We start from the raw sequence: 135,495 nt of genomic DNA on the forward strand, positions 1-135,495 counted from the left end.
CCCTCCCTTCAACCCCTCCAGTCCTCCCTATTTACAAAGATTTTGTTCCTATTTTTCCATTTTCTCATATTAATCCCATTCCCTTCTATCCTTTCCCCTAGCCCTCCCACTTCCTTCCCCTTTGCCCCTTTTTTTCCTATTTCACATTACCTATTATACATTTAGTCCTTATTTACACTTTCAGTTTCTCACACCAGAGAAACTATTTGGTATTTACACATGTGTGTCCTATTTATTTCTCTTAAGAGTATTGCCTCAATGTGCATCCACTTAGCTATAAATGTCTCTAATTTCTCATTTTTTATGGCTGAGTAGTACTCCATTTTATTAAAAAAACACATTTTCTTTATCCAGTCTCCAGTTGATGGGCATTTGGGCTGTTTCCAAGTTTTAGCTATTACAAACTGTGCTGCTATGAACATGGGTGCGCATATATCACTGTGGTATGATTCTTTTAAATCTTTGGGGAAGATCCCCAGCAGTGGAATAGTAGAGTCAAATGGGACTTCCAGTCCTAGTTCTTTGAGGTATCTCCACACTGATTTCCATAGTGGTTGCACCAGTCTACACTCCCACCAGCAGTGGAGCAGGGTTCCTCTTTCCCCAGAGCCCCACCAGCATTTGTTATTGCTTGATTTCCTGATAGCAGCCATTCTTTCTGGAGTGAGGTGGAATCTCAGCCTTGTTTTCATTTGCATCTCTCGAATGACCAGTGATGTTGAACATCTTTTCATATGTTTATTTGCTATTTCTGCTTCGCTTCGTTGTCTGAGAAATGTCTGTTTATTTCAGATGCCCATTTGTGGATTGGGTCTTTAAATTTGGGAGGTCTGATCTTTTTAAGTTCTTTATAGATTCGAGATAGTAGACCTTTGTCTGAGGAAGAGCAGGTGAAAATTTTCTCCCACATTGTGGGTTGTCTCTTCATACTGCTGGTGGTTTCTCTTGCTGTGCAAAAGCCTTTTAATAAGAAGAGATCCCAATTGTTGATTGTTTGTGCTAGTTCACGGGCAACTGAGGTTTTGTTCATAAAATCTTTTCCTACACTGATGTCTTCAAAGGTTCTACCTAACCTCTGTTCCAACTGGTACAGAGTTTCTATTTTAATATTTAGATCTTTAATCCATTTTGATTTTAGTTTAGTGCATGGTGAGAGATATATGTCTAGTTTTCATCTTTGGCAATTTGAAGCCCAATTTTTCCAGCACCATTTATTAATGAGGCTATCTTTCCTCCAGCGAGGCTGTTTAGTTCCTTTATTGAAGATGAGATGGCTAAGTATGTCTGGCGTTGTTTCTGCATCTTCTAATGTGTTCCACTGGTCCTCAGGTCCATTTCTTTGCCAGTACCATGCTGTTCTTATCACAGTAGCTTTGTAGTAGAGTTGCAGGTTGAGGATTGTGATACCCCTTGCCATGTCTCTGTTACCTAGAGTTGCTTTTGCTATTCTGGGTCTCTTCTTGTTCCCAATGAATTTTTGGATTGTTTTCTCAAGGTCCATGAAGTATGCTGCTGGGATCTCAACTGGAGTTGCATTGGATCTATATGGCAATTTTGGAAGTATGGCCATTTTCACTATGTTGATCCTTCCTACCCAGGAGGAGGGGATGTCTGTCCATTTTCTGATATCATCTTCAATCTCTTTTTTCAGAGTGCCATAGTTTTCAGAGAAGAGGTCTTTGATTTCTTCCATTAGGTTGATTCCTAGGTATTTCAGTTTTTTGGATGCTATTGTGAAAGGAATTATTTGCCCTATTTCTCTCTCAGTGAGTCTGTCATTTGTGTAGAAGAAAACTATTGATTTTTGTGTGTTGACCTTGTAAGCAGCTACTTGACTGAATTTGGTTATTAAGTCTAGAAGACTTTTGGTGGAGTTCTTGGGGTCTTCTATATAGAGTATCATGTCATCTGCAAATAATGACAATTTGACTTCTTCATTACCTATCTTTATTCCTTTTATTTCTTTCTCTTGTCTAATTGCCATGGCTAATGTTTCCAGAACTATATTGAACAAGAGTGGTGATAGTGGACATCCTTGTATTGTTTCTGATTTTAGTGTGAAGGATTTCAGTTTTTGATCATTTAGTATGATATTGGCTGTTGGTTTTTCATAGATAGCTTCTATCAGGTCGAGGTAGAGACCATCTATTCCAATTTTTTGTAGGGTTTTTATCATAAATGCATGTTGGATTTTGTCAAATGCTTTTTGTGCATCTATGGAGATAATCATATGTTTTTTGTCCTTGGCTCTATTGATATAGTGTATTACATTGATTGATTTGCATATGTTGAACCATCCCTGCATCCCTGGGATGAATCCCACTTGATCAGGGTGTATCATCTTCTTGATGATCTCCTGCATTCTATTTGCAAGTATCTTATTAAGGATTTTTGCATCTATGTTCATTAGTGAGATTGGCCTATAGTTCTCTTTTTAGGTTGGGTCTTTCTCTCCTTTGGAGATCAAGGTGATGCTTGCTTCCAGGAATGAATTTAGGAGTATTGCTTCCCTTTCAATTTCATTATAGAGTTTAAACAGTAGTGGCAGCAGTTCCTCTCTAAATGTCTTGTAGAATTCAGCAGTGAAGCCAACAGGGCCTGGGATTTTCTTAGTTGATAAGTTTTTAATTACATTTTCAATTTCATTGGTTGATATTGGGTTGTTCAGAATTTTTGGGTCTTCTTCATTCCACTTTGGTAATTCATATATATCTAGGAATCTGTCCATTTCTCTTGTGTTTTCCATCTTATTGGTGTATAGGTTCTGGAAGTAGGTATTGAGGATCTTCTGGATTTCTGCTGGGTCTGTTGTAATTTCACCCTTTTCATTCCTAATTGCATGGATTTGGGCCTTTTCTTTCCTTTTTCTGACAAGGTTGGCTAAGGGTTTGTCAATTTTGTTGATTCTTTTGAAGAACCAACTCTTGGCTTCATTGATATTTTTGTATCATTCTCTTAGTCTCCATTGCATTGATTTCTCCTTGGATCTTCATAATTCCCTCCCTTGTATGAGCTTTGAGTTTGAACTGCTCTTCTTTTTCTAGAAGCTTGAGGTTCAGCATCAGGTTGTTTAATTGGGCTCACTCTGTTTTCCTAATATGCATATTCACTGCTATGAATTTCCCTCATAAGACTGCTTTCATTGTGTCCCATAGATTCCGATATGTTGTACTGTGGTTGTCATTTAATTGAAGGAACTGTCTGATTTCTTCTTTAATTTCCTCTGTGACCCATTGGTTATTCAGAAGTGTGTTGTTCAATTTCCACGTGTTTATGCAATTTTTTGAGTTTCTTTTGCTATGGATCTCCAATTTCATCGCACTATGGTCTGATAATATACAGGAGACAACTTCAATTCCTTTGCACTTACTTAAACATGTTCTATGTGTGAGTATGTGGTCTATTTTGCAGAATGACCCATGTGTAGCTGAGTGTACTCTGATTTTGTGGGGTGGAAGACTCTGTAAACATCCGTTAAATTCATTTGTTCAAGAGTTCGATTGAGTTCTAGTATTTCATTATTTATTTTTTGTCTAGTTGATCTATCTATTTGTGACAGTGGGGTGTTGAGGTCCCCCACTACAATTGTATTAGTGCATATATGACTTTTCATGTCTGCTAATATTTGTTTTATATAGTTGGGCGCACTAGTGTTTGGTGCATAGATATTTATGATTGTCATCTCTTCCTCTTGGATTCTTCCCTTTACAAGGATGTAGTATCCTTCTTTCCCTCTCTTCATCAGTGTTGGTTTGAAATCTACTTGATCTGCAAAGAGGATATCTGCTCCTGCTTTTTTTTCAGGTTCCTGTCGCATGGAGTATTGTTTTCCACCCTTTCACTTTCAGTCTATGTGTTTCCTTTTGAATTAAGTGTGTTTCTTGTATGCAGCATATTGTTGGATATTGCTTCTTGACCCATTCTGCCAGTCTATTTCTTTTGATTGGTGAATTGAGACCATTAACGTTGATGGTTATAACTGAAACGTATTGACTTGTCATTGCCATGACTTTTTCTTTTTGTTGGGTTCTCCCCCTTTCCATTTAATTTCTTGTCATGCCAGACGGGTTCATTCTGCTTTGCTTCCTGGGGTTGTGATCCTCAATGTCTGTTCCTAGGATATTGTGCAAAATTTTTGGGAGTGCTGGTTTGGTATTCACGAAGTTCCTAAGGTGCTCTTTGTCATGAAAGTATCTTATTTCTCCATCAATTTTGAAAGATAGTTTTGCAGGGTACAGCAATCTGGGTTGGAGGCTGTTTTCTTTTAGGGCTTGGAATATGTCACTCCAAGCTCTTCTTGCCTTGATGGTTTGTGTTGAGAAGTCTGCTGTGATTCTGATGGGCTTTCCTTTGTATGTGATTTGTTTCTTTTCTCTGACTGCTTGGAGAACTTTGTTCTTCTGTTGTGTTTCTGGAATCTTAACAATTATATGCCTATGTGTAGATTTTTTTTGATCAAGACTATTTGGAGTCCTATATGCCTCACTTATCTGCATGTTGAGCTCTTTTCCCCTGCTTGGGAAGTTTTCTGCCATTATTTCTGTGAAGAGATTTTTTTATGTCATCTCCACTCTCTCCTGTTTCTTCATTGAGCCCAATCAGTCTTATGTTATTCTTCTTTGCATCATGCAGCAGCTGCTGGATTGATTTCTCATGTTCCCTTATAATTTTGAAGCAATTTTTCTTTTCCTGGTCACTAATTGCAATCTTATCTTCTATATCTGAAATTCTGTCTCATATTGGCTCATTCTGCTGTGTCAACTTTCAGTGGAGTTTTTCCATGTCCTGGAAATCTATTTGCATCTGTTTTATGGATACCATTTGTTTCCTATGTTGGGATTCCATCGTGCTCCTGAGCTCCTCTGTAGATTTATTAATCATGTCTTGCACTAAGGGCACAATTTCTCCTGTTATCTGAGAAATTATTTCTGATTTCATTTTTTCCAGATCCCCTTTTGTTGCCAGTTCAGTGGGTCCAGATGGTTGAGTATCAGAGTGTTTCATCTCATTTCCCTTTGGGGTTGCTGTAGGTGATCTGAAAGTCTGGTTTTGAGACTTATTTACGTGAAAAAACCACATTTTCTTTATCCAGTCTCCTGTTGATGGTTGATGGGCAATTGGTCTGTTTCCAACTTTTAGCTATTACAAACTGTGCTGCTATGAACCTGGGTGCACATATATCACTGTGGCATGATTCTTTTAATTCTTTGGTGAAGATACCCAGCAGGGGAATAGTGGGGTCAAATGGGACTTCCAGTCCTAGTTCTTTGAGATATCTCCATATTGATTTCCACAGTGGTTGCACCAGTTGACACTCCCACCAGGAGTGGAGCAGTGTTCCTCTTTCAGCACAGCCCCACCAGCATTTGTTATTGGTTGATTTCATGATAGCAGCCATTCTTTCTTGGGTGAGGTGGAATCTCAGCATTGTTTTCATTTGATTTCTCCTGTGACCAGTGATGTTGAACATTTTTTCATATGTTTATTTGCTATTTCTACTTTGTCTGAGGAATGTCTGTTCATTTCAGATACCCATTGTTGGATTGGGTCTTTAAATTTGGAGGCCTGATTTTTTAAAGTTCTTTTTTTTTTTTTTTTGGTACCGGGGATTGAACTTGGGTCCTTGCACTTGTGCAGCAGATGGCGAAACTACTGAGCTAAATCCCCAGCCCTTTTTCAAAGTTCTTTATAGATTCTAGATAGTAGACCTTTGTCTGAGGAACTGCAGTTGAAAATTTTTTCCCAAAATGTAGGCTGTCTCTTCACTCTGTTGGTGGTTTCTCTTGCTGTGCAGAAGCCTTTTAATAAGAAGAGATCCCAATTGTTGATTGTTTGTGCTAGTTCACGGGCAACTGAGGTTTTGTTCATAAAATCTTTTCACCAATGTCTTCAAGAGTTCTACCTAACCTCTCTTCCATCCAGTTCAGTGTTTCTGTTTTAATATTTATATCTTTAATCCATTTTGATTTTAGTTTAGTGTATGGTGAGAGATATGGGTCAAGTTTTCATCTTTGGCAAGTTGAAACCCAATTTTTCCAGAACCATTTATTAATAAGGCTATCTTTTCTCCAGTGAGTGTGTTAGGCTCCTTTATTGAAGATGAGATGGCTGAGTGTGTCTGGCGTTGTTTCTGCATCTTCTAATCTGTTCCAGTGGTCCTCAGGTCTGTTTCTTTGCCAGTACCATGCTGTTTTTATCACAGTAGCTTTGTAATATAGAATTGGGGGTGGTTATACTCCCTGCCATGTCTCTGTTACCTAGAATTGCTTTTGCTATTCTGGGTCTCTTCTTGTTCCAAATGAATTTTTGGATTGTTTTCTCAAGGTCCGTGAAGTATCCTGCTGGGATCTCAATTGGAATTGCATTGAATCTATATAGCAGTTTTGGAAGTATTGCCATTTTCAGTATGTTGAACCTTCCTACCCAGGACCAGGGGATGTCTGTCCATTTTCTGATATCATATTCAACCTCTCTTTTCAGAGTGCTATAGTTTTTCAGAGAAGAGGTCTTTGATTTCTTTCATTAGGTTGATTCCTAGGTATTTCAGTTTTTGAATGCTACTGTGAAAGGAATAGTTCGCCCTATTTCTCTGTCAGTGAGTCTGTTGTTCATATAGAGGAAAGCTATTAATTTTTGTGTGTTGACCTTGTATCCAGCTACTTGACAGAATTTGGTTATTAAATCTAGAAGATTTTTGGTGGAGTTTTTGGGGTCTTCTATATAGAGTATCATGTCATCTGCAAATAATGACAATTTGACTTCTTCATTTCCTATCTTTATTCCTTTTATTTCTTTCTCTTGTCTAATTGCCATGGCTAATGTTTCCAAATCTATATTGAGCAGGAGTGGTGATGGTGGGCATCCTTTCTTGTTCTTATTTTAGTGTGAAGGATTTCAGTTTTTGACCATTTAGTATATTATTAGCTGTTGGTTTTTATTTTTTATTTATTTATTTTTATTTTTTATTTTTTATTTTTTTTTGTATTAAATTCTTTTATTGGTACATTGTAGGCATACAACACAATTACATTTCTCATTGGGAATTGTACCTTTACGTAATGCAACTTGGTTCTTATTTTTTTCCCATTCCTAGCCCTCCCTTCACGCCCTCCACCCTTCCCTATTTACAAAGACTTTATTTCCAGTTTTCCATTTCTCATCATTTTTTCCTTTCCCTTCTTTCCTTTCCCCTGCCCCTCCCACTACCCCTACCCTTTTGGACCTTTTCTTCCTATGTTACATTATTGATTATTCATTCTAATCATTGGTACATTTTAGGTATACAATATAATGACATTAATCATTGGAAATTTGCAACTTTACACAGTCTCTCTTGGTTCTTATTTTTCACCCTTCCCCAGCTCTCCCTTCAACCCCTCCAGTCCTCCCTATTTACAAAGATTTTGTTCCTATTTTTCCATTTTCTCATACTAATCCCATTCCCTTCTATCCTTTCCCCTAGCCCTCCCACTTCCTTCCCCTTTGCCCCTTTTTTTCCTATTTCACATTACCTATTATACATTTAGTCCTTATTTACACTTTCAGTTTCTCACACCAGAGAAACTATTTGGTATTTACACATGTGTGTCCTATTTATTTCTCTTAAGAGTATTGCCTCAATGTGCATCCACTTAGCTATAAATGTCTCTAATTTCTCATTTTTTATGGCTGAGTAGTACTCCATTTTATTAAAAACCCCACATTTTCTTTATCCAGTCTCCAGTTGATGGGCATTTGGGCTGTTTCCAAGTTTTAGCTATTACAAACTGTGCTGCTATGAACATGGGTGCACATATATCACTGTGGTATGATTCTTTTAAATCTTTGGGGAAGATCCCCAGCAGTGGAATAGCAGGGTCAAATGGGACTTCCAGTCCTAGTTCTTTGAGGTATCTCCATACTGATTTCCACAGTGCTTGCACCAGTCTACACTCCCACCAGCAGTGGAGCAGGGTTCCTCTTTCCCCACAGCCCCGCCAGCATTTGTCACATGGAGTATTATTTTCTACCCTTTAACTTTCAGTCTATGAGTTTCCTTTTGAATTATGTGTGTTTCTTGTATGAAGCATATTGTTGGATTTTGCTTCTTGACCCATTCTGCCAGTCTATTTCTTTTGATTGGTGAATTGAGGCCATTAACGTTGATGGTTATAACTGAAACATATTGACTTGTCATTGCCATGACTTTTTCTTTTTGTTGGGTTCGCCTCCTTTACATTTAATTTCTTGTCATGCCAGATGGGTTCATTCTGCTTTGCTTCCTGGGGTTGTGATCCTCAATGTCTGTTCCTAGGATATTGTGCAAAATTCTTTGGAGTGCTGGTTTGGTATTCAAGAAGTTTCTACCATGCTCTTTGTCATGAAAGTATCTTATTTCACCACCAATTTTGAAAGATAGTTTTGCAGGGTACATCACTCTGGGTTGGACTTTGTTTTCCTTTAGGGCTTGAAATGAGTCACTCCAAGTTCTTGTCTTGAGGGTTTGCATTGAGAAGCCTGCTGTGATTGTGATGGACTTTCCTTTGTATGTGATTTGTTTCTTTTCTCTAACTGCTTGTAGAACTTTGTTCTTCTTTTGGGATTCTGGAATCTCATCAATTATATGTCTGTGTGTAGATTTTTTTTTTTGATCAAGGCTAGTTGGAGTCCTATATGCTTCACTTCTCTGTATGTCAAGTTCTTTTCCCCTGCTTCAGACGTTTTCTGCCATCACTTCTGTGAACAGATTTTTATGTTGTCTGCACTCTGTCCTGTTTTTTCATTGATTCTGATCAGTCTTATGTTACTCATCTTTGCATCATCTAGCAGCTACTGGATTGATTTCTCATGGTCCCTTACAATTTTAAAGCAATTTTTGTTTTCCTGTTCACTAATTGCAAGCTCATCTTCTATATCCGAAATTCTGTCCTCACATTGGCTCTTTCTGCTATGTAGATTTTCAGTGGAGTTTTTAACCTCCTGAAAATCTGTTTGCATCTTTTTTATGGATTCCACTTGTTTCCTATTTTGGGATTCTATCATGTTCCTCAGCTCCTGTAATTTTTTTTTTTATCTGTATCCTGTCTAGATCTAGTAATCATGTCTTGCACTATGTGCACAATGTCTGCTTTTATCTGAGAAATTATTCTGATTTCCTTTTTTCCAGATCCTCTTTTGTTGCCAGTTCAGTGAGTCCAGGTCGTTGAGTGTCACAGTGTTGCCTCTTGTTTCCCTTTGGGGTTGCTGTAGGTGATCTGGAAGTCTGGTTTTGATGCTTGTTTATGTGTCTTCTCATTTCTATGTGGGGGGGTGTTGATGCTGCTTGTGCCCTTGCAGTGCACCTCCTCTGTGCTGAGAGCTGTGCTATGGTTGTCTGGAAGCCTCCTCCTCTTTGCTGGGTGAGGTGGTATGGCAGCCTGGAAGCCTCCTCCTCTGCCCATTTTTTCCACGTATTTATTGGTTACCTTTACTTCTTCTCCTTCTGAGAACTGTTTATTCATTTCAGTTGCTCATTTTTTTTTTTTTTTTTTTGGTACTAGGAGTTGAACTTAGGACTTTGTGCTTGCAAGGCAGGGTGGTGCCACTGAGCTAAATTCCTGGCCCTACAGTTGCTCATTTTTGATTGAGTCATTTATTTGGGGGAAATCTCATTTTTGAATTATTTATATATTGTAGATATTAGTCCTCTGTATAAAGAATAGCTGGCAAAATTTTTTTCCCTATTGTATAAAATGTTTCTTCATTCTATTGGTTGTTTCCTGTGCTGTTCCAAAGCTTTTAAATTTGATAAAATTCCATTGATTGATTCTTAACAGTATTTCTTATGCTAGTATGGTTTGGTTTAGAAAGTTCTTTCCTATGCCTATGTCTTTCAAGAGTTTTACATATTTTATCTTCCAGCAGATTAAGTGTTTCTGTTTTAATATATAGGGATTTGATACATTTTTATTGTATTTTGGTACATGGTAATAGATATAGGACTAGGTTCAATCTTCAACATGTGTATAACCAGATTTCCTATTTGTTAAAAAGGCTCTTTTCCCCAGAATATTCTTTTGACTCCTTTGCCAAAGACAAGATGATTGAATGTGCCTGGAATTATTTCTGGATCTATTTTATTCCATTCATTCATACATCTGTTTTTGTGCTAGCACCATGCTTTTTATCACTGGAGCTTTGTAATATAACTTGAAATTGGGCTTTTGATTCCTCCTGCTTTGTTCTTTTGCTCAGAATTGTTTTGCTATTCTGAGTCTCTTCTTGTACCAAACAAATTTTAACAATATTTTCTATATGGATCCCTTGAATTTTTTTTCCTCTTGTCTGATAGCTCTGGTTAATTTTTTGAGTACAGTATTGAACAAGATTGGTGATAGTGGACTTGTTTTGTTTATAATTTAAGGAGAAAAGATTTCAGGTTTTCTTCATTTGCTATGATGTTGGAAATAAGTTTGTCATAAATGGCTGCTACAGATGGAGATAAGTTCCTCCTCTAACTATTTTCTTCAAGTCTTTTTAAAGTCATGAATGGATGTTGAATTTTTTCAAAGGCTTTTTCTGCATCTATTGAGATGATCACATAAGTTTTATCCTTGCTTCTGTTTATATAATATACTATATTTATTGCTTTGCATATGTTTAACCATCCTTGCATTCTTAGAATAAAGCTTGTTCTATCATCTTTTTGATGATTTCTTGCATTGTTTGCCAATATCTTGTTGAAAAGTTTTACATGTATGTTCTTTAGAGAAATCATCTTCAAGTTTTATTTTTTGATGAGTTCTTGTGTGGTTTTGGAATCAAGGTAATGCTACCTTCTGGAATGAGTTTGGAAGTACTCCTTCTCTTTCTATTTCATTAAACAGTTTGAGCAGTATTCGCATTAGCTCTTCAGTGACATTCTGGTAGAATTCAGTGGTATATCCATCTTGGCCTGGGTTTTTCTTTGTTGATAGTTATTTTTTTAATACTGCTTCAATTTCATGGCTTCCTCTTGGACTGTTCAGGATTTTTATATATTTTTGGTAATTAATATTTTTTCTAGGAATCTGTATTTTTTCTAGATTGTCTAATTTGTTGCATACATATTTTCACAGTAGTTACTAATAATCTTCTGAATCTCAGTGGTGTTCATTTTGAGTTCATCGTTTTCATTTCTAATTACATTAATGTGGACCATTTCTTTCTTTCTTTTGATCAGTTTGGTCATAAGTTTGTCTGTTTTTTTTTATTCTTCAAAGAACTACCTCTTTGATTATTTGTATTGTTTTTTAGTCTCAGTTTCATTAATTTTCACTCTGACTTAAAATTTCCTTCCTTGTGCTAAGTTTGGATTTAAACTTTTGTTTTTCTAGGGACTTGATGTGAACAACTAGGTTATTTATTTGTGCTCACTCTATTTTTCTAATTAATCATTCACAGTAATAAATTTCCCTCTTAGGATTGCTTTCATTGGGTCCCATCAGTTCTAGTATGTTGTATTGGCATTATTGTTTGAATCTAAGCATTGTTTATTTCTTCTGTGGCTCATAAATTATTCAAAAGTGTGTAATTTAATATCCAGGTGTTTGCAAAGTTTCTGTGGTTTTCCTTTGCCATTGGTTTCTAGCCTTAGTACATTATGATCTGATAGTAGGCATGGGATAATTTCAATTCTTTTGTATTTATTTAAGCAAGCTGTATGGACTAGTATGTGGTTTATTTTGGAGAAAGTTCTGTGTGCTCCCAAAAGAATGTGCATTCTCTTGTTGAGTGGAACATTCTGTAGATGTCTATTAACTCCATTTGTTTGAAGATATGGTTCAACTCATATTTCTTTTTAAATTTTTTGTCTAGTTGGTCTGCCTCTCTGTAAAAGTGAGATGCTGAGGTCCCCCGCTATGATTGTTGTTTATTTGATCTCTTATGTCTGGTAGTGCTCATGAAATTGGGTGTACCAGTACTTAGTGTGTATATTTTTTTTACAACTGTTATCTCTTCCTGTTGAATTAGTCCCTTAACTAATTTGTAGTGATCTTCTTTGTCTCTTCTAACTAGTTTTAACATGAAATTCACTTTGTTTGAATGTAAGATAGCTACCTGTCTTGCTTTCAAGGTCTAATTGCATGAACTATCATTATTCCATCCTTTGATTTTTAGTTTATGAATTTCTTTTTGGATTAGATATGTGTCTTCTAGGCAGCATGCCATTTGAGTTTGTTTTTTGATCCAATCTGCCAAGCTGTATCTTTTAATTGTGGCATTGAGGTCATTTATGTTGAGAGTAATTACTGAAAGATATTGACTTATTCCTGTAATTGTACTATTTTTCTGTTGATTTCTTTATTTTTTCCTTTTGTTTGCCTGCTTATTCTGTTTGATGTTTTTATGTCATCACACTTTTTGACACTGATAGCTTCATTATCTCTAGGATGTCTTTAAGAAGCTTTTTGGAGTGGTGGTTTGTTGGTCATGAATTTCTTAAGGCACTCTTTGTCACATAATGTCCTTATTTCTCCATTAGTTTTGAAAGACAGTTTTCTAGGATATATCAGTCTTGGTTGAAAGTTATTTTCTTTTAGGATTTGAAATACTTAAAGTTTATATTTAGAAGTCTGTAATCATAATAGGTTCACCTTTATATGTAATTTATTGCTTTTCTCTAACAGCTTTGAAGATTTTGTCAATGTGTTGGACTTCTGGGGTTTTGACCTCCATATGTTGTGGAGAAGTTTTTTTCTGGGTCATGACTATTTGGGATTCTATATGCCTCACTTACCTGTATGTTGAATACTTTCAAAACACTTGGCAATTTTTCTGCTATGATTTCTGTAAACAGTTTTTTAAAATTCCATGTGTGGTGTTCTCTGACTTTTTTCTAACATCAGTTAGTCTTAGGTTAGTCTTCTTTGGATCATCTAGTAGCTGTTGGATCAATTTTCCTCTTCTATCTTGTTTTTAAGATACATTTGTGTATATGATTTTATTCTTCAGACCTATCTTCTAGATATAATATTCTTTTTTTTTTTTACATTGGTCACTTGTTCTGCTCATATATTCAATAAAATTCTCTAACAGTAGGATTTATTTGGTACCTTTACATGGATTCTAATTCTTTGGTAAATTTGTCATTTATGTTTTGAGTAGTTTTAGTTAGCTCTTCTAATTTTTTATTGGATTCTTTAAGCTCATTGATCATTTTGTTATTCATTCTACTCTCTGGTTATATCATCGTTGAGCTTCATCATTTCTTTGCTTCTTTGATCATTTTATACAATTCAGCCATAATCTATCTCTTCATAGTTGCCCCCTGAATCTGATCTGGGGGTGTTGGAAGTTTCAGGAGGCTTTTATTGCGTTATTTTCTTATGCTTTTTTCTTTTGGTATGTGTGCTGAGTATTCAGGTCAAAGACAGTGAAAAGATTTTTGTTGTTGGTATGGTGACCTCTTTATTTAGATTGTGCTTTCCCATGACATAATCTTAACTCGATCTTCCAAGAGGTACTGTCTACCACTTCACCTTACTTAGTTTAATAGGACTTAACCCAGTCACTGTGTTACAAGGAGATAATTCCCACTGGGTTATATAACAGCATCAACAGTTCCAACTACACATCTAATACGAACACTAAAATGAGTTCTGACAATTTCACCCTTTTATCAGTGCCACTTACAGACTATATTATACTGCTATTAGCAGTTAGAGTGGGATATGGAGAGAGGTGGAAAGAATGGGGAAGGGGAAGAGGAGGGGTAAGTCAGTAAGAAGAGAGGGAGAGAAGAGAACCATCAATATGTGAAACAAAAGGAGGTCAGATTCTGTTGGAATTATTTTTATAACTTTAGTAAAGGGCTAGTGTTGTAGGGGTTTGAGAAAATATTTGTAGAGGTAGGAGGAGGGATGCAGAAGAAGGGAAGTGTGACTAGAGATTGAGGGAGGCTCTGAGATTGTTAGAACCTGTCAATATGTTTGTATTCAGTTTTGTTTGTATCTTCTATGCACAATTTTAGTAAACATTACCCTGTTGAACCCATGAGAGGTATTATTTAAGTTAAAGCACTGGTTAATTCTTATTGTTTTACTCATACACAGGCACTATATATATATATATATACATATATATATATGCTTTATGAAATATGGAGAGGAAGACAAAATAGGTGGATAAAAAATGAGCAAGAGAGAAAAAGCGTTAAGAACAGATATTACACTTGATCTTAGCCAAAAGGCCGAGAAGCGATGAGGAAGAGAGAGGAAAAAAAATCGAGAATGAAAAAAAAAGGCCAAAAGAAAGATAATAAAGAAAATCTAAACATCATCATCATCATCATCACAATAATAATAATATAATGAAGAAGAGGAGGAGGAAGATGAGAAAAGAGAAGAAGAAAGAAGAAGAGGAAGAAGAAGAGAAAGAAGAAGAAGAAGAGGAGGAGGAGGAAGAGGAGGAAGGCGGCAAGAACCAAACCAAACCAAAACAACAAACAAGCAAGGAAACAAACAAACAGAAATCCTCACACAGTTGCTATAGCGTACAACCAAAGTATCCACACATCTCTCTTTATGCTGCAGTCAAAGTCTGACTGCAGGCCTCCAAGACAGGCTCCCCCTTTGGTCTGCTTAATTTCATGCCAGCTCCTTCCCTCAGAGAGTAACCCTCTCCTGAGCTGGCTATATATCCTAGACCTGCAGTGTAAGAGGAGCCTAGATCCAGGAGCAGTCCACTTCACCTTTCAAATTCCTGATGTTAGATTTTGCCTAGTTTCTTTCCACTTATTCTCCTACCTCTGATTTTCTCTGTAGTCCCAGCCTCAGGGTACTTGGCTCCTCCAGTGGACACTACAGAGTTCATCTCCCTTACTGCTGTACCCTAGCTGGTTACGTTGATCTTCTCCTCATGCCCCTTTTTCATTGTTCCACATGGCTTCTTTTATCATTCCCTTTTTGTTCAAAGAACTTCCATTGGCCATTCTTTTGGGATGGATCTGTGGGCAAATGTTCTTCATTTTCTTTCATAAGAACTTTTTGTTTTACCTTCATTCTTGAAGGTTATTTTCACTGGACACAGTATTTGGAGTTAAAACAGTTCTCTTTTACTTGAAAAATGTGCCTTTTCTTTCTGGCCTTCATGGCTTGTGACAAGAAATTCTTGTCCTCTCAAGTCTTTTTGAATCTGAAGATTTACCCACCATGTTTATTTATTTTTTAAAAAAAATGTGTTTATGGTACTGTGATCCATTATTTCTTCTAATATTTTTCAGTCTCATACTTTCTCCTTTCCTTCTGGGATTCTGACACAAATCCCAACTCTTGTTGTCTTACAGGTTGTTGAAGCCCTTCTCTTTTTCAATTCTATTGATTCATTAATCTTTTTGAGCTTTTTATCATATTCATTTTTATTGAGGCTACCCAGTGAGTTGTCAGTTATAAATTTCAGTTCTATTATATTTCTTCTAAAATTTCATTTGGTTTTTTATATCTTCTATTTTTTGTGATTTTTAAAAATTGTTTCAAGTGTGCAGTTTCTTAAGGAGCCTTTTTATAATAATTTATATAATATATAAATATATTTATTTATATAAATATTTATATAAATATTTATATAAATATATAAATAAATATAAATATATTATAAATATATATAATAATTTATATAATATATAAATATATAATATAATATATATAATATAATATAATATAATATAATAATTTCTTTAAACATCTTAACAGATAATCCAAAAATATGTGTTGGAACCTACTGATCAGACCTTTTTCATTAAAGTCAAATTTTCCACATACTTGTTATGACAAGTGATAGTGTGATGTACCTTTTGTGTATTATGACTCTATCTTATTTAAATCCTCTATTATTGTAGACCTCTGCTAATACACCACTGTATGTAGGAAGTATACCATCTCCTTACCACTGAGTAAGTTCATGTTGACTCCCTTAATGGTGAAAGCCCACAAGTGTTCATTTTTCTCCATGATGGTTGAAGTAAGGTAGATGTTGTCAAAGAATTGTCTTGCTACACAATTGTTTCCTGATCCTTTAAAGATGGGAGGGGTACTCTTTTTTCTGAATGTCAGCATTTCTTGGTTACTTTCTAGTGCAAAATCTGGGACACTTAGTAGGCAAAAAGAAAACAGGGAATTTAGCTGTATTACTCCTTTCATTCTAGGGACTCCAGCAATTCTGACTTTTCTCCTCCTTTCTAAGTCTTGTATGTTTTACGATTGGTGACTCTCAGTGGTTAAGAGTTGGAGAAGGAGAATTTATTTTTCAGTTTGTAGCAGTGATTACAGAGAGGGGACCTTGGCTTTTTGGTACAGTTAGTATTGCTGAGAAAAATCAATAAATTTGCATTTACCTAAATCTAGTAAAACTAGAATACACTGTGGGCTTTGTAATTACTGTATCCTGGGAGCACCTGTAGCTTCTTCCTTGCTGATTAGAAAGCTTCCTGTTTTCTCACGGACTTTCTGGTAGCGATGTTTTTAACACCTTATGCATTTATGCTGCGTCTTCCTACATTGGATGACACTCTTTCAAGAGAGCAAGTAATAGCTCCCCTACTTCCTTCTGTCCTTGCAAGTACCTAGTAGAGGGCCTCACGTACTTCAGAGATTCAGGAATACCTGAAATATTCTTTCTCTTGTGAGCTTCGGTAGCATGGGCTAGTGTTCTAATGGATAGCCACTTTGTTTTTTGATGAGAGAGCGCATCTTTCCAGGATAGCCTCTCTTTTAAAAGCTCTGAGCACAGAGAGTATACCCCTTTAGTGGTTACACAACTCCTTGGAGGCTGTTTACTAAGGTATTTTAGCAGGATCTTCGTTCTGGGATCATTTCGAGGTTTTAAGCCTTATACGAGACTGTTTACATCTTTAGTTTTCATTTGCTAGCCATTCCTCCACTGCTAACTTCTATCTGTCCCCCTGACCTCCCCCAATAGAATATTAACGACACCATGGATGAATGAATGGAAGAAAAGAGAAAACGGAATGAACAGATGCATCTGAAGCTACAAAGACTGCTGGAGACCCAAAGATTCTCATGAACAGCAAAATTTATTGGGTGAAGAGGGACTGGAAGTGGGAAGTAGTCATACAGAAACCAGTAAGGAAAAACTGCAGAACGAGATGCAGTCCGAGAACTCGATGGATTCTTCTAGGTGGATGGAGACATGAAAAATTTGGAAACCTTGGGCACTACCTTGAGAACATTAAGCCCATCGGCGCCCACGGAGAATAACTCCAGCTCCTTTTTCTCCGCGGCATCCATGGGGCCTTATTTGCATGGCCAGGTTGGCGGCTGCTTCTGCTGGGTCTGGTGACAGACTGGGACGCCCTTGCCACCCCCAGAGCCGCCGCCAGAGCCACCTCCGCAGCTCGAGCCGCCGCCGCCCCCGGAGGAGCCCCCACCACAGCTCGAGCCACCTCCGGAGGAGCCGACGGCGTAGCTCTGGCACTGGTAGTGCTGGCCAGAGGAGCCCCCGCCGCAGCTGGAGCCGCCACCTCCGGAGCCACCGCCGCAACCAGAACCGCCCCCGGAGGAGCCGCCGTAGCTCTGGCACTGGTAACTCTGGCCGGAGGAGCCGCCGCCGCAGCTAGAGCCGCCACCGGAGTAGCCGCCTCCGCAACCGGAACCGCCGCCGGAGGAGCCACCGCCGGAGCTCTGGCATTGGTAGACCTGGCCGGAAGAGCCGCCGCCGCCGCAGCTGGAGCCGCCCCCGCCCCCGGAGCCGCCGCCACAGCTGGAGCCACCGCCTGAGGAGTAGCAGATGTCGCCCCCGGAAGAGCCGCTGCCGTAGGTCTGGTAACACTGGCCGGAAGAGCCGCCGCCACAGCTGGAGCCGCCCCCGCCCCCGGAGCCGCCGCCACAGCTGGAGCCACCGCCTGAGGAGTAGCAGATGTCGCCCCCGGAAGAGCCGCTGCCGTAGGTCTGGTAACACTGGCCGGAAGAGCCGCCGCCACAGCTGGAGCCGCCACCGCCCCCGGAGCCGCCGCCGCAGTCGGAGCCGCCGCCGCCCGAGTAGCCACAGCTGCCGCCCCCGGAGGAGCCGCCGCCGCCACTTGAGTACTTAACTCCTCCTCCGGAGCCACCGCCGCCTCCGCAGCCGGAGCCGCCGCCGCCGGAGTAGCCGACCACGCAGCTGGAGCCGCCCCCGCCGCCACCTGAGTACTTGACGGCTCCTCCGGAGCCACCGCCGCCTCCGCAGCCCGAGCCGCCGCCGCTGGAGTAGCAGCCCCCACAGCTAGAGCCTCCGCCTCCACCGCCGCCGCAGCTGGAGCCACCGCCGCCAGAGTACTTGACGCCTCCTCCGGAGCCACCGCCGCCCCCGCAGCTGGAGCCGCCGCCGCCGCCGCCGCCACCTGAGTACTTGATGGCTCCTCCGGAGCCCCCGCCGCCCCCGCAGCTAGAGCCTCCGCCTCCACCGCCGCCGCAGCCGGAGCCACCGCCGCCTCCACCGCCAGAGGTCTTGCAAACCACTGGAGGGTAGGGGGTGGGCTGCTTTTTCTGGTGAGACATCTTGTCTAAGGAGGAAGGAGACCCTGAAAAGAGAGCGGAAAAGCATCACTGGACCAGCCGCAAGAGGGTGCTGCGATAGTAAAATCCTCCCTGCTCGGAGTGCAGCCTGCTGGGTTAGGCGCCAAGGTCTTTTCAGGAGCGCCAACTCAGCTGGGATTGCTACTTTTGGAAAGGAGTCGATTCCTCTCTCAGAAAATCCTGGCCAAGTTGAAATACCCGAGTGGATGGAACCAACCCTCTCTCCAAGCTGTTTGACCTCAGTGGTGCTTTTAGGGCAGATCACCCACTTTGGTAGTTTGAACACTTGTTTCTTAGGCCTCTTCCAGTCCCAACACTAATTCTCCGAGTTCAAATAGAAAATTATCACAAATCTCTACTTAGCATGGGGGATTTTGCCATTTCTAGCACAATCTAGGGAGGTTTGTTGGGATAGCAGAGGACTATTACATCTCTTCTTTTTTTTTTTTGCAAAATCTTGAGTTCAAACTCTTTCCGTGTCCCACAGAGTGAAGCTATGACTCAATGGTTAGTTATTAATAAAGACAAGGTCTTCCTTGGCCTTTTCTTGGCACAGGGAGAAGGACTCAGATGGTTCTTTGGGCCAGCACCTCCTACCAGATTTCTGTATATCAGATATCTCTTTTGTGATATGCTGAAGCTTGGTAGAGGGAACTATAACTAATAGGAAGTTGAATCCTAGCCCCTTGCAAGTCATTTCTCATTCACACTGTCTGCAGAATTTGGCTTTTTGTGGCTCCTAAAATACCTCTCCTCTGCAACATTCTCTGAATCATTCTCAGTATTCTCTAACCCTTGGCTTAGCTCCTCCTGACAGTTTTATGAGGTCAGCCAGCCCATGTACTGCAAGGGCTGCCTTGGACAGCCACTGCAGCATTCCTGTGTCTAGCAGAATTACACCCCCTACAGGTGTGCTAGAGAGGTAGGAAACAATCTTGGGTTGGTAGAGTTTACATTCTGGGCAGAAGACCAAGCAACTCTGCACCCCATCCCTTTCCTGACTCCCCTCTTAGTATGAGTGCAGTACAGAGGGAAGATAGATGTCCTCTAACTTCTACAGGTGAGAGAGACCCCCCATGCACTGAAAGCCAGCTGAGAAGATGAGAGCCAGTAAATCCCCACTTACCCAAAACACCAGGGAGGGTGAGTGAGGAGAGGAGATGCTGGTGATGTGAGAAGCACTGGAACTGATGAGGTTTTATACTCTACCTGTCCTGACTCATCTATTGATCAGGCCAGCCTCTTGTGTTTGAGCTTGCTCACGTGACCCATAGCTGTCAGCCCCACCTCCATGAGATTACATGCACAGGTTGGCCCATTCATGAAGATTTTGGCATTCTTGAGATGGGCAGCTTAGTGTATGACTGGCTTCTTCTCTGATGCAACTGTGGAGCAGGCTGGTCAGTTGGGATGGCCAGCCAGAGTGGATGGCAGACATTGTTTCCAGAACCTCTGGCATGGGGGACATGCCATAACTAGCATAGGTCCCAGATGTGTGAGGCAGCCTATGAGAATCAAACTAGAGATCTCAGTCCTTGGTCCAAGGAGTAAGACTTTTCAAACCCCACTGTATGGCTTCTGATCTTATTGGTCTGGAAACCTTGAAACTTTAGAATCTGTTCCTCTTTTGCCAAAACTTCTCTCCTGGGTTTCATGAGAGCTTTACTGGAATGTTTCTGTTCTGCCCACTGGGTGGCAAGGGTCCATGAGCCCCAGCTCCCAGTTCTGGACTGCACGTCATGGACAGCGCTGTAACTAAGATGACACCCGGGCCTACTTCAAATTGTCCGTGGAGATAGCAAGCATAGGATCCAGTATTGACTTTCTTTTCAGAGGTGTGCACTAAAGAGGTGGACCATGTAGTCCTTTCTGCCATGGCCCTTTGACTTCAGTGTCTTGTGGCAACGCTGATGTCAGCCAGGGGGCCAGCCATGGAATGCAATAGACTTGAGGTTACATGACTGGGTTTGGGTTCTCCCTTTGCTAGTCAGCTGTGTCACTTTGGGCTAGCTCTTTATACAGTGCCTGCACATAGGCACTGGACAAGTATTTGTTGATTGTTGAATGGTCAAGCTTTGTGACCGTCAGTTTGTTGTCTACTAAGTAGGAATAGTAGCTCCTATTTTGCAGGCATGTGGAGAGGGGATGGTTCTTTAATGTGTAGAAGGCGACACTGTCTTCTGTTGTTGTGTCACATAACAGCACATCCTTACTTTCACCCTCACTAGCCCTTGGATACGAAAGCCCAGAAGGAGTCCATGAATGGTTTGAGACAAGCTCAAGTCTTCTCCTAGGAGATTAACTCAAGACTTCTCTGTTGACTGCGCTGGCAGCATCACTTCTGTGTCTGTAGAGCAGCAAGCTCTCCCTTCTTTCGTCATTGGAACTCAGTTATTATTTAAGATATCACATTCAAACTTTATTCCACCCAGCTGTTGAAACAACTGCTCCAATAAGAAATGGACTTCATTATGGTGGAGTTTTAATGATCCAAATGATCCTGATTAGATGTGGCTTTCAGAAACTCGTGGCACTGGTTTCAGTTTGGATAGCAAGAACTCAGCTGAAGCCAGGTGTTCCTCTCCTTCAAGAACACCCAGGAGAGAGAGGCCAAAATCTAGGTTTCTCCGTTTGAATTTGAGGCACCATGGAGGTTTTAGAGGGAAACAATCTCATGGATAGAAAAGAACCATTTATACGAGCCACATGGGAGAGGGGGACTGTGGATCCCACACTGATCTATGGCCCAGTTTAAGCCATTACCATGTGTTCATCAGTCCTTAGTAAAAGCCTAACTACAAGGATGTTGGTAGAGCATCCATGGGAAGGAAAGTCATGTGTTAAAATAGAATTTCTTACAGAAGCGGTGACGAGGCTGCAGTGGTTTCTTTCCTACCCTGATATGTCAAAATGACACATTTTTTGAGGGATTCATTACTTCTCCACAGAATTCTAAAATTTGGGACCTTCAAACACAGATGGCCCCAAACAGCTAATAATCTTTAGGTATCCATTTAAACATTTTTTATTAATCGACACATGCTAGTTGTATGTATGGGAATTTGACGCATTCATGTAGTGTGATCACATCAGGGTGATTAGCATTTTTGTGCGGGAACTTTTAGCTCCTGTTTCACTATTTCAGCATACATAATAAATTATTATAAATGATAGTTACCCTACTATGCTATAAGATGCTAAAATATTCTTCCTGTCTAACTGTATTTCTATACCTATTATCTCCTTTCCTCTCTCTTCTCACTTAGCATTTGTCTTTGTGTGTCTTATTTCACTTAACATAATGTCCTCCAGTTTCATCCATGGTGTCCAGAATGACAGGATTTCATTTTTGCATGTTGGCTTTGGGGGCTTATGTTTTTCTAAGAATAGTAGGGTATTTTCTTTCTTTTTTCTGTCAGTTTTAAGGCGTTTTTAGAGGAAAGATCCATATTTAAAGCTTTACTCACTGATCCAGCCAACACAAGCATGCTGGGCGCTATGCTAAGCATTAGAGAAGAGTCAGTACCAAATCTCGTGCCTCTCAGCCTGCACTAACCTTGCATATTTTCTGATTTGTCCCTTTAGATCAGAAGTAGTCCTGCGGGGCTGTGTGGACAGTAACTGATTTTATCACATCAGTTAGGAAATGATGGGCCATTGTAGAATGATAACACATGGGTGTGTGAGGTTTTGTAAGACTTGGTATGCCAGATTTTTAAGATTCACAGCCTTTATGTATTTAACCCTGAAATGTGTGCTTGCTAGTATGTCTGGCTTGCACTGCATTACAGATTAGGACATGGTTCTGTGACTGTACCTATATCTGTAGAGGGGACAGATCATTGGAGCAAAGGTATGAAGTACCTCTGTGGTACTAGGCATTAATACGTGCTAGTGAATGCTGTTGGAATTGAAGGGAATTTTGAGACCTATTAACTGACAGTGGAATGATGATCCTTTCAGATGATTAGAAGTGGAAGGTTTAGCTTGAAACTACAGATTCAACGCAGCTGTTGTGTAAGTGAACAGACCCTGTGCAGGGAATCCAGGGACACCTATAAAAGTGACATTGGCTAGTAGAATTTCATTGTGTTTCCTTTGACAGTTCTCTCAGTATCTGTCTGATGGGCAGGCCCCATATAGGAGGGGCGCGTGTGTGTGTGTGTGTGTGTGTGTGTGTGTGTGTGAAGTGTGAATGATGGTAATTCCATGTTTCCCTGAAAATAACCCTAAAATAAACTCTGGTCATTACCATGTTGATGATGTGTCATGCAGAAAATTGTGCCTCACTATTCTCTTGCTCAGTGGCTACTTCGTAATGGCAAGTAAGGCAAGAGGATTGGAACTGGAATTTTTGTTCTCTAGTTCACAAGGCTGCTTATTTTCCAGTTAGGCCTTCTTTTCTGGGAAACGGTTCCCAGAAAGTTGTGGCACTCTGTGGTGTAAAGGACACATCGAGGCTTATCTGTAACCATAGGTAAGTCCTTTAGAGGAAATTCAGCTTCTGATACTACAAAAAAAGTTGGAGACTCCTTGTTTCTCAGTTTGCTTTATCTTTGCAGCAGACTCAACTTCCTGTACATACAGGCATCCTTGGCGCAGGAGAGGAGGGAAGGAGATGATGTGAGGATGTCCAGCTCCAGCTCAGTGCTGCAGTCCCACCACCTTCACAAGCTGTTGGAGGGGCTGTGGGAAAGGAGGGAACAGAAGGCTGCCTTTCTGGCCTGAGGTACATGATGCCTGCCCTTCTGGGCCCCACAGTGACACAGGATTACAGCTCCTGATTTTGGGGAGCTTTGGTCTGATGCAAGCCTGATAACCTTCAAGTAGCCAAAACCATGCACTTTTCATGTAGCTGAAGTTAAAAGGGCAACAGGTGATTTGTAAAGAGTATGCGCAGACCAGGGCCTTGGAAGCTTGGCAGGATGGGACTGAAACTTTGGAAGCCCTTTACACTTCATGGAATGGAAAGTATTTTCTTCTACTGTCCTGGCCCAGGAAGTATAAGATGGCCTCTGGAGCTGCTACTTCCCTCCTCTCTAGCCTCCTGGCCAACAGTTTGAAGGTATGGTTGTGCCTGGATGTTAATGGGGAGAACAGCTGTCAGGGAGAAGAACTGCTCTGTAATGGGATTCCCTCTCCTGGCAGCTTTCCTGTGGTCATCCCACCACTGATTCCATGTCCCACACTACTTTCCCTTTCCCAGATTTTAAGGGATAGATTGTAATAGTTATATACTGCTCATGACACATCCATTGGACACATCTCTTTAAGTTTGAGCTGTCTTTGGGTGCAGCCTCGCCATTACTTCTTTACTCTGCATCCTAATATCCCCAGGTTCTGGGGCTTTATCAGGATGTATGGACTTTTGGATCCTCCTGGAGTAACTCTGCCAAGGGCAAGGACCTCAGTAGGGTTGTGCAAAGCTTCCCAAGGAGCTTATCAGTTTATGCAGGGAGCTGCACCCCAGCACTACAGTTGCCCAGGCCTGGACGCTTTCAGTGTGTGGCTTATGGGCAGTGGTCACTGTGTTCTAACCTCCCAACAGCCCTGTGTGCCTGGGGATTTATTATCTTCATTTCTGGATGTAGAAGTGGCTTGAAGAGGCTAAGGATTTTCTCCAAACTCTCAGCTTTTAAAGTGGTAAATCCAGAACTTAGACCTAAGTCTTTTCTCTTTAACTCTTATGTTCTTCCCATGCACAATGTACCTTTTCTTTTGGGATCCATAGGAATGGGGCAAAGGATGTCTCCCAGTCACACTCAGGTACATACCCTTTGGGAGGCAGGGGTCAGAGAGTGCTTTCAAGAATGTTCCCAGCTGCTCTGCAACAGTGTTACGCACTGCTGGGCTGTGGGTGCCAAAGGGCATGTTAGAGACTCAACCCTTTCATTTGTCAAGGTTGCTGAAGAACCCACATCTGAGAGGCTAAACCATTTTCTAGGGGTATGCACCAGGACAAAAACTAGAACCTGGCTCCCTAGACACAACTCCTTCCACTGTAGATCGGGTTGTGATTTTCTGCTCTCTCCTAATAAGAGGTCCTCTTAGACCTGCCAGTGTGAGTGGGAATAAGGTGACAGTGGAGGTTTTGTAGCTGAGCCCAGCAAGCCGAAGGAAGCTGCTGACCTGCGTACACTAGCCTCTGGACCTGGAAGTAAACTGCTGATGTGGCACATCCCAGCTTTCACAGGTAAGCAAGCTGTTCTGTAGCCTCAGGGCTCAGGGCCTACTTCCCACTTATATAAACTTTATGAGCAAGGAGGAGCGGTGAAGACTGTCTTCCCCAGACCTGTTCTGGGTTAGGGAATGTTGCCTGAGGCCTCTTGGGTATATGATGGTTGTTGGTGGTCTAAGAATGTTGACCTCGTAACCAGCCAGTCTCCAGATATCCCTTGGGTGGATTATCTATGTTGTTTTAACTGAGTGTTGAGGCAAACAGAACCTGAAAATCAATATGGCAAAAAGAAAAGATCATATACAGTTGAGTCTTGTAGCCTATTAGCATTTTTGGCCTAAATGTTTTAATCCACGCATCACCTTAGGTGACCTACACTGAGGTATTTGCCCTTTACTGAGGATCATTGAAAAGCAAGGCACACACAGTAAGAGCTGTTTCCACTTTGGTTTCAAATCCAGTTTTGATTCTTAAATGCTACTTTCAGGAATTCCCCGTGGCTGCAGGCTTTGGGTGTGACTTTCTCTCTTGCCCACAGGTAGCAAACAGGGTTTGCAATTGAAGACCACATGTGGATCTGATCTCTGCTATGGCCAGTAAACCTTGTTCATCAGACTTATTGATTATCCTCAATTTTTGATCATTATTCAACATATGCTCCTTATTTCAGCTCCTGAACCTGTTGAAGTCAAGTAGATGACTTGAGGAGCAAGCCTTCCCACTGCTTAAAAAAGTAAGAATGACTACAATTTAGTTGGGGTTAGGGGGTCTCTAGTGACTTCATTTGGCTCTGTCCATGTCTTCAGATAATCCTAAAGCTAAAAAGTATGAAACCATGGTTCACAACTGGCTCCTGGGGACCCTCCTTTCTGGGGTAGGAGCATCATCCAGGTGAGATTAGATCCCCTAAGTCTTCATATCTTCACCTGACTCAGAGCTGAACCTCGGAGTAAATATTGATAAATATTTGTTGATCAGCCAAGGAGGAGGTAAGAGTTTAGCCCAAGGAAAATAGAGTCTGATTTAAATTCCCATGGAAACTATAGATTAAATAAACCAATGACAGCAAACTGCTTTCCTCACCACCCCCACCTCCACCCTTCATCCAAGGTGCCTGATGCTCTGTCTCTTGCTTCTTGGTTTTTGGAATGTCACTTGAATCAAGCCTTCTCAGAGACTCTGGCTGTGTATGGTCCTTTGGATCCAGAGCTTTCTTCATTAGTCCTGAAGCAGAGCTAGGAGCTGCATATTTTGTTAGCCTCTGGTGTTTTCTGAAGGGTGAGATCAGAATCTTTCCTCTTCTGAGATCTTGGGATCTTGCAGAACTAAGTGTCTTAAGTTGGTACTGAACACCAAAAATCTGTGAGTTCAGCCAAGGAACTGTCCCCCAAACTTCAGTTTCTTCAACTATACAGTCAGCATACCTCACCCCCATTCTAATCCTTTTGGTGCCTCCTTTCCACGGTGTCTCTCTGGTCAAAGAGGAGGGAGAGAAGAGGAGGGTCAGAGGCAGGGAAGACATTGGGTGAGATGACAAAAGAGTCCAGGGTCTCTTAGAGACAACATGGAAACCTTCTGCCTCCTTGGGTGCCAGCCTCAGACTCACTTCAGAGGCATTTTAGGAACTTTTCTCCCAAGAGTATTTCCCTACCTGAGCTAAGTATGAGGAGGAGGGAGGAATACAGCAGGAGGGGAGGGCTGGGTGACAAAGGTTGACCCATGTTATGCAGAGTGTCATTACCAAGGGTGGATATAATTGCATGGATTAAGAAAGGCATGTGGGTTGTCATGTAAGTGGCTTTAGATCCTCCTGCAGTTGGACCACAAAGGAAGGATTAATTTGTGCCATACGTGTACTTATGCTTGTATGTGTGTATCTGCTTTAGGGGCAGTGAAGACCCTGTGGTAGAACTGGCCCTCTTATCCTCCAGTAGGTCATTCTGCTGTATAAGTAGAAACAAAACCAAACAAAGCAAAACAAATACCAACAACAAAACAGCTTCATTACAAATTTGAAAATACAACTAGTATTAAAATTTTGCTAAGTGTTCTTACCTTGTTCTTTATACTTCCTCTTTATATAAACTCTCAATTCTGGGTGCTGACTTTTCATGTGCACTGTTGTCTTGCAAATATCCCCATGTCGCTCCTTGGTCTCTGTTACTATTAGTTTTAGCAGCCATACTCTGTTGCCCACTCATCTTCTTACCAACTTACTAGCTGTCTCGCCATCTGTGGACCCTGCGAACTCTGTTGAATTTCTTCATGTCTTGGCTGTCTTCCTGACCTACTGCTAAAGGGGGAAGAAAGACTGTGTCTTCCTTTTGATATACAGTGTGACCACGTAGTGGGCAAGCAGAAGGGTTTGTTATGTGCGGACCACGTTCCTTTCTCCTACCCCTTTCTTCTTAGCTTCCCTGACTTCTTTGTGCATAACCCTGTGCTTTTTTTCTCCAGACTTGACTGAACACCGCAGAATGCTTGATTTCCTCCCAAATGCTATTTTTATCCTGTCTCCTTAAATGTCATCCTGTCTTCACAGGTTTCTGGGCCAGAAGTCCCCTGAGACAACACAACCCCCTTTGGTGTGTGAATCAGGGGGATGAGAAAGGGGAGTAGAAGGGTTAGGGGGAGACATTTGGAACAGAGGTCACTTGGAATGCTTGATCGTCAAGTACTTGAGGGATGGAGGAGGCAGAAGAAGGAAGCAGCTGGGAAAACATTGGGTTTCTTCAGACTTGGGCTTTGGTTCTCACATTGCTTTTGTGTGTATGTGTGCATGTATATAATGGATATATGTCTTTCTGTATGTGTGCTATGTACGTGTTTTCCTGTGTATGGGTACATATCTGTGTATGTGTGGTATGTGTACACTGTGACACATGTATGATGTGTTCATTTGCCTGTATGTGTGTGTGGTATACGTGCATATGTGAATGTGTTTGCCTCATCTCCTCATAACTCCTGCCTCCCATAGGTTTCAGTACTTCTCCTTACATCCCACTCTTTCTCAAGAACCAGTTTCCTTTCTCCTGGGAAGACAGACAGGATTGTCAGCCTCATCCCTGGCCCAAGGGCTACTCTTTGATTCTCATTTGTCAGCTGTCTGTGTCCATGGTGCCTGCAGCGTCCCTGCCTAACAGTGTTGTTATAGAACTGACTCACATTACTCCTCACCATCTGTGTCTCTAAAATTCTAAAAATCTTCAGTGTCTCTATGTCATGGTCAAGCCCAGATTTCTTGACTCAGGGGGCCTTTTGTCATTCAGTTGCTGCCTAAAAGTCAATGTCCAATTTAGCAACCCCACATCCTCTAACAAGTTAGGATGTTTTTAATGCCTTCATATCTTTTATACTGCTTTTTCCTCTATCCATGAGTGCTCTCTTCCTTAATTTGTCTAACATCTATTTACCTTTTAATACTCTCATCAGATTCCCCCTCCAGGATCTCTTCCCCGACTGACTGGGAGAGCACCTCGTCTTGCAGCACAGTGATCTTGGTTCCCACTAGACTGATCTCTCCTATGAGGAGTAACTAGGTCTCGTTCACTGTTTTGCATCTCAAGAACCCAACACAATTCCCAGCATAGCCCTCCGTGAGTGCTGGTGGTTGACTGAATGAACGTCTTCCCACTTCTGGATTGTTAGTGACCTAGCTTTCGATGTTGTGGTCTATTTTTACCACCCCAGTGAGACTGTTTGCTTCAGGAGGGCAGGGATGGCACTCCAACTTTTAATAAGCCTGGAACCCAAGTACACATGAGGCAGTGAGTCAGTGTGTATTGAAAGAAAAGATGAAAGAATGGAGCAGAAGAATGGAGGGAAGGAGAGAGAAAAGGAAGGTAGAAAGGATAGAATATTTTCATCCAGATTTATAATGATGGTGGTTTGAGTCTAATGAGATTAATATCTTTCCCCGTAACCAACTCTGAGAACTGATCTCATTTGAGCAACTCCAACAGGTTTCAATGCTTGTTTAGTCCAGAAAAAGGGGAGATAAGTGAGACTGCATTTTAGAAGTTTTAAAGTAGGTATCTGATGCACAGATTTCTAAATTACTGTTTTGAACACGATTGTAATATGCGTATCTGACTAAGTTATTATGACATTTAATTATACTCCATGATTAATTAGGATATTTTACTCCACGTAATCCCTGTTGTATCCTGTATGGATTATAGAAGAGTTACATACAGTGAAGTATGCTTGCTGCTAGTGAACCAAGAACTTTTCCTAGTCTAGAATCTAAGCATTGCTTTTAATGTGCGTTAGGATGTGTGAAGTATGTACCTATGCCTGTCACATGTGTGATGCATGTACTTATGTCTGTATATGTGTGCTCAGATTTATGATTTTGTGGATATTACTGCTTAGGATGACGGAAAAAGGTAACAGTCATTAATATGTCTTTTAAAATTTGGCTAAGTAAAACTAGTTGATTTAGAAAAAATATTAAATAAATTGCAATATGGGTGGTGCATAGATGTGGGAGAAACCGTGGAGGAGGTATGTGGACTCGGAAGGGCTAGAAAACAGTAGAGGAAAGCATAGACACTGCTGTCGCCCTGTTGGCAACTCCCAGCATCCTCCTGGGAAATGCAGACTCTGGGTGTAGGATCCCTGGCCCTGTGTCAGCTAAGGGCAGGAAGGAGGCCACGAAGTGTGAGAGCTTGTCCATCTCTCTGCTGAAGCACGCCCCTGGACAGGCCAGCCCAAGGCTCAGGAGCTGACCCAGAGCACCTTTGGAGGAGGGCAGCAGCATGCTGTGAAGTTGGCAGCGTCTCCTCGGAGCCCCTGAGCGTTCCTACAGTGACCTCAGCCTCTTCTGTTCTGCCTCCAGCTCATTCTTAGAAAAGGCTCCTGGGCTCTGAGAAAATTCTGATGAACTTAATTGGTGTCAGGAAAATTGAAATGGAAGCCGATTGCCAACTGTGGGACCATGTGATGTTACCTAATCTTTGTTAACCTATGTATTCATGTGTGAAAGAGGTTTGATTCATTACATTTTGATGATGTTATGAGGATTAAACAGGCTCTGTTATGTGAGAAAGCTACTGGAAACAAAAAACTCGGTGTTTGATTAAACTTCAAAGAAAGATTGTTTTCTTAGGGTGTGGAAAGCGATGGCAGTTCAGGGTAGATCTCCACCCCAGGAGCACACAGTGTGTAAGGGTCAGAATTATAGCTGAAAGCATGAATGAAGCTTCATGTCGCATGTTGGGGTGGGAGGCTGGGGATTGTCTCTGATGGATTTGTCTTCTCTTTGCTTATGTTGTATTGGGGGTCTGGCTAGTCTCGTCTGTTTTGTTCAGTTCTTTCCCACTTTCTTCTCTGAGTCTCAGTGCTGTTATTGCCAATGACAACAATATCTGTTGTTGAGCACATGTGATGTGCTAAGCACCATGTTCAGTGCTCCCCGTGTGTCACTTCATTTGTGTATCACTACACTCTCTGGTGCTTTGTCTACATTTTATAGATGACAAGAGTGAGATGTGAGGAACACAAAACACTTGCTGAGGTCACACACTCGGAAGTAACTCCGCCAGGGCTGCAGGCAGGTGTTTTTGTTTGTTGCAGTTTGACTCCAAAACACATGCTTTTAAACAGTTTTAATGTCCAGTCTCACGATTCTGTATCAATGTCAGCATCATAAAGTATTTCCTGAGAGCATTTAGTTGTCAATAAGAGAGACAAAACAGATGAAACCCTCCTCTCCCCGTGGAACAGGCATTCTCACTGAATGGCTCAAGGACTGATTTTATGCCTTGCTGGGCAGCTTGCCCCACACTGTCCGTCTTACTTTCCATATTTATACAAGAGTGGACTGGGATAGCTGATCTCCAGATTGGGTCCCTTCAGCAGGAGATGCTTAGGCTTCGTGATACCTGCTCAGCCTTGGATGGGAAGGTGGTTCTCAGCCAAGCCATATATAATTTCTCCCATGAAACTTCTTCTGACAATAGGTTATGAGTCCCTTTTCTGTGGCCCTTGTTATTCTGAGCTTAACTTTTAAAAAAAGTACAAAACTCCTCACTTTCCAGATTATGTTTACATTATGTGTTACGTGTCCATCTCCCTTGCTGGTCTAAAAACTCACTGAGGATAGGACCGAAGCTCGTTTATCATGAACCTCTAGCACTTAGCTCAGTGTCCATCAAATGGTGGTCCCTGTAAGTGTAGGCTACATAAACGCAGGGGGAGCGTCCTATCCAAGGTGACTGTACCCAGTTAGGATTAGGTGACCAGGTTTTTGAGAGAAGAGGGAGAAGCTGAGAAAAGTGATAATTACAGGAGATGCTTGGCATTTACACTCCTAGGAGGAGGCTGTTCTTTTACTGGAGGATGAGCTTGTCCTGAGGAGAAGGCCATCCAGTCCAACCTGGGAGCCCTTGGTGGCACAACCATCACTATCATCATTGGAGGGAGTGCTGGTTGTGGTCAGGGCACATAGATGCCACACTTTTAAGCCGCATCCTTACTCAGCATAGTGTCACACCTGGAAACCAAATAAAACCCAGAGGAAGGCATGGAGGAAGGAATAAGAGCAGGCTGACCTTACTTGCTGCTCCCACTGTGCTTAATCCCTAGTCAATTAAATATGAGACAGTGCAGGTAATTCAGCCAAGACCTTGGGTGATGGATATGGAATTAATCTGCTTTGAGTCCAAATTACCTGTTTTTGCTGGAATGAGTTTCAGAAATGCCACTGAGTTCTGGGGAGGCCATAAATGTTGTGATTACTGTGTGCTTAGACAGACTGTTGTAGACACACTGATTTAAAAAAAAAAAAATTGCTTTGTTTTCTGAGCCTAGTTGCGTACTTTGTGGCATGGCAGGCCAAATGTCCCTTGGCAGGGAGGGCTCAGGTCCGTGGGAGTGCTGGGGTGGGTATGACCAGTGGAGCCTTGCCACCTCCCCTGGAATGCAGCTCACACTCCTCCTTGATGGCCTTCCCATGAAGGACAGGCCTGCGCAAAGCTTTCTGAGGTTGGTGAAGAGAGCTTACTTTGGTGCTTACTTGGGAGCTTTGGCGCTTTGGAGCTTACTTACTCCCCTCTCATTGTTCCTTCAAGTGCAGGCAGGAAGTTACCATCCTGCAGAAATCCAAAATGGAATAGACATGGAAGGATGAGATTCAGAACAAAGTGCTGTGGGTGGGAAGGCGTAAGTGAAGTCCTGGAGGCCACCCAGCCTGGACAGTATTGGTCTATTTGCTGCCTTCATTCTCACCTACTTTCTGTACTCTGCTCTCAGTCACCAGGTAACCACTTAGACCTAGAGTTGCTCTTTTTGCCCTCAACATCTCTGTTTCCTTTATTACCGATGCCGTTGCCACCATGTCTGTATGACCATTACTTTTATTATTACTGTACTCTATTGCCATCTCCTACAACAACATCATCTTGTCACTGTCCCCACTCCTACTGGTGTTGCTTCTGCTCATTGTCGCTATCAATAGCAGTACCTCCATCAGCCCCGTTACCTTCACCGCTGCCACCACCAGCACTGCCGTGGTCACAAGGACTACCAAAGACCCCTTCACTCATTCTCACCATTCTTACCATCACGGCCTCCTCCACCACCACTACCACCTTCACCACATTACTACCATGATCCATTCTTATCATTACCACTGCTTCCACCACCACCAGCATCCCTGTCACCAGTCATTCTCAGCACTACCACTACCACAGCTAGAATGGTGAAGAAAAGACTTAGGCCTATATTGCCCTCTTCACGTGATGAAAGGGCTTCAGAGGAGTGGTTAAATTACTTTGTATTAATAAAGAAGTTAGAAAAGGGGGCGGAAATTTAAAAGCAATTATTACATTTGAGTCAATAGAAGCAATCTCTTTCATGGCACTAGGGAGGACAGTGGGGCAAGTCTGGGGCTAAATGATGAGTTTAATTTGAAGTATGTGGAGGAATTTTTGTTGTTCTTTTTGCTTATGGGGAACATCAGCTGCGATGAGCTTTCACTCCAATCATCCAATCTCTCGCTGGTGTCTGAATCCCCTCTGTAGAATCCTTTAGGAGTAGAAATTAAAGCCACCTTGTGTGTGTGTGTGTGTGTGTGTGTGTGTGTGTGTGTGTCCTTAGCTCATTTAATCCAGAAGTAGTTGGTTCCTTATATTTTTATTTCATAAGCTTTTAATAATGCTATAATAATGGATTACATTGTGTTTTAAAAATTTAAGACTTTTAAGGTTAGGGCAAAATTCTTTCTGGTGGCCATTCCCATTCCTTGCTTCTTTCTTTCTTTCTTTCTTTCCTTCCTTCCTCCCTTCCTTCCTTCCTTCTTTCCTTCTTTCTTTCTTTCTTTCTTGTACCGGGGATCGAACTCGGGTCCTTGTGCTTGTGGGGCAGGTGACAGAACCACTAAGCTAAATCCCCGGCGCCCCCATTCCTTCCTTCTTTAACTCCTCCACACAGACAAACTGTATAATTTGATGTGATATTTTTTGTAGAATATTTTCTCACCTTTTTGTGTATATTTATAAACAATGTGATATTGTGCCCTGTGTAGATTTTACCTGAATAGTATAATATTTTTTTCTGCCTCTTGCTTTTTTTTCCACTCAACAACAAATAGGCACAATATGGCTAAAAGGGTGGTTCCTGGCTCCTGAGTGCCTGGATTTGGATTTCAGATTTGTCACTTACCAGTTGTGTAACACTATTTAACCTCCTTCAGTCTTTGTAGATGGGTATTATAGCATGTTCATATCCACTGTTTTCCTGTGAGGATTAAATGAATTAATTTATATAGGCACTTAGAACCATGCCTGAATATAATATTGGCAGGTATACAGTCACATTCTTACTCAGATTATTCCTTAGTAATTTCTAGATTGGACACCCCACAGTTTATTTAGCTCTCCCTAAATTATATGTATATATGCATATATATATATAATATGTGTTATATATAATATATATGTTATGTGTATACATATAGATCTGCTGCTCTGAGTTTCACTCTTGCAAACAAGGCCCAAGCATATTTTAAATCTTACACATGTGACTGGTAGTTACTTAAAGGTAGATAAGTAAAATTGCTGCATTGCATTCCTTCAAAAGGTTTATTAGAAAAACACATTTATAATGAGTAGATACCTGTTCCCTGTTTCTTCCACCTGTTGGTTTTATTTCTACCCCTTGACAGTCTGAGCCACACAGCAAATTTTGTGGCAGATGACCTTAGTGGTCAGGGCTAATCACCTTAGGTTCAGATGAACTTTGAGGGTGCAGGGATCACATTTTGGGGCCCTACTACATACTGGACCCTCTACTAAGCATTTTTATATAATAATTAATTCAGTCACTATATTGTAGATTCCATGACTATCTCTATTTTATTCATGAAGAAATGAAGGACAAAAAAGACACACAACTTCAAGTGGTATAAAGTTGTGAATATTGTCAGTCCTTGTATCATGTTTAGTATATTAGTATTCTCATCACATAGAAAACATTCAACAAATGTCAGTGTTATTCCAGGAATGACTGGTAATTATTAGGGTTATAGAATTGTTATTATTCCCACCATCTCTGTTATCCCCACATTGTGATGGAGCTCATCTCTGAGATATGCATTTGGTTTATCTTAGAAAAATGGAAATGAAACCGTGGTTTCAAACCCTGCTTAACAAATCTGCAGTATTTGTTCTATAGCTACAAAACACATTCTTAAACTTTAAAGGACCTGCTGGCCAACTACGTAATACGTTCAGTGTTCTCTCACACATAAGATAAATGAATATGTACTTGAATGCAAATGAAAATATATAAACATTCATTTGTGAGGAAAAAGAAATTGGTAGATGAGGGGTTGAGTTATCTGGATGTCCAGGAAATAGGTTAAAGGAGAAAGGCTTGGATCTGAGACTGGATGAGAGTTTGAGATGGTAGTCCTGGAGGTAGACTGGAAAGGAATGTCCTTTTGATTCAAAAAAATGTGCTGGAGTAAGACAGACAGACAGCCTTCATTGATTCATTGTGACAGAAGCTGGAGATACAAAGATGAGGAAGACGTAGCCCCTGACCCAAGGAACTCTCCTTGTGCTGTGGAGAGATGTCGGTGTAAATGAAGATGGTAAGACAAGATGATGTTCATGAACACACTCTGGGAGTGCTAGAAAAGTGAGAAGGGGCACCAAGGGCTTCTTCCTTCTGTGGAGATGAATGCTTAAGTCAGAATCCTTTAAAATATGTAAGAGGGCCAGAACAGGCCAGGGAGGAGTGAGGAGAGGGGAGAGCGTGTACACAGGTGTGGGGTGGCACTGGGCACCTGTACAGCATCGTATGGATTTAGAAGGATGGCAGGGAAGAATGAGAAAGGTAGCATTGCAAAGGGACCTAGAAGCCACGTTAAGGAGTTTTGACTTTTATTTTCAAGAATGTAGGTAACCAGCAAAGGTTTTTAGATTATGAAAAAAAGCACGATTATATCTTAACTTTATAAGCTTACTTCTTGTAAAGTTCTTTAAATGCTTATGCTCCCAGAAAGGGCCGAGCTGCTCTGAGGTCAGTGCAGGCCTTGTGGAGACAGAGCACAACCAGGATCAGCTGGAGCTGGCAGGTGCTGGCAGTGACCTTAGGAAGGTAGATCTTGGTAATGATGACTGAGTTTGACTGGTTACATTGGGCTGCCTGGCCATGTCAGGTGGAACAAATAAATCATTGAATTCTTTAGCTCTGACCAGATGTCTCAGAGTTATTTCATGTCATTCTTAAAATAACTTGTAAGTTAGGGATTGTGGTCACTCCCAACCTTCAGCTGAGTCAATAAGCACGATGAGGGACTTGAACACATAATGTGTAGGTGCTAGCAGGTCCATTTGGGCTCCTGCATGCTCCAAGGCCCTTTTGCCATATTGCAGTTGTCTTCGGAAGGCAGAGAGAAGTGAGACCCAAGTTCCTCCTGCCATGGTGGAGCATTGCTTTGCATAGCTGTGGAAAGCAGAGCGCCCAGCAAGCATGCATTTGCTCTGTGCTCAGAGAGGTCTCATTCTCTGTCTCCATTGTGCCTGGGGCCTGAGGGCTGAGCAGGTACTCTGTTGACCTGCCCCCCCAGGGTGGAGGGAGCTGTTGAGGCCTCTGGCAGGTTTGCAGGGGCACTAGGGGCTTCCTGCTTTCATCACAAGGGAAAGGCTAGGTCAGCACAAATTCTGCAGAAGCTGCTCCCTCCCAGGGCAGGCCTGATGCTGCCCAGGGAGCTCGGCAGTACAGTTTGGCAACCTGGCCCCCTCTGGTGCTGCCTTTCTTTCTGACAAGAAAAATAGATTTCTTAACTGCTGGCTTGTGAGAACAAGTGGGTGGGTGGGGCTGTGGTGTAATAGGGTATAGCCCCATCTGACCCTTCATGGCTTCTTGCCACATCGGGGCCTTGGTTCTTCGGAACTCTGAGGCATCTACAACTTGTGAGTTCAGGACAGTGGGTCACCCTAGAGTTCCTGAGATCCACATTTTAATTCTTTGATTCTTCAGATACTTCCATTTACCCCTTAGCATGTGTCAGCCACTTTATAATCAGGACCTGGTTTTATCTCTATAATAATCCGGAGAAGGTGCTAATACCTTCATTTTACAGGTGGAAATCTGTGATCTCCATTGCCATTCATGTCCATTTGATGCCGTGTTTACTGCCACTCAGTGGGGACAGACAGACACTGCTCTGGACATGTCACAAGCACCTGTGACAGAGCCCTCCTCACAGGCTGCTGCCAGCAGCAAGTTGGGATAATGGTCATGAATGCATTTGGTAGACTATAAAGTGCCGTGCTCTTCTAGAAACCAGCATCCCAGCAGGAGTAAAGGCTCAGCACACTGCAAAAGTTGAGTAACACTGCCCCATGTGGGCAGAAAGCTAAGACCACCATACTTGGCAGCCCGGTGGTAGGTCCTCTCAGCTCTCCACATGTACCTGGTGCTCCTAAGGTCAGACAGCGCATACTGATGCCCGGCTTTAATTGCTTCCCATCACCCACCACTGCAGATATATTCCAGCTCTTTCTAGCCTGGGGCTGGAGGACACTTAGCAGAGCAAGGTCGGATTCCTGTTAGCCCCTCAACCTGGGCTGGGCCAAGGGAGCATTCTCATCCTCTTGGTCCTGGATCCCTGTTTGTCTAGATTAACGCTCAAAGGCTGACAAGCACAAATAGGTGGAGAATGTTGGATGGACTTCACCAAATAGCTCTTATATTAATTTATATTTGTGTTGAGCTCTCTCCTCCTGTTCCCTCAAAGGGCTCAGTCAAGAATCTCTTACTGTGTTATATTTCATTTATTTAGTTGATTATCAAAGAGTATGTATGTTACAAAGTATATCAGAAATCAGAGCTGAGGAAAGGAAGATAGATCAGATATGAGAATCAAAATGACACGTTTGTTTCACATATTAATCACCTTGGTTTAAACATTCCACAAAGTATACAAATATCAAGACACCATATTTTGTACTACCCATATTACAGTTTTGTCAATCAAAAGTAAAAATAGGATAAAGTAGTGTAGAAAAGGCTTAAACATGTCCAAAGGACAAGTTTTGTTCTTTAACTCTTTTCTTTCAGCACTGAGCAAAACTTTTGATCATCAAAGCAATGCAGTACACCAGGCATGGTGGTGCATGCCTGTAATCACAGCTGTTCAGGAGGTTGAAGCAGAAGGATGGTGAGTTTGAGTTCAGCCTTGGGTAACTTTAGAAGACTGTGTTGCAGAGTAAACAACAAGGGCTAGGGATGTAGTTTAGTGGTAGAGCTCTTGGCTAGCATACACAAGGCCCTGGGTTTAATCCCCAGAAACTCCCCCCATTATTTGTAAAATATAGAAGCATCAATAATAACAGATAAATAATCCATATGCCCGGTTTACATTGGTATTATTCTAGAGCAGTAACTCCATTTTTATTATTTCAGAGCCTACCTTTTTCACTTAATATGTCATTTTTTCCACAGTTGGTTTTAATGATTGAATATTCCATTAATGGATAAATAAGGTTATTATCTATTTCATCAATTTTCTGCTAATAATTTATATCACTGCATTTTTCAACTTTATAAAATTGTTGCAATAAATATCCCTATACATTTCTTTTTGTAGCCATGGTCGATTGTTTTTTGTGGCAATTTCCTAGAAGCAGGATCCCTAGGGTCACAATGCACCACTCGTATTTTCTGTATATGTAAAGACACAGGCTGTGGATTCAGATCTCTTAGGATTGAATCCAAGAGGGGCCGTTGGCCAACTGCTTTGGAAAATTTCCTAGGACAATGGTTTCCTCTCTGGTGAGTGCAGATGACAATAAGTCCATATTGAATTGCTATGAGATGCAAGTAGCTTAATGTGTGGTAAGTACTTAGATCATGGCCTGACCACAGTGAGCATAGATCTCTTGGCTGTTGTTATCATTACTGCTGTTATCATTGCCAGTGTGATGTCCTGAGAGAGTGTCCCAATTTAGACTCCCACAGACATCCTGTGAGAGTGCTGTTTCCATACACCTTTGTTAACACTGGGTATTATCATTCCTTTGCTTATTTGTTTGCCAACCTGATACTCCAAACTATGGCTTTAATTTTACTTCTTTGATGACTAGTGATGAACCTTCTTTTGGCATCTTTATTAGTCTTTCTATATTCATTCATGGAATTGCATTTATGACTTTTGTTTGTCTCTGATAGATTGTTCCGTCTTTTTTGCTTATTAACTTCTTTAATATACCTATTAAAGGTATTAATCTCTTACTGGTCGTGTGTGTCGTAACTGTGTTTCCCCCATTTTTCTTGTGTAATCTGTGTCTATTTGTGGATGTAGAGATTGTAATTTTCCTTGTTCTGGCCTAGATTTGGACATTTAAAAGCCCATCGTGAGGGCCAAGTTACCTATGTTTCCCCAATTTTTAATTTATTAGTTTTGACTTTTAAATTCAAATGAAATTAATTTGGAATTTTTATAATGATTTTCCCACCTTTTTGGCTTTATTATTTATCAATTAATGATATACTAAACTAGTTGGCCTTGGTTTTTTTTCTTGGCTATCTCTTTTGTTTCATTAATCTTTGTCTTTTCCTATGTCTATATTTCTAATTTTTTACAGCTTTGTAAAATACTTTAATATTTGTGGATACAGAAAGACTTTCAGTAATTTATAAGAAATATTTTCTTAGCTGTATCATCTTACTTTTTTCTATAAATAAATTCAAAGAATTTTGTCATTCAATTAATTGATTAGACTTGCATTCATTTTATAAATTAAGTGAGGAAAAAGAATATTTTTGTACTTTCTCATCTAGAAACATAGAAGTGCTTTCTCATTTGTCCAAGATATTTTTTTGTTTTTGTTCTTGTTTCTGGTACTGGGGATCGAACTTGGGACCTTGCACTTGAGAGGCAGGCAGCGGCACCACTGAGCTAAATCCCCAGCCCCAAGACATTTAAAAATACTTTTTATTTTAGAATAGTTTCAGAATTACTGAATAGTTACAAGACAAGTGTAGTATTCCTGTGTACCCTGACCAGTTTTCTGTATTGTTAATGTCTTATATTTTTGTAATACATCTGTCACAGCCTTTTGGTTTCAGTAAATGTTCGGTAATGTCCATGCTTTTACTCAGTTTTCGTGATGTCCTTTTTCAGACCCAGCATCCTATCCAGGGCATCACATTAGATACCATTTCTCCTTAGATTCCTCAGACTGTGACAGTTTCTCAGACTTCCCTTGTTTGTGATGACCTTGGCCACTTTGAGGAGTGCTGGCCAGATATTTTAGAACTTTCCTCAGTATGGATTGGTGTGATGTTTTTCTCATGATTAAATCAGGCATTGTTCATATGAAATTAGAACTACAAAATCAGAGTAAGTTTCAGAGTTCTTGGACTTCCTCAAGAGAGATCACACCCTCCCAGGTCCAAGAAATCCCTATCAGAATGGCCTGAGAGAAGAGCCGATGAGTGGGGTGGAGCCCCAGGTCCCCATGGCGTGTGCATCAAGTGCGGTGAATATGCAGGGATAGCTTCTCATGGCCGCCTTTCATGACGACCCGCATAAAATCCCTGGCCAGCATGTGATGATTCAGTCCAAGGAAGACCATTTTTTGGGCACCTGGATGAATGCATTTGATTATACAGTCTTACAGTGGTCCAATTTGATCTGCAGTTAGGACTTTGGAGAGAGGAGTGGCAGACAGTGACTTCAGAATATTCTTCCCCACATTTAGGAGGAAGGCTTAGATTTAAACTGTCTGGGTTCAGGGGTTGGGGAGCTCAGTGGTAGAGCAATTTGATTAGCATTCACAGGGCACTGGGTTTGATTACTAGCACAAAATATTAACAGAAACAAGTCAACAGTTCTCTCCTCTCTATTAGACACACACACACACACACACACACACACACACACACGCACACACACACGGAGCCGACCTCACCTCTTTACTAGCTGTCTGACTTTGAAATCTCTCTGTCATAGAGTCCCAGTCTCAAAATGAAGGAAAAGGTAGCCACTACCATAGAGAGCTGTTGTGTGGATTAGGTAAGGTGGCACACAATAAATGAACAATGTTACTCGTGGCAACATTGTTCTTTCATTTGTACCTTCTTAAGGGCTCTAGACACCTGAGGGTTAGAAGTTACACTCTCCGATACACGGCAGAAGCACTGTTGAGTGTATTTGCATATAATTTGAAAGCTGGATCATTGAGTAACAAGGTTGTTGATCTGGTATTTTAATTGAGAAATCAAACCAAATGGAAGTCTACCTACATCTGATGTACCCGGGCCTTGGGGTGCCTCATGGGTAAAGGTGGGTTTTCTCTAGCACACACCTTAGAATCAGCTATATTCTTTACAGAGGTCGTTTTGAGTCCTCAGCCTTTTACTCCATAGTACATGTGGATTATTGTGTATTAAAACAAATACTGTCTGTTGCTTGGTTACTAATAGAACTTCTGCAAGGATCCCCTGTTTGTGAGCCAAATGACTCATCTCAGGACCTCTTTGTTTTGAATTAGTTGCAAAAGGGTCTGTTGTTGCCATTTTCTTTGTCAACATCTTTTAGGACAATGTACAAATTTGCATCACAGAGTTGTTGAGTCAACTGAATAATATTGATCCATACTCTCTGGCAGTGATTGCCTTCTACCACCTAGTGTCTTGGAGCGTTATGTGAACCTGGATGTAGAACTACATTATCCACCTTTCAGTTCTGGCAGAAACTGAATGTTTCGTGTAAAACATTGCTATATTTACTAATACTTGGGAATGTCCTGCCACCTAAAATATTATAGTTGTTAATGATATTTGATATTTGATTATTGCCAAAAATTAAGGGCTAACCTTATACAGTGCCTGAGACCAGGAGATCATTTTGACCATTTTGACCAGGAGAGACAAATATATTTGTATCTTGGGGTTCATGTCCGGGCTTGGAGTTATTGGATTGATTTTTTGATATATAAAAGTTTATCAGTTGATCAAAAATTTTTGAAAATATACTTCAGCAATTTCATTTTAAAAATCAAGAAATTGCCAGGCATGGTGGCATATGCCTATAAATTCCAGCACTTGGGAGGCTGAGGCAGGAGGATAGATGCAAGTTTGAGGCCTGCCTGGGCTACGTAGTGAGCTCAAGGCCAGCCTAAACTACACACACAGTGAGACCCTGTCTCAAACCCCTCCTCCCCCAAAAATCAAGAAACTGAGAGCACAAAAGTCATTATTTACCCTGAATTAGAGGCTAGGTTGAAACAAGGGTCCCAAGTTCAGGTCATGATTAATGTATATTTTAGGAAATCCAATTTCTCACCTACCTGGCAGAACTGCTCACCTTCTCAGGCCAATTTTCAAGCTACACATTTCTTTAATATTCTATTTATTTCAGCATGTTTTTTTTTTTTTTTCTCTTTTGGTATCAACCTCTCCCAGTAGGCTTTAAGTCCCTAAGGGCAGTGACCTTGGCTTATGTTTTTGTGAGTTTCTATGGCCTGGCTCAATACCAGGCAGTGGAAGATTCCATGAAATGCTTATTGAATGAATGAACAGATGACTGAACACAACACACTAGCTTGATGAGTAACCTTCACACTTATCATTAGCTGCCACACGTCCTTTGTACGAGGATTTTGCCACTAGTATGTAGCATGGAGCTGGAGATTAAGCTTCTCTAGGACCTTGTTCTTAGTGCTGTAGGTCATTTCCCCTGTTGCTTAATATGTATGGGGTGATTTCCTACAGAGACCTCACGCAGAGGGTCCCCGTGATTCCTGCTTAGAGCCTCTGGCTGTCAGAGATAGAAAGCACCTTAACAAGTACCACTACCCCCTAACCTTTCACAAAGATGGGGTTGAATGAGCCTTCTGACCCTAGCTCTTGCACCTGGTATTCAGAGGACTGTCAGATGGGACTGATGATTTGGCTTTGTAGGAAGTTGAAGCTCAGGGACCTTTTAAACTGCTTGAAGCCATGAGCGGAAAGAGCAATGAGACCTGCCCACCTTTGGCTTTGGCAGTATCTGGGGCTGTGGCCCTCTAAGAGGGATGTCACCTGGAGATTCTAGCAGAAGTATGCTAATTACCCTCTTTGCTGCCTCACATCTGGCCCTCCTCCCACCCTGTCAAAAACACCTTACACAATTGTCCTCTTTCAGTGCATGGGGGCAACTCCGTCCATGAGTCAGTTCCACTGAGCCTGGCATCTCTGATAGGTGTGGCCTTTAGTGTCACCTGGAGTCTGCAGAGGTGGGACAGGGGTGGGGACCTGGTGTGTGGTCGTTTGATGAGGGCTTTCCAGGGGTGTGTGAACGTGGCACAGGCTCACATTCTGCATTGGAAACTGGGTTGAGGTACATGTGGGAGACGGCTTTGGTGGCATACATATTAAGTTGCAAATATATAACTACTGCACTGTCAGAATCGTTGCTTTAGCTCTATTTTTAGCCTGGGTTAGACATCAGTTGCATACTCAGTATATGAATGGAAAAACACACTTGTTATATTTTGGACAGAGCTTATTAAACGTGACTAAGATAGTAATTTTTTTTCAAGTTCAGTATTTATGCAATACATTTTAAAAAACCAAAGTCTGACAGGGGTGAGGTTGAAGGTGTGTGGGACTGATACTCTCAGACTTTAGGGGATATTAGCATCAGGAGTTTTTGAAAAGCAGGGAAATTTTCCTAGCCCTTCAAGGGAGGGGTGATCTTAGGGCCAGGACTGGGTGTCTCTGCTCCCTCAGAGGTAGGCTGCCTTCTTCTTCATCTTGGAGTCTCCTGGAGGTTTGCTGGGTCCTGTCTGCAAACTAGGGATCCCCTGAAGATAAGTGCTGCATCATGGGTTGGGGGCTTCCTCCGGGGCCAGGTGAACTCCAAGGACACTTAGCCCTCAGACAGAGGATGCTTTGACAACCAAACATAGGAGAGGTGTAGCTTCAAAAGCCTGAATTTTTGCCTCTAACTGGCATAGTCTGCATTTTTGATCAGGCACAAGTGGAGGGGAAAGCATGGTCCTAGCACCTGGAGTCATTGGACTGGCTGTGTGTGTGTGTGTGTGTGTGTGTGTGCGCGCGTGCGCGTCTGCATGCCTGCAACCTATGGCATGAGAGATTGCCACATGCAAACTTCGTGCATGTGAAACTCTAAGGGTAAGGCCAAGGAGCTGCTTCTCCACCCAGGAGGACGTGGTGAGGGCTGGGAAGCAGGACTGGATCAAGCAAATGCTATGGTGTGGCCCCACATAGAATGAGACCTGGCCTGAAACACGTTGGCCATTTGGGGATGATTCAGCCTCAAATTAAAGGCTCAGGCGCAGCTGCCTCTGCAACTGGGGCATGGCATTCTCATGAATAGTCCCAAGTCCACCCATGGAAGCCCTATAAATGAAAGCCCGAGCTTCTGTGTTGGCTTCTCTCCTGCCTGGGAAGCGGCTGCCCAGCTATGTCTTCCCACTGACCTGCAGCCAGGGATCTTTCACTGAGGCCTCTTGTGTCCCAGAGTAGGTCTGGTCTAGGACTTTCTCTGAACAGCAAACTACTGCAGGTGAATCCAGAAACCCCCTTGGCACCTCCCTTTGGACCCGCAGTCCACTCCATTTTATTCTGGCTTCTGAGCCTGCCACTCAAACTCCTCTCATCACTGTGTTTCTTGACTCACTGGTAGTGCTTGACTCAGTGGATTCTCCTTTGTTTCTTGGATACTGCTCCTCTGTCTTTCCATACTTCATCCTCAGATTTCTTCTCCTTCATCAAGTGCGCACACACACACACACACACACACACACACACACACACACACACTTCTGGCCCAAGTATTCCTGAACCCCACATTTATCTATCCAAATTTCCCCGAGTCTTCACCTCCCTGTAATTGCTCCACCATCCACCTAGTGGCCCAAACCAGAAACCTGCCTTTGTCCTCCTTTACCCCATGTGTTGACTGCATTTTCTTGTTAGTTATTTCTCCAGAATGATTGGAGTCATCTCTGTCTCCACCACTGGCATCTACCATTCTTGGAGTGGTAACTACAGGAACATGTCCTCCCACTCGTGCTTCTTTGCTCTGTCATCCGTCCGTCATCCACTTTGCAGACAGACTAAACCTTTGCAGCTTTCAATCAAATCAAATATCTCTTTGCTTAAAACTCTTTGAATCAAATAAAATATCTCTTTGCTTAAAGTCCTTTAGGGTCTTCCCATTGCTGTCTGAATGATGTCATAATCTCACATACATGCTGTTTGAGGGCTCATGGGATACCTGGTGGGGCAGGTCCATGTTTGTTCATGTGAACAAGCCTATACTATTCATTTATGGGCACCTTTCACCTTGGCTTTGGGTCCCCACCCCAGAACAGCTTTATTGTTAGGAGTCTGGGGCCCCCTCAGAGGCTACCATCATGTTTGGCTTTGAATAGGTTTTCAGTGAGAGCTCAGTGAGTGAGTGAATGAGCTTTTGTTGTTTTCTAGAATATATACTCCACAAAGGCCATGCTTTTGTTCTGTTTACTATTGTATCTTCAGTACCGTAAGGGAGATCTGGCATGTAGTAGTTACTCAATAAAGACTCACTGGATGATAGAATGAATACATGAATGTAAATGCAGCAAGTAATCCATAGATACATATATATTCTGGTTATTTAGGAATTATAGTTGATGTGCTCAGTATGCTTTTGTCAGTCAGTTCATGTCCAAGCAAAGATTCCCTCAGGGTCCCCTCTTACTTGCAGCATCCGTTCATCACCATTGTCGTATAACCACTCATCTCTGTCACCTTGACCCTGAAAACGCTTGCCAGCATCACCTCGACACACTACTGCAACCCCCAAGTTCCATCTGAGCTGGCACTTCAGAGTGAGTCACCAGACTCATGTTCTCCAACAGAGACATGATCTCAAGGATGAAACCCCCAAAATACACAAGGAGCTGTGCACAGGTGCAGCCCTGTGGAGAGGTGATCTGAGGGAACGACCTTCACCCCTACCCTCAGCCTCAACCTCAGCAGACTGGGTTTTGGAAATGCATGTTGCAGTCCTCACAATATGACGACACTACGTCATCAGAGGGAATTTCCCCTGGGCTAAGCCTGTATTTTTATATCAAGAATGTGGACTTAGCCAGATCCAAGTTCTGATACTGGTACTCACAGGCTAATAACCTTGGTCAAGTCATCAAACATTTCAGGCCTGCTGATGTGGGGGATTGTGACAAGTGCTGTGCCCCGGATGGGAGGTGGTCCCGGTCCCGGAGAAGTTGCTGGATGCCTGGCCTGGCTGGACTTTCCCACTGCAACACTTTTACTCCGCATTGTCACTCTGTGCGAGCTCTTCCTGGTCCCCAGATGCTTTCAGAATTGCTGCATACTGTGCTTGACATTTCTTTGAAGTCATTGACTGCCTTTTTCAGTCTTTTTGCCAAGATCTCTTTTCCTACCCAATCTTTAAGCATTGATGGACCTCAGGCATGGTCTCTAGTCCTCTTCTTTTCTCAGTCTGTATTTTATCAACCCTCAAAGCTTATATACTATCCAAATGATGATGGCTCCCAAACGTAGATTTCCATCACTGACTTTTCTCTGGTCTGACTCACAGATAGAAACAGTTTCTGTATCTACTTTGATGTTCTATAAACATCTCAAAATTAATACCTTCAGAACTGAGTCCCTGGTTTCTCCTTACCCAGCTGCCCCCCAATCTCTTCCTCCCATAATCTTCCCCAGCTCAAAAAAAAAAAAGAAAAAAGAGAAGGCGGGTGCTGCAATGTAGCAATCCTTCTAGAAACTTGGATTATAGCAGTGGTGTCTTCATGAGTTTCCTGTCCCCCTTCTTGCCGCCTTCCTCTAATCTACTCTCCACATTTTTATGTAGAGTAGTATTTAAAATATGCAAATATAGTCATGACAGTCTTCTGCTTATAAATCTTTATGCTTCATATTACTCTTAGGACAAAAGTCTAAATCCTTAATGTGGCTTCCAGGGCCTTGTAAGATTGGAGTCCTGCCTAGACACCTCCTGTCACTACTGTGGTTCACATTCCCTTTATTTGTATGTCCTATCCAAAAAGCACCCTTGTTCCATATCAGAACTTTAAAAAACTTTGTTTTCTATGATTATAATTTTTTCACTTTCTGTTCACCTGGGCAATTGCCTAATTCATTGTTTTATATACCCCATAAATTTCCCTCATCAAATGGAACAAATTTGAGAGTTACATATTTACTTTTGTGCACATTTGTTATACCCATTGCCTCCTCTACTAATCTGTTGGCTTAGGGTACAGGACTGTGTGTGTTTGTTTACCACTGCATTCTTAATGCCAAGAGAGAGCTTGGCATGTAACAGGACTCAAAAATACTCACTGTATTATAGATTACTACAGGAAGCTAATCTTGATATCAGACTTAGCTGTACCTAATGAGAGACGATTTTGAACTATTTTAAGTACAGTATAGACTCTGGAGCCATACTGCCTGGAATTGTAACTCAGTCCTCTCAGTTATTATCTGTAGATCCCAAGTAAGTTACTTCATTGCCTTGTACCTTGTTTTATTACCTATAAAATAGTCATATTAATATGACCTACTTCTTTTGCTTGTTACAAAGATTACAATAGGCGTTAATATATATCAAGTGCTTAGAATTACCGTAGTCATTATTGTTGCTTCTACTGTATGCCTGATGTAGGAATCATTCTGCAATATCTCTGCCTGGAAGTTTTGCAGTTTTACAGAAGGGGAACATTTCTCCTGAAATCATGAGCTACTTCTAATGAAATTCTAAGCCATTTTTAGTAGACTTCGTCATAACTCTCCTCGTAATAATAATTTCATTATCTCTCATATTTTACAGCTACTAAATACTTTCATAAATATCTGATTTGCTCATGAAGACAGCCACCTAGGAAAGCGTGGCCATTGGTTCAGTTTTACAGATGCAGAAGCTGAGCTGAGAGGTTGCCCTAACATATCCGGAGGGAGCTCTTGTCTGTAGAGAATGTGTAACACGACTGGGACTAGGAAAAAAAATTGAAATTTTCTATGTTTTTTGTTCATGTCATATTTAAAAATTCTCTATATTTTGTGTTTATCTTTTACTTATATTAGGATGATAATGTTTATCACTTCTAAATAATGTGTGATATTATACGATGCTATCCAAACTTTTAACTCCTTATTAAAGTCTACATTTTGAAGAGTGGACTTAGATAGTGAACACACAGTTTAGTAGATGTTCACACAGTGACACAAGATGGAGACACAGGATGTACCAGTGCCACAGATGTCTCCCTCACTCTCCTTCCCAGTTAGTGCCATAACCGTTATCTCGATTCAGTAGCATAGCTTTCTTTTGCTAATTTTTATAGTTTATGTAAATGATGTAAGTGGAGCCATATGACATGTTTTATACTGAACAATATAAACGACTTTGATTCATAAGTGAAAATTTTATATGGTCATCTTCAGGATTTTTAAACATCTGTTTTCCTTCCTCCCTGCTTAAGTCTGTGAGATGCACCCATATTGTTTCGGTAGGTATTTGCACACGTTGCTGTACAGAATCCCATTGTGAGAAAGTACACAAGTCACTCATTCATTGATGGGCTTTGGGGTTGTTTCTGATCTTTGGCTATTAGGAATAAGACTTGAATGAACATTCTAAGAGCAACTTTTGGTGACCACACGCAGGGCTTATGCCTCAGAGAGGAACTGCTCAGTCACTGGTTATGTGTATGTTTGGCTTCAGTAATTACTGCCAAGGAGTTTCCGAAACAGCTGTGTGAGTTTGCACCCGCATTGCCTCACCGACACTGTTCCTTCTGCCTTCTTTTTTATTTCTTGGTACTGGGGATCGAACTCAGGACCTTGCTCTTTGCGAGGCAGGCGGCGGAACCACTGAGCTAAATCCCCAGCCCTGCCTTCTTATTTTAGCTGGTCCAACAGGAACATTGTTCTCTTGAGGTTTTAATTTGCATTTTTTTTTGATGAACAGTGAAGTTGAATACCTTTTTCATAGGTTAATTTATCCTGCGAAATATATATATTTTTTTATCAGCTCTTGTATTTACTTATTTTGCAGTACTGGGGAGTAAATCCAGGGGTCACACATGCCAGGAAAGCTCTGTACCACTGATCTACCACCTGACTTTCTTTATTTTTTCTTTATTTTTTATTTCTTATTTTTTTTTTTGGTACCGGAGATTGAACTCGGGTCTTTGCGCATGCGCAGCAGGCGGTGACACCACTGAGCTAAATCCCCAGCTTCCTGCGAAATATTTTTATTACCAGGGAGTGCAACTAAAAACTTGAGACTTTGAATGCACCGGATATTTTCTCTAATCCCTTAGACCGCTGCAGGGAGGAAGTTCTGTCTTTGGGCCGTGACAGGAGTGAGAAAGTGGGAGCAAACAGAGCAGGCAAGAACTGGCACCTGTCACCTTTGCTCACCTCTACTCTGGGCCTGAGGAGAAGCTTGTGCTGTGGCCAATACCAGTCCTCTTCTGCCCTGCTGTGATGTCCCTGGACATACTGTCCGTTCAGTGACTGGCCACTAAAGACTGTTTCACTGCATTCAGAGTGAAACAGTCTAGTGACAACCTGTAAGCAAGTCAAGCACAAAAGAGTACTGTATGTGAAACTTAAGAGATTTTTAAAAATCTAGCCTGAATTTTCTATAACCTTCTTGGCTGGACACTTGGCCTCTGCTTGCATACTTTTGGAGATGATGAACTCACTACTGCATGAGCATTCCTTTTTATTTGCTGTCCTGTTTTATTTTTAACATGAGCAGAAACCTGCTTTCCTATGCTCTAAATCATTGGTCTATGCCATTTCCTCTGAGAGCACAAAGAATAAATCCAGCGCTTCTCTCTTTAGCATTTGGAAAGTCTCCAAACAGCTCTTGTGTCTCTGAAATCTCCTCCTCTGGGATAAAGTGTTCCATCCTTCAGCCACAGCCCATTTGACAAGGTGTCCAGAGGGATGGTCCCAACTCATCCTTCCCATTTGCATTCACTTGGACGGACACAAGTTGGCCAGCATCCACCTTCAGATGCAGTGTCTAGATTGGGCTTGCGAGGCCATCTGAGCTGCAGAACTCTCCTGCCATTGCTGTTCTCTCTGTGCTGACACCAACACTGCCTGTGTGGCTGGCTCTTCCTGTCAGCCACATTTCCATTCAGTTTCTTCCCCACTCACTGTCACCACCTTGTGTAATTTTCTTCATTTTCTCATTCATGCATTTGCTGATTTGTGTCTTGTCTGTCTCCCCCTTTGTGTACTCTGGGGATGAGGGTGAGGGACTCTGGATCCAGTGCTCAGGACACAGCTCAGCAGATAGAGGCTCTCAGCACCCCTTTTCCCTTTTAAGCAAAGTGGTGAAGTCAGTTTGAATTCTGCAGTCAGATTCCAGAGCCTGCGTCCTGAACTGTTATGCATCTTGTTCCCACTCCATGACTTACTTAACTGTGCTTTGCACATACAGCGTTCCTGCCCGCCCACTCATTAGATTCTGCATCCGCACACCTTTGCCTCTGTGGGCCCTAGCCTGGCAGGGGTCCCAGCAGGTGCAGCTGTCTGTGACTCAGGCCCCCGGAAGGCCAAGTGTGGCCATTAGGTGGTGCTGTGGGGAAGGGGAAAGTGGCCCCAGTGGCTTCTAAAAGAGGGCAGTTTGGCTGTGACACTGGCTGGGGAAGAGGTGATGGGGAGACTGAGACGAGAAGGCCCTGCCATCCACAAAGCCCACCTCTTCTGCCAGCCAGCTCCAGGGCCGAGGCGGGTGTCTGCGGGAGAGAAAGAAGGGCCAAAGTGGAAAAGCTCCAACTTGCTGCCCAGGGTCCAGCGGTCCCAGGGCTGATGGCGGTGGGGAGGGGGACACTGAGGACTTCCCCCCACATTGCTTGCCTCCCATGCCTGCCTATACAGGACTGTTCTGGTGCCTGCCTGCTGGTTAGTGTCCCCCGCCTAACACCCCCCCCCACATGCACGCACACGCTGAAAGGGGGAATACTGATAGGACAGGCACCAGCCACTAACCCTTCTTGGTTCTCAGTTTTCCTAGGAGTCTCTTGGGCTGTAAATTCCTCCAGAACGGAGAGCCTGTTCTGCTTTTCCTCCGTGTTCCCACCACACCAGGCATCATGTCTCACACACTTAGGTACATGATTAGGACAATTGGCCATCCCAGTTTATCCCGAACTGAATGGGTTTCCAGGATGCAGGACTTCTGGGGTCCCGGCCAAATCAAGATGAGCTGGTTGCTTTATCAATATGAGGCCTCTCAGGCAATCCCCGAGGCTTGAATCCCCCTTTATCTCTGCCCCAGAGGTTGTGCCGTTTGGCTGACTGTGAGGCTATTCTGGATCTCCATGTGGTTTGCCCTGTGAAGTCAGGCACAGAGCTCAGTATGGCCCAAGGGCTGTCATCTGGAGCTCTCATGAGGACAGGAGATGTGTGTCTTCATACAGGGGCAGCTGTGATGGGACCATAGACCCCTCGGACAAATCTCAGTGCATGAAGCCAAGTGACAGGCTAAGGGCCTTCCTGCATACTTAGAAAACAGAGCTGGCATCATGGAAAGCTTTCTGGAGTTGCTTCATGAGTCAGCAGACTGTGTGAAGGGGTGGAGGGATCCTGGGTGGAGAGAGGAAGGTACAGGCAGAAAGGAGGCTGTGATGGGTTTTCAGGTAGGAAAACAGGCAGGTCACTTAGACACAGAAGAGAAAGGGTATCCAGAGGACACAGAATAAAGGGACAAAGGCTGGGAAAACCCTCAGCAGAGAAGGCTGGGTTTGCAAGGCAGTGAGGAATTACCATAAGGTGCTACTCAAGACTGGAGTATGTGGCCACTGAAAGCATACTACAACTCCGAATCTGGAGGGGCCACTTCCTATCACTCACCTGTCTTGTTTTTTAGCTTCGAGCTGTGTTCATACACTCTGCTGGTCCCTAGGAATTTGACTGTCCTAAGAAGTTCCCCAGGAGTGTTCCAGAGACCAGTCAACTTCCTGTCTCCTGACCTTGGGGTCAGAACTTTTGGATCTCCCATTCCCTGGCAGGGTCCCTCCCTCCGAGTCCCAGCTCTGCCCAGGAGTTGGGGTTGCAGGAGTCTTAGAGTAAAGGGCGCTGGGAGAACTGTCCACCGCCCTCTCATTTGCACACCTCCATGTCATGGGACACAGAGTGTATCAGACAGCTCTTGCGACCGTCAAACAGATCTCAGAATGTTCTCAAGCTACGACAAAAATTCGTAATTTCTGTCCTTAGATCTAACTCTGTGCTTTGGTGGTTCACATTCATTCCTCTTAAAGACATTTAAAATATTTGAGGACAATCTTCCTGCTTTCTAGGGTATTTTCTTCCCTAGACTAAATATAAAAGTTTCTGATATGAAAATCCTTGAGGCCACTGCTCTACTGGTCTACCCCTCATCCCCAAACCACCATGAATCTCCAGTGTTGGGCACAGCACCTTAGCACAGGGGCTTCCCCACAGGTATATATTGAATGAATGGCCAAATCTGTATCACCCTCCTTTGAGCTTCCTTCTTGGTATGTAGAGCCCAAGGCCCACTATTGTCACTTACTGAGTTAACTGTCAACTAGAATCCATGACATCTGTCATTCTGCTCGGTAGTGCCCTTTCCTTCTTTCTGAAAGGCTGAAGTCCAGACACAAAACTGCTGGGGAAGTCTGGCTGCTGTGTGCATGGTTCTAGCTGATGCCCGGTCTCAGGGTTTTGTGGCCATGGTCTGCATCTGTGTCATTAGGGGCCGGGCTCCAGGAGCAGCACCTCAGAGGCGGTGTGGCAGTTCCCATGACACCTGGACGAAGGTCTGCTGGCTGCTTGATGTTGCTCTCTTACCTGCAGTCTGCAGGCTTGTCACCGTCTCATCTGCCGAGGCCTCCTCAGTAATCACCAGCTTGTCCCTCTGTCTGATACGCTGGGCTCGCCCTCTCATTAGCCCTGGACTGCCTCTTGATGTCTGGGTATCTGATCTTGGACTCCAACTTGTGCTTGTCTTTAAGAGTAGAGAACAAAGATGTTTCTTGGGTTTGAGCCAAGGCAGAGAAGTTTCTGTGTGCTTCCCTCAGCCCAACAGAAGTGCACATATGGGGACACTCCCTGAACCTCCTCAGGGTGCAGCCCTAGGGAGCAACTGGACCATGATGAGCACCTGGGTTTATTCCAAAGTTGGACGTGGATGAGAAGGTCTATTCCACCCAGCTGGGGAGGCAAGCAGGCTAGAATTCAGGTGTCTAGAGATGTTCAGGGACTTGAGATGTCCAGGAAGCTTTTGGAAAGATGCATGGCCTGCAGAAAAGGTAGCTCCTACCTCTGCATAGGGACATCAACCACCTTTTTTCACCAGCGTCTCTCCAGAACCTGGCAGGCGTGAAGCCTGGCACTTGGCAAGTGGTCAGGCAGCACTTGTTGGATGGGGGAGTGAACTAATGAGAAGAAGATGGGTTCTAGAAATTTCTTCTGAGTACCACGTGCACTTTTGTCAGGTGGATGGGAGTTCTCTGCAGTAATTAGAATGACTTGAGTTAGAATCCTGACTTCATCACTAACTGGCTTTATGAGACCAGACAGGGACAGCTGAACTCCCTAAAGCTGCTGCTAGGATTCCCTTAAGAGAATGGTCATAGAACTCAGGGCCTGGCCCGCGAACTGCGGACTCAATGAGTATGTAATGGTTCTGTATATCTTGTCTCTTGAAGCCTTACCCAAATTATGCTACAGTTCTATCCTATCCTAGGACATCTTTATGATTGAGAGTCCAGTGTGATTCCAGTGCCCAAGTCCCTCACTTTAGCCAACAGATGAGACATGGGCCCTTCAGGGGTGGGGTCTTTTTATCATACTGACTGAGTAGGCAGAGTGCCAGGAGAACTGATAAGCTCTGCCTCCCCTCAGGATGCTGACTCTTGTCACAGCTTGCTCTGGGCCCCGGGCAGAGCTCAGGATGCTGCTGAGGAAGCAGCCTTTAGACCTTTCATGTCAGTGCTGTCCCTCTGTGGCCCTTCCACATGATTCAAGTGCCCACCCCATATTTTCTCCACAGGTAGAAAAGCACTGGGGCATGGCCAGTGTAGCCAGGTTGCCTGGCTTTCCTGAAATGGCCAGATGACAGGGCTGACAATTTTGGCTCTTGACTCTGGGTTTATCTCTGAGGCATGTTTAGTTCTTCCCTCCGACATCGATGCTATGTTTCTAGGTGTGATGGGTTGATTTAGGATATCTTTAACACAATGTCCCTCTTCCTCATTTCAGTCTTTTCCTCTGGAAAGCGACATTGAAAGAGGAGAGATTCCGTAGTGGAAAGGACCTGCAGCTGACTGCATGTGAGCAGTCCCAGCCTCCTGCTGCGTGTTCTGATGTGTAAAGTGTGTGCCTGGTTGAGCCTGCCAAGGCTGTGAGTGGGGTGTCCAGAGGACCTGAAGGAGGCCCTTTCCATGTCGGTGTTCTGTGCACCTGTGAGGTCTGCTTTTATTCCTGCTTAAGATCCCCTCCCCACAGGAGAAAATAATCAGCACAGGACAGCAGGTGTTCGGGTGGTGGGGAGGACAGAACACGCGCCATGTCAGGTATCAGCCTCAGGATCGGCTTTATTATGTGTTTTACCTTCACCGGGGAGAAGAAGGTGAGGAAGCTGGAGCGCAGGCCAGCTTGTATCCCAGAGACACAAATCACATCTCTACAGAGGGCACATGGTGACCAGGAGGGGCCCCAGAAAGACCAGCTACGCAGCACAAAGATTGACAAAGACCCCAACGTCCCATCTTGTATTTCCTTGTTGGCTGTTTGAATTCAGTCCTTCACATAATTTTCTTTCATTTTTAAAAAGCACACTCAACATTACAGTGTCCAACCATTGTCTCTGTTAGGGCCAGAGAGAAAACTACCCAATTTTTGATGTTTGCACCCTAACCAACCTCTTCTTAACTCACGATTGTGGTGGTGATGACACGCAAAACGTCCATCAGAGTCAGGTTGCTGTGAGGCTTGAATGAGGCCCTGACACTAGAAGATGCATGAAGGCACCCTTCCTTGTTGCTTACCAAGGGCTAGGAAGAATTTGCCCCACGGGAGCTGTGTTAGGCTTTGGTGTTCTTGATAACCACACCATTCCTACATTTGATAGTTTCCACCAGGCTGCTGAGAACAATACTTACTCATGGAGGTTGATGACATACAGGGAGAACTGTCTTCAGAGACACAGACCCAGTCCTGGAGTATGGAGGAAGCCAAGAGGCAAGAGGGTACATTGCACACAGAGGAGGAGGTCACCGAGTGGGGGCTGGGATTGGGTTTTCAACCGTTGGCCATCTTCTTAACCCAGATGGCATATGAGCAGCTACTTCCCCTTGCCAGGGGGTGAACACTTCCCCTGGACTTGCTGTGGGCTCACCTCCACACATTTTGTTTGGGGTGGCTCCTGGCATGGCTCCATCCACTGAGGTAGACATTGGTCTTGGCATGGATCTTGGACTTGTTGTGGGCAGTTTTCTTGGCTTACCTCTGGGCACTGAGAAAGATATACCTCTTGGGCTTGTCCTAGGCCCTTCTCTCGGCAGGCGTCCTGCTGGTGGGGCTTGCACACTTCCTCAGCCTGCGCCTGACACTGCTCTTGGGCCTTTTGAAGACATGATGGGGGCACACATGGCTGCTTGTACTGCTGATCACTGAAGGACATCCTAGAGTGATTTGTAGAACCTGAAACCAACACAAGATTTAAAATGATCTGCAATAAAAATGCCAGCCTGGGAACTGGGGCATGAAGAGTTGAGAGAAGGAAAGGGGGTTATTAATCTTAAGAACTCATTTCTACTTTTTATCCTTTTCTCTTCCTATCCCTCTTCAGCCCTCTCTGACACTCATCTGTAGGGGGAAAGTACTCTCATGGCTTTTCTCTGGACAGCCAGAACCCCCAAATCCTAGGCCCACCATAGCTCTTTTCTTTCTCTTCTCTTTTACTAATCCTTTTGAAAACCAGAAGCAAGAGACTACATAGAATACACAAGGTGGTTAGCAATGCCCAAGAAATGATAAACCTCCTTTAAAAATCAGTAGAAAATATACTAGGAAGAGCAGACCCGTGGTCTCACAAAGATGGAGAAGTAGGGAGAAAGAGGGCACAGATGAGTCCACTCACCTGATCTTCAACAAGATCCAACCAAGGACGTGCACTGTGAGTGCAGCAAGGCAGGGGACTTTTATGTAGTGCCTGGTCTGCCTCCTGCGGGACCGATGGGCCACGTGGGGCTGCAGTCCTGACCGTGGAGTCACCGTAACGAGCTCCCTCTGAAATCACGGACGGCTCGAGTCACTGCTTGGGATGCCTGTCATTCAGCCCATGCTTTGGCCTCTGACTCTTCACCAGACCTCAGCAGGGAGGGGCTCCTCTCAGATCTCTTTCATTAGAGGCGGCAGAAAAAGAATGTTCGTACAGTGTTATCTCAGCCTGTTAAACCACAGGTGGAGGTGTCTTGCCTGCCCAAGCCGGTGCAGGATGTGGTGAGAGATAAGATCCACTTTGCCCATCTCGTCAACGCCAGCGGGAAGACTGTGCCTGAAGTCGGGTCTGTCTGGACCAAGGCTTTGGATGGCCAGGTTAGGACATTCCGATCGGATCCTCTCTGCCGAGCCTAGAAAGTACCATTTCGAGACGCAAGGAAGATGGCTTGTCCTGTGGTTCAAAGTAAATAAGAGGACACATCACTTCTGCTGGACAGTAATATTTCCTGCATGAAGGGCCCCAGGGAACTTGGGGTCCTTTGTCCTCTTGTGTTGGGAAGTGGGGTAGAGTGAGAGGACAGGAAATCTTCATCTTCTCAACCTCGATTTATGACAACTAAAAATGGAGTCCCAGAGTTTTCATGGTGACTGGGAAGACAGGTCACAGCAAGCTTACCCCATCCCCTTGCCTTCTGAAAACCTTTTCTTAGAACTCAGGCCTATAAAAGCCAGATGATGAAAGGAAAACTTGCACAGCAAACACACCCAGCTTCCTGCACCACTAAGTTTTGGTTTACACTGTTAACCTTTTACCTGAGGTTCTTTGGATGTGGGACATAGCTGGATGTAGAGGAAAATGCCATTTGGTATTAGGAAAGAATTAATTATGAAAGAAGCCCCTAGTTCATAAAGTGGCGGCTTTTGCTTCTAATGCTGATCAAATTCCAGGCTCTTTTAAATTGATGGTGCTCCTTCTCTCCTGACCTTGAGGCTAAATTAAATCCTTAACTTGAAGAAGTAGGCTTAGGTAATTTCTAAAGAAAAGTATTGGCTGAAATCAGTAATGCCTTTGAATATTTCTGTAGGTTTTAGATACTGGATAGCTGAAAAGTTTGTAAAAGGTAAGCTAGGTGGCGGAGCACATAGTTGTTTTGGCTTTTAACAGTGGTGCAAGTAGGGTTGGAATAACTGCAGCGTGGGCTCCTTGGTGTCCTGATAGGAGGCAGATGCTGGAGTGTGGAGGGACTTGGAAGACACAGATGTATCTGAAGAGAAACGGTCATTCGGGGAATTTTGGAACTGGGTGATTAGGTGTAGGAGGGGTAGACCCTCCTCTTCTTTTTCCTTCTTTTTGTATCTCCTCTTCCATTTCTTCTCTCCCTCTTTGTATCCTTTGTCTTTTCTGTCGAATGGTGTTTAGGAGACAAATTTTCCTGTATCCCAAGAGGCAAGGAATTCTTCACTGCTGAGTTTATGAATTCATTCTTTCAGTCATTTTCAGCCCTGCTTTAGAAGGGGCTCACAGGCATATGGAGAAGATGGGCAGAGGTCAGCCCTCACACCCCAGAAAATCTCCACTCACTGATTTGCAGAAGAAGGGTATAGAAAGTTGCTGGGGAGAAGACTGTGCTATGCTTACTGGATCATAAGAACTGCTCCAGCAGTGAAAGTGGAAAATGGCATTTCAGGCACCTCTGCAGAAGGAATCTCTGTTAGGAGGCTGTTGGACTACAGAGATGCAGGCAAAATGAAAAGGATTAGGAAAGGGATGGGTGAGAGTTTGGGGAAAGACAGCTTGATTGAGATTTCCAAAAGTTTCTTGAAACGGTGCCCGAGATGACTCTTATCCCACACACATATCTGTGGTTTTGGTTGAGCCCAAGTATAAGAAGACTAAATAGCAATGCACAGAGCAATGGAGAGACTAGGTTGTGTTCTCATGGTAGGTGCTGAACGCAGTTAAATAAAACCCAGCGTTTAGCTTCTTAAAAGGCTTCTGTGTCTATCATTGAATTGATTCATGATAGTGGAATAGTCTTGAAACGGACCCCAAAGTCCTTCTGTGGAAGGGAGTATAAGGACCTCCCAAAGATGTCCATAACGTAATCTCTAGAGTTGTTAAGTGTGTTCGGTTACTTGACAAATGAGAATTAAAGTGGCACAAAAGGTAGTTTATGGAACTAAGTTGCTAATCAGATGACATTAAAGTAGAGAGATTATCCTGGATTATCCAGGTGGGGCCCATATAACCACAGGGATCTTTACAAGTAGAAAGAGGGACAGAAGAGGTTGTGTCTAAAGTGAAAGACTCGACCCTATTGGTGGCTTTAGAGAAGAAAGTAGACCAGGAGCCCAGACTGAAGGTGGTGTCTAGGACCTGGGAAAAGCAAGGAGACAGACAGATGGTCCCACAGAGCCTCCAGAAAGGAATGCAGCCTTATTGGCACTTTGATTTTCGCCCTATGGGATTTGTGTTAAAGACTTCTGGGCTGCAGAACTCTAACACATGTTTTTGTTGTGTTAAGCCACAAAATGTGTGGTTATAACAGCAGTAAGAAGCTGATGTACCTCCACAGTGTCTGACGCTCTTGGGGACTCTGGAGGAGGGAGCTCTCCAGTGAAGCAGTAACTCTCATTGTAGGTTCCAGCGTTTAAGTAGATTCCTGCTTGTCCATATCAGGACCCTTAATCGAAGACTAGCTTTGGGTAAAGGAGACACAGAAAAAGAACTGAACTCAGGCTTCAGGACTGCATCCATTACCTATACTATGTGCAATACTGGATAAGGGGCAGCCTCTCAGAGCCTCAATTTCCTCCTTGTTGAGAAGGTAGAATACTATTTCACAGATTTCTTATGAGGGTTAACTTAGAGAACATAAACACTACCACTTAGGGCAATTGAGCTGCTTGAAGCTTAGTGCAGTCTGAATCAGTTTGGGACTCGTTTCTGCCATAAAGCTTTCCTTGGCTTCTTCACTTCACCCTGTTGTATGGCCTCTGTTCTGCCTCCTGTCTGTTCTGTGACTTCTACTCTCCTGTTCACTGTGCTGCATAGACGGTGCACTGCTCAGAGGCCCAAGTCAGGTACCTGATCTGGCCCTAACAAGATATATGACCTCATACCAGGCCCTGACCTTCTCTGGCCTCAGTTTCATCATCATTAAGACAGGAGAGTTGGGCCTTCAGTAGGGTCCATTGCAGCTCTGACATTCGGTGGCATTGTAAATGTGATCACAGATGATTACCCTAGGTATCTATGTGACCTTGTAAATGTGGCTACATGTGTGTGGAGATGCTTCCTCTTTGATTAGTTTATAATAGACCCATAGGAAGACCCACTCTTCTGTCCTTTGCACGTACCATTGACCCAGCTGGGCAGCTGAGCGAATTTAGGTCTTTGCCTAGCTACACAATGAGAGTGTTTGGGGTCTGAGCCCCGTGAGAATCATCTTCAATGTCCCAGGCACTGGGGCTGTGGCTTGGATCACTTTGAGGAGATTGTCCTACTCCACAGTAGGCCAGGTAACTACAGATGACCGGTGACCATGTAGGCTCTGTGACTATCACCAACCCTCCAGGAAGACTGGGGCTAATCTGATTCAACGCCATCTGACATTTCAGACTTTGGACTTCTGGAGCTGTTATTATTGGGAGCCAGAGAATAATTAGACAGGGTTAGCAGAATAGACTCAGGTCTCTGCTGGATGTTCCACCTAACCTCATTCCCATCAAATAACTATCTCCTTTGATCAGATAATATTTTCCAGATTTCTGTGTTTCATTCATCTGCATAATGTATTGCAGTGGGTCCGATGAAGCTGAAAAGTGCAGACTGTGGCGCATCCCATTTCCTGGGGAGTGTGTGCTTCTAGAGAGCTAACTAAGCTTGTACATTCCTGAGGGAGAGGCCACCGTCTCTCTCCCTTCCTTTCTCAGTGACACAGGGAGTCCGAATCAGAGACTTGGGATGAGCTGTGGATGACAGGCCCTCGGGGCCAGAAGGGACATGAGAGGCCACCTGACTCCACTTCCTCCTTTTGGCCCAGCGTGTTAGGTCCTTGTTCAAGGTCATGTAGTGAGATTGTGTCTGATATGAGCAATAAAACACCTAAAAACATTTAGGAAGCCACTGTATTGGAGATTCTTTATAAGTTTCGAGAAGACAAGGACACAGGTACTAGCCTGTGGTTCCCTTTTTTAATTTTGGTACCAGGGATCGAACTCCGGTCCTTGCGCTTGCGCAGCAGGCGGAGAAACCACTGAGCTAAATCCCCGGCCCTCGCCTGTGGTTCTTAACAGTTTTGGAGACGTGAGAATATTTACCTACACAGAGGCCTTCACATTCAGGGGCCAGGGACCCCATGTTAAGGACCACTAAACACAGACAGTGAGGAGGAAAGGTGTTCCTGAACTGCTAAGGTTTGCTGCTGGGTTACTACCTTTGAATCTGGAGTCTGGCTCTTCTTGGCCTAAATTGGGGTTGGAAATCTAGAATCTTCCCACAAGAAACTCACTGTGACTTTAAGTTGTTTCCTCCCTGGGCCTCAGTTTATTTTAGACTGAGGCTTTATTTTAGACTATTTTAGTTTTTGTTTAGACACTGGAAGTCCTGAGTGCACATCTAGCTCCGATGTTTAGTGATGCAAAAGTCACCTGGCTGGTCCTGGTCCTGTGGGCTTCTTGGGAGTGGGTGGGAGGGAAGCCCCTGCCTCATTCTTTCTGAGGACCCCCCATTTCTCCCTGTAACCCCTGCTTCACACAGCAGATGGTAAGAATTATCTGCTGCACTAGGTGGTGGCATAGGATTCCAAGTAATACCTAGAGACACACTTGGAGTGTTACTGGCATCCTGGTTTTCTGAATTCAGCTTCTCATGCCAGGGGTTTGGCATCAGTTGACTAACATCACCACTCCACTCTTCCCTCTTGGTGATTTTCTTATTCTTTAGGCAAAGAAACTGAGCCTGCTTCTTTCCTTGAAACAAGAAGACCTTCCTGTGCCACTCAGCTGGTTAGTGCAGAGCTAACTTAGAATCCACAGCTGTGTGATGTCAACCCCCTACCCTCAAGTCTTCCAAGATGAGAAACTGCATAGAGGCTGCCCTGGGTGAGGCTGGCAAGTCAGCATCTTGTGTCGCAAAAAGAATGGCCAAGGACAGGACTGTGACCGAGACCAGGGCTGCCTCTCTCAGCTCCACACCCATGTTTAGCACCTGCCCCCTTTTCCCTGAACTGCTGAGTTCTGAGGGTCTCTGTCTGCAGTGGGGCTAAGGAGCACAATGTGCCGGTGTTGGTACAAAGCGGCTTTTTCACCTTTGGAAAAGTGCCCCTAGCTCCAGTGAGCACCCACTCACTTACTATGGATCCTGTGACAGGTATCTTCTCTGAGAGTTTACAGTCTAGGGGAGAGTAAAGTTACAGCTGACCAGAGTGTATGGCAGGCAGCCCAGAAGGGGAGGACATGGAGTACAGACAGGGAAGCTCCTTAGAGCTGGTAACCCCTGAGTTGAGTTAAAGGGTGAGGGTTTGTGCAGGCGGGTCATTCAGAGGGGGCTCGGGGAGGAAGAACGTAGGGGAAAAGCACAGGCCGAGTCCCAAAGCCATAACCCTCTGGACTGCACCAGGCAATGCAGCAGGTATCTGCTCCTGGGCTGAAAAGTTCTTGGCGGAGCAGGAGAGCGGCAAGGCAGCTGCAGAAGGCAGCAGCAGAAGGCAGCAGGTGCTAGATCTTGAGGACTTTTGCACGACAGGTTAGGGCACTTGAGCTGCTGTCTCAAAAGCCGCTTTGTACCAACACCTCTTAAGTGAGTAAGCAATAGATTTAGATCTGAGTTTTATCAATACTCTTTGGCTGGCTTCCCCTGGAAGTAGGGCTGGAGGAAAGTGAGCTTTGTCAAGAGGTTTGAGTGGTGTGAGTGAAAGATGAGGGCTTTCTGGTGGAAAAAAGCCATGAATCCTCAGTCTGAGAAGAACATCGAGAGAGGGAGAGGGAGAGGGAGAGGGAGAGGGAGAGGGAGAGGGAGAAAGGGGGGGGGGGAGAACATAGTTCCAAAGTGAGACATCTGAGGTTTTATGTACCTCGGAGACAACTGAAAATACCCTGGCATGCATTCTATGATGTTTGTATCTTAGAATCTTTGTTTGGCAGATGAGCTACTGCGTTACCTATGAATTTGCTGAGCACCAACAGCTGTGGCGTAGAAGCAGTCATGACTTGCCATCAATAAAGCCCTCCAGAAGGTGCCTCTGTTCGTGTCCCTGGCTGGAACCTCTGGTCATGTGGAAGCAGGATAGGAAAAGCAGGCCTGTCCCAGTGAGCAGTTCCATCTTGCCATGTCCCTGCTTGCCAGTCACAGGAGGAAGTGGCAGTTGCCTCAAAGGTCCCTTCTAGGTTCCAAACAAGACTTTCCTTACACAGCCCACCCAGAGCCTTGGGTCTGCCCACAGCCGGTTGCCTCCAGCTCTCTAGGTTTTGGGGTGACCCTCGAGGCCTCTTTTCAAGGGTAGCTGTGCTCTGCCAAATTCTTCAGAAAGGACAATACAAGGGGTCTGTGGTGGGGTCTCCTTTTGGGATGTCTTAGGAGACCCCATAATTGCATGCCCATGAAGGAGAGGGCCTGTCCTGCCCTTTCTCTCTATCTGAACCATCAGGTCTGTGCTGCAAAGTCTGGTGATGTCACTCTTCGGGTGTTCCTTATTTATTCTGGTGACTACCCTGGGACTGGGAGTAATTATAGCATTCTGTGGAGAGGTGGCCCTCTCGGCACCTTCTAGCCATCCTCCCCAGAACTGCCTTTGATCGAGCTCTTTGTGGGAAAGCAGCCATTAAGAGATGTCTATCTTTGGTTTCATCTGCACGGGAGAAAGGAGAACTAAATTGGCAGTGGAGGCTTCCGTGTTCTCAGAGTGGCCTCCTCCCAAAGCGTGCTGAGCTCTCAGGGACACAGCCCTGTCCCCGCTGCCACAGAGCCACCTGGAGGCCTTCGTCTGCAGTCGGCAGTGGTACTCCAGGCGGAAGGCACCCAAGTGAGGTGCCATCTGCATGGTGCACGTCCCCTGAGATACTCTGCTAAAGTCTTCCGGGAACTCTGGGGAGGTCTCTGAAGTGCTCATACTTATTTAATGAATTATTATTTCATGATTATTTATTTTTCCTGTTATAAAATAAAAGCATATTAACAACACCAGTAAAAATAAAAGTAATCATTACTCATCACCCCATTATGCTAACATAGAATGTTCACAAATTAATTTCTATTATTTTTATTCATTGAAGCTTTTTGTTACAGATAATTGTTTTATGATGCACATTCAAGTGAGCTTTTTTTTTCTTCAGTACATTTTTCTTTTCTTGCTGGAGATTGGACCCCAGGGCCTACTGCACGCAAGGCAAGCACTCCATCACTGAGCCACATCCCCTCTTCAGTACATTTTAAATGACTGTAATACTCCATGGAGTAATAGGTTCGTGTTCATTTAATCATGCATTGTTAGATATTGGAATTTTTAAAGTTATACTATGATGATCACTTTTGTTTATACAGCATTTCCTCCCATTTTGCAATTATTTTTTCTTCCCAGTTAGAAATTTTTTTTGGCCCTAAGTTCTATAAAGTAAATCCTTTGAGTCAAAATAGTGAATCACTTCATGCCTTTGATGTCTATTATCTTGTTGGACAAATTGTTTCCTAAAATGATATTTATTTATATTCCAACTGACAGTGACACAATTTTCACATGGGAGTTCTGGGACTTATTAATTGAAAGTGATCATTTAATAGATGCAAAAGGGTGTCACATTATTCTCTCCCCCTTCCTTTCTTCCCCTTCTTCCTTTTTGTTCCTCTTTATCCCCTGTGCTGGGGATCAAACTCAGGGCTTTGTGCATGTTAGGCAATTGCTGTACTCTGAGCTTCACCTTCAGCCTTTTGCTTCCTTCTTTATGATCTCCTGTGAGGTGGGAGGGTTTTCCTGTGGTCATCGGCCATCCACCATAGCCCGCATGGCTCTGACATGGGGTTCTAGTGGTTCTTGGCCTCCAGCAGACAGTACTGTACAGAGCTCTGGAGTGTGAGATCCTAGGATCAGGCTTTCATCCTGTCCTAGAGACCCTGAGGTTTCAAGTCATCTTCACATTAGACAAGTAACCACTAATTTTCACATTTGAAAAATGAGGAGGTGGACCCCTAAAGTCATTGTCTTGCTCCCTCTTCTAATGGCCTACATCGGTAACTAGCTGATGACAAGGCCTGGGTCTTAAAGGGGGTCTCTGGTATCTTTTTTTTTTTTTTTTTGGCATAGTTTGAACTCTCTGTACTTGCCATACCCTCTGTTGCCTGAACCGTCCTCTAGCCTGAGGAGGATGGAGCTGTTGATATGCCATGATTTGGAGAACATCCCAGAGCTGACCTTTTTTATGACCTCTTCCTATGACTGTAGAGAATGCTAAACCTACTTCCATTTAGATACTGTGGACTGTAATAATCCATAGCTCGGTTGATCTGCTTGGCAGAGCTCTGTCATCTGCTTGCCTAAAGGGGTGGGCACATGACCTTCTAGGCCACCAGTGTCCTTTCCTGGAGACAACTGGAGTGTCCTCATACCCAATTTGTGCACAGGGGGAGACATTAGGAGAGGGTGGGATATATCTCAGGGCGCTGAGAGAGACTAAAATGGAGGAGCAATCTGCGTACCCATCCCCTGAAGGGCTTCCTTGTTGCTGCAGTTCTCTGTGCTAATGTCTCTCTTGCATATCCTCAGCAACATGAGCCAGTAAATTCCCTCTTGTGAATTAAGCCAGTCTGATGTGGACTCTAGCTCTTTGTAAATAATCCCCACTAAGGTGTTAGCTGTGAGTGCCTTCTCTCTGTCCATTCCTAACGGGGTCCCCCCACATACATATCTAGTTTTTTGTATCTAAGTTTTCATTTGGAAATACTACAGATTTACAGAAAACTGCAAAGTAGAGCTCCTGTGTCCCTTTCACTGGGACCCTCTCAATAGTGACGTTACATCATTGGATAGCTCAGCATCAAACCCAAGGAATGGATACAACTCCTTTTCTATTTTTGTGAGACTGTCCAGCTGGGTCTAGCGGGTTGTATTAGAGCCTGACCGGTGTGCTCAGGAGTCTTACACTTCGTCGAGGAAGAAAAGTGCAGGCAATTAAGTTGTGTGAGTGTTAGGCCCGGCCAAGTGTAGGGTACTCCCTCCACTCAGTACCCCTATGTTCCAGTACCCTGTGCACCAGGCATTTGTCAGCTTCCGAGTCTCAGAACAGTGCTGCAACTTCGGCAGTGAGAAGGAAACTGAGGCACAGAAAAATTAAATAACTTGCATAAATCACAAAGTTGCTAGGAAACAGAGCTAGAGTTTAAACCCACACGGTGGGTTCTCAGAGCCATCTGCATAGCCATTAGGATACCGTACTAAGAGTTTGCTAAAGTCCGCCTCCGCTTTTCCTCTCAGGCCCTCTACGTTTCACTCCCTGGGGTTCCTGCATTTTCCCAGCTGCCGCCATGTTCACTGTTCTCCCAGGGGCCTGTGCTCCTGCGATGCACTCTGCAGGACGGGCAGCTTCCTCTAAGAAGCAGACAGGGACAGAGGGCAGCGGGGACTCGAAGGGCTTTGGTAGTGGAGGTCTGGAACTCTGGTCCCACTCGCTCCTTAGGGATTGGTTCTTGGTGCTTCCATGCTCTGAAACGACGACGACGGAGGAAAGCAAACCCCCCAGGACCCTGGGAGGCCATGCGCAGCAGAAGTCACCTTTACTCGTCAGGTCAGGGCTTGGGTTCCAGCCGCAGGCGTCGTACGGGGCCGTGGTGGCGGCATGGTGGTGGCAACCATGGTGCCTCACTCTGGGGGTGGGCAGGCAGGGGTGCACTTAGGAGGGCAAGGCTTGGAGCAGGGCTTGGGGGGGCACGGCCGGCGGGCACTCTGGAGGTGGAGGACACTTCTCGCGTGAGCACTTTTCAGAGCAGCCTCGCAGCAGCTTCTTTAAATAGCTGGGCTGGCAGCTGGACTCACACTTCTGTTCACACCTGGGATCACAGTGCTTGGGCTCAGGGGTCTTGGGGTTGCTAGGCTTACTCATATCGTCCGTTGACATTGTTTCTGGATTGTGCAGGCCCTGCCAAGGAATACAAGACAGGTGGTCGGCAGGAAAGGATGCCTTTGGCCTCTTCAAGGCTCCTGCCTGTTCCCTTTCTTAGGCAGCATGCCCATGTGTTCAGGCCCTAGAACTTCTGAGGGAAGAGTTGTACTCACTCTCTGTGGATTTGTGGCAGCGTGTCCTGGTCCCTCCACCTTTACTCTGGCTGCTGGTCTCTTTTCTGTTTCTGTTCTACCAACTCTAGGGCAGCTCTTAACCTAGGGTCCTGGGATGCTCCTCCCCTTCAACAACCCTAAAAACCATTTCAATATAGTTGAGAACATATGGACTTATTAGACATCTACAGAGTATTCCAGCCCTCTATAACAGAGTATACATGCTTTTCTGGAGCGCATGGCATTTTTTTTTTTAAATAGATCACATACTATTCCACAAAGCCTGCTGAAGTAAATATTAATTGAATTAATTGAAATTACCCCATGCATATTATCAGACGATTGAACAATGAAAATAGAAAGCAAATGACAGAAGAAATCACAGAAAAAGTACAAGCTCCTGGAAAACTAACAACACAGTCCTGAACAACCGGTGGGTGACAAGAAATCAAAAAAGAAATTAAAAAATTTCTGGAAGTTACTGATAATGACTGAAAACTCACTGAAACCTCTGGGGGCAGAAAGCAGTTCTAAGAAGAAAGTTCATTGCAATCAGTGTTCACATTAGGAAAATAGAGCAACCACGAATAAATAATTTTTTGAAGGATCTTAAGATACTTGAGAAACAACAACAATCCAGTCCCAAAATGAAATTGAGGGATGTTATAAAGATGAAAGCAGAAATCAATGAAATTGAGGAAAAAAAAGGTATAAAAATATCAATGAGTCAAAGAGTTGGTTCTTTGGAAGAATAAATAAAATAGGTAAGCCCTTGGGCAGACTCATCAAGAGAAAGAAAAGACTCACATCAATGCAATTAGAAATGAAAAAGGTAAAATCCCAACAGACATAACCCTGTACATGATCCTAATAACTTCAATGAATGCAAACTTTATATGCCATGAACATGAACAAAGCTTAATAATATCAACAGGAATGAAAAGGAGAAAAGGAGAATTACAGGAGGAGGGGGAGCAGGAAGGGAAAGGGAAGGGGATTTTAAAAAGAAGCTGTATTATATACATGTACCTACTCCCCAAGATGATTGTGAAACACATGTATTGCAAATGTGTACTAATAAAAAAATGGGAAAAAATACAGTTGATGTTTTCTGTAACCCCAGGTGTTTAGTGCAATTCATTAAAACCATCCATAACTCTGTGAGCCCAGTGCTAAAGGCATCCATGGTCCAGTAAAGGTTCTGAAGAACTCCCACAAGGCTACTTCCCCATCTTTCTAGAGATAAGTGGGTGGTATGTGAGTGGACCCAGGCAATTCTTTTTATCCTGTGGTCTACCTATGCTACCGAAGTCTTGAAAGTTACTTTCTTCTCCTAAGGATGGGGGGCCAGAACGGTAATTAAACCCTGCTATCCATGGGCCAGACTAAACTTCCCCTTCCCTTGCCTCCACTCAGATTCTGCCAAGCATTTAGGGTGAGGGAAAAATCAGGAGAGGAGGAGACAAACTGTGAAAATCGAACTTATCAGAAATGTGCACATTAGAGCCACGAAATACGATTTTCAGAAGGGAGTCCTCTTCTGTTCTGCTGAGTTTTGCTTTGGGCTAGGTTTTTCTCCATGGACAGTTTAGCTGCAGGACATGAAGAGGGCTTTTTAGTCTCTGACATTACCTCAGGGTGGATCTAATTGTCACACCTTTGATTTCCCTTCACAATATAAAAATAAGAATTTTACCTGAGTTTTAAAATCAGCACAGTTCTCTGGGAATGCGGATCATTAAATCAAACTCTCACATTGCTAAGACTATTTTCCAGGGTGAGATGCACACTAGTTCTCGCTACGAAAACAACCGGGAACTTTTAACAAATGCAGCCCTCCTTCCCTGTGTAGTATGTCACTCCCTGGACAGGAAAACTGAAAGAGCAGCATTTCCAGCTGTCCAGATACTGCTCACCCCTTTGAGCTGGTAGTCAGCCTGACAAGTAGCCGAGAGGGTGGACGGCTCAGCTGTGCTGGGAAGGTGGACTTTCCTTCTGGGTCCTTGGTCCAGCTCCGAGGACACCAGGGTGGGGCTCCTCTGTGACATCATCACAGCACCACCAGCAGTGATTGTTGGGTGACACCAAGGCTCCCAGCTCAACTCAGCCCCTTGACATGGGAACTGAGCCATGATAAGTCACTCCCTTGATGGTCTCACCCCTTTCAGAGTCTCTCAGAATTGACGCTGGCAAGATCAGGCCACAGTGAAGATGCCTTTGTGCCAAGAGCTAGAGGCTTGCCTTTGCCCGGAGAGGAGAAGCTGGCTTGCTGTTTACCCTTGCTCTCTGTCCCCTCCACAGCTTCCCGAAGTTTTGACTCCCTGAACTTGCACCTCCACCTTTCTGCAGAGCGCTGGATTGCAGCCACTCTGATACTCCTCTTTTTATCTTTCTAGTATGAGATTCCAAAATCTTCCCTTTACCACACCATACCCCATGGCCCAAAGCCAAGGATTACTTAAGCGCTTTTTCTGATGTCCTTGAAAAATTCAGGTTTTGAGGGGAGCAGTAGGATACAGCAGTCATTTTTTAAATTAAGCCTTGGCCACTCCTTGATATCCAAGGTAAATGTTCTGTATTATAAAGAAAGTCTTATACTCCTGATCATTCCTGATCTGTTGAGCTAACCCAAGATCCTGTCTTAGAATAGAAAAGTTCTCCTCCCAGAGTCCCTCCCTGGCCTTTCCAAAAGCCTGGCCAGTGGGTTTTGTGGTTGGAAAAGGGGTGCATGTGGGTGGTAATGGGAGGGTGGTGTTGGAAGGTAAATGGGGCTTAGCCATAGTGCCTAAACATGGGCCTGGGGATGACATTCACTCACTAATGAGTCTCAAGTGACATTTGATTAAAATTTGAATATGATCGTATCCAACATGTTAAAATTCTGACAGCAAAGTGTGGGATGGATTGGGAGATCGGGTGGTGGAGTGAGAGTAGAATCAACCTATTTCAAAGAACTTCTCAAAATCTTCATGACTGCAGGAAGGCAGTAGTGGTAGAAGAAAGGATGCCAATGAAAGAAACATCATCAGAGAGGTGGATTTATGGGGCTTGGTTACTGACTTTGTAGAAAATTAAGAAAAACTGAAGATGACTCAGATTCAAAGATGGCAACATTACCACTAATGGGAGCTGAAGAGACAGAACAGGTTTGTGTTAGAGCACTAGGGATTGAGTGTGAGAAAACAGAGTGGATACAAAGGCATATCTAGTGTGCTTATTTGTCCTCGGGCCACCGGGAAGACCTGATACCTTGAGTTTATTTCAGTCCAAGATTGTTTACTGAGTGGATGAGCACGAGCGTCCAGAGAAAGACTGGAGAACAGGAAAGAAAAGAGACTGGGGAAGATGAACAGTCCTCATACAGGGTTTCCTTGGCATTCACCATGGATCAAGAGTGCCACATACAGGTAAATCCCAAGTAAGCCTAAACTGGTGGGTGAGCCAGAATTTAACTTCCTAGGATAAATGGTGTTAAAGTCACAGTCCTGGTGTAGACTGCTCCCTTATTTCTTTTCTCTACAGCTTTGTTCATGAGCCATATTTCCCCAAATTTGTTAGGAAGCAATTCCTGCATCCATCTCAGAAGACCCACCTCCACCTGCTGTTCAGCTCTGGACCAAAGCGACCAGTCTGCATCCTTTGTCACAGCAGTGTCCAAAGGTGTGATGATTTCTACTAGCCATTGTCACCTTCCTCTCTCCTTTCTTCTCTTTCCTATTTCTTGCTCCAGAAGCTCCCACTGAATGACAATACAGCATTAGCTGAACTTTCAGCAGAACATAATTTGTTCATCTTCTTCTGGTCTTTAAATCCCTCCTTTCTAAAAGTCTGTGCTCTCAGTGGCATCACATTTACTATCTCAGCTCTCAGCTTCGAGTTGGGGTTTAGGGTTTGGGGGTCAGCTGTTCCAGGATGGACCACAGAACAGGCTTCACAGGTGGCTGGGTCTCAGAAGAGGGGTTGGAAAGGGAGATGAGTGTCAGAGCCTGGCTTGGATCAAGGGTTAAGAATTTGGACCCCAGTGTCTAGTTCCTGGGTTCAAATCTTGCTTGGACCCTTACTTAACCATTCTACAAGTCTCAGTTCTCTCAGCTATATAATGATATACTAGTAACACATGTGTTAGGATCATATCTAACTTGTGTTAAGTGCATATAACATGCCAGACACATTTTGAAGTGCAAAATCTATGCTATCCCCTATTGCACTGCTTCCAGTATTCTTAAAATAGAGATGTTATGTGTGAAGAACCTCTAAGAAATGTTTGCTGTGTATGTTAGTTATCAGTTTTGTTAGTGTTGGCTTGAATTCTTCATCCCTTGTCTTGTTGGTATGCTCTCCCTCTCCGTCTTTCTTATTTTCTGATCTTGGTCCTAAAATCCCTCTTCTACAATATTTTCCTTGGAATTTTCTCCATATCATTTTCTCCTCTGCCTTCCAGCTAAAGTTCCTGATGGTGTTCATGGAAAGGTTATATATTTCAATATTAACTATTAATGGATGACTTCAGTTTTGAAAAGGGAGGGTTGATGTAAATGTTACTGATAAAGATAGTAATTTGAACATTAAGAGTCATCAGACCATTCAGCCATTCTCTGTGAATACCTGCATTGCCCTGCATGTCAATATTATTTTACCAGCCTTACAAGATTCTGAGTATCAGCAATTTTTCCTTTATTGAGTTGTCCATTTCTGTTTTTTTTTTTTTTTTGGAGGGATTGCATTTTCTGTCTTTTTCTATTCTCTACAAAACTCTTGTTGACTAAGTAGAATTTAAGGGGTCAAGTCAGAAAACAACTCCATTCCTTTCATTGAAGCCTCTTATACTCTGTCTGTGGGGTTAGCTGTCCTTTTCCTCTTGCGATGAAATCTGCAGCAGCTGTCATTGACTTTTAGGTTCATGCTAAACAATAAGAAATTCTCTAATCACTTGCTATTACATGAACAATCTTATTTCCCTAATTGAAAGATAGATATTTCCCATATGTCGGATTTCCTTTTCTTTCCTCCTGTGGCTACTCCTGGAGGAGGCCTCAGTGGAAAGGAGGGGCATCTTCTTTGTGTGCTGCTTGGGTTTCTACGGCCTTTCTCTTCTCACCCAGCTGTCTTGTCCTTTGGGCCTTTGGGGTGATAGAGGGAGGAGAGAGAAAAAACTAGAACTTTCCGTGCTGACATAGGACCTTTCTGGGCTTGGGAGGTGCTTAAAACTCATTTTTCTCTCGTGAGGAACTTGAATGAATTCATTAGGGAAACCCAACTCCCTTGCCTGGGGTTTTGATCGTAGTTCTTTAGCCGCAGAAACATGTTTTCTAGCTGCTTGTGGCTTCTGCAGTGCCTGGGCATTTATGAAGGCCCCTGGGACAGGATTTTAAACAGCCTGGGCTGTTGACCAGCTCCCCTTCCCCTATATGAGGCCCATGGGACTTTACTGCAGTTTTTGAGGCTATGATGTCATTTTTTCCCCCATAATTGGGACTGAATCCAGGGCCTTCACACTGAGCTACATCCTGAGCTCTTTTTAAAATTTTTATTTTGAGACAAGTCTTGCTGAGTTACTAGGCTGCTAGTTTGGGCTTGAATTTGGGTCCCTTCTGCCTCTGCCTCCCAGAGTGCTAAGATTACAGGGATGTGCCACCATGCTGGCCTTGTGTCTTTTGTGCCCATCGTCCTCTGTGTGCTTTCCCTGCCTCATCTCCTCTCCTCCCTGAGCATTTCCTCTTCTGCTGAATTTAAAAGTGACCCACCTCTTTTTTTATTACTGTCTTATTTTCACATTCTAGACATAACTGCAAAACCTCTGTGCACGCCTCCCGGCCCCTCCTCACTGTAGCCAAGAGATCCCATCTCTGAACATCTCCAGCATGCTCCCCACCAGTCTCTCCTCACTGGAATGAAATACTTGACATCCACAACTTAAAGGGGAAGGTTTACTTCGGGTTACTGTTTCAGTCCCTGGTCATCTGGCTCCAAGGCAGAAGTGGCAGGCATGGTGGAAGGGTCTGGTGGAGGAGAGCTGCTCCTGTCACGGCAGCCAAGAAGCAGGAATGAAGGGAAGAGTCTGGGAAGGTGATACACCCTTTCAGTCATGCCCCGGTGACCGGACCCCCCTCCCAACAGGAAGTCAGCTTTAGTGCCCCCAGATCTGCTCACTTGCTAAAAGCCACAGGAGGCTTTGGAAGAGGAGACGTCGTAGATCCAAACCATAACAGGCCCTATACATGTGTCTTCTGTCTCACATATTGCCCTACTTCAGGGCTCTCTTACTATTTTTTGCACTTGATCTTAGCCAAAAGGCTGAGAAGCAATTCTTACTATCTTTTGCATCTTTAGGGTGGGCCCAGGGCTTAATAGGTCAGAGATGATAATGAATTTTTATTTTCTGGTACTGGGGATTGAACTCAGGACCTTGCGCTGGCAAGGCTGGTGCGGTGCCATTGAGCTAAATCCCCGGCTCAATGAGTGTTGAGGAACACATGAATGGATTACAAGACAAAATCTATCATACCAGTTAAGTCTCAAATAAGGTTTCAGAGAAGGGAGGCCTCAGTTCATGCAGGTGGAGATCTGTCTTTAAAGGTCAGCTTCCATTACCAGTGTACGTGTATCAGGCCTAGAGGACCCTGGAGGAGGAGGTACTGTTGGACCTTGTGAACTAGGAATCACAGATCACTCTGGATTTGTCTAACATACAGGCTCGTCTGACCCAGGGTTCCAAGCAGAGGCAGACTCGCATATCAGGCATCCATCCTGAATCTCAACCTCCTCCTCTTGGAGCTGTGCCTCACTTGCCCTGAATGTCCACTTCACTCTCCAGATGCTTGCCATTTTCTGCCTGGTGAGACCTGCTTCAGCAGCAGGCAGGGAGAAACATGATCTTGGGTGCGAAAGGGAAGCGCCTGGCCCAGGGGACTGTGGGTGGCGTTTCATGGGTAGAAGGGAGTGATTCTCTTCAGGGAGCTCCGACTTTCCTCCCCTTGACCCATATTCCACTTCGGGACATATCCTAGGCTTCTTCCCAAAGCTTTGCTTCCTTTATTTCCCCCCGGCTCTGTCACTTTCCCAGCCCCACCAGAGGAGATAAACTGGGGTCTCACCGAGCCAGATGGCTTAAGGAAGAGAACAGAGAGGAAGAGAAAATCCCCGACAATCGGGAGTCCCTTCTGCAGGATCAGCACAGAGGGAGAAATCTGTGCGTGCAAGGAAAATGGAAAACAGGGACAAATTTTCTTCATGGGATGTGAGATTGTAAAGTCAGAAAATTTCTTGAGGATTTTTGCCATACTGGGGAGTAATGATGTAAGCTATTTCTTGTCAAATTCCTAAACAGCTTTATATGTAAGAAATGTGAAGTCTTCCTAACTTTTAATAAAATGAGAGGAGGCAGAGCTCTGTTTTCATAATCTTCTTTTGTCACCAGGAGGCAGCATGGGTTGGGACATCAGCAGCTGGAAGAACCAGAACTGATCTAAGTAGGTAAGGTGTAGAAACAACCTAGATGCCCACGGTCAGATGAATGGACAAGGAAAATGTGGTGTCTGCATGCAGTGGAATACTATTCAGCTTTTAGAAACATGGAAATTCTAGCATATCCAACAATGCATATGGCCCTTGAAATTATACAAAGTAAAAGGATCAAGACAGCAGAAAACAAATATTTCATGTTTCCTCCTTTATGACGTACCTATAATAGTAAATTTCATAAAATCACAAAGTCAAGACTGAAACGATGGTGACTAATAGATACAGGGAGGGAGAAATAGTTATTAATTAACAGGTAAAACATTTCTGTTAAGTAAGATGAGTAAGTTCTAGAGATCTGCTATACAACACTGTACTAGAGTCAACAATACCGCACTATCGACTTACAATTTAAGGGATAGATCTCACATTAAATGTTTTTACCACAGAAGGAAAAAAGAAGGTGGAAAAGGGGAAGGATGGTATACTTGGCCCCAAGGAAGATACTGAGAGCCTTTTGTCTAATCCCTGCTGTTTCCTGGAAGGATCTAGGAAGAATCACTTGGCACTTACAGAAACCAGTGGATTGGGAAGGTTTCACCCTTGGAGCCTGGGAGGGTTGGAGTCCTGAGGGAGTAGAGTGCTTGTGGTGGGAGTCTGAGGAAGGAGGCATGTGTCCTGAGCTTGACGGATTCCTTGTCCTCAGGTCTGGATTTAGGTGGTGGCTTTGTTACCACATGATGAATTTAGTGGGTGTAATCCAGGCTTTTTGTGTACAACAAGCAATGAATTGCAAGTGCACGCTCGGCAGCAAGTGGAAAACAGCTACATTTATCGACAATCATGAGACGTTGTGCTCGGGCAAGTTTGTGTTGACAAAAATGTGGCGTGAATGGAAAAGTGGTGCTGGGGTAAAGAAAAAGCACTGCACCCAGAACACAGCCCCCAGCAGCCCCCAGATAACCTGGGCTTTCAGAACTTAAAGCATATGCACGTCAGCCAGGAGCCTCCCCTGAATCTCTAGGTATGATGGACAGGAATGATTGACAGGGTGCTGTGTCATTTCAGGGGCTCTGGAATTTGAAGGATAGCTGCTTCCCGTGCATTAGGCCTTAACCCTCCCCTTTCCCCACCCCTTGGTGTACCTGCTGCCTCATGTTTGAGGGCACTCATGCCCTTCTGCAGAAGTAAAATCGAAACTTTGCCTTGTAGAGTCCTCTTGCTTGCTGTCTGAGTGCATTCTTTCTGGCACAATTTGAGTCTGGAGGCTATTTCCAACAACATCAACTGGAGTCCTGAAGTTTTGTATCTTTTGAATGCAGGGCACCCAGACATATATTGCAACTCCATAAAAATTAAGAAATGCTGTCATAAACATCACACACTGTGGGCACCAACTTCAGTGCAACAAGGAAAAAATTTAAATTATTATATTGCTTTTTTAAAGCAATTCTTGTATTATAATTGCCACTTTTTTTTGTACTAGAAGGAACTCAAAATATTAGATGTAATACACAATGGGTGATATACTATTTTGAATCTTTTGTTTCATTACTGTAGCCAAAGCATGGTGTAACAACTTAAACACAATTCCAGGGGAATATTTATTCTCCACTGAGACGGGGAGAGGCCAGATGTGAACTCAACGGTCCAAGGTTTATTGAAAAATCTGAGAGGCCTCTGATCTGGTAGGCTGAAGAGAGAAGGTGCTCTCTTACAGACTCAGGGGCCTTTTGAGGTTTGGAAAGGGTGGGAGTATCTTCTGACAGGAGACTTTTTGTTGTTGTTGTTTTTAATATGGTTTATTAGCACAGTAATAAATGCATATGTAAGAATTCTACAACATATAACCAATCCACTGAGTGACTCCTATTCCATGCCTTACAGTTAACAGCTTAGGGTATTTCACTACTGCTTCTCCCAAGTCCTGATTTCAAACCTTTAAATAAAATACATTAACTACTCATTTCCTACGTGGTGACTTATAGCCACATGTCTATATTTTATATATACATATATATATATATATATGATGACAGTTTCTAAAAACTCTGTTAAATATCAATGCTCCCTTCCAAGAAAGGAAAAACAAATTCCAATTTTTAAACAAAAAAGTATGCCACCCTACAGTGACTTTACATAAATGGCCATGTGTATAACCTGTACAAAATTAAGCTGCTTAAAAATTATGTACTACAAGAAATTGAATGCAAATGTCAAAATGTACATTCTTCTCTGTACTATATTGTAGAACTAATGAGTTTTAAAAGTTGCTATTACCAATTTTGTCTACTGTAGCAAGATACCTTAAGTTACAACAAAATCTTAGGAAATAAGACCGAATAATATCTGTTAGAGAAATACGCTACTCTTTACCTAAACTCCCACCCTCCCCCGCCCCTTCAAAATCATAAGCAGCTCTCTTCTGTGACAGACAACGTCAGAACTGTGAAAACCCAGTTGCTGTAGCATGTCTCTTGGTCCACTGTCTGGCCATTCTGTCATGTTCTGCTCTGGTGGTCGTGTCCTGAGTGGCAATACTTCCCACCAAAGGGTCGGCGGGATTGCAGTCTGTAAGAAGTGAGCAGATAGGAAGGAGGACTGTAGAAATAGTTAGTGCTGGACTCCAATTATCTTTCAGTGTATCCAAGCAAATAACTCCTTGACTCTTAATATTACAGTGATAGATTCTTGTCCAAAATGTAACCTTTAGAGGTTTGAAGGGATGTTCTGGAGTAAAAGTGATATCCAGGAAGAATACACCACCTTCATACACAGATCCCGGAGGCCCGAGCATGGTAGATCTCCACTCATAGATGTTGTCACCGTTGGGACCAGCACTGCAGTTAGGTGGAGGGTCTAGAGTGATGTCTGCCAGTTCCTTCTGAATCCTCTTGGCGCTGGTGGAGAGGAGCTTGGAGTTTTTGCTCATGCTGAGTTTACTCTCCTTCTTCTTGGGGGTGTTTGTTTCTTTCTCGGTTCACTGGTTGGAGGATGAAGATGAGGAGGAGCTGGTACTGGCCCTCTCCAATTGTCATCCGACATGGCAAACCTCCCACCCCATCCCGCAAACAGCCCCTCTCTTTGTGTCTGGCTTCTCAGTGGGCAGCGGCAGCGGCAGTGGCTGGGCCTGGCCTCTCCTGTGTCTCTCTCTCTCTGGGAGACAAGCAGAAGTACAGCAACAGCAACTGTTAAACAGGCAATGGCTTCCCCCAGCCGCACAAGCTCGCACACCCCCCTCCTCCTGCAGTCTGCCCCCTCAGCCCCTGCCCGCCTCTCCCCTGACAGGAGACTTTAAGGAAACTTTAGCAGAGGACTTTTGATTCCATTTTTGGTAATTTGGTCATTTTTCCTGGGAAACCAAAGGTTAAACAGAGAATGAGACCTCCTGAAACGGAGGGCATTTGTCAGGATAGCAGTACTCCTGTCCAGGCTCTATCCTCTGCTCTCCTTAGGGCCCTGCAGATCCCATGTCTCCCATTCTGTCCAGTAACTAGTGTGTCTGAGGGCATCAGTGCTGAGCTCCTTTTGGGAACTGGTCAGCTGGGCTTGGAGACCAAGGGAGGTCCTCATAAGGAAGAGCTTCCTCCTTTTTCCCCTGGGTTCTGTTTCCCTAGCTAAGCCATTAGTCCTTTTCCTATAACTCTTGCTGGTCCCCAGTGGTCAATGTTACCTTTATGTACCTACAACAGTCTGGACATTAACTGAACAAGAGTCATGAGTTTTCAAGGATAATGTTTTAATGGATCAAGCAGAGAGGCTGGGCCGTGATTCTTGCAGGACTGGGGTTGCAGATTACTGAGAGGGTGGTCTGTCCTGGAACGATTCTAGCTAGCACTAAGATCAAAGGAAGAGGTGAGGTGGAGGGAAGGCAAGCGACTTCAGCTACTCTGGTGAGAGTGCTGTCTTGCTCTCTGAAATCTGAAGAAAATGGAATATAGTTGTGTTGTTTGTTTTTCCGTCTGTGGGATTCTTCTGCAGCCTCCTGTGAGAAACTGCAGCCTGTCTTTTCTATCAAAGGATATAAACAAGAGTGTCTCCATGTTAGACTCTAGTCCACCCTATGTGGCCCCTCATGAATGCATTGAAATTATGGGAAGTGTCTGCTCAGTTCAAATTCTGGAGAAACAGACCGAGATAGCTTATCAATACCAAGGACCATCTCCCTAAACCCTGTCCCCTCTGCTCTTCCTGCCCTTAACAACCCTACCCAGAAACTCCTCAGGCCCACCCTTTATGCTGCTTAAACTAGCCAATCAGGATAGACTGTGAATCTTCAACCCAGCCAATGGGGGAAAAGGTCAGCTGCTTCCAATTCTAGGTTTAAAACCCCTGTTCCTGCTGCTCAGTGCACCTGCTACCTCATGCTTGTGCCCTTCTGCAGAAGTAAAATGCCTTGTCAGGAGTTCTTGATATTTGAGGGCTTTATTATCTGCCCTGATTAACTGAGTCTGGGGACATATTTCCAACACTCCTGAGATAGACATTGTCAGTGAGGCCAACAGCAGACCAGTGGGTAAAGGGTACAGACGTGGAGGAATAGGCCTCATTTTACCCACTCCAGGTGACGGTAGCTAGCGAGGGTCAGGCTGGCTGGGACTGGAAGGAGAGCATGGAGAACATGCCACAGCTGTTCAGTCTGCTGTCTACATGGGGAAGGGGGAAGGACCTGGCTGATTAACTGTGGAAGTTTCAGGGTTCACCTTGCATTGGGGGAGAAGTAGTCTATTCTGGGCTGTCTGTGATTCCATGCTTTTCATGGAAATGGGGTTTGTGGTAAGAGAGGAGGATCCAGCTCCTCACGTACAGGTCAGGGATGGTAGCTCAGAGGTGTCACTTCTGCTTTGGTGGCATTCCTGCTGGCATGAGGGATGTTGCATAGGGAGGTGCTTTTGCTGGCTGTAGGGTGTAGGACAGGGCCTGAGTAACTTGGAAGGACACAGGTCAGGCACCTTGAGGGGACAGGGCTCAGGAAGCCTGGGGTGGGGGGCTGGCAGGGGGCTTGGTGTTGCTGCTGCTGTTACCCTTGGTTGAAGAGAATCTGTAAGAAATGAAAGGTATACTTTTGTGTGTTTTATTTTGTCATTAGAGCTTCTCAGTTAAATCACCACATGCCTGCCATCATCCTGAGGGATGACTTCCCCAGCAAACTTTCTAGCACAGCTCTGAAGTCCACAGCACCCAGAGCTGGCAAGAGCCTCCAACTGAGGAAATCCCCTGGGACTGTGGGCGACCTCCTCTCTGGCCTCAGGTGACCGCTCCCGGACTGTGATTCGCCCTGTGCCCTGCCATCCGTGTGGTTCTGTTGTGCCCAGATCGCGAAGTCCCCAAAGACCACCAGGGAGCCGATTCCAATGTAAACACACGAGGGTCGTTTATTCAAGCTCGAGCAGGGGCACTCAACCGTCACTGACACAGCGGATCAGGATTGAGAGCCCCGAATTCCAAACCAGCAAGGTTTTTATTGTGGCTACCGCAAGGTTTGGGGATGTTCCATTTAGCAGTTACATGATTGGTTGATATTTAGCAAGCATGGGGTGCACATTGGGAGGGTTGAGGGGTGGCTACATGTAGAGTTTATGGGAAAAAGGAACAATCAGCACATTGACAGAATGTTCTATAGATAATGGGCCCGGGAGCATCTGTTTTCTGGGCAGACAGAGGATTGAGTTAGGAGCTGTGTCTCTTTTTTTTTATCTGTTGTCCCACAGCAAGGACATTTTATCATTAGTTTATGGGCACAAAGGAGACTAGGGGAATAGTTGACTTCAGTGAAGTGGAATTTATGTCAAGGCCACTTCACTGTCTTATTTTAAGATGGAGTCAAACTTTAAAATGGAGTTAGTTAGGTCTCACAGTTCTCAGTTCAGGGGAGAGGAGGAGCAGGCCCAGGATCAGTGTACCAGTGTGGAGTTAAGAGGCCGGAGACCAAGGCCAGAGTGAGCCCGGCTGGCTTCTCCTTTAAACGGGGATAACAGTGACCACAGCCCAAGCTGACAAGAATGAAATGCATGAGTGCGATAGTGAAGCAGGTACCGAGGGTGAGCTCCATTGCTAGTCCAGAGGTAAACGACACCAAACCGTACCATGGTGTGCTTGTACAGGGGCAGTAAAGGGTGCTGCTCAACCTGGGGATGAAGAGCACAAAATACCTTCCTGCCAGTGTCTGAAAGGGTGCCTGCTATCAGTCAGTCACTTGAAGAGCAGAAATGAGGCATGTGTTTGTGAGAAACTTTCAGGAGAAATATTCCAGAAATTCACATTTGATGTAGTCAGAAATGTCTTCCATAGGACCGAGGGAGGACAGAGGAAGCCTCCCCAACCCTGATTCATCTCCTCAGTGACCTTCCCAGCCTGTGAGCCTCTTAATCTGGATGCATTTATCTTCTTTCCATCGAAGGAGCCTGATCTCAGTCTCCTCAGAGCTCCTCCAGCAGGCTCTGGCTCTGCCCTAAGGAAAGGGCATTTCTCCAGCTCTGTCTCTTCCTTTGCCAGTTGTGATTCCATTCTCCACATCCTGCTCTGCTTGTCTTGTTCTCCAGGTAGGGTGAGCTCACAGTTGATGAGGGTATTAAATCTACCTCCTGCCCCACCTCAAGCAGGCTGTAAGGAAGGGCCTCGCAGCTGACCATCCCGCTTCCCAGGATACGGGAATGGTAGCCCACAATCGCAGATTTTCAGTGTTAATCTGTTGATTTACTGATCCTACTCAAGCCCACATTCTTGTTTGTCATGTTCTGTCATCTAAACTAAGAGAATGAAAGAGACCTGCACTGAAAATGGGGACATTCAGCATCTAGTTTGACTTGCCACATATCTGCTCTGGGACTTAGGACAAGAAACTTGACATAGCACACATTCTTCTCATCTGAAACATTGAATTTCAGTAAATTACCTGTAATTTATCAGAGAAAAGCATTTTATAAGTTCTATTCATAAGACACTTGCACATCTACTCATTAACTCATCTATCTTCGCCATCATTAACTCTTCCAATTCCCACCAAACCCTTGGAGAATAGCCCAGGTCCACCTTCAGTGACCTGCATGCAGTCTGCAAAGGCCCCTGGGCAGGCACACTGGACTCTCCCTGTCATTTGAGCCATTTCACGCCTCTGCCTTTCCTAGTACACCTGTCCTCAGAGGATGGGTCCCAGCAGCCAGAGGAGGTTCCATTTCTGATGCTTTTATTGTGGATTCAGCTTGGGCGGGGCTGGGAGAACACCCACCTACACTTCCTTGTTTCAGATGTAGCTCTCTAGATCTGGAAAGGCTTGTCAGACTCCTTCTTAGTACAGAAAACCCTCCTTTGGCACTACCTGGTGAGGAGAGACACTCCCTTCTCTTCTCCGCAGGAAGGACAGCTCAGAATGAGACAGAAGGCTCAGGTGTGGGTCAGTCCATGCCTACTCTCTCAGGCTCTGGTGGGGCAGTTGGCGTGAGTGTTAAAGCCCCAGGTGGAAGATTACCACGAGAGTAGACTCTCGAAGGCTGAGCCAAGTCATCCAGCTTCTCAGCCCCCCCTTACCCACACTGCTGCTTCTCTGCAGTGACCAAGGCTCCCTGCAAATCCCTAGGCAAACACTTCATATTTTGAGCAAGTGTATTAGCTAGGGTTCTTCAGAGAAACAGAACCAATGCAAATGCATATATATTATATACATATATTGTTTCTTTATTTTAAGGAATGGCTCCCAGGCTGAATCCACAATACATTCAGGCCCAAGGACAATCTGCTGGGAGGTCAGTCTTCCTTTCTACACAGGCTTTCAAATGATTGGATGAGGAACACCCACATTAAGGAGGAAAATCTGCTTTACTCAAACTCTACTGATTTAAATGTTTACCCCGTTAAAAATATCTACACAAAAGCATCTAGAATAACTGAACAAATCTCTGGCTACTGTGACATAAATATCACACACACACACATCCGCATACACACACACATACACCCCTAGTGGACAGAAAAACTAAAGTTCAAAATGTTTGTGAGTGATTCAAATGTCCTTTCCCAAGGACACTGTCCAAGCACTAGTATTTGGGGCTATTAGGTCCAGAAAGAGCCCTGGTCTTTCCCTCATGATCCGATGGCATGGAGAACTAGAGAAACAAACTCTTATTTCTTCCTATAGCTCTGCCTGACACTCACTATTAATTGCAGATTTTGGCCTTTTATTAAAGATTGGATTTTCTTCCCAAATTTCAGTGATGAAGAGCTATCCATAAATCTTGGGAGTCTAGAGTTTCTGGTGACAGAGTTGTGGATTCATTTTTTTGACTGAAGCCTTTCCTCAGGGCAGGTCAGGAACTTCTGCCCCATCCTTCCGCACTCGGTGAGGTTTGCACAGCACAAGGAGACGCTCTGATTCTGCAGATGTGAAGTGGTGGTGCCCAGAGCTCAGAAGCCCTGGTATTGGTCCAAGGAAAGGAGCTCAGCAAAGAAGCCATTCCCCACACTCCAGAGAGGGGTAACAAGGCTTGGCGAGGAAATGCAAAGGGCTAGTTTTGCACTTCATTGCATGGTCAAGCAGCTGGGAGATGAGTCACTCCAGCTCCATGGATCTGCAGAGGGAGACTTGCAGGAAGAGAGGTGAGAGGGGCAGGTGACTCCAGAGATGGCAGTGGAGGAGCTGTGAGGAAGGACAGTGGCTGGCTCTGGAGCCTGGGCCAGCTCTGCAAGGACTGCTGTCCTGAAGGGAAGGCATAGGTGGTGGAAGTGCCACGTCCAAGGGCCACAATGGCTAAGTTTGTTCACGCTTGCCTCATGGCAAATCTGCTCCAGAAAGAATCCTGTGCCCCAGATTGGGGTTTGTTCTTTTGTTTTGAGCTTCTCTAGCACCCTGAGAGTAATCTTACTTCTCTGTATATGTTGCATCTTATTGTGCGTTTGCATATCTTCTCTCCCTACTGCACTGTGAGTTCAGAGACAGGGGCTGTGTTTCTGTTGCATCCCTGTCCTCCCTCCTGGACCACTGCCTGGTACCATGACTATTTCCAAAGCAATCTGAATGAATTCCTGACACCAAATATAAGCTTCATAGGCAAAATGGTTTGGTGCTGTCTGTGAGCTTTTGATTCTGCCTAAAACACCTGGAGAAGAGGGTAGGAGAGCAGAAAGGGTCTTAGTCCCAACCAAGACACCCAGACCCTCCAAGAACCTCCTTCTTGTCTCTTCAGGCCCGCCCAACTCTCCCGAAGGCCTCGGAAGTAGAAGGTTCTCATCACCTGCAGAAGGACCTTCCAGAGGAAATGCGACGGTTATTACCACCAGGGAGGAGCCAGACTTGATTTTTGGAGCACAGCCTGGTTTTTTCAAGTGTTTCGAGGTGCTGAAAAGTAACATTCTGCAACTATAAATACTGGAGAGTCCCTTAGATTACATTACTCACTCTTTATATATTCTAGGCTTATATTCTGTTCTCCATATTGTTCTAAAAATACCTGGAAAGCAAGGATTTTGTCTGGAATAGTAATCAGCATATACAGAGGGACTGACAGCTGATTTACCTCTGGCTGAACTAAAACCTGATAAAAATGACTATTGTTCCTCTCTTTAAAAATCTCTAAGGCCTGGAATACCCTGGAGATGGATGGTATACTACCTACAGGGCCTGGGAAGGCTCCTGATTATTAAGCATGAGATGATGTACAAAAGTAGGGTGCAAAGGGGGAGAAGAGAAAGAGGGAGAGGGAGGGAATGGAGCTAAAACCCAGTGTTGATTCCTGGGGACCAGGACCCTAGGCTCTTTTCCTTGTTTCTCCCACAGCCATCCGCTCTGATCGCTGATGGTTCTGGGGGGATTGAGAAAAGTTACAAGAGTATCCTACTCTCACATCCTGGAGGAAACCCTTCAGGGTGATGAACATACGGCTAGTCATGGGAGAGCTGCCAAACTGGAATTTTAAATGCAGAGTAGGAGTTTGACAACTGATTTCAGGAAAGCAGTGAGATACATCTGAGTGAGCAATCTGGTAGGAAATCCCCGTTTCCTCCTTGCCAGGCTGTTCTCTAGGATAAAAGGACCCCAGGGTGGCCTCATTTATGTCACTTGGATCTCAGAGTCCTGGAGCAGAAGGAGAAGGAGGTAAGAGGGCTCTGCTCCTCTGGGGTGAGGGCCCCGGCAATGGCCTGTGGGCTGGCATCCTTCTTTTCACAATAGAGAGATTTTAACGAAGTAGAGTTTGTGGAAGTAGTAGATTCATAGAAGCAGAGTGGGGACAGTGATGGTGGTGGTGGGGACACAGAGACAGAGGTGAGAAAACTCAGAGTTAACAGGAAAACGACTGCAGAAGTAGAGTTGGCAAAAGGGAGGCAGGTGAGCAAACCAAGTGAGAGGTTTTCATTGTGACAGAAGTGACCTATGGGTAAATGTAACTCTTGGCTCATAGAACCACTTTACGGCAAAACTGGACCTGAGGTGTTTCTCTCATAGCTCCCTGTCCATCCCTCTTATTTCCTTGTTACTGTGATGGTGATGATCTTTATTTGGCAGAGCTTCTTCCCCTTGTCCCCAGCATGATGTGGCATCAAACATGTGATTGCAGAAATGCTGAGCTGTGCTCTTGGCACTTAAACAAATAGTGGCTGGCCCCTGTGGATGGCATCTTTGGCCCTTATTTCTGACTATTTGGCTGGCACCACGGGCACATATATACTCACTGCTGGGAGTCACCATAATTTTGTCCAGAGAGTGTGATGGTGGACGTAGAGAACAGAAAGAGAGCAGGGGATAAAAATGCCTCTATCACTTCCAGGCCTACAGACTCAAAGATGGAAAATTCTGCCTGACAGAGGGGAAGTCCCACTGTGTTAGAATCACTGTTCAATTATCACCTAAGTGAGACTTTGTAGGGCCTGGGAGAGCATTCCCTGCACTGATGTCCCCTGCTGGACAGTCCAGGATGGGAGGGACCTCTTTCCTAACACTCTCCCAGGCTGCCTGTTCTCCCTGCAGACCACTGTTTGGTCTTGCTCCCCATAAGAGGCAGCCCTTGTAGAGAACGCAAACTGCATTATGGCCTCTCCAACTTTTCCTTCCCAGAATGAGGATTCCTAGCCTCTTTCTACTATCATTCCTGGCATAGTATTTTAGTTCAGGCCATTCCCATCATTCTTCTCATTTGATCCACCGTGAGCATGTTCTTCTTAGAAGACAGAATTCAGGTTGTGCTCTAGTTCTCTGGGTGAGGTTTATATGTGGACAGCCACAAGGTGACTATTTTGTTGTCAGCCACAGTGGCATTCTGGGTCTGGTCATCATGGCAATGAGAATGATGGGAGGGGCAGAGTCTCTGAGAATTAAAACCAAAGTAGGTAGAGGCAGAAGTCCTTCCTAGAGAGGTTGGATGCTCTGCTCACCAGGTTAAAAATGTTTGTCTCCTGTTTTGTGCAGGCTTTCACCAGTCCAGGGAAGATGTCCTATCAGCAGCAGCAACAATGCAAACTTCCCTGCCCACCCCCTCCTCAGGTCCTGGAGCCCTGCCCCCCCAAGGTGCCTGAGCCCTGCCCCCCCAAGGTGCCTGAGCCCTGTCCCCCCAAGGTGCCCGCGCCGTGCCCTGCACCCTCCAGCCAGCAGAAGTGCCCTCCTGTGCAGCATCCTCCATGCCAACAGGAGTGTCTCCCAAAGCAGAAGTGAATCATCCGAAGCCACCACACCCTCCACCTGGACCTGAAGGTGCCAAGCCCTCTCCCTCCCTGCCAATGCTCTACACCCTCCTTCCAACAGTCACAAAGAAGAACACAGCCTAGGAAAACCTACCTCTCAGCTGGCCCAAGGAGAGTGACACCTCCACTCAAGGTGTCTTGTTGCGGATCAACAGATCACTCTGAGCCTCATCCTCTAGCACCCAGCAGAGAACAGATGAGTGCTATTCTCCGAGGCCTCCCTCCCCTGGAGCCCTGTGAACTATATTCACCGTGGCCAGGACAGGCTGCTCTTCCAGGTGCTTCTGCAGGTCTGAGAAGAACATTAGAATGAGGGCAGATTCTTTCAACGATGCCTCCTGACTTACTCCAAGTTTTTCCAAGCTTTTGAGAAGCCAAAGGCATTAAACTAACTGCCTTAAATGAGTGGAAAATTACTCCGACTTCCTTCTTTGCCTTACTATTTAGTTAGTGTAGTGAAATCTATTTCAAATCACCAATTTTTTATTGGTAAAGACAGATGACTTTACCTCTTGACCCTAAGCCAGAAGCTCCCAACCCTTTGTGTTGCTGTTACTTTTAACTTCCCACTCCTAATAAATCCAGTTGTTCCTGTATGCATCTGGCTGTGGTCACTGGCTGGGAAGAGAATGCCCCAGAGGGGAAATGGGTACTGCAGGGGAGCAGTGCTTGGAAGAGCCACCAGGGGCAGTCAGGAGGCTACCTGAAGGGATGGAGGAGTTTCTGGAAATTGGAACATTGGGATTTCCCCCTCTCTGTGCTTCCTATGGGGCTCACACTACCAGGGGAGCTTGCTGCAGTCCGCTGACAGTCCCACAGAGTGCCCCCCTTTCTCAGGGGAGGTGTCGCAAGCAGGAAGGTTAGAATGTGGGCCCAGGTGGGGCCATCAGGGTTGGGGTTCAGCCAGCACGAAGTGTGGACTTCAGGGCACAAAGGAGGCTAGACTTTGGGGCAGAGGCCTGAACTCTGAGCCTGAAGAGGCCCATCTTGGGAGGCATAGAAGAGCCAGGGCTCTGCGGCCTCCGTCATGCTGGAGGTACAGGCTGTGAGAAAGCTGTAGGATTTTCAGTTTTACATTTGAGGCCCGTGTCTTCTTAACACAGGGGCTTGTGTGTTCCATTACGGGGCAGTCAGTAACTAATGGGCACTCACTGTGGGTCAGGCCCAGGGCCAGGCCTGCTTTAAGGAGGCACACTGATCTGCAGGGCGGGCCGGCCAGGCTGTGGCTGGCACAGGGGAGCTGCTCAGTGCTTCGAGTGGAGGGCCAGAGAGTGCAGGGAGACATGTGTGGAAAGTGCTGCTGGCTCCTAGGGGAGAACGGGGACAAAGCCCCAGAGCACGGCGGCTATGGAAGTGCAGCTGGTTGCCGGCGGCAGAGTACAGCTGTGCCTTACTTGTTTCAGACACCGTTCCACTCTAACCTAGCCTTTTTCTTCAAGACTTTAAAGCAGTTGTCATGACATGGATTCTTGCAACTGTAGGACTTAGTCCTCACGGGAAGTCATCTGGTCAGCAGGAGGCAGTAGGGGATGGGAAGATTGCAGACCCAGCCCCGCTGTCTGGACGCTCGGGGCGGGGCCTGGCTGCTGTGTCTAGCTCTTGAGCAGAACTGGTGACCGAGGGGAAGAAGGTGTATAGTTATTCGATGTCTGAAGGAGATTTTCAGCACTTCCCAGTGAATCCCAGTGCTAGGCTGCCTACCTAAAGCGTGTGTGCTGCCTCAGGGAGTGCTGAAACTACAGTTGGCTGACAAGCCGGAGCCTTGTTGAGGAGAGTCTCACCCGGCGGCCCACTCGATTCATGGTCTGAGTGTTCCCAACCTCCTCTTTTGCTACCTATCTTCCCAGTTCAGGACTGAAACCCAGCCCCAGCCCCTTTCCCACTCTGTCCTTACCAGTCCAGGTTACTCTGGAATCTGTGACCCCCAAGACCCAGGAGCTGCCAGTTTTCTCCAGAAAAGAGACCACAGCTGCCTCTTTTCAGCTGTCACAGAAGAGAGACAGGCTTCAAGATGATTCACTGTCTGTTTCCAAGACTCAGATATTTGGCCTGGTTCAACCTAAAATCCCAGGGAGACATACTTTGGAAACTACCCCTTCACCTTTTAAGTATTTGAAGGCTGAATATTCTCTGAGGCCTCTCAGAGCACAAAATTTGGCCTTTGGCTTATAATTTTGCTGGGGAGGTTGAGCTCCAGGGGATTCCTTCACCATTTTCTTCCCCAGTGTCCCTTCCCTAAGGTGAAGGAGCCAATTTGAAGGTTTTTCCAGTTGTTGGGGTTCTCTGTTCCAACAGAGTCCCAAGAACTGGAAGAATAATCTCAGCACTGGGTTTGGCAGCACTGCCTTGATGCCTGCGTAGATCAAGATTTCAATTGTCACTTTTAATTGCTGTATTGAAGCAGTTAAACAGTTGGACCCTCCTTTGTCTTCCTGCCTCCCACCGGAATGATGCTTTGTATCTAGTTCTAGGAGGAGATAGAGGTAAGAAAAAAAAGCATTTCGGGAGTGATAGAATAAAAGTCTGAATGAGTGTAGGCCATGCCAGCTGAGTTAGCTCTGTGGGTTCTTCCTCTCTATGGAATACCTGTCCCATCCTTACGTGATGTAGGTTCCTTCAATGACCCCGTAGACTTACTTTGACATCTCACTACTCCTGGCTCCTCCACCAGATCTGTTCTCACTCCCCACGCACGTTCAACCCAGCTCACTCCTGCCTGCCTTGCCAGTGAGCACACGGGTCTATTCTTCCCCACCTGGGAACCTGGAAGACCACGGGCTTCTCTGACTGGTCCTACTCTACTTTTGCCTGTATCCCCAGTATCCAGCTCAAGGTCTCGCCCATAGTATTTCTTCAGTAAGTTGTCACTGTATTGGAAAAGGTATAGTCTAAGAAGCAATTTAACAGTCAGCTTTAGAGAGAAAAGATTAAGTAAAGATACAAGTAAACAATAAATAATAATTAATGGATTAATAATTAAGATACAAATGAATTTATCAAGGCAGAACTGAGAGAATCCTATTAATCTATGAAAGCAGTGGAGTCACGAGAATGAGTAAAAACCATGTGAAATTTTTACCATAGCGCTGGCCTTCTTGGATTGCTATCTTTCTCATGCATGGACAGATCCAGAGGCTGGCTGAATGGATCGCTCAGGAGATGTTCTCCTCCAGGCTGGCCCCTGGAGAGGGTTGGTTCATGCCAAGGTGCTGGCTCAGAGCGGAAATCCTACTCCCTGTGTCTTGCAGACTCTTTCTCCAGTATATTCTGGAGCCCCGGTGTTCGTGGCCCTACTTTGGCAGTTCCTATAACATGGCTGGGAGAATCCTTCCGTCTGGGAGGAAGGCAGAGGGTTCCCTGAGGGACAGTGAGGGGAGTCTGTGAGCCAGTGGGTGCTCCTAATTCAGCTGCACTCCACCTCACTCTGTGGGGTCCCACGCTGTCCCTAGGGCTGTGAAGAGCTCTCTCCTAAGGATCTGGTTGCTTACAAAGCACTGCTTTCCAGTAGAAAACATTCCTTCACCCTCAGGCCCAGTAAGAGAGTAGATTCAGGAATGTTCTGAGGTTCTGGTTTTTTTGAGGAAGCAGAAATCAAGGTTCATCCTTTCAGAGTGCTCAGAGCAGGCTCAGAGGTAAAGGGAGGGGTCTGCTGTCTGAGGAGAGGAGAAGCTGAATAAGAAGTATTGCAAATGTCTTCTTGAAGATGAGGGACTAGGAAGCGAGGAAGTTGATATTTCTGTTGTTGAAAGTTGTCATTGCCTTCTTAAAATTTTAACTGTCCTGGATATTGAAGAGCCCCTGATAGTGAAGCCTAGGGCACTGAGTTAAGGAAGGAGCGTGCTGAGCTTGGAGCCACCTTCCTGAGCCAGCAGAGGGCAGCAGTAGTGGAGAAGCCTCAGAGAAGCCTCAGTGAGGACTGACTAGTCCTGGCCCCACGGCTGAACCGAGATGGAGCACAGGCCTGGTGTCTGGGGAAAGACGCTCCAAACAAGGCTGATTAGTGTGGTCCTAGTTGTTCCCCAGAGGGGCATCTTGGTGAAGACCTTTCATGAACTGATGTGGAATGGGAGGCCTGTAAAGACGTTTTTCTCCATTTGTTACTCGCAGCTGGGCACAGTGCACAGTAATTCAGAATGAGGAGCTAAGCACAAGGAATGAGGAAAATTAAGCTCTGGCCCCAAATCTAAGAGAACCACATCTGTGATCTGGGGCTTTGGCTTCCTCATCTCTCGTGGCCACGTCACAGGCTGCAAGATGCCCAGGCAGGGTGCCAGGGGCTCTGGAGTCCATCCACACACTGCTCACAGACCTGCAGAGATATTACTGCTCCAAGCCCCTGGTTGGACTTCAGTGTGGAAGCGACTTGGTGCTGCTTCTCTAGATGGAGGTGGGGAAGAAGGAGGAAGGTGGCTGAGGTAGATGCGCTTTGCTTGGCTGCGCCTCCGGTCCTTGGGAGGACCCAATCAGGAAGGGCTTGCTGAGCTCCTCATGCCTCAGAGGAGATGTCCTCTGGGGAGCCCAGGGCAGGCATCCACCATCCTTCACAGTCCCTACTGCAATCTCACCATTCAGTGTCTCCCAAGTACTTCAATATTAACACTCATCTCCTCCAGCTCCAATCTTTGGGATGAAGTGAAGCTCATTTTAACAGTCACTGAGCATCTGCCTGAGGCCAGGCTCCTCTTTTTCTGTTTCCCCCTCCTGTCCCTCTTTGTGGTATGTGTGTGTGTGGACACCATCTAGGTGTCAAGATGCAGAAGATTTGAAGGAGCACACCATAGACACCGTGTTCAGGTGGGAGTGGAGTGGGCCTACGGTTGGTTGTTTAGTCAGAGAGCTAAAATGTAGGAAGATGAGGCAGAAGTTTTATCAACATGCTGTGGAAGTCAAGTTGAGGTCTAGGTGGGGGTGGGAGGGTCAAAGAAAATCTCCTGGGGAGTTAGTTACTACCTCCATAGATGTTGTACAGGGGATTCGCTCATTCTGGGCCTTTCCTATGCCTATGGCAGTTTGTTCTGCCTGGGATAGATACTTTACCCTTTACTTCCTTTGACTAACATGACTTCCAGGATTGTTTGCCCGGGGCCAGGAAAAGGGTTCCCTAATCACATTAAGTAGCAGGATGGAAACCTTGCTGAAGTGTGTGCCTCTCTTGTTGAAGTCCTTAGCTCATAAATGCATTTGCCTGGTGCTCCTTACCTAGGTGTAGCTCAGGTGTCTCTGGTCTGACAGTACCACCAGTTCCCAGCAGGTGGTGCTGGAAACACATCAGTAACTTTGGCAGTGGTGTTAAGTGGACGGATGGGGGTTCTCAGGCAGTAGTTTTATAAAATCATTAATATAAATTAAAATTACTTATATAAAGTTATATGTCATTCAGTGAGAGAAAAATGCAGTGCAGAGAAAAATGCATTGTGTACAGTACAATGCAGAGAGCTTGAGAAGGATTTAGCAAAAAAAAAAAAAAGTAAAGAAAAGGAAACATTGTCCTGGCACTGTCTCACAAAGACGCTCATGTTGTGTTCCTTCCTAGGCATAGCTCAGGTATCTCTGATCCGTCCACACTACCAGCTTCTAGCTGGAGGAAAAGTGAGTAGATGGTGAAAACATCCATCAGTCCACGGAGAATGCTTCCCTAGAGACTGTTTTTTTTCTCTTCATCTGGCCAGAAAGGAAAAGGACACCCTGTTGTGTGAAGGGGATCCACATCCTACAATCATGTGGCCCCTGCCTGACTCCAGAGTCATTTCAAGGATTTCCTCACAATCTATGCCTCCTGTCACAGGCTCTTTTCTCCCTCTGTGAACTTCCCCTATACCCAGCAACAGGGCAGAGACAAGGCCCATCAGCAGAAGTCAGGTAGTAAATGTCAAGGTCTTGGGATAAACTGAGAGTCTGAACGGAGGGGTGAGCTTTCTTAGGGTTTGTGGGGGTCAAAAAGAGGAACTCGTTGCCTTCAGCAAAGAGTTTGGAGTTGTAAGGTAAATAATTGGGCACATTTTCTATGGAGTTAAATATTTGTGTTAAGTTTTTAGCCATGGTTATTTCTGGAAACCTTGGTACAGTTGTTGAATCCCATGGGGACAGAGCTGAGCAAGTTCTGTGGTCTGTAGTGATGTCACATAACCACCAGGAGGCAGTGTGACAGAGGAGGCAACAGCTGAGAATATTTGCATGTTTGGACCAGAGGTGGAAGGTCGGAAAACTTGGCACTTGTGACTACACCATGCTGTCTCTTGGAAGAAGACTATGGCAGTATCTTCTGGAACTCAGGTAGCATTTTCTTGATCGTGTAGCGTTCTTGCTGTTGCTGGAAATAACAAAATGATTGGCAGAGGGATGAGGTACCTCCATGTCCAGGTGGGGGTGGTGGCCTCTGAGGGTCAATTTTGCCTTGGTGGACATTCTTGTTTTCAAGGGTGATACTTAGCAGGGGGCACTTCTGCTGGCTGGAAGGTGGGCGACAATGCTCAGGCACTTTGAGGGAACAAGCCTCTAAGACCTGGGGAGGCAGCTGGCAGGGGACTTTGCATTGTCACTGCTGCTGCTTGTAGGATATTTTCCCTAGATTAAAGATAAACTGAAAGAAGAAAGCACTTTAGAATGAAACAATATCAGTGAAGGAAATTATTCCCAAAAATATCCCAAAGGGAAAAGCATCTTCTCTCCACCCCTTCCTTTATATCAATGCTAAGACATTCTGATTGAATTTCCTCCCTAGGCCCTACAGGGGCTTCCACAGAACATGGTTTCCAACAAGGTGTATCTGCACTGGGCTGTTTCACTGATGGCAGTGTGTGCTCAGCCTGCCCTTCCCAGGGGCTGGCGCCTGACGGTGTCTTTTGAATGGAACATTCCCAAACTGCCTGGAGTTAGAAGAAAGGATGTAGAAAGTATCTGGAAGGTGATCTTTGAAGTAAAAGGAAAAACAGCTGCAGATAGCACGAAGAAAAGAGATTTGAGGACAGGAGAATACTGGATACACTGAAGAACTGGTTGTTTGAAAGAATAACCAAAATAGATAAATCCTTAGCCAAACTCACCGAAAGGAAGAGTAAAAAAGACACGTAAGTGTGAATAGAAGTGAAAAAGGTGAAATCACAAGGGATGCTGACAAAATTCTGAAGGTAGTAGCTACTGTGAAAGACTATATCCCTAGAAATTGGAAAATCTTGAATAAATGGACAGATTCCTAGGCTCATACAAATTACCAAAACTTAACCAAGAAGGTGTAAATATTCTGAACAATCCAATAACAAGCAATTGAATTGAGGCTATACTTTAAAAAACCTATCAAAAAGAAAAGCCTAGGATCTGATAGATTAATTACTGAATTCTACAAGACTTTTAACGATGTTATAACACCAGTACTCTTCAAACTCTTCAATAAAGTTGAAAAGAAAAGATTGCTTCCAAATTCATTTCTGCAAGCCAGCATGATTCTGATCTCAAAACCAGAGAAGACTCAACTAAAAAAGAAAACTAGATGCCAATCTCCATAATGAACATAGATCCAAAAATCCTCAATAAGATATTGACAGAATGCACCACATCATCAGAGAGATCAAACATCATGACCAAGTAGGTTTCATTCCAGGGTTACAAGAATGGTCCAATATATGCAAATCAATAGATGTGGTACACTTCATAAACAGAAACAAGGACAAGAACTGCATGAGTTTACCAATAGGTGCAGAAAAAGCTTTTGACAAAATCCAGCACCCATATATGATAAAACTCTGTAGAAAATAGGCATAGAAATAGTTTGCCTGAATCTGATTAAAGGCATTTATGACAAACTAATGGTTAACATCATATTAAATACCAGCATACTGGAAGGTTTGCTTCTAAAATCAGCAACAAGACAAGGATGCCCACTATCACCATTCTGTTCGACATGGTACTCAAAATATGAGCTAGAGCAATCAGGCAAGAGAGAAAAATAAAAAGGATGAATATAGGAGAGGAACAGGTCAAATTATCATTATTTGCAGAACAAATAACCCCCCCCCACAAAAAATTCCACCAAAAGACTCCTAGAATAATAACCAAATTCAGCAATGTGGGAGGATACAAAATCACACAAAAATCAGTAACATTCCTGCTACCATTCATTCAGGAATGAACACACTGAGAAAAAATTAGGAAAGCAAAACTATTCACAATAGCAATAAGAAATATTAAATACCTGAGAATCAACCTAACCAAGAAAGTGAAAGCCCTCTACAGTTAAAGCCTGTAGTGCTTTGAAAAAGAAGATTGATAAGGGCATCAGGGAATGGAAAGATATCCCCTGTTCTTGGATAGGCAGAACGAATACAGTATTGTCAAAAGAGTCAGACAGATGTATAGATTTAATGTAATCTCAGTAAAATGCCTACTTTCCTCACAAACTAGAGAAAACAATCCTAAAATTCATATGGAACCAGAAGAGATCTAGAACAGCAAAAGCAGTCTTGGGTAACAAGAGCAAGCAGTGGGCATCTGACTTCAAGATATACCACAAAGCTACAGTGATAAAACACCATGGTATCGGCACAAAAACAGATCTGAGGATCAATGGACTAGAACAGAGGATGTAGAAACACCCCCAGATACATTCAGCTATTTGATTTTAGACAAATGATCCAAAGACATACATTGGAGGAAAGACAGCCTCTTTAGCAAATGGTGCTGGGAAAACTGGCTGTCCACATGGAGATTGAAGCTAGCCCCAAATCTCTCACCATGTACTAAACTAAAATAAAAGTCAATCAAAAATCTAAATATTAGAATAGAAATAACCTACTGGAAAATGAAATAGGTAAAACTCTCAAAGTCACAGGTGGAGGCAAGGACACCTGAACAGATCTCCAATTGCACAAGAAATAACAGCAAGAATCAACAAATAGGATTATATCAAGCTAAAAAGCTTCTATACAGCAAAGGAAACAATCAACAAGTGAAAAGACTACTTACAAATGAAAAAAAAAGTTAATTCCTAGACAGAGAATTAATATTTAGAACACATAAAGAACTCAAAACATGAGAACCCTCCAATAAAAGACTGAGTCAAAAGTGGCAAGGTGAAATGAATAGATACTTCTCAGAAGAAGGGGCACAAATAGCCAATAAATATAAAAACATACTCAACGTCTCTGGACATTAGAGAAATACAAATTAAAGCAACACTAAGATTTCATCTTATGCCAGAAAGAAGGGCAATCATCAAGAAATAAAATAATAACAAATGCTAGTGTGGCTTCAGTAAAAAAGGAATCATTCTAGGTTTTTGGAGAAAATGTAAACCAATAGAATCATTATGGAAATCAGTATGGAGATTTCTCAGAAAACTAAAAATAGAAATTCCATTTGACCCAGATATTTCTCTTCTAGTTATCTTCCCACGAGAGCTAACGGCATCATATTTCAGTGATACATGCATACCAGTGTATGCACAATTCATAATAGCTAAACCTTGAAGGCAGCCTGTAAGAGCATCAACGGATAAATGGATAAAGAAAATGTGGTGTCTACACATAATAGAATGCTACGAAGAAGAATAAACTTGAGATATATGTAGAGAAATGGGTACATCTTGAAAACATAATGTTAAGTGAAATAAATCAGACACACAAACTTAAATACTATAGGGTTCTTATTTGCATAATGCAAAGTACAAATAAAGACCAAAATAAAAGACTGATAAAAGGAAACAGGAAGAGCAATGTTTTCCAAATGGGCAGGGGACAAAGGGATGGAGGATAAGGGGAGAAGGGCAGGGAATATAAAAGGGTTTAAGATGCGTCACGTACATGTACCAACAACCGGCAACGGCTGTAACTATCATGTGTTGCAAGCATAAACTGAAAAATGAAACAGTAACAATGCAAATGGGGAAAGGGGCTAGGGATGGAGGGAGAGAAGTGGGTGGGGAGGGAAAGGGGAAGGAAAGGGTCAAGATATGTTAGGCACATGCACCCATCTCTAGAAGAACGTAAATATGTACTGCGAACATGTACTAAAAAATCTCGAAGCAGAGTCTGATTTGAAGAGAGACTGGAATATATTCCACGCAGAGACCACTCCTGTGTGGGCGGCTGTGGTATTCCTTCTCACTCAGTGCCTTTTGGGAGCCTTCCTAGACTTCTGTACCTTCCCTACTAAATTGCAGCTTGATCATTCCCTTTCACTGGTAATCTGTGTCTCTTGTGGTGGCCCATTTTGTGTTACAAGTCAGTAGGAAACCTTGGCCTGGTGCTCGTCATGCTTTGGACATCTCATCATGCTTTGACTTGGAGCCCAAAGCATAATCATCAGGTAAGAAATATTCAAAATGAAGTTAAAAAAATACTGGGAATGTGAACACCAGGTTCTCACCTCACCTTTATCAAATTCCACTGAGTGACCCAGAACTTTGTTTTGCTTACCAGAACCTTTAATCTCACCCATCTCAAAGGCCACTGTCCATATAGAATAGTGTTCAATCAAGTTTTATTTTCAAGGTCCAGATAATAGAGAATTTAGACTTATCATGTTAATGTCAGCTTCCCAACATTTCAGTTCTTCCACTGTAGGGAAATGCAGTCGTAGACAGCAGAAGGACAGGAGTGGCTGAACTCCCATCACATCTTATTGGGACAAGCAGGAGGCAGGTGGATTTGGGCCATGATCTTCCTTTGCTGAATCTTCTTTCAGCACTTCTGACTTTAAGGTGCATCTCCTCTTGTTTTTCCTGCTAGCTGCCTGTCCTGCTTTGTCTAATTTTCCAGTGTGTTTTGGACGTCTATTTACATAGCTCTACGATTGTAGTCATCTGTCCTTCCTTGCTGCATCCTACCCCAGCCTGTAACGCTGCACAGTTGTTTTCTGTCTAAATGAAGCTATTGATGGTCCCTCTGGAGGTTTTTTCTCCCCTACAGCAGAGTCTTCCCACTTATCTGCCTGTCTTCAGCCTGTTTAGTCCTCAGAGACCCAAGGGATGTGAAGAAGCCCTGGGCAGGTTTTTTGTTTGTTTGTTTAATCCTGGGCTCAACCTGGGAAGGAGGAAACCAAACAGGGTTCCCCACCATTTCCTGGCATCCCTATGTCACATCCAGCTCCTGAAAAGACTTGCCAAACTCCCTCTTTGCACTGAAAGCTCCAGTTTTACAGCTTTCTGGTGAATAACAGTTCTATTTCCTCTGGAAGGAATATGGGTGTGGGGGGTAGGGCAGAGGAACACAGGGACAGATGTATTCTACTCACGTGATCCTAGGCCCTGCAGTGGAGTGTGGGGATATGAGAAGAGAAGAAATAAATCCCTGTGCTGCACTTTTGAAGTTGGGCTTTGTCTAGGGATTGTAGGGATGGACCTTAATGTACTTCACATGCCATGCTAGTGTCTCCCTCTCTCTCTCTCTCTCTCTCTCTCACATTTACAGCAAGTACCTAAACACTATGCAACATCTCTAGCATTGATGTTTGGAGTCAGATTAAATTAAGATAATTTCTCTCCTAATCACTGAATACTCCTATTAAGACCAAGACACCTGTGCTTTGTTGGAGAAGAAGAACAGACACCTGGGCTCACAGGCTATGAACCACCAGCTCGATCACAGACAGACACACAAAGGGCAGGGTGAGATCAGATCACGAACTTGGTGCTCATCTTCTAATACTGTGTTATCAGCTGCAGGAGGGAAGCCTTTCATCTGCCACCTGCGAATGAGGAGCGAGGATTGAGGTGAGAAAAGAGGTGGGCTGTCACCCCAGCTGAAGGCAGGATGATACAGTTTGGACCTTGCAGTTTCATGGTTCTGATGAATCCTAGTCTGTTACTTGCACTTGGGCGGACACCTCTGCTGGCGATGCACAGCATCGGAGGGCAATGCACAGGTGGGTAGGGAGCGGGTGGATGTGGCTCAGGACATCTTGGAGGTGGGCAAGGCTCTGAGCACCTTGGAGGGCAGGACTCAGGACACTGGGTTACCCTGTGAAATTAGTGGCTGTCTGAGCACTGCCCAAAGACCCCGCTTTCCTCTCCAGCTTTGCCCAGTGACTTCTGCTTTCCCCTCCTGAGCACTCAACTTCTTTCATCGCTGTCTATTTCTGCCCATGACCATGTGCCCAGGACACATGCCTACTGTTGTTTTTGGTTTATCAATTTCCTCCTACTCTCAACTCTGATCCTCCCCTAAATTCAGGCTGCCCTACATCATCAGGTAAAAGACTGCTCTCCACCATCCTCCTAAGTCGATGGAACAACTGACAGCCAACCAATACTCCATGAGCTAAGACAGGATTGATCTCCACTCTACACCCACCTTCCATGGTCTGCGAATAAAACTGTGATAAAACAGTACTCAAACACAGCTCTCGTGCTGAGAAGTCTCAGTGGACTTCTCAGACTGTCTTATTAAGATTTCTCGCCTCACCCCTTTTATCTTTCCAATCCAGAGTTCTTTTCTGCTGTTATCTAGCATAGTACCCACTCTGGACTTACGGGATCTACTTTTGCTGAAGCACTAGAACGACATGTTTATGTCTTCCACCACTTGCTTAACACCTACCACTCCTCACACACGGTCTTTCCCCCTTCACATATCCTGCCTCCCCAGACACCTGTCCTTTGTCCACACACTACTGAGAGCCCCAGGGGTATTGAGACATTGAGCATCTCTGCCCTGCTCCTGTCCTTCCTGAGGTGAAGGACATTTGTGAGTCACTCAGTCCCTGACAAACTGGAGGTTACCACACAGAGGCGTTAGACATGTCTTCTTAGAACCAAGAAACAGGAAACTGTGGAAACGCTTTGTTTTCAGAAAATATGACTGAGTTTTGGATCAAAGGTACAAGATCGAGGCCTCCTTATGCCACTTTAACCCTCTGAAGCAGGATGCTAAGGACAGACAGTGACTGAGTTCTCTGAAAGGAGGGATGCATGCCCCCCAGGGCTTGTGCTAGTCCCCATCCGTGCTGGGAGATGTGTGGTTGGATCCAGAGTGGCATTTTCTTCATAATGGGATTTTAAAGGAATAGAATAGCTAGGTGATACATAGACATATAGACAAACTATGTAATTGTACCATTTACTTTAGAAACGTTCAAATCAAAGTTTTCAATGTCAGAGATGAAGAAGAAAGTAAGCCATAGAGAACTGGAGCTCCCGGACCTACTTGGCACAGCTGGACAGCTGGATCTCACATCCATCTCAGGGGCTCTCACCAGCACTGAGAGGCCTTGTTTCACTTGGATGTGAGGCCAAAGCCCAGATACCCAGGAACAAGAAAGGATAATGTTTGAGGGAGGAATAGACTGAAGAATTGGAGTTAAGGCCATAGGACAGACTTGAATAAATAAGACTTCTGGAAGTCCCAGGGATGTGGCATTCGCCCCTACCTGGATCCTCTGTCGGAGCTTTGCTTTGGACAAAGAGGTTGGAGAGGGAATTTAAATAATATCTCGAGGAGAATGAGTGTATGGAGGTTGTCCTACAGAGGGAGGAAAATGGATGAAAAATTTGAGGCCTTAAAAGGAAACCACGGAGCAGAACTACATGTTTAACAGATGTCTGCTCTAAAATACCTCCTGGTAAATGGTCTTTCACACTTCGCTCAAACACAGCAGTGCAAGCCTCAGTGGATGGTAGGCAATGAGTTCTGTTATTAATCGAACCAGTTAGAAACTGTTTCCTTGATGAGAATCAAGATATACCATACCATGTACAGGTACAAATTTTCAATGATGAATGTGATCATAAGGTATATCTCACTGTACCAATAAACTCAATAAAACTTATTTCAGAAAGTCTGCCTGATAGTCTTATAAGAAAGCATATAAGCTTTGGAAGTTGCAGAGAAATACATAGTCTTGCATAGTCTACAATGCAGAGAGCCTGAGAAAGATTTAGCCAAAGAGAGAAAAGGAAGGGAAATCCTGTCCTAGCTTGTGCCTCACAAAGACACTTGGATTGCACTCCTTACCCAGGCATGGCTCAGGTGGATTTGATCCATCCACACCAGCAGTTCCCACCTGGAGGAAAACCCAGTAGACTGTGAAAATATCCATCAAGCCCTTGGAGAGCTTCCCCGGAGAGACTCATGCTCTTGCTCTCTTTATCTGACCAGAGGAGCCAAAGAGACCCTCGGGCCCGCACAGGGTCCCCATCTCACTCTGATGAGGCCCTTGATGTTTTTCCAGTGTCAGGGATTTCTCTTCCAGTCTCTGCCTGCTTTCACAGGCCCTTTGTCCCTCGCCGACGTCTCTACAACTTCTGTAAGAGAGCAGAGACATGTCCAATGGGAGTAGATATATCTTATGGGGAATCAGAGAAGAAACACAGAGGATTTGGAACAAGCCCAGAGTCTGGAGGGAGAGGTGCTTGTTAGAGTTTGTGAAGACTTGGAGATCAAATAGAAACCGAAGACTTCACTGGAGTTGTGATGTAAAGCACTCTGGAAAATTTCATATGGATTTAAGCAGTTTTCTTGTGTTAAATTTTTAGCCGTGCTTGCTACTGGAGACCTTAATAAAGCTGTTGAATCCCGTGGAGACAGAAGCTGAACAGGTTTTAAATTCCTTTTGGTGATCTTGTACCGCAAGCAGGAGGCAGCAACTGAAAATACCAGCATGTTTGGACGAGAGGTGGGAGGTCTGGGAATATGGCAGTACTGTCTACACTAAGCCGGATCCTGAAAGGGGAAGTGGGAGGAGTCACTGATTCAGGGAGGAAACCCAATAGAGTGTGATGTACAATAATGTTTTTCTTCCTGGGTTTGAATACAGGTAGCATCTTCTAGGTTGTGTAGTATCACTCTTATTGCTGGAAAGGATTGGTGGAGGTGGGCACAGGGGAGAAATACCTTCACATCTGGGTGGGGGTGGCTTCTGAGGGTCACTTGTTTTCGTGGGCATTCTTGCTAGCATGGGGGTACTTGGCACAGGACGCTTCTCTTAGCTTGAGAGTGGGGTGCAAGGCTCAGGCACCTTGGGAGGGCAGGGCTCTGGCACCTGGGCAGACGGTTGGCAAGGAAGTTTGTGCTAGAGCTGCTGTTGTTATCTTTCTAAATTGAAGATTAAATGAAAAAAAGGAAATAATTTAGACTGAGGCAATATTAGTGAAGGAAACTATTCCTAAAATTATCCCAAAGGGGAAAACCCTCTCTTATCACCTCTTCCTTTAAAATCAGTGGCAACAGGTTCCTACTGAACTTCCTCCCAAGACTGCCCACCCTACAAGGGCCTCCATAGAACATGGTTTCCAACAAAGTGGATCTGTATTGGATGATCCCACTGATGGCCGTCGGACTGCTCCTCCCAGGGCCTGCTGCCTTGTTGTGTTCTGTCCTTTGAACAGGGCATTCTCACACTGCACGGAGTCAGGGGAAAGGACATAGGTGGGAAGTATATGAAAGGTGATCCTTCAAATACAAGGGATAATGTGTCCACAATTATGGGAAACAAGTTCGGGAACAACTGAGCACCAGCTGCATTTAACCAAAGCTGTTGATGCATGTTTAATTTGGAAGGGCATAGCATTATATTCTGCCACAAAACCTTCACTTTTTCAGGAGCTGTGGCATGTCTTCTCCTCATTCAATGCCTTTTGGCATCTTTCCTAGACCTCCTATCCCTTTCCTAATACATTACAACTTGATCATTTGTCTTCATGGTTAATTTTGGTGTCTTGTGGAAGCACATCTTCAATGTTAGAAGCCAGGAGCAGATCTGGGTCAAGAGGAAATCTTATCCAGGTGCCCCAGCAAAACACTCAACTGGGTGCCTCATGTTCTGACTTGGGTCCTGAAGTTTAATCCTCAAGTAAGAGAAACGTTCAAAGTTGAAAAAAGACTGGGAATTTTAAAAGTTGGGTTCTCTTTCTCACCTCACCTTTACCAAATCCAGCTGGTGACGTAAAATTTTGCTTTGCTGACCGGAACCGTTAATTTTATCTCCAGGACCACTGCAGATTCAGAGCACTGATCAGCCGACATTCATGGCCACAGGCTAGATATACGCTTATCACCAAATGCCTGTCCTCACTTCTCATCTGTGCTGTTTTGGTGAAAGGCGGTCATAGGCAGTAGTTGGGTAGGAGTGACTCTGCTTCAGTCATATCTTATGTTACAAGTAGGTGGCAGGCAACGACCTTCTTTTGCTGAATTCTCTTCTGCTGTGTCTGACTTTTGGATGCTTCCGCACCTCACTTCTTCCTGCTTGCTGCCTGTAGGGTCTTATTTTCCAGTCTGTCTTGCGCATCTGTTTATGTTGCTGTTTCTGACCACAGGTCTTTCCTTGCTGCATCCCACCCCAGGCTGTAACTCACAGTCTTCTAATTCTGTCCCACAGCAGCCTATTGATGGCCCATTTGAGGGCTTTTTGTCCCCCAGAGCAGTCTCCCCACTCTCTTGCTTGTTCAGCCTGTTCTGTCCTCAGGGATCCAAGAGGCCTAAAGAAGCCTAAAGCAGGGTCCTCTTGTCCTGGCTTCAACTTGGGCAGGAGGAAACTGAAGGGGATTCCCCACCATTTCCTGGTGTCCTTATGTCTCACCCAGTTTCTGGAAAATCTTCCCCAACTCCCTTTCATACTGATAACTCAAGTTTTGCAGCTTTTGGTGAATAACAACATTTCTATTTCCTCTGAAAGGATTCTGCACAGGAGAGAGATGGGCAGGGCTAGGGGATACAGGGTCAGATGCATTTTGCTCCTGTGCACCTAGGTCTTTCATTGGATGTGTGAATACGAGAAGAGAAGAAGAGAGAAACTGTGGGCTGGGTTTCTGGAGCTGTGAGTTTTTTTAGGGATTGTAGGGCTCGACCTTAATGTAGCTCATGTTCATATTGTTATCTCCTCTTGCATTTTACATAGGGCAAGCACCGCACACATCTCTAGCACTAATGTTTGAGGTTCATTAAGTTAAGATCATTTTCCCTAAATACCATTAAACGCCCTTACAAGGGGCCAAATCCTGAGTGTGGGGAAGGATACATGACTGGGGCCCAGCGCAGGCTCAAGGAAACCTTGTGGATTTGTAGTAAATAGATGTCAGTGAATATTTGTGACTGGGATAAAACATTTTCCAACATGATTTCTAAGTATTCATTTCCCACAAAATCAAGAGGAGATCATTCAATCATTATAGCCATTCAAGTAAATGCTAATAATCAGTATCTGTAGTGGAAGCTGCGGTGTGATGCGCCACTCAGATCCTCCCTTTTCCATCTTCTCAGCCCTTTGGCTGTGGCTGGTTCAAGCTGAATCCTCTGCAGAACGCTCCTTTGCAGCTCAGTAACCTCTCCAGAGCAGCCCGTCCCCCATGACCTACCCGGCGATGTGTGAAGAGTGGATTTAATCTCAGAATTTACTGGGCAGTTAGCCTAATCCCCGAGCCTCTTACAATTGGCTTAGGCTTCTTTTAGAGTAGACTTTTCTTCTTTGGTCACTTCTCTCTCAGTCCTGCTGACTTTCCCCTGACTGTACTCTTTATGACCCAGTATCAGGTACTCTGCTGGTCAGTGCATTGGCACCGACTCGCCTGGAGGCCATGCCCTTCCACTCCTGGCACACAGCTCCCTTTTATCTTGATGTATGATGTCGCTATGTATGGTTCATTTCTCACAGCTTTCTTTGGCGAACCAGGCAGTAGCTAGACTTTATTTCATTTCCCCATCACCCATTCACCTTCTTGTTGTCTTTCTGTTTCCCTGTCTTTCTCCTGAATTACACTTCCTCGTTCCGCCATGTATCCCAGCCCACCCCTCATCTTGCCTCAAGATCCCAACCTGAGCAGCTGTGAGAGCACAATTCCTTAGCAGTTCCAGGTACAGAGATGGAAGCTATCTATAAGGCATAGTTTACATAGTTTTATGAATTGGAAACCAAAAATAGCCCTTGTTATTTTACATTTTGATTCCAATACAAATTTACATTTAAATATAACTGTGCTGCTACATGTCAGTGGATTTTGATGTGCGCTACTAAGTACAATGATGTTCAAAGCAGAATTTGTAAATCCTGAGAGCCTTGTAACCATAGGAAATAACAGATATTTCAATTTCAATGTAGTTACATATTGTTCCATAGATGTGTTTAAGCATTTTCATATGTAGCACTAAAACGAAATGAAATTTCATGTAGAAATGAAATGGAAATTCCTTAAAGGAGTAATTAAAACATATACAGTGAATGTTGTCATCATTATCATCATTATTATTCTGCAGATCTTGGGGTTGGATCCAGGGGCTTTGCACTTAGAGGCATCCTCAACCGTTTTTATTTTTTATTTTTATATTTTTATTATGGGATAGGATCTTAAGGTTCTGAATTGCTAGACCTGGGCTTGAACTTATGAGGGAACATTGCTCTCAATAGTAAGATCTTCAAAACTTATCCTGGTAATTGGGAATGAAATTAGATACCCATTATCTTCATTTCTATTTAGAATTCTACAGGAGGTTCTGGCTAAAACCACACACCATGAAAAAAATCCAGAAGATTGAGATAGAAAATTGTCATTATTTGCAGAAAACAGAATGATGCAAGTAGAAAATAAGACAAAGAACTTATAGATATACTAGATGATTAGACTTGATTTATTGGATAGAAGATCCATACACAGAAATTAAGTGCATTTTTCCATATCAGCATCAAGAAGACAGAAAATAACTTAGAAGCAATAAAAGTTATAAAATCATAAAATGTCCAATATATGAACAAATCTGTGAAAAATCTCTAAGGCCCATAGAACATTACTGACAGAAAGTAGAAGAATTTAAATAAAATAAAGATTTAACATATTCTTAGAAGGCTCACTATTGAAATATTTATATTATGCCCAAATTGACCTATAGAGTCAATGTATATGAATCTAAGTACTATTATTTTGGTAAAATTTTTAAAATTCAGTTTTAAAGTTAGAGTTTCATCATTGTTAATAAATTCAGACAGGATTTCCTTGGTAGAACTTAACAAGCTTATTTAAAAAAATTATGTGGAAAGACAAATGACTAAGAATAGCCAAGAGGTTCCTAAGATACAGCAAAGTTAGAGAATTTTAACCAGCAGATGTCAAGGCTGCACTAAGACAACGGAGTATTGGGCCGGTGGAACAGAACTGAGATTCTACCACAGGTTCACACAGATGTACTTGGTTTATGAGAAGGATGACTCCGGATAGTGGGAAAGAACGGCCTTTTCAGCAAGTGGCGCTTAGGTCAATTGGATGTTCCTATGGGCTGAAAAGTATTCTATCTGTTTTGGTTAGGTTTTGGTCTTGGGGATTGAAGCTAGAGTCTTGTGCATGCTAAATGCCTGGTCTACAAATGAGGTGTACAATACATAAAGATGGAAAAATTCAACCACCCATGATCTCTTTCAGAGGCAGAGGAAGTGTGAATAATAAAGGAGTATTAGAGGAAGTTCAAGCAAGAAGGAAGCTTAAAGTCCAAGTGTTCCAACTGTGGAACAAAGGTCTAGAAGGTAAAATAATATGCCAAAGGTCACACAGTCAATATTTGATACTTTGGCCTAAACAGATCTCATCTTCTCTGATTTACTTGTTAAAAGCCTTGGATTCCAGGGTGAAGGAAAATGAACAGGACTGTAAAAAGCTATCCAACAACATCTATCGAGGGTTTCAAACATCCCAAGACCTCTTAAGTGTTGGACACATAGTACTGGGTGAGTAATACATGGAACGTAAATCCAGCAAGAACGACAGACCTCAAACAAATGGCTACGTTAGTGTTTATTTAATTGCAAGGGTTAGGTATTCCACGAAGTTATGGGTCAGGTTTAAAACAGCATAAAACAGAAAGAACAAACCTTGTCTGGAAGAAGCATAGAAATCTCGAGCCCAGCACAGTGCATGTAAGTTGATCAGGGAGATGTTCAGACTGAGAGAATAGCATGCTGGGAAGGCTGAGTTGAGTGTGGGGAAAGGAACCTGGTGCATATGAGGAGCAGAGTCCAGAGCATATTAAGCCAATTTCAAGAAGGAAGCTGAGTGGGGCTAGATATTTGGGGACAGCCAAACCACTAGAGCATATAGCTGATGTTAATGATTCAGATATTTTTTGGAACAAAATAATCGAAAGAAGGAAAACATGCATGGTAAAATGATCATATTTGTAATTTTGAAAGATCATTCTGGCTGTAGTGTTTTGAAAGGCTTATAGCTCATAGGGAATTGAAGAATATCAATTAAGAGGCTCTTACAGTTGGTCCAGGTGAGAAAAGATAAAGATAGTATAAATGAGATGGAGAAAAGTAAGTGGAAGAGAGGGAAAGAGGAACTAGTAGGTGGACTTTTAAAGGCTCAGAATATTAGCTCTGATCATTCTAATAATTTCCTAGGTCTGGTATTCATGGTAACATCTCAACAGTCAAAATTATAGCATCCGGTGAATGCAGAAAATGACGCACAGTCCCTTTAGGAGCCAGGGTGCAAACAGTGGCTGAGGCTCTAGGTGTCAGGATTATTCCTGAGAAAGGAGCAGCTGGAAAGAGGCCTCCCTGCAGAACACATTTTGCTGGCAAGTCTTCTGCCTCCCCTTAGTCTCTGGCTGAGGATGCAAGGGTGTCTTCCTGTCACTGGAGCCACACTCGCAAGAGCACTGGTAGCAGTAACTTCCCTACAGGCCAGTTCTGTGGTATGATTTCAGACATTGTTCCTCAATGCTTACCCTCAAGCATGCTTCTCTAGGCCTCTCAACAGTTCTATCACCCACCCAAAGCCTTTTAATAAGCGCTTTTCTGCTTACACAATCAGAGTCAGTTTCTGTTGCTTATAATTAATATCTCCAGCTGATCTAACCCTAAGTTTTATTAATTGCACAATGTTAGGCTGCTCTTTAGATTTCACACAAGTGACATCATGATACTAGGGTCACCAAATGAGTGACTAAACAGGAAAATTAAATCTGATCAAAGCTTTTGTTCTTACTGGCTTTCATATGGGTTATGACAAACGTTTATCACTAAATGAGAAAAAAATGTATACCTTTATATTATTTCAAAGAATCTCTTTCATAGTGCTTTCTCATAGATAGTGTTCCAACTGAATGTGCTAAAATATATATTTAACAATATAAAAACTTTTGTTGTCTCTAGAGGACTGAATGATTCTTTCATGCCCCATCCTTTCATAAGGAAGGAACTCTGTGATTTCCTGAGGAATCCATGAGTAGATGGGAGCGTGGCCCATGTGGGGAAGAACCAAGGCGTACACAACGCATGGTGCTAAGAGATTCATTCAGACCCTCTCAGATCCTGGGAAGAAAGCCCTGGAGAGTTCCTGAGTTAGAACCTCAGTCTCCACTGTGACACCCCTAGGAGCAGGGAGGCAATTGCTTCTTAGGGTGCTACCCACTGGGGAAGGCGTAGTTGATAAGAGTGTCCATCTTGCAATAGGTGCAATCTGTTTCTGTAATTTTGACTCACGATCTCTGCTTCAGCTCCCGGCACCCCATAAACAATTCTTGCATCCTCTTGTAAGGGTTTAAACTTTGTCTCTGCTCTTTCCCGCCAAAATCTTCTATTCTCCAGCCTAAATGATTCTCTTGTCCCTAAATTTCCAAAAATAATTCAATTTGGCTTGTCTCCTACAAAGACAGTATTGGCAGACAATACTATTTACTAGATGCATAACCTGGGGCAAGTTGATTAATTGCAGAGATAATCAATCACATTTATCAGGAAGGAAGTATTCTCCCAGCCCAGGTAAATCAACTCATCTCGATCGCACAATTTCTAAATGTGCAAAAATTACTTCATTTCTAGGAGCTAGAAATGATTTAAAGGATCAGTCACTGGTGATCGTGAGAATTAAATTGTTTAACGCAGGCAAGGACCTGGCTCCCTTACCCATTGTTGTTATTCTCAGCATAACTTTGAAGTATAATAAATTCTTCACCCAGTAGGAGAGATGAGTATGGCAAAACAAAGAAGTCCGGTCCAGATGGCCCTTAAAGAAATGTTTTGTTTTCCCACCTGCCAGGAGCAGTCAGCTTCATCAGGGTTTGCCTCGGCTGCACTGAGCTGCACTCTCCTGAGCACGGTTTCCCAGGATGGGCCGCAGCCAGGGCCTTCTAAGGGTGGGAGCAATGTTAGGGTGTTTGGCCCACTGTGAGATGAGAGCAATTGTTGCCTCCACATTACAGATAATGAAAGCTGGCCCTGAAATGTTAGAGGACATATTGAAAAGTTTAATGCCGGATGACTGGCAGGACTGAGATGGAACTCCTGACCCCAAATCCAGGGATCTTAGCCATTCTGCGCTGACCAAGGTCTCTGCTGAATGGGATCCGGTAGACCCTCAGAAAACACTTGTGGAACCACTGGGAGACATTTTTTTCCTTCTGGCTGATGAATTGCTGTTCTGTGAGCAGATTGGGGTGCTCCGGTGTCACCTTTGCCTGACTTATCAGACCTGGGAAGAACGTGGTACTTTGCCGGGCTCCCTCACTCTTGGGGGCACCCTGGCCCCTGCGTCAAGAGTAATCCCTGAGACTTGGGGTAAGGGTTATTTGCTTAGCTGACACTGGTTGAGAGGTTCCAGTGTGTGTGCCACTGTTGAAATCGAGTGCCAAAGGCAGATGCTTCACCTGTGGGACAGAAACTTTGAGCGGATTTGAGAGTTGTTTGCAAATATCAGAAAGGAAAACTACAAGTATTATGTATGCCAGAGTAGAATTTTCATCAAAGAACAGAAGTTACTGGGAAGCAGGTTGCATTCCAATCAAGGGAACAGTTTCTAGCTGATTCTATTAAGCAAACTGGTTTCCTGCCCTCTACACAGCCTTGTATTGCTGGCCGAGTTTGAGCAAAGGCTGAGAGGCCCTTTCATAGGAGGGGTTTCAGAGCAGCTATCTGTGCAATATGTGCTTTTGCTCCGTGCTTCCTCTTCTCATTGGAGAGTGTTTCTGTATCTGACTTCCTTTTAGGGTCTGAACGTTTTCCTCTCTCTGTAGGACAACCTGCATACACTCACCCTTTCTCACAATATTATACAAATTCTCTCTCTCAACTCTTTGTCCAAGCTACAGGCTCTGACAGAGAATAGAGAAGAACAGAATACTCTAAGCCTAGAGTTCCAGAGGAATTATCTAAAGTCATTCCCAAGGCCGTAACTCAAATTCTTGAATCTATGCACTCTCTTGACCATTGTCCTTTTTTGTTCCTGGATCTCTGGCTCTGGCCTCACATTCAAGTGAAACAAGGCCTCTTGGTGTTGGTGAGAGGCCCTGCGATAGAAGCGCGATCTGGATGCTAGATTTACAGGGATACTGCCCAGCTGTGCTGTTTAGGTCCAGGCACCCAGTGTCTCCATGACTTCCTGCCTTCCTTCCTTCCTTCCTTCCTTCCTTCCTTCCTTCCTGACCTTAGAAACTTAGATTTGAAGATTTCCAAAGAGCGTCTTAGAGTTACATTTGGTTTGTCTGTCTCTCAGTGTGGAAAAATATGCACCTTGCTGTTGTGTTGTTTTAAAGCCCTGCTTTGAAGAGAATATTCTTGATCCAGCCACATGTTTTCTTCCAGCTGAGATGAGAGTTGGTGCAAGACCTGAGAGAACTTTCAGGGCTCCTCCTTACACTTCCTGCTTAAGAGGGATAAACAGGCCTACCAAGGCCTCGATTTTGTACCTTTGATTCCAAGCTCCCTCAAAGGTCCAGGAAACAAAGGGTTTTCCCCAGTTTCCTGTTTCTTAGATGCGTCACCTGTTTCTTGGTTCTAAAATGCCTTTTCTGATTCCTTCTTTGTGTGGAAATCGCCCGTTTGTCAGGTACTGAGTGACTCTCAAGGTTGCCCTCTCCTGAAGAACGAGAGGAACATGACAGAGAGGCTACTTGGCAGGGTGCCTCTGGGGCTCTCCATGATGGGTGGTCACGAGTGCCGTGTGCCATGGGAGGCAGGATGCTTCAGTGGGAGGAAGTCATATGTGGGGATTTTTAATCATATTTTAATGCTGCAGCAAAAGTAAACCACACGAATCTAAACCATGTACGTTTTCAGTTGGCACCAGAAAGAACTCTGTGGACTGGCTGAACGAACACAAAGAGTCATCACAAAAATCTTTTTAAAAAATTTATCTCATATTCTTTTAAATTTATCTCGTATTACATCATAGGCGAATTTTTGTAACTGGACTCTTTCACTTAACATAATGCTTTCATGTCTTATCTGGGTTGTACATTATAACAATACTTCATTTCTTTTTATAGCCAAATAATATTCCATTGTGTAGCTATATCACATTTTATTTTTCTATTTATTAATGGAATATTTGGGTTGTTTCTACGTTTTTTACTAATTATATTGGTGCATTTAAGGTATGAAATATAATGACATTCATCATGGGAAATTTGCACCTTTACATAATCCATCTTGGTTCTTATTTTTCCCCCTTCCCCTGCCCTCCGTTCAACCCCTCCATCCCTCCCTATCTACAAAGACTTTGTTTCCATTTTTTCATTTTCTCATATTAATTCCATTCCCTTCTTTTTTTTCCCTCTACTCCTCCCACTTCCTTCCCCTTTGCCCCTTTCCCTCCTATTTCACATTGCCTATTACACCTTTTAGTCCTTATTTACACTTTCAGTTTCTCACACTAGAGAAACTATTCGATATTTATACATGTGTGTCCTATTTATTTCACTTTAGAGTATGGCCTCAATGTATATCCATTTAGCTTTGAATGTCTCTAGTTTCTTATTTTTATGGTGGAGTAGTACTCAATTTTATAAAAAAAACACGTTTTCTTTATCCAGTCTCCAGTTGATGGGCAACTGGGTTATTTCCAAGTTTTAGCTATCACGAATTGTCTTAATGAGATAATCTGGAAAAACAGACCAGGACTTAGAGCGTGAGAGCTGTGTTTAAGAACAGTTTTACCAGGCAGTGATTCTCAACAGATCATGCAAGGTGGGAGGTACAGTGTAAATCAATCCTGTCCCGTCCCATGAGGTATTGGTTGTCTGTTAGTTGTTCCATGGATTCAGAAGGATGCTGGTGGATATTTTTTTCCTTAAAACTATAGGTCTCATTAACTTCTAAGAAAGCATTAAAGTTGCAAGTAGGAGGAAATTAATAGACCATAGAGACAGTAAGGAAGATTCTGAGATCGTCTTCAAAGAGTGGACATAGATATTGATATTTGGAGTTCAGGGCCTGGGAGTCAGGGAGCTTGAGAGGGGAGTGCAGGAGACACTAGGCAGAGATAGAGAAGGGAATGATACTTCTTGGGTAACGCTCAGATAACCACCAATTTCACTGGATCATACAATTGCCTTTTCATACTGCCTTGCTGAGAAAACTGTGCTTATAGGACCATAAGTAAGTGGAAAGAAAAAAGACAACAGTATATGTGCCAGGAAATGGACTAATATCTCTCCCAAGCTGTGGAGCTGAGTAGTGGCTATTTCCTAGGAGTCAGTAAAACAGAGTTTTGATCAATTTTCAGCTCATTGGTAAGGTACAGAGCACAGTACTGGAGCCATTTTCAGTGGAAAGTATGAGCAGAGTAGGAAGTGTGCAAAGAGGTGGTGGGCTTGGTGGGATGGGAGTGGTAGGCAGGATGAAAGCTCCTATGTGCAGTGGAGTTTCAGGTCCTGAGCAGGTGTGTGTGGTTACACACGTGTGTGCCCCCCACGTGCTTAAATGTCAGTATGAGGAGGGTAAGCGCAGTTACTGGGATTCAAAAGAGATTAACCCTGAGGAGCTGAATGTGTCTAATGACTCCAGCAATCCAGGAATCTTCAGCGTTTATTCATGACTTGCCAACTCAATAGTTGCTATAGCTTTTATCTACTCCACATTAATATTTGAGTGTGGTAAGACATACCTGTATTTCAGGTAGTCCCAGGACTGCTGGGAAAAGGGTGGGGGAAGGATCTTGTTTATCTGTTAGCATTCTGGGAAACTATTTGTCTGGAGAAACTCACATAAAAATGTAGATGGAAGAGTTGCAACATTTCAAGCATGCTGACATTGAATGTACATGAGGCCACGTCACCGGTAACAGTGTGACAGCTTGGCCAGGCAGGGTTCTCCTCTGTGAAATGAGGGGGCTGTCCTCCCACCACCTGTGACTGTCAAGGCCAGAAGGACAGAATAATCTGACTCTGGCTACTGGATCCTCTAAGTCTTTTAGAATTTCTGAATCTGCTGTCCACAACATCTTATTTTCCCCTGCTTGTTGGCCACCTCTCTGGGTCACGAACCAGCCAATGCTGGATTATTTAGGTGGTTTTTGGGGTCCTGGGCTAAATTACCATAAACAGAAAGGGCTCTCGGTGAGTGATGGGAGCTGTGAGGAGGTGTACTGAATGGACCTCAGGTTGCAAGACCTTTGAAGTGAAGGAAAGCATGAGTGTAGATTAGTTGTTAACTTGTGGGATCTGGTGCAGGTTAATTTTCAGAATTCAAAGCAATTTTCTATTGAAGCCATGACTTGATATCTCTCTTCTCTTTATTTTTCCCTGAAGCTTTTCTTCCATTTCTCCTTCTTCCTCTTCTTCTCTACTTTCTCTTTGTTCTATACTTCAGTGTGTCCTGAGTTAATTTCTAGTTCATTGTTTTTACCCACTCTTTGTGTCACATATAACTTATTTTCTTTTCATCTTTCACTGTTGTAGGCTTCTTCTGTGTCCTTGAAGTTGGCTTTTGTGTAATGTACTACAAATAAGTACAAAAATAAAAAATGAAGGAAGGGGATCAGAGAAGGATGGAGGGGAAGGAAAGGTGAGGAAAGAAGGAATGAAGATGTGTTGTGCATGTACCAACACTCCACAAGGAGTGTAAACATTATGTTCTATAAACATATACTAATAAAAAATAAGTTGGCTTAAAAATTAGTATTTATTGAAGTTACAATTTAAATACTGGCTTTTATAATCCTTTAGTTCAAATAATAAATTTTATTAATTGAATTAAAATTGTAGAAATTTGAAAAACTTTTAAGAGATATTGAAAGAACAAAGAATTGGCCCTTTTACAATTAATTAAATTATCTTTAACCGAAGTTTAAAAGTTGATATGTCCATTTTTAGATACTTCAACTTTTTGACTGAGAAATACAATCTTGGGCCGGGGATTTAGTTTAGTGGTTCTGTTGCCTGCCTTGTAAGCGCAAGGTCCCGAGTTTGATCCCCAGTACCAAAAAAAAAAAAAAAAAAAAAAAAGAAATACAATCTCAAATATGTTAATGAAAATAGTTTGTTTCTTATGTTTCCTTAAATATTTCAATGCTGTTTGGAAAATATCCAAATTCCATTATACCTTGCAAATTAAAATCATGTATATAAGTAAGTTAATCAATTATACTGTTTAATAGACTGTAAGCCTAATAGTCTTTGGTAATCTAGCATGCTAAATTTTATTTTTTTACTTTATTTTATTCTTTTAATCAGTACAAGTAACAGATAAGCTCATATATATTTAAAATATACTCATCAAGTTTTGAATAATATGTATATTGTGAAATGATTACTATATCATCTCTCATAGCAATTCTTAATGTGTTCTGCTTAGAAACATAACAAATTAAAAGACATCCTTTTGATGATGTGCTGCATTCTATTTGCTAATGTCTTGTTGAGGAATTTTGTATCTATCTTCATTAAGGAGATTGGCCTATAGTGTTCTTTTTCAGTTGTGTCTTGATCTGTTTTGGGATCAGGGCGATACTGGCTTTCCTAAATGAGTTTGGAAGCACTCCACCCCTTCAGTTTATTTGAGGATCTTGAGGAGTACTGGAGATATAACATGCCTAAAGGCTTTGCAGATTCAGCAGTGAATCTGTCAGATCCTGAGCTTTTTCAGTTGGTAGATTCTTTATTAAAATGTCATTTTCATTGCTTGTTATTGGATTGTTGAGCATGTTTATGCCTTCTTGGGTTAGCTTTGGTAATTTGTATGAGTTCAGGAATCTGTCTATTTCAAAATTTGCTAATTTCTTGGAATACCATCGGTCAGAGTAGTTACTGTCTATCTTCTGGATTTTGACAATGTCTGTTGTGAGTTTTTGCCTTTTTCATTTTTAATTGCATTGATGTGATTTTCTCTTCTCTTTGTAAGACTGGCCAAGGTCTTGTGTATTTTATTTATTCTTTCAAAGCACTCACTCTTCAATTCATCATGACAAAGCAAGTTTCATCTCAGAGATGCAAGGATGGTTCAACATACATAAGTCAATAAATGTAATACATTACATAAACAAAAACAAGGTAAAAATACACATGATCCTATCAATAGATGAAGAAAAGGTTTTAGACAAAATCTAACACCACTTCAAGATAAAAACCCTGAAGAAAACAGGTATAGAAGGACCATACCTGAATTTGATGAAAGCTTTTTTGACTAATGAACAACTAGCATCATATTAAATAGGAAAAGCATTCTCCATAAAATAAGAAACACTGCAAAGATGCCCACTATCACCACTTCTATTCAAGGAAGTATTTGAAACATTAGCCAGAGCATTTAGACAAGAGAAAGAAATAAAAAGGATGCATGTAGGAAACGAAGAACTCAAATTATCATTTTTAGCAGACACACGATACTTTAGATTGAAGAATCGACAAACTCCACCAAAAAACTCTTAAATTAATAACCATCCTCAGCAGTGTAACAGGATACAAGATCAACATACAAAAATCCTTAGCGTTTGTGTACACCAGTAATGAACTTGATGAAAAAGAAATGATAAAACAATACTATTCATTGTTGCTTCAAGAAAAATGAAATTCATAGAATTAGCCTAACCCAGTAAGTGAAGGACCTCTACAAAGAAAACTACAGTACTCTGAAAAAGAGATTGAAGAGGACATTAGGAAATGGAAGAATGTCCCCTGCTCCTGGATAGGCAGAACAAATATTGTCAAAATGCCATACTCCCAAAATTGTTGTACAAGTTCAATACAGTCCCAATCAAAATACCAACAGCATACTTTACAGAAGTAGAGAAGACAATTCTAAAATTCATATGGAACTAGACGAGACCCAGAATAGCAAAAGCAATTTTGGGCAATAAGAGCAAAGCAGGAGGTATCACAATACCATAATACTTACGGTACCACTCAAGCACTACTACAAAGCAATAGTGATAAAACGGTGTGGTACTAGAATAAAAACAGGTACATGGGTCAACGGTACAGAGAGAGGATACAGAAAAATCCCCAGACATATTCAGCTATTTGATTTCTGATAAAGGGGTCAAAAGCACACGTTGCAGAAAAGATAGCCCATTCAACAAATGGCGCTGAGAAGATTGATTATCTGTTTGGAGAAGATTGGAACTGGACCCACATCTCCCACTGTGTACTGAATTAAAATCAAAATGATCAAATATCTAAACATTTAAACAGAAACATTAAAATAGGTAAAACGCTTGCAGTCATAGAGGTAGGAAAAGATTTTCTAAACATAACCTCAAATGCACAAGAAATAACAGCAATAATCAACAAAGGCTATAATATCAGACTAAAAAGCTTATGTACAGCGAAAAAATCAGTAAAGAGACAACCTACAGAATGGGAAAATTTTTTTCAGCTACTCCTCAGACAGAGGACTAATATCTAGAATATAGAAAGAAGTAAAAAAAATCCAACCACCTAAAATTGAAGACCAATCAGGAAATGGGCCAGAGAGATGAACAGACACTTTACAGAGGAAGAACAACAAATATATGAAAAAATGTTCGACATCTCTTGCCATTAGAGTTTGAAATTAAAACAATACTAAGCTTCCATTTCACTCCAGAAGGAATGACAATCATCAAGAAATCAAAAAGTAACAAATGCTGGTGAGGATATGGTTAAAAAGGAACACCCCTACATTGTTGGTGGGAAGGTAAACAGATACAACCATTATGGAAATCAGTGTGGAGATTTCCCAAACAACTAAATTAGAAATTCCATATGCCTCAGCTATCCCTCTTCTAGGTATCTTCCCCAAAGAGCTTAAGATATCATACTACAGTGATACGTTCATATGAGTGTTTATAGCTCCAAAATTCATAATAGCTAAATCCTGGAAACAAATGATTGAAATGAAAAGAAATTGTGGTATCTATATATAATGGAATACTACTCAGCTATAAAAAGGTCAAATTTGCGACATTTCTAGGAAAATGGATTCACCTGGAAAATATAATGTTGAGTGAAATAAACCAGACACACAAATTTAAATACCATATGGTACCTCTCATCTGAGTAAGGCAAAGTACAAACTAAAAGACAAATAAAGGAAGGTTAGAAGAAGACAAGGGGATGGATGTCTCACAGATGGGAAGGGGTCCAGCGGACCAGGGGTGAGGGGTGAGAGGGTGCAGAAATAAGTGGAGAAGATATGCCGTGTACAAGGTCCTAATAAGCTTCACGGAAGTGGCCATTATATGCCATAAACATGAGCTAAGATGAACAATATCAATAAGAATGAAAAGATGAAAGGAGAACTAGAGGAGAAGGGAGGGAGGAGGATGGAAAGGGATTAAAAAAGGCAGTATTACACACGTGTACCGGCTCCCAAGATGCTTGTAGAAATACATGTACTGTAAACATGTACTAATAAAATAAAAATTTAAAAATAGTATTAAAAAAAGAAAATGTTCTCAGCATCTCACAAGGACGGATGAAACAGTTTAGTTGACACAATTCTAGTTTAGTTTCTTTGCCCTTCCCTTCAAACTGCTTTCCTGCCCCCCCGTCCATGGTGCATTACATCAAGGGTGCTGGAGGGGCCGACTGACCTCACGGATGCAGCTGCTGGCAGCACCGTGTGCAGGTGCGCTCACCTCTGGCCTTGCTGCTCACACATCTCTCCCATCTCCCGGTGCGGTGGCCTGTGGCTGGGTCCATGTGTCATGCCGATCTCTGCCTCGTCGTGCCCATGGTCACTTAGATCATCTCTGTCACTCCCCTTTGCCCTGTGAATAATTCTATCCATCAAATTTATTTATTAAATAACATTTTTCATTATTTTTCAATCATGTTAAAAAGTGATTGTCATTTTAAAAACACAAGTGATAAGTAAAGTACTTCATAATGTGATGTGTAAGATAAATTGAAGAAGGAGGGATTGAGCTAACTCAGTTATTTGGTATCTAATTCTAGTCTATAACAGAATGCCACAGTTTGCGTAATTTATAAGTAACAGAAGTTAATTTGGTACATAGCTTTGGAGGCTGGGGACCCCAAGATTGAGGAACTGCATCTGGTGAAGCCTTTCTTGCTGCATCATAACATGGCAGAAGCCATCGTATGGTGAGAGAGCATATTTTTTTAATAACAGATCCAGTCTTGTGATAATGGACCAACACCTAGTGTAATGACATTGTTTTGTTCTCAGCAGCAGAGCCCTCATGACCTACTCATTACTTAAAATTCCCACTTCTCAATACTGGTGCACTGAGAATTAAGTTTCCAACACACGAACATTGAGGAATACATTCAAACCACAGGAGTGAGAGTAGGAAATTTCCTGTTTAATATTATTGACATTATTAACAATATGTTAGTGCAAAACAGTATTGGTACTACTTAGTGAGGGCTAATAAATTTAGAGATATTTTAGGTGATGTAATGGGCAGTGAGATAAAGGAGTTTGGTATGAAGAAGGAAAGAGGAAGGGGGGTATTATTTATTTCCTGACACAATGGTAATGGAATTTTCTTCTTCCCAGAAATTACAAGATTGTTGTCAAATGCATAGAAGACAACAACATTTAGAGACCCCAAATCACTTATTTAGTAATAAATATTTGTTTAGTACTTCTGTATTCCAGGTCATGGTCCGTGTCTTGTGTGTAAGATGGTGAAGTTGCAGCCCTACTGTGTTGCAAAGAGCTTGGAAGTTCAAGGGAGAAGCAATGAGTGGGATCTCTTCCAACCACAACTGAGTATGACACACAAGGCTCAGCATGTTTCCTAGGATGCTTAGCGGGGCTCCTGTCCTAGTGGAAGGATCTAGAAAGACTTTACTTTGAAGTAATGCTTTTGTTGAGAATTGTACAGGCAAAATTACTAAGAAAATAGAGTATTACACGTATAAAAATTCACTGAAGAGAAACAAAATTAGTATGAGAAAACACAAGGAGTTTGATATCCTAGTAGCACACAGTTGAAGGCATAGAGAAATATGGAATGAGGGTGGAGGGAAAGGACAGGCTGTGTAGTCACCTGGGAATGACCCTTATAAGTTAATGCTTTTTAGGTATGTTATGCTGTAGTCACACCTGACTTTTTATTGGATCGTGATGACTGCAGTGTGGAAAATAGATCTGAATCAAACAAGACCAGGCAAGAAAGATATGTTAGGAAGTCAGGCCTTGAGCTAGGGCCATGCTAGTTAGAAGGAGTAAGTGGGGTCCAGAAATATTTAAACTGTCAAATTGGAATGATGGGTAGCTTCATTGGATAAGGAGTATGCAATAGAGGGAAAAGATCTAAATAATTCAAGTGGCTGAGTGTTTATTAGTATACAAGATAGAGAATACAAAGGTTTAAATGGTTGGTGGAAAAAATAATCATTTTTGACACTTGGAGAATGTATGGGTAGAGATGTCCACAGGCAAGAGGATTTTTAATTTTGGAGTGAGTTCCTGATTGGAAATATACAGGTTAAGAGCAGACTTGTGGCCCCTGAAACCACAGGTATCTTTGGAAGTTTTCCTGGATAGTTCATAAACTGGTATGATCTATGAGCCAGGGATAGGGACTCCATTTGTATTTGGAGGGCAAATTCAGAACATGGGGGAAAAACAAGGCACGGGAGTAGGAGAATCAGTCAAGTGGACATCTAGGATGCCAGTAGGTAGAGAGTGAAAAGAAAGGAGATGTCATTGATACTGTGAAATGCAGAAGAGAAACTTAGGAAGATACAAACTGGGATATGGTCAATTTACCTTACAAAGCATGATTAAACCTTAAACTGATTTCAATAGAATGGTGGGCTAAGAGCAGATGGCCATGGTATGAGATGTAAAGGGTATGTGGATGAGAAGAGGTAGTGATGGCTGACGATGTTTCCATGAGGTGTGGCCAAGAAGCGGTGAGAAATACTGGACTGTACTCACCCTGGGTTCCAGGCCCAAGAGATAGGTGTTATAGTGGGAATGACTTTAGTTTGCTTAGACCAGGACATCAAGGCAGGGTAAGTTGGATAAACAGAATGGCTAAGCAAGAAAGGTTCTAGGATGGGGGAGAGGAGATGGGGCCATTGGTACCAGTGGGTATGTGAGCTCTGTGTGAGTGTGTTTGGGTTTTAGGCAAATCATTGAGTCTAACAGTATTAAATGTTACAATGAAAAGTAGCAGATTTTCCTTTAGCTGTCCCCATACCTCTTCCACTCTTTAGTGGTAACTGAAGATATTTTTTTGTAAGTTATAATTTCTTGTTTCATCAAAATAAATTCTATTCTTTACTGCTATGAAAATTATGTGTTTCTGGGCTGGGGATTTAGCTCAGTGGCACTATGCCTGCCTCGCAAGCCCAAGGTCCTGAGTTCAATCCCCAGCACTGCAAAAAAAAGAAAAAAAAAAAAGGAAAATTGTGTGTTTGTTTTCCTAATCACATCTCCTTTCTTGTACTTGACATTTTTGTAGGTATATTTTTAGTTCTTCTTTTGTTTATCCTTATATATTTAAATATTTATAGACTGTATCTTGCATATTATTTAGTTTTTTATTATTTATTATATATTATTTATGTTTCACTCATATTTGATTACTAGTTAGGGTGTATATGAAATTGTAAGTTAAAAAAATTCTCTTTTGCATTTTGAAGGCATACATAATCGGTCCTTGGTCTTTTAGCCAACAGATTTGCTGACATTGTTTTTGGACCCATGCTTATTTAATCTTGAATAATTCATAAATGATTCCTATCCCAAACCTTTCTCCCTCTGGGGCTATATCAAAAAAAGTATTTAGTAATTACATTTTGCTATTCTAGGCCCCTTTTTATTCACTCTTCCTGTTATTGCATTTATGCTAATTTTTCCTTTGAGGCAGGATAACAGAATCCTTAATACATTGGATTTCAATGGGGATGGAAAGAAAAATCTCACCATGGACATTTTCAACTAAAGCCTTCTCCCTGAGCTTCATTGGCCTTGAGCCCTGGCTTGGAGTTCCATTGGCTTGTGATTTCTAACTTTGCTAGAGTTGATTTTACCTCATGTTCACATCAGTTTTTCATCCATGGCGCTACTTCATTTACAGATATCCACACTACATTCTCCTGCTCCCTTATTCACTTTGCAGAAATGAGACTCATTACAGGATATTGGAGCCCAAGTTCTGAGAGGGAAGCACATCACTTGGCAGAGGTGACACAGAAGATTAGGATTAGAGTTGCTGAGTCGCTAGATTTGTAGAGTAGACAGGGAAACAGAGACTGAGGTGTTGGATCTGGGGGGAACAGAGGGAAATAGAGGCCCTTCTTTAACAACTTAAATCTCAGTGAAATCTGAAATCCAAAGTCAAATCTGCATGTGATGTAGAACCATCTCATGAAATGCCTTAGTTGCACAGATGAAGAATGCCACCCACAAGTAGTTAACAGTGTTATCCCAAATCACGTAATTGGTGAACATCTGGGGCAAGGATTTAGTCATAGTTACACAGTATCAAATTCTCTTCATTAACAATGAGAAAGCCTTACCATTTAATTTTAAAATATAGTAGAAAATAACCCGATGTGCTAGATTTGTACGACGTGGCTCCCAGACATAACTTGGTACCTTGGTACAACACTGGGCTTTACCATTTCCTGGGCTCCACTTTCCTGATTAATGAAATGAAGAATGTTGTTTTCCATGATCTCTGAGTTTCTGGGGTTATTTTCTTATTTTTAACATAAATTTTTTACATTAACTTATAAATCTGGAATCAAATTAAGCACTTTGGAGGATCTTGCTTTCTTCACCCAAATTTATAGTATTTCTAGTTTGTTACTACATGCAAGATGATCCAGTGAATAAATACCGCTTAACTTGTGTGGTCTATATCTGTCACTATTAATTGTTGTTATCTATTATGTACATTGGCATTGACATATGTATTTTATTTATAAGTTTTTATTCTTTAAATTTGGCTATTCATATAAATGTCAAATCTAATAAGGGAAATTCCCATGTATTAACCACACTGATTTTTAAAAATGACTTTATTGAGGTATAATTGACATACAAAGAACTAAATATAGTTAAAATGTACAATCAGATGAGTTTAAAATAGACACTTGGAAAACATTAAGTAATAAAGCCACAAAGCTAATAATTAGTTTTTAGAAATAGGATACAGTTGACAAACCTATAGCTAAACTAGAAAAAAGAAAGAATACAACTTAATAAAATCACAAATGGAAGAAGACATTGCACCTGATGCTAAGAAATATTTTAAAATTCTAAAAAATCTATGCCAGTAAATTGGACAACCTAGAAAAAAGTATGAAGAGCTAGAAAAATGCAGCCTATTAAGGATGAGCCATGAAGAAATACAAAAACCTGCTAACCAATAACAAGTGAGAAGACTAAATATTTTTCCACCAGAGAACAATGCAGATCCACATCGTTATAACTGTGGATTCTATCAAATAGTTAAGAAAAGACCACCACTTTTTAAATTCTCCCCCAAAATTAAATAGAATATATCTCATATACTCAGGGATATTGCCTTGGTAATACTTTAAAGAAAAAGATACTTTAAAAAATTACAAATTATTTTACCTGGTGAAGATAGATACAAAAATCCTCAACAAAATTCTACCAAACCAAATTCAACACACAATAAAACAATCATGCATCATGACCAAGTAGGATTTATCCCTGGAATGTAAGGATGGTTCAACATAGATAAATCTATAACTGTTATACATGACTTTAACAGAATAAAGGATACAAATCATATGATCTTATCAATAGATGCAGGAAAAGTTTTTGACAAATGAACACCTTTCATAATTAAAACACTCAAGACACCAGACATAGGAAGATTATTTTTCAATGTAAAAAGTCATATATGACAAGCTCACAGCTAGCATCATAGGCAGTAGTAGGATTTGAAAGCTTTTCCTCTAAGATTAGGAGCAAGACAGATGCTTACTTTCATTAACTGTGCATTTCTATTATTTTTGGATTCTGTATTCTCTAAAATTTAAAGATATACTATTTAGTAGCAGCATCTCCTCATTTACTATTATTTAATGTAGAAATAATTTTATTGGGAACATAAATAGAATATAAATATTAGAATCAAAATGGCCCCTGTAAAATATAATTATTTCTTTTTGTTTTCCTTTCCTTTCCATTCCTTTCATTTCTCTCATCTCCATTGTAGCTTTGTCTGTTCTTCCTCAAATGTCTTTAGGCCAACCAGGACCTATAGAGCTAGGTCATGTAGTTTCTGGACTTCAAGATTGTTTTACTGGGCTTGTTATTTAAATAATCTTATTTGCACAAAAATCTGTCAAAGTTGCACACCTAATTAAGACAAAGAGGCTGAATTAAACTCAGGGATTGTGTTTATCCCATGCCAACTTGCTAATGTAATATTTACTCATAGATGTCTTTGTTTAAATATATAAATATATTTGCCTATTTAAACATTTAAAGGCTTTTGTGTATTTAAATGTTAAAACATCTTTTTAAGTTTTATTTTTTCAGAGGTGCTGGGGATTGAACCCAGGGCCTTGTACATAGTAGGCAAGTACTCAGTCACTGAGCTGTACCCCCAGCCCTAAATGTTTAAGTATCTTCTCACATTTAATAGTTTAAGTATCTTTGCATATTCAAGTGTGTAAACATTTTGAATACATAAAAATCTACATGATGCAAAAATTCAAGACAAAATAATGATCACACAGTGAAAAGTCAGTCTCCCAATCTTGTCCACCAGATGCTTAACTCTCCTACTGAGAAAACCTCTGGTACTAGCTTTTAAGTAAAATGTAGCCACTGTGTGATTTCCAGAGACTGAAATTGCAGTGTCACACCCAGCAGGCAAGGCAACTTCAAGGGCCAGAGTGCAGGTGTCTCCACAGCAACTGAGTGGGCAAGGGCACCGTGCCTGGGTGCCATCAAGCCTCTGTGGGGATGTGCAGAACAAAGACAAGACAGCAGCTCTCTGGAGAAGAGTGACCTCACTCTATCCACCTGCCCAGTTCTTCAAGGCAATAACCTCGCCTCTTCCTTTTAAATTTTCTCTCTGCCTGCTCTATGCTGGGTTCCATTTCAGATTCAGCCTACTCCCACTGGAGTGAAGAAACTGTGTCATTGCCCCCACAGTGGTTCCTCAAGTGCCCCTTCTGTTTTCAATACACTCAGAATGCTTCAAGTATCCAATATTTTAGAAAAATTAGTATCATCTTCCAGTAGTTACTTTCTGTTTATGTTAGGAAATAGTGATCCCTCTTTGCAAAGCAAAAACCTCATTAAGCATTCTTTTCTTTAAAAAGACTACCTTCACTTTATTAATCATAAGTGATAATTCAAATAATTTATTGCTGAAAAATTTGGAATCCAAATTCCTGCTGCATAGAAAAGGAAGTCTAACATTTTACTGACAGAACTGTTTTAAGTCACATACGCCCTTGTAAGTTCCTTGCTCCAGTAGTGATATGGTCTGCATTTCAACATGAAAAAAGATGTTAGCAAAGCACCTTGCGCATCCTGAGGGCATCTCTATACCTCCTGGAATCCCTAAGAGATGTCAGTTCTCTGAGTAACCCAGATGACCAAAGTGCTAACTCCCACAGTGCTGGGAGGAACAATAGGCCTTGCGTTCTTTCTCTGATATGTGGACAATCAGTAGCAGGGCTCAGCCCAAATAAGTTCCTTCCTCTTCAAATGACCATGTTAGGCCACTGATCATTTACTCTCTACCACACCAGCCTGGCCAACTTTGAATCATTGCAGCTGCCGCACAGCATTCTGGGTAAAGAGCACAAGGACTGACGTTTTCCCTGATGCTGGGGGAGGAGCCTACTAAGGGACATAGGTGCAGACTTGTAGGTGCTGCTGGGCTCATTCTTAACAGAAATGACCTCACTAGAAGAAAGATGATAGAAGGGCAAGGATTTATTCTGAACATTTACGTCTTTTAGGGCCTTTGTTGACATCTTTAAGATCATTGATTAGTTATGATTTGTTATTAGTTATTTTACCTTTTCTAGCTTACATTTGTCTTTTTCTCTTATTTTCTTTGTTTGTTTTGGTACTGGGGATTGAACGTTTGCACTGTGCTACATCCCAAGTCTTTTTTAGTTTTTGTTTTGAGACAGGGTCTCACTAAGTTACTAAGTTGCCCAGTCTGTGTTCAAACTTGCTATCCTGCTGCCTCAGCTCCTCATTCTCCTGGATCGCAGGCATGGTAATCATGCCCAATTTGAAGGTCACATTTCGTAAAGTCCCACTATTTAATATGCATTATAGTAAGCATTTTATGGGGATTTTGCATTCTTCATTACATTCTTAATTACAACTGTTAAAATTGATCTATAAGGAGGCTAGGAAATATTTAAAACATTATACAATAGTGGTGCCAGAAGATGTTTCCTTAGGCAGTGTACCAACGATTCCCCCAGTTCGGGACCATGAACGATACTTTGTTACTGTGGTTACTTTTGTTCAATAAATTCCATTATTAAAAGGTTACTGTGTTTCTATAAATTATGCTAAGAAATTATCAAAAGATTCTAACCCAGCCAGATTTTCTCTATTTTGGTGCAAGTATCCATGAATCTAGTGGTGGGATAAGTAGCTTGCAGAGGTTCATTCCTTGAGCTTGCAAAGAAGGCCTGAAATCCCACTGACTATCATTTCCATAGAGGCTATTAAGGAGTCAACTGGATCCACTCGAGTAGGCAAAAGGAGCCTACAACATTTTGGGAGTACAATTGGAAAAGCTTCTAAATGGTTGCAGCATGAATATTGAACCATTTTCGAAGATAATGGAAAAAATGAATTTGAGTTCCTGGTAGAATGCAAGCCACTCATGACCAGAGAACCACAGTGAGTTCATTGTGTAAATCTGCAAATGTGGGGCATAGGTAGAACCCGAGCAAGTAATGCTCGTGACCTAAAAAATGGAGGGATGAACGACGGGAGGGCTGGAGAGACGATGTTGCCCTGTTTAAGCTCACTAATGAGGCATGAGGAGGCACACCAAGGGTGGGGCTGTCAGCATCTAGGAAACCAAGATGTGAATTTGTGTCCTAGTTAAAGTCAATGAGTGGTCAAGAAAACGTTAGGGCCAACAGTTAAAGTGGAAATTATTTGTAAAGGAAAATTGTATCTGAGGGTTAAGATGTAATCAGGATATATGTCACTGTCGTTAAAGGGAACAAAGCTGGATGCTGGAGAAGTGACATTGAATGGGGTAGTATTTCCACCTGAAGAACTCTTGGAAAGCTGGGACATAGGGAGGCGTCAGCACCCTGAGCATGGAGAAACATCTTAGTTGTCAGAGTATTTGGCACATTCTGCCATTATCATCTAACACTAGCAAGGGAAGTCTGAAATTAGGTCTCACCGGAATCACTGTGCAGTTACCCTGGGGAGGAGGATAGTGAACAAGGAAGCTTCTGTGAGGCAAGTATGAAATGAGTGTGGCAAGACATCTTTATGACTGCATGTAGGTGGTATGTTTGTTTGGGAAATAAACTCATCACCTCAGTGCTGTGTTACTCCCCCTGCGTGGGGCCGCCTGTGCCTTAAAAAAAGAACTCTCTAAACTCTGATTCCATCTTCATTCCACTCAGTTGTAGATCTTCTTTGGACATTCAGGTGAATACAAAACTTAGAAGTTAGGCTTTCATCTTGGGGCAGAATAACTATTGCTTTTTAACCAATTAATGCTCATGGATAGGCAGCAGATCATGAGGTTTTAGGAGGAGTAAATTTTAGCTGGTACTTGTGAGATTATCTGTAAGCTGCTGATGAAAATGGAATCAGTGGTCTAATCATAAGCAGAAGTCATTCCAAATGCATCCCCTCAAAGTGTGAACTCCTCGAGCTTGGGCTTGAGCCTTCACAGTGCTCCTCAAAGGCCATGGCTCAGGACCACATGCAGCTCAGTTAACCAGAGAACCATGGCCCGATGGAAGATTTTGTTTGGAGAACTGTTTTGACATTGGCTGGAATTTTAAGGTTTCCTTCTCCACATAGTATTTCTTTTCAGAATACACCTCATGGGCAATTTTATCATTATGAGATTAGTCAAAGAGGACTGAAGAGCTGAGGGTAAAAGGTCCTGAAATAAAAGGATGAAGAATCTATACAAAGTCATAGACTATTACTGAGGGCTGCTCTGACCCTAAGCTACCTTTTGGGAGGAATGACAAGGAATAAAAAGAAAGGGGCAGAGACAATTTTAAAGATATAAAGGTAAGACCAGGAGGAGACCTGCCTCTAGTATACAGACTCAAATAAAACTCTGCAGTTGGCCCACTTTTATTAAGCCAGTGAGAAGTGCAGGGGGAGTGGTAGCACACCTTTTATGGAGCAGCAGCTATAAAGAATGGGTGGATGAGGATTAAGTTAAGGAGGAACCAGATTTTTTCTACACCCAAATGCCTGTATATTGACAACTGTCCTCAGCAGATGCTGAGCAGATGCTTTTGCCTCAAGAGTGCTAGGTTATCAGCATTCTGGCCATAGCCAGGGAACACGTGGCCTTCCCCATACTTCCCTGTTCTGGAGCTGAGATAACACTGACCTTGAGACTGTAAGACTTGAGTTACATAGCCTAGTCCCCAACAGTTCCTCCTTTTTGTTTTTGTAATTGCAGCAGCTGAAACAGCATGACTTGAGGTTGAATGGCATCTAGGCATTGTCTGGTTTGGCTTCCCCTGCACCAGTCTATAAGTAAAAACATGAGACAAAGACATATTCATATTACTAAGCCAGTGTAAAATCCAAAATGGACTTTAAAATAGTTCCATGGGTTAAGCTGATCAAGGGTATCAACAAATTTATCCCAGTCTTGAATTTGCTTATTAAAATTTTAAGTCTGTTGAGACATAGATAATACTTCTTCTTGCAATGCCTCTAAATCAATAGTTACATTACCATACATACCACCCTGTATGTGCTTTTTAATACACTCCCAAGAATGGATAGACTGGTCATACATGACAGCAGTTATACAACGTGGAATAATATTAAAATAACATTGAAGATGCTTTTGTGATTGTAGGTTTTTTTTTAAAATCTCCCATCCACAGAACAGTGGCCCCTTAATTGATGATTTGTGACTGTAATTTTACATCAGTAGAATGTTGCATATTCCAAGGCTTGTCCACAGTCTGTCCAATTATGTACAAAATAAGCAGCCTTCAGAGAGTGAGCGAGAGATACAGAAGATGCAGCAATGCTAGAAATTAATAATATCAAAGAAACAATTCCAGCAATAATCAATCCTAACATCCTTTTTGTTTGGTTCACAAGGTGATCAGTCAATGATTGCAATAGGTAAGTAGAGTATTGGCCCATGGCTTGGTGAGATTTACTGGCATCCAGACTCCTGGCATGTGCCCTAAGACTAGCAGGGTTTCATTAACCAGGGCTCCAGTTGATATACAATGGCTCAATGAATACTCTCTGCATGTTAATGAGGTATGATTCCATTCAAAAGTCCCACATATAAAGACATAAAAGCTGTAAGTACATATGGAAAGCCATGTGGTCTTAAATTTCCAAATTAGAATGTTTGAGGTATTTGTAGTAAATTTAGCCATATGCCCTTTCCCCAGCTGACCAGTATAAGGAAGGACCACTTTCCAAAATGTTTCCTGAAAGGGTCCTGGTCTGCTATTGATAATGGCCTGTGGTAATGGAGGACTAAAACCAGACTCATGCCTTTCAAGTTGTCCTTCAGCGCCAGAATATAAAGCAGAGGTATTTTTTCCCTAGTAGTCAATATACCAATGCCATTTGTCTGTATGCCAAGCTGAATGATTATTGTCTCTCCCTACTAATTTTACATGGTGGCCCCAATGTATAAACTCAAATTGATTTAGGTGCATTTTTTGTCTCTTGTTTCTTCTACAGGAAGTCCAAGCTGGGGGAGGGGATTGTAGGGGTGAGCTCATCCGTGGCAGCCAAAGATGTATATTGTGTACACAGGGCAACATTAGGTGTGGCGGTGTTAACACATTCCCCTGAGATATTAATAGATCCCAGTCCTAGAATCATCAGTTGTTTTTTTCTGGTGAGGTACCCAGATTTGTGGCCAAGTAGATAGGCAGTAGTTAGAATGTAAGGACCTGAGCTCAATACATAAGGGTGGATATAAGAAATATGATGTATAATTTAAGGTGATATTAGTATCTATAAATTCGGGGGCCATATAAGGCCCTGGCACCCACTCTAACTGATCCTGATAAATTTCTGGAGGAAGATATGCCTATGAAAGAGGTCATAACAAAGGGGGAGTTAGTACATATGGCCAGTATTTCTTTTGAGACACAAGGGTTATACATACAGTGCAAGTGATGATGGCCATCATGGCAATAAACATATTTTATGGGGTATGTGGGAGGCCCTAGCTTGCCACTATTTTTTAGCTACCCTATGCCATGGGGTTTGCTGCTTGTGTGGTTCTCAGAAGCTGAGGTGTTTCTTCCAGGGTCATCTGAGAGAAGGCTTGCACCGGTGGGTATGGTGGAAGCAGGCTCCACCATGGGTTTGAGGTTGTCTTCTCTCCATGGTTGCACATTCCAGGATGGCACTTATAATGGTGTTCCATTATCTGTGAATACACAAGCATACCCTCATCCCCATGTTATTAGTTGCACTGGGCTATCCCACTTTCCTGTTTGGACGTCTTTCCATAAAACTTGTGCCTTAGGTTTTCCGCAGTGTCATCCCTCTCCCTCTGCCGGTGGAGTTCTGATGGAGTACTTTTGCTTTCTGCAAGCAGATTTAAAAAATTTAAAGTGAAGGTGGTAAGATCTAATTATACTTGTGGAGGTAGCTGTACTCCCCCTTTTTGCTTTTGTAATTGTGTTTTTAAGGAGAGATGTGCACCCTCCACTATTGCTTGTCCTTGAGGATTGTAGAGAATGCCTGTAAGATGTTCAATATACCAGAGCTGAAAAAAAGGAGGATAAATCTTTACTAACATGAAGGACCATTATCAATTTTAATTGTATGTGGGAGTCCCATAGCAGCAAAAGGAGACAGACAATGTTGTTGAACATGTCCTACTTTCTTGCCACTATGGCAGATAGCATGGATCACATGGGAGTAAATATCTATAGATACATGGACATATTGTAACTGTCCAAACGACCAGATAGAAGTAATATTCATTTGCCAAGTTTCATTTTGTTTAAGGCCTCGGGGCTTACATCTCTCAGCAGGAATGGGATGAGGGATCCACTGACAATGGGATAGGACAAAACAATCTTCTTAGCTTGTAAACAAGACAATTGAAATTCTTTTGTTACGGCTTCACTGTTTTGATGATGATATGAGTGGAAACACCTTGCCAAATCAAAGGAAGTAACATAAGTCATCAGAGAATCAGCCTGTTGATTACCATAGGCTAAGGGTTCTGGTAAGTTAGAATGGGATCTAATACGTTTGATATAAAAGGTAGAAGAGAGACTTTGGATCATCCACTGCAATCTAAGTGACAGATTATACAAGGGAGGCTTTCAGTGTAGTGCTTTCTAGCTGCTGGGTAAGAATTACTGCATAGGTTGAATCACTAACAATATTTACAGGAGTCAGCTTAGTAAGCTCTATAACATATAAAATAGCAGTTATTTCTGATCTATGGGCCAAGGGTCCAGGGGTTAAAATAACATGTTGAATGTCCTTACTCTAGATATCTGCCTTTCCTTTTGAGGAACCATATGTAAAATAAGCCACTACATCAGAAATGGAGTTTAGTTTTATAATTTGAGGTATTGTACAAGAGTGTTTTAGAAAAAACTTGAAAGATAAAATCACTAGGAAAATGATTTCAAATTTCCCTATAAAGTCAGTGAAAGCAATCTGCCAATAAACAGCATGTTGTAATAAAATTGAATATTGAGATAATTCTATAGGTAATATGATCTAAGAAGGATCATTACCAAATGATTGATTACAGTGAATTCTCCTATCTATTACTACTGTTGCCATTGTTTCAGTATATAACTGTAGAATTTTTACTATCTGATTAAGAAGGTATAATCATTCAATGAGGAACAACTGAGAGCTGTAAAATTGACCTAAGAGTCCAGTAGGAGACTGAGGAGTATCAAACGCATAGAGAACAAGGGACTGATGATTATTAACCCAATATACTTGTCGTTCCTGTAACAGTCTTTCTACCAACTGTAATTCTTCCTGTGCCTCTGGAGTTAATTGTCAAGGAGAATTAATCTGAGGATGACCTTGTATAGTATGATGGAGATGTTTTAACTAACACGTGGCAAAACCTAATTTAGGCTGAATCCAATTAATAACTCCCAATAATTTTGGAAAATCATTTAAAAGCAATGGACAATCCTGTCTTATTTTTATTTTTTGAGGTCTCACTGTCCATTTTGTAAGCAAAGTTCCTAAGTAGAGATAAGGGCTAGAGGTCTGTACTGTGTCAGGAGCTATGCAAAGGCCTTGATTTTAAGGTCCCTCTTGACTGTAGCAAACGAAGCATGTAGCTGTGTGTTTGTTGCCGCAGACAGCAAAATGCCATCCATATAATGAATACTATAAGCTTAAGGATATTTCTTTTGAACAGACTGTAAGGGTTTATTTACAATATGATGACAGAGGGTGGGGCTGTTTATCATTCCCTAAGGCAAAACTGTCCATTGATATCTGCTCATAGGTTCTTTAAAGCTAATACTGGGTACAGAGAAAGCAAAATACTGGCAAGCAGGTCGGTGTAAGGATTTAGCTCAGTGGTTCCTGCGCCTGCCTCACAAGTGCAAGGTCTCGAGTTTGATCCCCGGTACCAAAAAAAAAAGAAACAATCTGTAAGACCGATAACAATCAACGGCCGCTCTCAAGGAACTAACGGCTGCAGGAGATGGGAGACCAGGCTGCAAAGCTCCCATTGGCTGTAAAGAAGCATTTGCTGTTCTTAAGTCTTGTAATAATCTCCACTTTCCAGATTTCTTAGGAATCACAAACTTGGGAATGTTTCAGGGGCTGGTAGTTGGTTTTAAGTGCCCTAATTGGATTTGTTTTTGCCATAAAGAATTTAAGTATTTTAGCTTCTCTTTATTTAGGGGCCACTGATCCACCCAGACCAGGGTATCTGTTTTCCATGGAAGTGGCAAAGCTGCCCTGGGGAGAGAAGCATCAATGACCCCTGTCAAAAAAGCCACTGATATCCTATGCCTGCTGTCTAATCTAGGAGTAACCGATAGCAGTTGGGGATTACTTTGTAAATTTTTTCCTAAACCGAAATCTGATTGATATCCCCTCTTTTTCATAATTTGTTTTGGTACATTAATAGGTTCATTAGTCAGCATAATTCTCCATTCCTTTTAGACATCTCTTCCCCATAAATTTATCAGCCTGGGAGCCACATAAGTTTGAAAGATCCTGGGTTGATTTTCCAGCCCTGAGTAAGGTAGGGAAGATGCACTTTCCAATACCTGTTGAGATGAACCAAACCCCATTAACAAGGTGATGACAGCTTTAGTGGACCAGAGGGGAGCCCATTGTTCAATGGCCATAACAGACATATAGGCTAAAGACACAAAAGGTTAGATGAGAATTTATTTATTTTATTTAGTATTTTGTAATTGGGTAAAGGTAATCTGACATTAGTAAGTTATTTTATATTAAAATGGGAATTGAAATGTATTTTTAGAAATGATAGAAAGCCTAATGGTTCCAGTATAATAATATCACAATTGTTAGCCTAAAATACTATGCTTGCTTTTGCTATTTTCTTTTTCTTATAAGACTTTATAACTGTTATTTGTTAAGATTCTGCAGGAATATGACCTCTAAAAGACAACCTAAACCATATGTTAAAATGGAAGGTCATCAATGAAAACAGATAAAATATGAGACTGACTCCTAATACTAATACTGACCATGATTAATGAAAGAAGTAGCTGTTCCCTAGTCATATTTTATATTTAAAAGTGTCCAATATTCCAAAAAAAGATTGTAAGTGTTAAGATTTAAACCTATTGCTTCCATTTCAAGACTTGTACAGCTGACTTTTTGAGTGTTCAGCAACTGAAGCTCAGAGACCAAACTAAGGTAGATAACCGGGCCAAGAGGAGAGCCAATATTTTGTCCCTTGCTCTCCACAGTCAGCTAGCACCTAGGGCATAATGTCGGACTCCAGACTGCAGAAGTCAAACATTCGTTTTGCCAAAAAGGAGGGTCATTAAAGGGGAAACTACCTCGTCTCCACGCTTTCAAAGAAAGCCATATGGTCAAGCAGAACCATGACCCATCCTGGCAAATAACATAACTGGCATGGGAAAAACAGAGGAGTTAAAGCCTCCATACACAGCTCCCAAAGCAACTCCTAAGCAGTCTTAACTGACCTTGACAGATATAGATAGATACATAGATAAATTTTGATTGACACAGGTCTTATTTTGACTTGGGTTTAAACACCCAGCTGGAAAGCTGTATAGTATGGCTTAAAATTAGGAATTGCCATGCCTCTAACTTAGTTCTTTTTGCTCAAGTTTTCTTTGTCTATTCAAGGTATTTTGTGAGTTCCTGTGAATTTTACCAGGCCTTTTTGTACATTTTTGAGGAAAGTCATTGGTGTTTTGATGGAGATTGGATTGAATCTATAGCTTACACTGGGTAGTATGGGCATTTTAACAATATTAACTCTTTGAACCCATAAACATGGGAGATCTTTCCAGTTTTGGGGGTTTTCTTTAATTTCTTTCATTAGCGTTTTGTAATTTTTATTAAAAAGACTTTCATTTCTTTGCTTAAATTTATTCCTAGGATTGAGTCTATTGGGAGTGGGATTGCTTTCATGATTTATTTCTCAGTAAATTAATTATTGATGTATAAAATGTTACTGATTTTTATGTTGATTTGTATTCTGCAACTTCTGAATTCATTAATTCTAATAGTATTTTGGTGAAGTTTTTAGGTTTTTCTACATATAAAATCATATCTTTAAACCAGAATCATTCGACTTTCTTCCCTCTTATTTGCCTGCCTTTTATTTCATTCTCTTCCCTAATTGCTCTGGCTAAATAAAGCTTCCAGTAACATATGGAACGAGAGTGGAGACAGTGAACATCCTTCACTTGTTTCAGATCTTAGAAGGTGTTATATGACATTTCTTTCTCCTGACAGCTGATTTGGGTTGAGCTACTGTTTACATTCTGCCTCTCTTTGAGGTTCAACTTCTTTGGTTGCTCCGAAACTACTGCTCTTAGGGGTTTGGGAAATGTTATGCTTTTGTAGTTTATTTGGCTTTTATTTTTTATTAGGTTGAGGATAAAATTTCCCCCAGCTTCGGTGGGAGCAGAACCCTCCCTCCCCATCTCCCTTTCAGATTGATTAAATGTTCTTTTTACCCTTCCGTCTCTATGAGTTTTTAAGGTTATATTTTTAGCTCTTCTTTTAGCAGATGCTCTAGAGATTACGCCCTACATCTATATTTAATCTATAGTTTAATAAACTTTAGTCTTTATACTACTGCTTAGAAAACCCTAGGAATCTTAGCTTTATTTTTGCTAATTTGCCCTTAGGCTCTTGTGTTATTGTTGTCATAAAATTTAATTATAAGCACATTTTAAACCTCGTAAGTCATTATCATTAACACACTGTGCGTACTTACTTACACTTACCCACATCTGGCTGTCCTTTGCTCTTTATTTTTCCTTCTCTATTTTCCCTCACCTCTGTATTATAGGTGCATCCTGGAGAGGGGCTATTGTGATGGAGAAGTTAATTTCTGGATTTCACTCACATAAGGAGCTAGGCATTCATCAAGCTTGGGCTTTTCCCTCCTGCAACAGCTGATCACAAGGAATTCCTTCCTAGTCCAGGTGGAAGTGTTGGTGAGTAGAAGTCCCAGGGGGTCAATAGTGACTGCCTGCAGTCAATCATGGCTGCTCCTGGGACTGACTTAGTGCCTGAGGAGAAGGTCAGAGATTGCAGGGATCAAGCCTAAAGCAAAGATTTGCTGTGGAGAATCTGGATCATTTAACCATAGGAGACCTGGGTATCTTCATTGTCATGGATAGTAGCAGCCTTTTGGAAATGTAAGTGCTCAGAAAATGGATGCTTTCTGTCAATGTGATCCAGATTTAGGTGAATGAATTTGGATTGGAGAAGCAAAGTCTTCCTTAAAGAAATAATGTTTGGGGTGTGTTATGAGGCTACAAGGAGTCATTTTCTATGAGGGAAAGTCCCTTGGTGTGTCCAATAGCCTATGCCCCAATTATAGACGTAATGAGTACAGGATGGTGTGCAGATACCTGTTCTTAAGCTGTACAGAGTGGCAGTTTTACTTTGAGCAGTCATGAATAATGCTGACTTCACATAAAACTCTTTATTTCCTGCAAGGTATGGTGTCAGGTGTCTCATTCCTGAGTGGGAGCTTAGATGACTCAGCCTCTGCCCTGCCTAGAGCTCCGCTGAGAGCAAAGGCTAGGTGTAGGGTTGCTGCTCCTTCTTTGCCTTGTCCTATTCACATTTCCTCTTCCTTTGGAAAACTTTATTCTAGGAAAGATTTTTGATGATCTCACTAGATCAACCAAGTTCAAATGGGATTTGAGAAAAAAAAAAAGGACTATGCAATTCAAGAATTAATTCACTGAAGTTTTATTCAATGTCTGTTATTTGGTAGACTACGCTCTAGATCCTGTAGATACACTAAGAGGAAGAGAAAGACTAGGTCCCAGCTGTCCTCCTGGACCTTACCTTTGCCAGTGAGGCAGACGGAGTGTGTGTGCAGGTGAAGGAGGGATATAGGGAGAAGACAGTATGGAATAATAGACAAATATGTAAACGTGAAACCTCTTGGTTTGAGGGGTTTTTTTGGTGGTTTTTTTTTTGTACTGGGGATCAAACTCGGGTCCTTGTGCTTGTGCAGCAGGCGGTGAAACCACTGAGCTAAATCCCCCGCCCAGGTTTGAGGGTTTTCGAGAGCCCCAAATAGGGACAGAAAAAACACACCATTCCTGCTGATATGAGACCTCTTTAATTCTGCTATGTCCTTGTCCTTTTAAAACCAAAAGCCTGTGTGAGGGCTTACATTATTAGCTTACATTTTTCTTCGGTTTTGTTCGTGTTTAATCCTGTCCTTATTAGAATGTATAGAGCATAGGGCCTTCAGAAAGTGTCCTGAGACTTAGCAATAGACACTGTCCCTCTCTGCACTTTCATAAACAAGCCAGAGACCCTGACATCCACACTAAACACGAGAGAGTAGAAGAGACTCAGAGATTGGAGGACACAGGGAAAGCAACAGTGGAGAGACTGGGCCAGGATAAAGTAGAGTACTACAGTGGGCTTCTGCAGTGGGTAGGTCTTGAAAGGAAGGAGCTAGGTCACTCTGGAGGGATCTGAGGATATTTTAGAGAGGAGTTCTCTAAATGTCAATGATTTCTTTACCGTTGTCTTTTTTTCTTCTTTGAAGAGCTGATAACTGAACCATGGCCTTGAGCACACTAGATAAGCACTCTATCATTAAGCTACCCTTCCAGCCCAATCACTAATTTTATACTTGCATATTTCCATTATTATTACATACTTAATAGTTTTCATTGAAATTAACTTCAATAGACTTCTAAAACTTGCAGAACAACCTTGAAACTCTACTTATGAATTTTAAAAATTTTAATAAGGTAGACAATAGTTAAAATTTTAAAAATCAGATTGCTATGGGGATAGTCTGTGCCCCCAGCCTCACTTTTGAGCACTGGGGAATGATACATTGGGAATTAGTATTTACAAATGGAGGATTCCTTTCCTGTAAGAGGCTTCCTGTGCACAAACCTTTCATTCCTTTTTAAAAAAATCCTTCCTCATAAAGTGACCCTTCCAGTATGCATTAGAAATGAAAGATTAGAGAAATTTACTACACTTTCCTGATTAAATCTGAGGCTAAGCCATGGGAGGAAGGGACAGGAAGAGGCCGGGGACGGCAGGAAGTATTGGAGCTGGAGGAAGGGAAACAGGTATGTGAGGAGCCTCTGACTACTGCCTTACAGAGCATTGTCTTAGTCAGTTTTTAAGGTTTTCTTACCAAATTCCTGAGAAAAACAACTTAAAGGAGGAAAGGTTTATTTTTGCTCATGGTTTCAAAAGTTTCAGTCCATGTCCGCTGGCTCCATTGCTTTTAGGCCTGTGACAAGACAGGAGGATCATGGCATGGTGTCAAGGCAGGAGTGTCATGGTGAGGGAAGCTTTCCCCTCCTACCCGTAGGAATCAGAGAGGGAAAGAGCCCCTGGGGAAGGGGCCCCTGATGATAAAGTCCCGAAGGAAGGTCACGCTCCCAGGACCCACCCCTTTCAACTAGGCCCCACCTTCTGTTTCTATTATGTCCCCCCAAACACAACCACTTGGTAAATCCACCAGTGGATTAAGCCACTAATGAAGAGAGAGCCCTTGTGGTCCAGTTACCTTCTGAAAGCCCACTTCGGAACACATGAGACCTCGGGGCACATTTCAGATCGAAACCGTAGCAGGCATCCTGGAGGGCAGGGCTGTATGTAGTAAGTATTAGCCCATATTGCCTGGCTGGCCCCACCTCTGCCGTTTAGCTATCCTGAGGCAGGCAGGTTCTACTTCTTGCAA

General features: G+C 42.9%; 4 protein-coding genes and 2 pseudogenes across 37 annotated transcripts; 1 reads left to right on the forward strand and 5 right to left on the reverse strand.

Moving 5' to 3' along the window:
- Positions 1-14,114: 14,114 nt before the first annotated feature.
- On the reverse strand, positions 14,115-14,200 carry LOC147820826 (U2 spliceosomal RNA; annotated as a pseudogene).
- A 2,810-nt stretch (positions 14,201-17,010) lies between these two features.
- Loricrin (loricrin cornified envelope precursor protein) lies at positions 17,011-18,491 on the reverse strand. Its single transcript, XM_021249308.2, has one exon. It carries the CDS (start codon positions 18,489-18,491, stop codon positions 17,250-17,252), a length of 1,242 nt encoding a protein of 413 aa, XP_021104967.1. The 3' UTR covers positions 17,011-17,249.
- Positions 18,492-18,507: 16 nt separating this feature from the next.
- LOC110347012 (uncharacterized) lies at positions 18,508-85,393 on the forward strand. Of its 34 annotated transcripts, XR_015448204.1 has the most exons (11): positions 18,508-24,702; positions 25,358-25,420; positions 68,938-69,079; positions 69,195-69,332; positions 71,453-71,738; positions 72,365-72,507; positions 72,736-72,968; positions 73,090-73,145; positions 78,220-78,381; positions 82,310-82,458; positions 83,134-83,218. XR_015448204.1 is itself a non-coding variant. In XM_087203540.1 (10 exons), the coding sequence occupies exon 10, from the start codon at positions 84,547-84,549 to the stop codon at positions 84,766-84,768; it is 222 nt and encodes a 73-aa protein (XP_087059666.1). In that variant the 5' UTR covers positions 18,508-24,702; positions 25,358-25,420; positions 68,938-69,079; positions 69,195-69,332; positions 71,453-72,968; positions 73,090-73,145; positions 78,220-78,381; positions 82,310-82,458; positions 83,134-83,217; positions 84,526-84,546; the 3' UTR covers positions 84,769-85,393. The 34 variants fall into 34 exon arrangements, 5 of the variants coding, with proteins under 5 accessions (XP_087059666.1, XP_087059665.1, XP_087059663.1 ...); XR_015448196.1 differs by having other exon boundaries at positions 71,453-72,551; XR_015448203.1 differs by having other exon boundaries at positions 71,453-72,507.
- Positions 54,527-54,865, reverse strand: Prr9 (proline rich 9). Its single transcript, XM_087203541.1, has one exon. It carries the CDS (start codon positions 54,863-54,865, stop codon positions 54,527-54,529), a length of 339 nt encoding a protein of 112 aa, XP_087059667.1.
- On the reverse strand, positions 63,657-65,514 carry Lelp1 (late cornified envelope like proline rich 1). Its single transcript, XM_087203542.1, is given in 2 exon segments — positions 63,657-65,328; positions 65,330-65,514. Coding segments are annotated over 2 exon segments (255 nt in total). The 3' UTR covers positions 63,657-65,258.
- Positions 75,559-76,196, reverse strand: LOC101722088 (ubiquitin-conjugating enzyme E2 E1 pseudogene; annotated as a pseudogene).
- Positions 85,394-135,495: the final 50,102 nt, after the last annotated feature.

Source organism: Heterocephalus glaber, unplaced genomic scaffold (genome assembly GCF_053883595.1).
Source record: "Heterocephalus glaber isolate CG9 unplaced genomic scaffold, H.glaber_assembly_v1.0 deba00001795, whole genome shotgun sequence".
NCBI classification, from domain to species: domain Eukaryota; kingdom Metazoa; phylum Chordata; class Mammalia; order Rodentia; family Bathyergidae; genus Heterocephalus; species Heterocephalus glaber.

Excerpts from the sequence above, each read along its gene's own strand:
- Loricrin (XM_021249308.2), bottom strand. The coding sequence starts at position 18,491 with ATGTCTCACCAGAAAAAGCAGCCCACCCCCTACCCTCCAGTGGTTTGC.
- Prr9 (XM_087203541.1), bottom strand. The coding sequence starts at position 54,865 with ATGTCCTTCAGTGATCAGCAGTACAAGCAGCCATGTGTGCCCCCATCA.
- LOC110347012 (XM_087203537.1), top strand. The coding sequence starts at position 69,203 with ATGAGCCATATTTCCCCAAATTTGTTAGGAAGCAATTCCTGCATCCAT. Across the intron at positions 69,333-82,309 it reads TGTCACAGCAGTGTCCAAAG|GCCCGCCCAACTCTCCCGAA; the intron begins GTGTGATGATTT and ends TTGTCTCTTCAG. Across the intron at positions 82,459-84,525 it reads GTTTTTTCAAGTGTTTCGAG|GCTTTCACCAGTCCAGGGAA; the intron begins GTGCTGAAAAGT and ends TGTTTTGTGCAG.